At 42.2% G+C, this 144,179-nt stretch overlaps 1 protein-coding gene across 1 annotated transcript; it reads right to left on the reverse strand.

The window, feature by feature from the left end:
• Positions 1-60,764: 60,764 nt before the first annotated feature.
• On the reverse strand, positions 60,765-105,248 carry LOC124552264 (probable cytochrome P450 304a1). Its single transcript, XM_047126544.1, has 10 exons — positions 105,149-105,248; positions 88,821-89,069; positions 84,634-84,797; positions 79,294-79,587; positions 77,006-77,123; positions 76,933-76,940; positions 74,118-74,242; positions 72,301-72,418; positions 66,718-66,859; positions 60,765-61,008 (listed from the first exon to the last, which is right to left on the reverse strand). The coding sequence occupies exons 1-10, from the start codon at positions 105,246-105,248 to the stop codon at positions 60,833-60,835; spliced, it is 1,494 nt and encodes a 497-aa protein (XP_046982500.1). The 3' UTR covers positions 60,765-60,832.
• Between the last annotated feature and the right edge of the window lie 38,931 nt (positions 105,249-144,179).

Below are 144,179 nucleotides of genomic sequence, written 5' to 3' on the forward strand. Positions count from 1 at the left end.
AAAAGAAAATCCCGTCGGTGCCATAGAAACTTTCCTAGATTGGGATAGAGAAGGCATGGAATCCAGAGTATTTCATTTCGACGCAATTTCTGTGTTAATTCGCAATGTGCGGGTGCAAGGGACTCAGTAAAGATGAAATAGTGCATCGGAAGGGAGATACTCGACCCCAAAAGGAAATCCTGTCGGTGCCATAGAAACTTTCCTAGATTGGGAAAGAGAAGGCATGGAATCCAGAGTATTTCATTTCGACGCAATTTCTGTGTTAATTCGCAATTTGCGGGTGCATGGGATTCAGTAAAGATGAAATAGTGCATCGGAAAGAAGATACTCGACACCAAAAGAAAATCCCGTCGGTGCCATAGAAACTTTCTTAGATTGGGAAAGAGAAATCATTGAACACAGAGTATTTCATTTCGACGCAATTTCTGCGTTAATTCGCAATGTGCAGGTGCAAGGGTTTCACATAAAGATGAAATAGTGCATCGGAAAGGAGATACTCGACCCCAAAAGGAAATCCTGTCGGTGCCATAGAAACTTTCCTAGATTGGGATAGAGAAGGCATGGAATCCAGAGTATTTCATTTCGACGCAATTTCTGTGTTAATTCGCAATGTGCGGGTGCAAGGGACTCAGTAAAGATGAAATAGTGCATCGGAAGGGAGATACTCGACCCCAAAAGGAAATCCTGTCGGTGCCATAGAAACTTTCCTAGATTGGGAAAGAGAAGGCATGGAATCCAGAGTATTTCATTTCGACGCAATTTCTGTGTTAATTCGCAATTTGCGGGTGCATGGGATTCAGTAAAGATGAAATAGTGCATCGGAAAGAAGATACTCGACACCAAAAGAAAATCCCGTCGGTGCCATAGAAACTTTCTTAGATTGGGAAAGAGAAGGCATTGAACACAGAGTATTTCATTTCGACGCAATTTCTGCGTTAATTCGCAATGTGCAGGTGCAAGGGTTTCACATAAAGATGAAATAGTGCATCGGAAGGGAGATACTCGACCCCAAAAGAAAATCCTGTCGGTGCCATATAAACTTTCCTAGATTGGGAAAGAGAATGCATGGAACACAGAGTTTTTCATTTCGACGCAATTTCTGTGTTAATTCTCAATTTGCGGGTGCATGGGATTCAGTAAAGATGAAATAGTGCATCGGAAAGGAGATACTCGACCCCAAAAGAAAATCCTGTCGGTGCCATAGAAACTTTCCTAGATTGGGAAAGACAAGGCATGGAACACAGAGTTTTTCATTTCGACGCAATTTCTGTGTTAATTCGCAATGTGCGGGTGCAAGGGACTCAGTAAAGATGAAATAGTGCATCGGAAGGGAGATACTCGACCCCAAAAGAAAATCCTGTCGGTGCCATAGACACTTTCCTAGATTGGGAAAGAGAAAGCATGGAAGACAGAGTTTTTCATTTCGACGCAATATCTGTGTTAATTCGCAATTTGCGGGTGCATGGGATTCAGTAAAAATGAAATAGTGCATCGGAAAGGAGATACTCGACACCAAAAGAAATTCCTGTCAGTGCCATAGAAACTTTCCTAGATTGGGAAAGAGAAGGCATGGAACACAGAGTATTTCATTTCGACGCAATTTCTGTGTTAATTCGCAATGTGCGGGTGCAAGGGATTCAGTAAAGATGAAATAGTGCATCGGAAGGGAGATACTCGACCCCAAAAGAAAATCCTGTCGGTGCCATAGAAACATTCCTAGATTGGGAAAGAGAAGGCATGGAACACAGAGTTTTTCATTTCGACGCAATTTCTGTGTTAATTCTCAATTTGCGGGTGCATGGGATTCAATAAAGATGAAATAGTGCATCGGAAAGGAGATACTCGACCCCAAAAGAAAATCCTTTCGGTGCCATAGAAACTTTCCTAGATTGGGAAAGAGAAGGCATAGAACACAGAGATTTTCATTTCGACGCAATTTCTGTGTTAATTCGCAATGTGCGGGTGCAAGGGATTCAGTAAAGATGAAATAGTGCATCGGAAGGGAGATACTCGACCCCAAAAGAAAATCCTGTCGGTGCCATAGAAACTTTCCTAGTTTGGGAAAGAGAAGGCATGGAATCCAGAGTATTTCATTTCGACGCAATTTCTGTGTTAATTCGTCAATGTGAGGGTGCAAGGGATACAGTAAAGATGAAATATGGCATCGGAATGGAGATACTCGACCGCAAAAGGAAAACTTGTCGGTGCCATAGAAACATTTCTAGATTGGGAAAGAGAAGGCATGGATTACAGAGTTTTTCATTTCGACGCAATTTCTGTGATAATTCTCAATTTGCGGGTGCATGGGATTCAGTAAAGATGAAATAGTGCATCGGAAAGGAGATACTCGACCCCAAAAGAAAATCCTGTCGTTGCCATAGAAAGTTTCCTAGATTAGGAAAGAGAAGGCATGGAACACAGAGTTTTTCATTTCGACGCAATTTCTGTGTTAATTCGCAATTTGCGGGTGCATGGGATTCAGTAAAAATGAAATAGTGCATCGGCAAGGAGATACTCGACACCAAAAGAAAATCCTGTCGGTGCCATAGAAACTTTCCTAGATTGGGAAAGAGAAGGCATGGAACACAGAGTTTTTCATTTCGACGCAATTTCTGTGTTAATTCGTCAATGTGAGGGTGCAAGGGATACAGTAAAGATGAGATACGGCATCGGAAAGGAGATTGTCGACCCCAAAAGGAAATCCTGTCGGTGCCATTAAAACATTCCTAGATTGGGAAATAGAAGGCATGGAACATAGAGTATTTCATTTCGACGCAATTTCTCTGTGCTAATTCGTCAATGTGAGGGTGCAAGGGATACAGTAAAGATGAAATATGGCATCGGAAAGGAGATGGTCGACCCCAAAAGGAAATCCTGTCGGTGTCATAGAATCTTTCCTAGATTGGGAGAAAAAAAGGCATGGAATCCAGAGTATTTCATTTCGACCCAATTTCTGTGTTAATTCGCAATGTGCGGGTGCAAGTGATTCAGTAAAGATGAAATAGTGCATCGGAAAGGAGATACTCGACCCCAAAAGAAAATCCTGTCAGTGAGATAGAAACTATCCTAGATTGGTAAAGAGAAGGCATGGAATCCAGAGTATTTCATTTCGACGCAATTTCTGTGTTAATTCGTCAATGCGAGGGTGCAAGGGATACAGTAAAGATGAAATATGGCATCGGAAAGGAGATAGTTGACCCCAAAAAGAAATCCTGTCGGTGCCATAGAGACTTTCCTAGATAGGGAAAGAGAAGGCATGGAACACAGAGTATTTCACTTCGACGCAATTTCTGTGTTAATTCGCAATGTGCGGGTGCAAGGGATTCAGTAAATATGAAATAGTGCATCGGAAAGGAGATACTCGGCCCCAAAGGAAAATCCTGTCGGTGAGATAGAAACTATCCTAGATTGGGAAAGTGAAGGCATGGAACACAGAGTATTTCATTTCGACGCAATTTCTGTGTTAATTCGCAATGTGCGGGTGCAAGGGATTCAGTAAAAATGAAATAGTGCATCGGAAAGGAGATACTCGACCCCAAAAGAAAATCCTGTCGGTGAGATAGAAACTATCCTAGATTGGGACAGAGAAGGCATGGAACACAGAGTATCTCATTTCGACGCAATTTCTGTGTTAATTCGCAATGTGCGGGTGCAAGGGATTCAGTAAAGATGAAATATGGCATCGGAAAGGAGATACTGGACCCCAAAAGAAAATCCTGTCGGTGAGATAGAAACTATCCCAGATTGGGAAAGAGAAGGCATGGTGCACAGAGTATTTCATTTCGACGCAATTTCTGTGTTAATTAGCAATGTGCGGGTGCAAGGGATTCAGTAAAGATGAAACAGTGCATCGGAAGGGAGATACTCGACCCCAAATGAAAATCCTGTCGGTGGGATAGAAACTATCCTAGATTGGGAAAGAGAAGGCATGGAATTCAGAGTATTTCATTTCGACGCAATTTCTGTGTTAATTCGTCAATTTGAGGGTGCAAGGGTTACAGTAAAGATGAAACATGGCATCGGAAAGGAGATACTCGACCCCAAAAGAAAATCCTGTCGGTGAGATAGAAACTATCCTAGATTGGGAAAGAGAAGGCATGGAACACAAAGTATTTCATTTCGACGCAATTTCTGTGTTAATTCGCAATGTGTGGGTGCAAGGGATACAGTAAAGAAGAAATAGTGCATCGGAAAGGAGATACTCGACCCCAAATGAAAATCCTGTCGGTGAGATCGAAACTATCTTAGATTGGGAAAGAGAAGGCATGGAATCCAGAGTATTTCATTTCGACACAATTTCTGTGTTTATTCGTCAATGTGAGGGTGCAAGGGATACAGTTAAGATGAAATATGGCATCGGAAAGGAGATAGTCGACCCCAAAGGGAAATCCAGTCGGTGCCATAGAAACTTTCCTTGATTGGGAAAGAGAAGGCATGGAACACAGAGTTTTTCATTTCGACGCAATTTCTGTGTTAATTCACAATGTACGGATGCAAGAGATTCAGTAAAGATGAAATAGTGCATCGGAAAGGAGATACTCGACCCCAAAAGAAATTCCTGTCAGTGAGATAGAAACTATCCTGGATTAGGAAAGAGAAGGCATGGAATCCGGAGTATTTCATTTAGACGCAATTTCTGTGTTAATTCGTCAATGTGAGGGTGCAAGGGGTACAGTAAAGAAGAAATAGTGCATCGGAAAGGAGTTACTCGACCCCAAAAGAAAATCCTGTCGGTGCCATAGAAACTTTCCCAGATTGGGAAAGAGAAGGCATGAATCACAGAGTGTTTCATTTCGACGCTAGTTCTGTGTTAATTCGTCAATGTGAGGGTGCAAGGGATACAGTAAAGATGAAATAGTGCATCGGAAAGGAGAAACTCGACCCCAAAAGAAAATCCTGTCGGTGCCATAGAAACATTCCTAGATTGGGAAAGAGAAGGAATGGAACACAGAGAATTTCATTTCGACGCTACTTCTGTGTTAATTCGTCAATGTGAGGGTGCAAGGGATTCAGTAAAGATGAAATAGTGTATCGGAAAGGAGTTACTCGACCCCAAGAGAAAATCCTGTCGGTGAGATACAAACTATCCTAGATTGGGAAAGAGAAGGCATGGAATCCAGAGTATTTCATTTCGACGCTATTTCTGTGTTAATTCGTCAATGTGAGGGTGCAAGGGATACAGTAAAGATGAAATAGTGCATCGGAAAGGAGAAACTCTACCCCAAAAGAAAATCCTGTCGGTGCCGTAGAAACTTTCCTAGATTGGAAAAGAGAAGGAATGGAACACAGAGTATTTCATTTCGACGCTATTTCTGTGTTAATTCGTCAATGTGAGGGTGCAAGGGATACAGTAAAGATGAAATAGTGCATCAGAAAGAAGAAACTCGACCCCAAAAGAAAATCCTGTCGGTGCCATAGAAACTTTCCTAGATTGGGAAAGAGAAGGAATGGAACACAGAGTATTTCATTTCGACGCAATTTCTGTGTTAATTCGCAATTTGCGGGTGCATGGGATTCAGTAAAAATGAAATAGTGCATCGGAAAGGAGATACTCGACACCAAAAGAAATTCCTGTCAGTGCCATAGAAACTTTCCTAGATTGGGAAAGAGAAGGCATGGAACACAGAGTATTTCATTTCGACGCAATTTCTGTGTTAATTCGCAATGTGCGGGTGCAAGGGATTCAGTAAAGATGAAATAGTGCATCGGAAGGGAGATACTCGACCCCAAAAGAAAATCCTGTCGGTGCCATAGAAACATTCCTAGATTGGGAAAGAGAAGGCATGGAACACAGAGTTTTTCATTTCGACGCAATTTCTGTGTTAATTCTCAATTTGCGGGTGCATGGGATTCAATAAAGATGAAATAGTGCATCGGAAAGGAGATACTCGACCCCAAAAGAAAATCCTTTCGGTGCCATAGAAACTTTCCTAGATTGGGAAAGAGAAGGCATAGAACACAGAGATTTTCATTTCGACGCAATTTCTGTGTTAATTCGCAATGTGCGGGTGCAAGGGATTCAGTAAAGATGAAATAGTGCATCGGAAGGGAGATACTCGACCCCAAAAGAAAATCCTGTCGGTGCCATAGAAACTTTCCTAGTTTGGGAAAGAGAAGGCATGGAATCCAGAGTATTTCATTTCGACGCAATTTCTGTGTTAATTCGTCAATGTGAGGGTGCAAGGGATACAGTAAAGATGAAATATGGCATCGGAATGGAGATACTCGACCGCAAAAGGAAAACTTGTCGGTGCCATAGAAACATTTCTAGATTGGGAAAGAGAAGGCATGGATTACAGAGTTTTTCATTTCGACGCAATTTCTGTGATAATTCTCAATTTGCGGGTGCATGGGATTCAGTAAAGATGAAATAGTGCATCGGAAAGGAGATACTCGACCCCAAAAGAAAATCCTGTCGTTGCCATAGAAAGTTTCCTAGATTAGGAAAGAGAAGGCATGGAACACAGAGTTTTTCATTTCGACGCAATTTCTGTGTTAATTCGCAATTTGCGGGTGCATGGGATTCAGTAAAAATGAAATAGTGCATCGGCAAGGAGATACTCGACACCAAAAGAAAATCCTGTCGGTGCCATAGAAACTTTCCTAGATTGGGAAAGAGAAGGCATGGAACACAGAGTTTTTCATTTCGACGCAATTTCTGTGTTAATTCGTCAATGTGAGGGTGCAAGGGATACAGTAAAGATGAGATACGGCATCGGAAAGGAGATTGTCGACCCCAAAAGGAAATCCTGTCGGTGCCATTAAAACATTCCTAGATTGGGAAATAGAAGGCATGGAACATAGAGTATTTCATTTCGACGCAATTTCTCTGTGCTAATTCGTCAATGTGAGGGTGCAAGGGATACAGTAAAGATGAAATATGGCATCGGAAAGGAGATGGTCGACCCCAAAAGGAAATCCTGTCGGTGTCATAGAATCTTTCCTAGATTGGGAGAAAAAAAGGCATGGAATCCAGAGTATTTCATTTCGACCCAATTTCTGTGTTAATTCGCAATGTGCGGGTGCAAGTGATTCAGTAAAGATGAAATAGTGCATCGGAAAGGAGATACTCGACCCCAAAAGAAAATCCTGTCAGTGAGATAGAAACTATCCTAGATTGGTAAAGAGAAGGCATGGAATCCAGAGTATTTCATTTCGACGCAATTTCTGTGTTAATTCGTCAATGCGAGGGTGCAAGGGATACAGTAAAGATGAAATATGGCATCGGAAAGGAGATAGTTGACCCCAAAAAGAAATCCTGTCGGTGCCATAGAGACTTTCCTAGATAGGGAAAGAGAAGGCATGGAACACAGAGTATTTCACTTCGACGCAATTTCTGTGTTAATTCGCAATGTGCGGGTGCAAGGGATTCAGTAAATATGAAATAGTGCATCGGAAAGGAGATACTCGGCCCCAAAGGAAAATCCTGTCGGTGAGATAGAAACTATCCTAGATTGGGAAAGTGAAGGCATGGAACACAGAGTATTTCATTTCGACGCAATTTCTGTGTTAATTCGCAATGTGCGGGTGCAAGGGATTCAGTAAAAATGAAATAGTGCATCGGAAAGGAGATACTCGACCCCAAAAGAAAATCCTGTCGGTGAGATAGAAACTATCCTAGATTGGGACAGAGAAGGCATGGAACACAGAGTATCTCATTTCGACGCAATTTCTGTGTTAATTCGCAATGTGCGGGTGCAAGGGATTCAGTAAAGATGAAATATGGCATCGGAAAGGAGATACTGGACCCCAAAAGAAAATCCTGTCGGTGAGATAGAAACTATCCCAGATTGGGAAAGAGAAGGCATGGTGCACAGAGTATTTCATTTCGACGCAATTTCTGTGTTAATTAGCAATGTGCGGGTGCAAGGGATTCAGTAAAGATGAAACAGTGCATCGGAAGGGAGATACTCGACCCCAAATGAAAATCCTGTCGGTGGGATAGAAACTATCCTAGATTGGGAAAGAGAAGGCATGGAATTCAGAGTATTTCATTTCGACGCAATTTCTGTGTTAATTCGTCAATTTGAGGGTGCAAGGGTTACAGTAAAGATGAAACATGGCATCGGAAAGGAGATACTCGACCCCAAAAGAAAATCCTGTCGGTGAGATAGAAACTATCCTAGATTGGGAAAGAGAAGGCATGGAACACAAAGTATTTCATTTCGACGCAATTTCTGTGTTAATTCGCAATGTGTGGGTGCAAGGGATACAGTAAAGAAGAAATAGTGCATCGGAAAGGAGATACTCGACCCCAAATGAAAATCCTGTCGGTGAGATCGAAACTATCTTAGATTGGGAAAGAGAAGGCATGGAATCCAGAGTATTTCATTTCGACACAATTTCTGTGTTTATTCGTCAATGTGAGGGTGCAAGGGATACAGTTAAGATGAAATATGGCATCGGAAAGGAGATAGTCGACCCCAAAGGGAAATCCAGTCGGTGCCATAGAAACTTTCCTTGATTGGGAAAGAGAAGGCATGGAACACAGAGTTTTTCATTTCGACGCAATTTCTGTGTTAATTCACAATGTACGGATGCAAGAGATTCAGTAAAGATGAAATAGTGCATCGGAAAGGAGATACTCGACCCCAAAAGAAATTCCTGTCAGTGAGATAGAAACTATCCTGGATTAGGAAAGAGAAGGCATGGAATCCGGAGTATTTCATTTAGACGCAATTTCTGTGTTAATTCGTCAATGTGAGGGTGCAAGGGGTACAGTAAAGAAGAAATAGTGCATCGGAAAGGAGTTACTCGACCCCAAAAGAAAATCCTGTCGGTGCCATAGAAACTTTCCCAGATTGGGAAAGAGAAGGCATGAATCACAGAGTGTTTCATTTCGACGCTAGTTCTGTGTTAATTCGTCAATGTGAGGGTGCAAGGGATACAGTAAAGATGAAATAGTGCATCGGAAAGGAGAAACTCGACCCCAAAAGAAAATCCTGTCGGTGCCATAGAAACATTCCTAGATTGGGAAAGAGAAGGAATGGAACACAGAGAATTTCATTTCGACGCTACTTCTGTGTTAATTCGTCAATGTGAGGGTGCAAGGGATTCAGTAAAGATGAAATAGTGTATCGGAAAGGAGTTACTCGACCCCAAGAGAAAATCCTGTCGGTGAGATACAAACTATCCTAGATTGGGAAAGAGAAGGCATGGAATCCAGAGTATTTCATTTCGACGCTATTTCTGTGTTAATTCGTCAATGTGAGGGTGCAAGGGATACAGTAAAGATGAAATAGTGCATCGGAAAGGAGAAACTCTACCCCAAAAGAAAATCCTGTCGGTGCCGTAGAAACTTTCCTAGATTGGAAAAGAGAAGGAATGGAACACAGAGTATTTCATTTCGACGCTATTTCTGTGTTAATTCGTCAATGTGAGGGTGCAAGGGATACAGTAAAGATGAAATAGTGCATCAGAAAGAAGAAACTCGACCCCAAAAGAAAATCCTGTCGGTGCCATAGAAACTTTCCTAGATTGGGAAAGAGAAGGAATGGAACACAGAGTATTTCATTTCGACGCTATTTCTGTGTTAATTCGTCAATGTGAGGGTGCAAGGGATACAGTAAAGATGAAATAGTGCATCGGAAAGGAGATACTCGACCCCAAAAGAAAATCCTGTCGGTGCCATAGAAACTTTCCTAGATTGGGAAAGAGAAGGCATGGAACACAGAGTTTTTCATTTCGACGCAATTTCTTTGTTAATTCGCAATGTGCGGGTGCAAGGGATTCAGTAAAGATGAAATAGTGCATCGGAAAGGAGATACTCGACAACAAAAGAAAATCCTGTCGGTGCCATTGAAACTTTCCTAGATTGGGAAGGAGGTGGCATGGATCACAGAGTATTTCATTTCGACGCTCTCTCTGTGTTAATTCGTCAATGTGAGGGTGCAAGGGATACAGTAAAGATAAAATATGGCATCGGAAAGGAAATAGTCGACCCCAAAAGGAAATCCTGTCGGTGCCATACAAACTTTCCTAGATTGGGAAAGAGAAGGCATGGAACACAGAGTATTTCATTGCGACACAACTTATGTATTAATTCGTCAAAGTGAGGGTGGGAGAGATACAGTAAAGAAGAAATAGTGCATCGGAAATGAGATACTCGACCCCAAAACAAATTCTCATCATTGCTGTACAAACTTGCTTACATTGGGAAAGAGAATGGATGGAACGCAGAGTATTTCATTGCGACGCGATTTTTTTGTTAATTCGTCAACGTGAGGGTGCAAGGGATACAGTAAAGATGAACTATGGCATCGGAAAGGAGATACTCGACCCCAAAAGGAAATCCTGTCGGTGCCATAGAAACTTTCCTAGATTGGGAAAGAGAAGGCATGGAACACAGAGTTTTTCATTTCGACGCAATTTTTGTGTTAATTCGCAATTTGCGGGTGCATGGGATTCAGAAAAAATGAAATAGTGCATCGGAAATGAGATACTCGACACCAAAAGAAAATCCTGTCGGTGCCATAGAAACTTTCCTAGATTGGGAAAGAGAAGGAATGGAACACAGAGTATTTCATTTCGACGCAATTTCTGTGTTAATTCGTCAATTTGAAGGTGCAACGGATACAGTAAAGATGAAATAGTGCATCGGAAAGGAGATACTCGACCCTAATTGAAAATCCTGTCGGTGCCGTACAAACGTTCTTACATTGGAAAAGAGAATGGATGGAATGCAGAGTATTTCATTGCGACGCGATTTTTGTGTTAATTCGTCAATTTGACGGTGCACGGGATACAGTAAAGATGAATTTGTGCATCTGAAGGGAGATACTCGACCCCAAACGAAAATCCTGTCGGTGCCATAGAAACTATCAAGGATTGGGAAAGAGAAGGCATGGAACCCAGAGTATTTCATTTCGACGCAATTTCTGTATTAATTCGTCAATGTGAGGGTGCAAATAATACAATAAAGAGTAGATAGTGCATCGGAAAGGAGACACTCGACCCCAAAAGAAAATCCTGTAGGTGATATAGAAACTTTCCTAGATTGGGAAAGAGAAGGCATAGAACCCAGAGTATTTCATTATGACGCAATTTCTGTGTTAATTCGTTAATGTGATGGTGCAAGGGATACAGTAAACATGAAATAGTGCATCGGAAAAGTAATACTCGACCCCAAAAGAAAATCCTGTCGGTGCCATAGAAACTTTCCTAGATTGGGAAAGAGAAGGCATGGAACCCAGAGTATTTCATTTCGACCCAATTTCTGTGTTAATTCGTCAATGTGATAGTGCGAGGGATTCGGTAAAGAAGAATTAGTGCATCGGAAAGGAGATACTCGACCCCAAAAGAAAATCCTGTCGGTGCCATAGAAACTATCAAGGATTGGGAAAGAGAAGGCATGGAACACAGAGTATTTCATTTCGACGCAATTTCTGTATTAATTCGTCAATGTGAGGGTGCAAATAATACAATAAAGAGTAGATAGTGCATCGGAAAGGAGACACTCGACCCCAAAAGAAAATCCTGTAGGTTGTATAGAAACTTTCCTAGATTGGGAAAGAGAAGGCATAGAACCCAGAGTATTTCATTATGACGCAATTTCTGTGTTAATTCGTTAATGTGATGGTGCAAGGGATACAGTAAACATGAAATAGTGCATCGGAAAGGTGATACTCGACCCCAAAAGAAAATCCTGTCGGTGCCATAGAAACTTTCCTAGATTGGGAAAGAGAAGGCATGGAACCCAGAGTATTTCATTTCGACCCAATTTCTGTGTTAATTCGTCAATGTGATAGTGCGAGGGATTCGGTAAAGAAGAATTAGTGCATCGGAAAGGAGATACTCGACCCCAAAAGAAAATCCTGTCGATGCCGTACAAACATTCTTACATTGGGAAAGTGAATGTATGGAATGCAGAGTATTTCATTGCGACGCGATTTTTGTGTTAATTCGTCAATTTCAGGGTGCAAGGGATTCAGTAAAGATGAAATTGTGCATCGGAAAGGAGATACTCGACCCCAAAAGAAAATCCTGTCGGTGCCATAGAAACTATCAAGGATTGGGAAAGAGAAGGCATGGAACCCAGAGTATTTCATTTCGACGCAATTTCTGTACTAATTCGTCAATGTAAGGGTGCAAGAAATACAGTAGAGATTAAATAGTGCATCGGAAAGGAGATACTCGACCCCAAAAGAGAATCCTGTAGTTGCCATAGAAACTTTCCTAGATTGGGAAAGAGAAGGCATGGAACCCAGAGTATTTCATTATGACGCAATTTCTGCGTTAATTCGTTAATGTGATGGTGCGAGGGATACAGTAAAGATGAAATAGTGCATCGGAAAGGAGATACTCGACCCCAAAAGAAAATCCTGTCGGTGCCGTACAAACATTCTTACATTGGGAAAGTGAATGTATGGAATGCAGAGTATTTCATTGCGACTCGATTTTTGTATTAATTCGTCAATTTGAGGGTGCAAGGGATACAGTAAAGATGAAGTTGTGCATCGGAAAGGAGATACTCGACCCCAAAAGAAAATCATGTCGGTGCCATATAAACTTTCCTAAATTGGGAAAGAGAAAGCATAGAACCCACAGTATTTCATTTCGACGCAATTTCTGTGTTAATTCGTCAATGTGATAGTGCGAGGGATTCGGTAAAGAAGAATTTGTGCATCGGAAAGAAGATACTCGACCCCAAAAGAAAATCCTGTACGTGCCATAGAAACTTTCCTAGATTGGGAAAGAGAAGGCATGGAACTCAGAGTATTTCATTTCGACGCAATTTCTGTGTTAATTCGTCAATGTGATAGTGCGAGGGATTCGGTAAAGAAGAATTAGTGCATCGGAAAAGAGATACTCGACCCCAAAAGAAAATCCTGTAGGTGCCATAGAAACTTTTCTAGATTGGGAAAGAGAAGGCATGGAACACATAGTATTCCATTTCGACGCAGTTTTTGTGTTAATTAGCAATGTGCGGGTGCAAGGGATTCAGTAAAGATGAAATAGTGCATCGGAAAGGAGATACTCGACCCCAAACGAAAATTCTGTAGGTGCCATAGAACCTTTCCTAGATTGGGAAAGAGAAGGCATGGAACCCCGAGTATTTCATTTAGACGCAATTTCTGCGTTAATTTGTCAATGTGAGGGTGCAAAGGATACAGTAAAGATGAAATAGTGCATTGGAAAGAAGATAGTCGACCCCAAAAGAAAATCCAGTCGGTGCCATAGAAACTTTCCTAGATTGGAAAGAGAAGGCATGGAACCCAGAGTATTTCATTTCGACGCAATTTCTGTGTTAATTCGTCAATGTGAGAGTGCTAGGGAAACTGTAAAGATGAAATAGTGCATCGGAAAGGAGATACTCGACCCCAAAAGAAAATCCTGTCGGTGCCATAGAAACTTTCTAGATTTGGACAGAGAAGGTGTGGAACCCAGAGTATTTCATTTCCACGCAATTTCTGTGTTAATTCGACAATGTGAGGGTGCAAGAGATACAGTAAAGATGAAATAGTGCATCAGAAAGGAGATACTGGACCCCAAAAGAAAATCCTGTAGGTGCCAAGGAAACATTCCTAAATTGGGAACGAGAAGGCATGGAACCCTGAGTATTTCATTTCGACGCAATTTCTGTATTAATTCGTCAATGTGAGGGTGCTAGGGATACAGTAAAGATGAAATTGTGCATCGGAATGGAGATACTCGACCCTAAAAGAAAACCTTGTCATTGCCGTACAAACGTTCTTACATTGAAATAAAGAATGGATGGAATGCAGAGTATTTCATTGCGACTCGATTTTTGTGTTAATTCGTCAATTTGATGGTGCAAGGGATACAGTAAAGATGAAATTGTGCATCGGAAAGGAAATACTCGACCCCAAAAGAAAATCCTGTCGGTGCCATAGAAACTTTCCTAGATTGGGAAAGAGAAGGCATGGAACCCAGAGTATTTCATTTCGACGCAATTTCTGTGTTAATTCGTCAGTGTGATAGTGCGAGGGATTCGGTAAAGAAGAATTAGTGCATCGGAAAGGAGATACTCGACCCCAAAAGAAAATCCTGTAGGTGCCATAGAAACTTTCCTAGATTGGGAAAGAGAAGGCATGGAACCCAGAGTATTTCATTATGACGCATTTTCTGTGTTAATTCGTTAATGTGATGGTGCAAGAGATACAGTAAAGACGAAATAGTGCATCGGGAAGGAGATACTCGACCCCAAAAGAAAATCCTGTCGGTGCCATAGAAACTTTCCTAGATTGGGAAAGAGAAGGCATGGAACCCAGAGTATTTCATTTCGACGCAATTTCTGTGTTAATTCGTTAATGTGATGGTGCAAGGGATACAGTGAAGATGAAATAGTGCATCGGAAAGGAGATACTCGACCCCAAAAGAAAATCCTGTCGGTGCTGTACAAACATTCTTACATTCGGAAAGTGAATGTATGGAATGCAGAGTATTTCATTGCGACTCGATTTTTGTATTAATTCGTCAATTTGAGGGTGCAAGGGATACAGTAAAGATGAAATTGTGCTTCGGAAAGGAGTTACTCGACCCCAAAAGAAAATCCTGTCGGTGCAATAGAAACTATCAAGGATTGGGAAAGAGAAGGCACGGAACACAGAGTATTTCATTTCGACGCAATTTCTGTATTAATTCGTCAATGTGAGGCTGCAAGAAATACAGTAAAGATTAAATAGTGCATCGGAAAGGAGATACTCGACCCCAAAAGAAAATCCTGTCGGTGCCATAGAAACTTTCCTAGATTGGAAAAGAGAAGGCATGCGACCCAGAGTATTTCATTTCGACGCAATTTCTGTGTTAATTCGTCAACGTGATAGTGCCAAGGATTCGGTAAAAAAGAATTAGTGCATCGGAAAGGAGATACTTGACCCTAAAAGAAAATCCTGTAGGTGCCATACAAACTTTCCTAGATTGGGAAAGAGATGGCATGGAACCCAGAGTATTTCATTATGACGCAATTTCTGTGTTAATTCGTTAATGTGATGGTGCAAGGGATACAGTAAAGATGAAATAGTGCATCGGAAAGGAGATACTCGACCCCAAAAGAAAATCCTGTCGGTGCCATAGAAACTTTCCTAGATTGGGAAAGAGAAGGCATGGAACCCAGAGTATTTCATTTCGACGCAATTTCTGTGTTAATTCGTCAATGTGATAGTGCGAGGGATTCGGTAAAGAAGAAATAGTGCATCGGAAAGGAGATACTCGACCCCAAAAGAAAATCCTGTAGGTGCCATAGAAACTTTCCTAGATTGGGAAAGAAAAGGCGTTTAACACATAGTATTTCATTTCGTCGCAGTTTTTGTGTTAATTCGCAATGTGCGGGTGCACGGGATTCAGTAAAGATGCAATAGTGCATCGGAAAGGAGATACTCGACCCCAAAAGAAAATTCTGTAGGTGCCATAGAAACTTTCCTGGATTGGGAAACAGATGGCATGGAACCCAGAGTATTTCATTTAGACGCAATTTCTGGGTTAATTCGTCAATGTGAGGGTGCTAGGGAAACTGTAAAGATGAAATAGTGCATCGGAAAGGAGATACTCGACCCCAAAAGAAAATCCTGTCGGTGCCATAGAAACTTTCTAGATTTGGACAGAGACGGTGTGGAACCCAGAGTATTTCATTTCCACGCAATTTCTGTGTTAATTCGAAAATGTGAGGGTGCAAGAGATACAGTAAAGATGAAATAGTGCATCGGAAAGGAGATACTCGATCCCAAAAGAAAATCCTGTCGGTGCCGTACAAACGTTCTTACTTTGGAAAAGAGAATGGATGGAATGCAGAGTATTTCATTGCGACGCGATTTTTGTGTTAATTCGTCAATTTGAGGGTGCAATCGATACAGTGAAGATGAAATTGTGCATCGGAAAGGAGATACTCGACCCCAAATGAGAATCCGGTCGGTGCCATAGAAACCTTCCTAGATTGGGAAAGAGAAGGCATGGAAACCAGAGTATTTCATTTAGACGCAATTTCTGGGTTAATTCGTCAATGTGAGGGTGCTAGGGAAACTGTAAAGATGAAATAGTGCATCGGAAAGGAGATACTCGACCCCAAAAGAAAATCCTGTCGGTGCCATAGAAACTTTCTAGATTTGGACAGAGACGGTGTGGAACCCAGAGTATTTCATTTCCACGCAATTTCTGTGTTAATTCGAAAATGTGAGGGTGCAAGAGATACAGTAAAGATGAAATAGTGCATCAGAAAGGAGATACTCGATCCCAAAAGAAAATCCTGTAGGTGCCAAGGAAACATTCCTAAATCGGGAACGAGAAGGCATGGAACCCAGGGTATTTCATTTCGACGCAATTTCTGTGTTAATTCGTCAATGTGATAGTGCGAGGGATTCGGTAAAGAAGAATTAGAGCATCGGAAAGGAGATACTCGACCCCAAAAGAAAATCCTGTAGGTGCCATAGAAACTTTCCTAGATTGGGGAAGAGAAGGCATGGAACCCAGAGTATTTCATTATGACGCAATTTCTGTGTTAATTCGTTAATGTGATGGTGCAAGGGATACAGTAAAGAAGAATTAGTGCATCAGAATTGAGATACTCGACCCCAAAAGATAATCCTGTAGTTGCCATAGAAACTTTCCTAGATTGGGAAAGAGAAGGCATGGAACCCAGAGTATTTCATTATGACGCAATTTCTGTGTTAATTCGTTAATGTGATGGTGCAACGGATACAGTAAAGATGAAATAGTGCATCGGAAAGGAGATACTCGACCCCAAAAGAAAATCCTGTAGATGCCATAGAAACATTCCTAGACTGGGAAAGAGAAGGAAAAGAACCCCAAGTATTTCAATTCGACGCAATTTCTGTATTAATTCGTCAATTTGAGGGTGCAAGGGATACAGTAAAGATGAAATAGTGCATCAGAAAGGAGATACTCGACCCCAAAGGAAAATCCTGTCGGTGCCGTACAAACGTTCTTACATTGGAAAAGAGAATGGGTGGAATGCAAAGTATTTCATTGCGACGCGATTTTTGTGTTAATTCGTCAATTTGAGGGTGCAAGGGATACAGTAAAGATGAAATTGTGCATCGGAATGGAGATACTCGACCCCAAAACAAAATCCTGTAGGTGCCTTAGAAACTATCAAGGATTTGGAAAGAGAAGGCATGGAACCCAGAGTATTTCATTTCGACGCAATTTCTGTATTAATTCGTCAATGTGAGGGTGCAAGAAATACAGTAAATATTAAATAGTGCATCAGAAAGGAGATACTCGACCCCAAAAGATGATCCTGTAGGTGCCATAGACACTTTCCTAGATTCGGGAAGAGATGGCATGGAACCCAGAGTATTTCATTATGACGCAATTTCTGTGTTAATTCGTTAATGTGATGGTGCAAGGGATACAGTAAAGATGAAATAGTGCATAGGAAAGGAGATACTCGACCCGAAGAGAAAATCCTGTCGGTGCCATATAAACTTTCCTAGATTGGGAAAAAGAAAGCATGGAACCCAGAGTATTTCATTTCGACGCAATATCTGTGTTAATTCGTCAATGTGATAGTGCGAGGGATTCGGTAAAGAAGAATCAGTGCATCGGAAAGGAGATACTCGACCCCAAAAGAAAATCCTGTAGGTGCCATTGAAACTTTCCTAGATTGGGAAAGAGGAGGCATGAAACCCAGAGTATATCATTATGACGCAACTTCTGTGTTAATTCGTTAATGTGATGGTGCAAGGGATACAGTAAAGATGAAATAGTCTATCGGAAAGGAGATACTCGACCCCAAAAGAGAATCCTTTCGGTGCCATGGAAACTTCCCTAGATTGGGAAAGAGAAGGCATGGAACCCAGAGTTTTTCATTTCGACGCAATTTCTGTGTTAATTCGTCAATGAGACAGTTCGAGGGATTCGGTAAAACAGAATTAGTGCATCGGAAAGGAGATACTCGACCCCAAATGAGAATCCTGTAGGTGCCATAGAAACTTTCCTAGATTGGGAAAGAGAAGGCATGGAACCCCGAGTATTTCATTTCGACGCAATTTCTGTATTAATTCGTCAATGTGAGGGTGCTAGGGATACAGTAAAGATGAAATTGTGCATCGGAATGGAGATACTCGACCCTTAAAGAAAACCTTGTCATTGCCGTACAAACGTTCTAACATTGAAGTAGAGAATGGATGGAGTGCAGAGTATTTCATTGCGACTCGATTTTTGTGTTAATTCGTCAATTTGAGGGTGCAAGGGATACAGTAAAGATGAAATTGTGCATCGGAAAGGAGATACTCGACCCCAAAAGAAAATCCTGTCGGTGCCATAGAAACTATCAAGGATTGGGAAAGAGAAGGCATGGAACCCAGAGTATTTCATTTCGACGCAATTTCTGTGTTAATTCGCCAATGTGATAGGGCGAGGGATTCGGTAAAGAAGAATTAGTGCATCGGAAAGGTTATATTCGACCCCAAAAGAAAATCCTGTAGGTGCCATAGAAACTTTCCTAGATTGGGAAAGAGAAGGCATGGAAACCAGAGTATTTCATTATGACGCAATTTCTGTGTTAATTCGTTAATGTGATGGTGCAAGGGATACAGTAAGGATGAAATAGTGCATCGGAAAGGAGTTACTCGACCCCAAAAGAAAATCCTGTAGGTGCCACAGAAACTTTCCTAGATTGGGAAAGAGAAGGCATGGAAACCAGAGTATTTCATTATGACGCAATTTCTGTGTTAATTCGTTAATGTGATGGTGCAAGGGATACAGTAAAGATGAAATAGTGCGTCGGAAAGGAGATACTCGACCCCAAAAGAAAATCCTGTCGGTGCCATAGAAACTTACCTAGATTGGGAAAGAGAAGGCATGGAACCCAGAGTATTTCATTTCGACGCAATTTCTGTGTTAATTTGTCAATGTGATAGTGCGAGGGATTCGGTAAAGAAGAATTAGTGCATCGGAAATGAGATACTCGACCCCAAAAGAAAATCCTGTAGGTGCCATAGAAACTTTCCAAGATTGGGAAAGAGAAGGCATGGAACCCCGAGTATTTCATTTCGACGCAATTTCTGTATTAATTCGTCAATTTGAGGGTGCAAGGGATACAGTAAAGATGAAATAGTGCATCGGAAAGGAGATACTCGACCGCAAAGGAAAATCCTGTAGTGCCATTGAAACTTTCCTAGATTGGGAAAGAGAAGGCATGGAACACCGAGTATTTCATTTCGACGCAATTTCTGTATTAATTCGTCAATTTGAGGGTGCAATAGATACAGTAAAGATGAAATAGTGCATCGGAAAGGAGATACTCGACCATAAAGGAAAATCCTGTAGGTGCCGTAGAAACTTTCCTGGATTGGGAAAGAGAAGGCGTGGAACCCCGAGTATTTCATTTCGACGCAATTTCTGTATTAATTCGTCAATTTGAGGGTGCAATAGATACAGTAAAGATGAAATAGTGCATCGGAAAGGAGATACTCGACCCCAAAGGAAAATCCTGTCGGTGCCGTACAAACGTTCTTACATTGGAAAAGAGAATGGATGGAATGCAGAGTATTTCATTGCGACGCGATTTTTGTGTTAATTCGTCAATTTGAGGGTGCAAGGGATACAGTAAAGATGAAATTGTGCATCGGAAAGGAGATACTCGACACCAAAAGAAAATCCTGTAGGTGCCTTAGAAACTATCAAGGATTTGGAAAGAGAAGCCATGGAACCCAGAGTATTTCATTTCGACGCAATTTCTGTATTAATTCGTCAATGTGAGGGTGCAAGAAATACAGTAAATATTAAACAGTGCATCAGAAAGGAGATACTCGACCCCAAAAGATAATCCTGTAGGTGCCATAGAAACTTTCCTAGATTGGGGAAGAGATGGCATGGAACCCAGAGTATTTCATTATGACGCAATTTCTGTGTTAATTCGTTAATGTGATGGTGCAAGCGATACAGTAAAGATGAAATAGTGCATCAGAAAGGAGATACCCGACCCCAAAACATATTCCTGTAGGTGACACAGAAAGTTTCCTAGATTGGGAAAGAGGAGGCATGAAACCCAGAGTATTTCATTAAGACGCAACTTCTGTGTTAATTCGTTAATGTGATGGTGCAAGGGATACAGTAAAGATGAAATAGTGCATCGGAAAGGAGATACTCGACCCCAAAAGAAAATCCTGTAGGTGCCATAGAAACTTTCCTAGATTGGGAAAGAGAAGGCATGGAACACCGAGTATTTCATTTCGACGCAATTTCTGTATTAATTCGTCAATTTGAGGGTGCAAGGGATACAGTAAAGATGAAATAGTGCATCGGAAAGGAGATATTCGACCCCAAAGGAAAATCCTGTAGGTGCCATAGAAACTTTCCTAGATTGGGAAAGACAAGGCATGGAACACCGAGTATTTCATTTCGACGTAATTTCTGTATTAATTCGTCAATTTGAGGGTGCAATAGATACAGTAAAGATGAAATAGTGCATCGGAAAGGAGATACTCGACCCCAAAAGAAAATCCTGTAGGTGCCATAGAAACTTTCCTAGATTGGGAAAGAGAAGGCATGGAACCCCGAGTATTTCATTTCGACGCAATTTCTGTATTAATTCGTCAATTTGAGGGTGCAAGGGATACAGTAAAGATGAAATAGTGCATCGGAAAGGAGATACTCGACCCCAAAGGAAAATCCTGTAGGTGCCATAGAAACTTTCCTAGATTGGGAAAGAGAAGGCATGGAACCCCAAATATTTCATTTCGACGCAATTTCTGTATTAATTCGTCAATTTGAGGGTGCAATAGATACAGTAAAGATGAAATAGTGCATCGGAAAGGAGATACTCGACCCCAAAGGAAAATCCTGTCGGTGCCGTACAAACGTTCTTACATTGGAAAAGAGAATGGATGGAATGCAGAGTATTTCATTGCGACGCGATTTTTGTGTTAATTCGTCAATTTGAGGGTGCAAGGGATACAGTAAAGATGAAATTGTGCATCGGAAAGGAGATACGCGACACCAAAGGAAAATCCTGTAGGTGCCTTAGAAACTATCAAGGATTTGGAAAGAGAAGGCATGGAACCCAGAGTATTTCATTTCGACGCAATTTCTGTATTAATTCGTCAATGTGAGGGTGCAAGAAATACAGTAAATATTAAACAGTGCATCAGAAAGGAGATACTCGACCCCAAAAGATAATCCTGTAGGTGCCATAGAAACTTTCCTAGATTGGGGAAGAGATGGCATGGAACCCAGAGTATTTCATTATGACGCAATTTCTGTGTTAATTCGTTAATGTGATGGTGCAAGGGATACAGTAAAGATGAAATAGTGCATCGGAAAGGAGATACTCGACCCCAAAAGAAAATCCTCTCGGTGCCATAGAAACTTTCCTAGATTGGGAAAAAGAAGGCATGGAACCCAGAGTATTTCATTTCGACGCAATATCTGTATTAATTTGTCAATGTGATAGTGCGAGGGATTCGGTGAAGAAGAATCAGTGCATCGGAAAGGAGATACTCGACCCCAAAAGAAAATCCCGTAGGTGCCATAGAAAGTTTCCTAGATTGGGAAAGAGGAGGCATGGAACCAAGAGTATTTCATTTCGACGCAATTTCTGAGTTAATTCGTCAATGTGATAGTGCGAGGGATTCGGTAAAGAAGAATTAGTGCATCGGAAAGGGGATACTCGACCCCAAAAGAAAATCCTGTAGGTGCCATAGAAACTTTCCTAGATTGGGAAAGAGAAGGCATGGAACCCCGAGTATTTCATTTCGACGCAATTTCTGTATTAATTCGTCAATTTGAGGGTGCAAGGGATAGAGTAAAGATGAAATAGTGCATCGGAAAGGAGATACTCGACCCCAAAAGAAAATCCTGTCGGTGCCATAGAAACTTTCCTAGATTGGGAAAAAGAAGGCATGGAACACAGAGTATTTCATTTCGACGCAATATCTGTATTAATTCGTCAATGTGATAGTGCGAGGGATTCGGTAAAGAAGAATCAGTGCATCGGAAAGGAGATACTCGACCCCAAAAGAAAATCCTGTAGGTGCCATAGAAAGTTTCCTAGTTTGGGAAAGAGGAGGCATAAAACGATGAGTATTTCATTATGACGCAACTTCTGTGTTAATTCGTTAATGTGATGGTGCAAGGGATACAGTAAAGATGAAATAGTGCATCGGAAAGGAGATACTCGACCCCAAAAGAAAATCCTGTCGGTGCCATAGAAACTTTCCTAGATTGGGAAAGACAAGGCATGGAACCCAGAGTATTTCATTTCGACGCAATTTCTGTGTTAATTCGTCAATGTGATAGTGCGAGGGATTCGGTAAAGAAGAATTAGTGCATCGGAAATGAGATACTCGACCCCAAAAGAAAATCCTGTAGGTGCCATAGAAACTTTCCTAGATTGGGAAAGAGAAGGCATGGAACCCCGAGTATTTCATTTCGACGCAATTTCTGTATTAATTCGTCAATTTGAGGGTGCAAGGGATAGAGTAAAGATGAAATAGTGCATCGGAAAGGAGATACTCGACCCCAAAAGAAAATCCTGTAGGTGCCATAGAAACTTTCCTAGATTGGGAAAGAGAAGGCATGGAACCCCGAGTATTTCATTTCGACGCAATTTCTGTATTAATTCGTCAATTTGAGGGTGCAAGGGATACAGTAAAGATGAAATAGTGCATCGGAAAGGAGATACTCGACCCCAAAGGAAAATCCTGTCGGTGCCGTACAAACGTTCTTACATTGGAAAAGAGAATAGATGGAATGCAGAGTATTTCATTGCGACGCGATTTTTGTGTTAATTCGTCAATTTGAGGGTGCAAGGGATACAGTAAAGATGCAATTGTGCATCGGAAAGGAGATACTCGACCCCAAAAGAAAATCCTGTAATTGCCTTAGAAACTATCAAGGATTTGGAAAGAGAAGGCATGGAACCCAGAGTATTTCATTTCGAAGCAATTTCTGTATTAATTCGTCAATGTGAGGGTGCAAGAAATACAGTAAATATTAAATAGTGCATCAGAAAGGAGATACTCGACCCCAAAAGAAAATCCTGTAGGTGCCATAGAAACTTTCCTAGATTGGGAAAGAGAAGGCATGGAACCCCGAGTATTTCATTTCGACGCAATTTCTGTATTAATTCGTCAATTTGAGGGTGCAAGGGATACAGTAAAGATGAAATAGTGCACCGGAAAGGAGATACTCGACCCCAAAGGAAAATCCTGTAGGTGAAATAGAAACTTTCCTAGATTGGGAAAGAGAAGGCATGGAACCCCGAGTATTTCATTTCGACGCAATTTCTGTATTAATTCGTCAATTTGAGGGTGCAAGGGATACAGTAAAGATGAAATAGTGCATCGGAAAGGAGATACTCGACCCCAAAGGAAAATCCTGTCGGTGCCGTACAAACGTTCTTACATTGGAAAAGAGAATGGATGGAATGCAGAGTATTTCATTGCGACGCGACTTTTGTGTTAATTCGTCAATTTGAGGGTGCAAGGGATACAGTAAAGATGAAATTGTGCATCGGAAAGGAGATACTCGACCCCAAAAGAAAATCCTGTAGGTGCCTTAGAAACTATCAAGGATTTGGAAAGAGAAGGCATGGAACCCAGAGTATTTCATTTCGACGCAATTTCTGTATTAATTGGTCAATGTGAGGGTGCAAGAAATACAGTAAATATTAAATAGTGCATCAGAAAGGAGATACTCGACCCCAAAAGATAATCCTGTAGGTGCCATAGAAACTTTCCTAGATTGGGGAAGAGATGGCATGGAACCCAGAGTATTTCATTATGACGCAATTTCTGTGTTAATTCGTTAATATGATGGTGCAAGGGATACAGTATAGATGAAATAGTGCATCGGAAAGAAGATACTCGACCCCAAAAGAAAATCCTGTCGGTGCCATAGAAACTTTCCTAGATTGGGAAAAAAAAAGGCATGGAACCCAGAGTATTTCATTTCGACGCAATATCTGTGTTAATTCGTCAATGTGATAGTGCGAGGGATTCGGTAAAGAAGAATCAGTGCATCGGAAAGGAGATACTCGACCCCAAAAGAAAATCCTGTAGGTGCCATAGAAAGTTTCCTAGATTGGGAAAGAGGAGGCATGAAACCCAGAGTATTTCTTTATGACGCAACTTCTGTGTTAATTCGTTAATGTGATGGTGCAAGGGATACAGTAAAGATGAAATAGTGCATCGGAAAGGAGATACTCGACCCCAAAAGAAAATCCTGTAGGTGCCATAGAAACTTTCCTAGATTGGGAAAGAGAAGGCATGGAACCCCGAGTATTTCATTTCGACGCAATTTCTGATTTAATTCGTCAATTTGAGGGTGCAATAGATACAGTAAAGATGAAATAGTGCATCGGAAAGGAGATACTCGACCCCAAAAGAAAATCCTGTCGGTGCCATAGAAACTTTCCTAGATTGGGAAAAAGAAGGCATGGAACCCAGAGTATTTCATTTCGACGCAATATCTGTATTAATTCGTCAATGTGATAGTGCGAGGGATTCGGTAAAGAAGAATTAGTGCATCGGAAAGGAGATACTCGACCCCAAAAGAAAATCCTGTCGGTGCCATAGAAACTTTCCTAGATTGGGAAAGAGAAGGCATGGAACCCAGAGTATTTCATTTCGACGCAATTTCTGTGTTAATTCGTCAATGTGATAGTGCGAGGGATTCGGTAAAGAAGAATTAGTGCACCGGAAAGGGGATACTCGACCCCAAAAGAAAACCCTGTAGGTGCTATAGAAACTTTCCTAGATTGGGAAAGAGGAGGCATGAAACCCAGAGTATTTCATTATGACGCAACTTCTGTGTTAATTCGTTAATGTGATGGTGCAAGGGATACAGTAAAGATGAAATAGTGCATCGGAAAGAAGATACTCGACCCCAAAAGAGAATCCTGTCGGTGACATGGAAACATTCCTAGATTGGGAAAGAGAAGGCATGGAACCCAGAGTTTTTCATTTCGACGCAATTTCTGTGTTAATTCGTCAATGAGACAGTTCGAGGGATTCGGTAAAAAAGAATTAGTGCATCGGAAAGGAGATTCTCGACCCCAAATGAAAATGCTGTAGGTGCCATAGAAACTTTCCTAGATTGGGAAAGAGAAGGCATGGAACCCCGAGTATTTCATTTCGACGCAATTTCTGCTTTAATTCGTCAATGTGAGGGTGCTAGGGATACAGTAAAGATGAAATTGTGCATCGGAATGGAGATACTCGACCATTAAAGAAAACCCTGTCATTGCCGTACAATCGTTCTTACATTGAAGTAGAGAATGGATGGAATGCAGAGTATTTCATTGCGACTCGATTTTTGTGTTAATTCGTCAATTTGAGGGTGCAAGAGATACAGTAAAGATGAAATTGTGCATCGGAAAGGAGATACTCGAACCCAAAAGAAAATCCTGTCGGTGCCATAGAAACTATCAAGGATTGGGAAATAGAAGGCATGGAACCCAGAGTATTTCATTTCGACGCAATTTCTGTGTTAATTCGTCAATGTGATAGTGCGAGGGATTCGGTAAAGAAAAATTAGTGCATCGGAAAGGGGATACTCGACCCCAAAAGAAAATCCTGTAGGTGCCATAGAGACTTTCCTAGATTGGGAAAGAGAAGGCATGGAAACCAGAGTATTTCATTATGACGCAATTTCTGTGTTAATTCGTTAATGTGATGGTGCAAGGGATACAGTAAGGATGAAATAGTGCATCGGAAAGGAGATACTCGACCCCAAAAGAAAATCCTGTAGGTGCCATAGACACTTTCCTAGATTGGGAAAGAGAAGGCATGGAACACAGAGTATTTCATTTCGACGCAATTTCTGTATTAATTCATCAATGTGATAGTGCGAGGGATTCGGTAAAGAAGAATTAGTGCATCGGAAAGGAGATACTCGACCCCAAAAGAAAATCCTGTCGGTGCCATAGAAACTTTAGTAGATTGGGAAAGAAAAGGCATGGAACCCAGAGTATTTCATTTCGACGCAATTTCTGTGTTAATTCGTCAATGTGATAGTGCGTGGGATTATGTAAAGAAGAATTAGTGCATCGGAAAGGGGATACTCGACCCCAAAAGAAAATCCTGTAGGTGCCATAGAATCTTTCCTACATTGGGAAAGAGAAGGCATGGAAACCAGAGTATTTCATTATGACGCAATTTCTGTGTTAATTCGTTAATGTGATGGTGCAAGAGATACTGTAAGGATGAAATAGTGCATCGGAAAGGAGATACTCGACCCCAGAAGAAAATCCTGTAGGTGCCATAGAAACTTACCTAGATTGGGAAAGAGAAGGCATGGAACACAGAGTATTTCATTTCGACGCAATTTCTGTGTTAATTCGTCAATGTGATAGTGCAAGGGATTCGGTAAAGAAGAATTAGTGCATCGGAAAGGGGATACTCGACCCCAAAAGAAAATCCTGTAGGTGCCATAGAAACTTTCCTAGATTGGGAAAGAGAAGGCATGGAAACCAGAGTATTTCATTATGACGCAATTTCTGTGTTAATTCGTTAATGTGATGGTGCAAGGGATACAGTAAACATGAAATAGTGCATCGGAAAGGAGATACTCGACCCCGAAAGAAAATCCTGTAGGTGCCATAGAAACTTTCCTAGATTGGGAAAGAGAAGGCATGGAACCCAGAGTATTTCATTTCGACGCAATTTCTGTGTTAATTCGCAATGTGCTGGTGCAAGGGATTCAGAAAAGATGAAATAGTGCATCGGAAAGGAGATACTCGACCCCAAAAGAAAATCCTGTAGGTGCCATAGAAACTTTCCTAGATTGGGGAAGAGAAGGCATGGAACCCAGAGTATTTCATTTCGACGCAATTTCTGTGTTAATTCGTCAATGTGATAGTGCGAGGGATTCGGTAAAGAAGAATTAGTGCATTGGAACGGAGATACTCGACCCCAACGTAAAACCTGTAGGTGCCATAGAAACTTTCCTAGATTGGGAAAGAGAAGGCATGGAACACAGGGTATTTCATTTCGACGCAATTTCTGTGTTAATTCGTCAATGTGATAGTGCCAGGGATTCGGTAAAGAAGAATTAGTGCATCGGAAAGGAGATACACGAATCCAAAAGAAAATCCTGTAGGTGCCATAGAAACTTTCCTAGATTGGGAAAGAGAAGGCATGGAACCCAGAGTATTTCATTTCGACGCAATTTCTTTGTTAATTCGTCAATGTGATAGTGCGAGGGATTCGGTAAAGAAGAATTAGTGCATCGGAAAGGAGATACTCGACCCCAAAAGAAAAATCCTGTAGGTGCCATAGAAACTTTCCTTGATTGGGAAAGAGAAGGCATGGAAACCAGAGTATTTCATTATGACGCAATTTCTGTGTTAATTCGTTAATGTGATGGTGCAAGGGATACAGTAAGAATGAAATAGTGCATCGGAAGGGAGATACTCGATCCCAAAAGAAAATCCTGTCGGTGCCATAGTAACTTTCCTAGATTGGGAAAGAGAAGGCATGGAACCCAGAGTATTTCATTTCGACGCAATTTCTGTGTTAATTCGTCAATGTGATAGTGCGAGGGATTCGGTAAAGAAGAATTAGTGCATCGGAAAGGGGATACTCGACCCCAAAAGAAAATCCTGTAGGTGCCATAGAAACTTTCCTAGATTGGGAAAGAGAAGGCATGGAACCCAGAGTATTTCATTTCGACCCAATTTCTTTGTTAATTCGTCAATGTGATAGTGCGAGGGATTCGGTAAAGAAGAATTAGTGCATCGGAAAGGGGATACTCGACCCCAAAAGAAAAATCCTGTAGGTGCCATAGAAACTTTCCTAGATTGGGAAAGAGAAGGCATGGAAACCAGAGTATTTCATTATGACGCAATTTCTGTGTTAATTCGTTAATGTGATGGTGCAAGGGATACAGTAAGGATGAAATAGTGCATCGGAAGGGAGATACTCGATCCCAAAAGAAAATCCTGTCGGTGCCATAGTAACTTTCCTAGATTGAGAAAGAGAAGGCATGGAACCCAGGGTATTTCATTTCGACGCAATTTCTGTGTTAATTCGTCAATGTGATAGTGCGAGGGATTCGGTAAAGAAGAATTAGTGCATCGGAAAGGGGACACTCCACCCCAAAAGAAAAATCCTGTAGCTGCCATAGAAACTTTCCTAGATTGGGAAAGAGAAGGCATGGAACCCAGAGTATTTCATTTCGACGCATTTTCTGTGTTAATTCGTCAATGTGATAGTGCGAGGGATTCGGTAAAGAAAAATTAGTGCATCGGAATGGAGATACTCGACCCCAAAAGAAAATCCTGTAGGTGCCATAGAAACTTTCCTAGATTGGGGAAGAGAAGGCATGGAACCCAGAGTATTTCATTATGACACAAATTCTGTGTTAATTCGTTAATGTGATGGTGCAAGGGATACAGTAAAGATGAAATAGTGCATCGGAAAGGAGATACTCGACCCCAAAAGAAAATCCTGTAGGTGCCATAGAAACTTTCCTAGATTGGGAAAGAGAAGGCATGGAAACCAGAGTATTTCATTATGATACAATTTCTGTGTTAATTCGTTAATGTGATGGTGCAAGGGATACAGTAAGGATGAAATAGTTCATCGGAAAGGAGATACTCGACCCCAAAAGAAAATCCTGTCGGTGCCATAGAGACTTTCCTAGATTGGGAAAGAGAAGGCATGGAACCCAGAGTATTTCATTTCGACGCAATTTCTGTGTTAATTCGTCAATGTGATAGTGCGAGGGATTCGGTAAAGAAGATTTAGTGCATCGGAAAGGGGATACTCGTCCCCAAAAGAAAATCCTGTGGGTGCCATAGAAACTTTCCTAGATTGGGAAAGAGAAGGCATGGAACCCCGAGTATTTCATTATGACGCAATTTCTGTGTTAATTCGTTAATGTGATGGTGCAAGGGATACAGTAAGGATGAAATAGTGCATCAGAAAGGAGATACTCGACCCCAGAAGAAAATCCTGTAGGTGCCATAGAAACTTTCCTAGATTGGGAAAGAGAAGGCATGGAACAGAGTATTTCATTTCGACGCAATTTCTGAGTTAATCCGTCAATGTGATAGTGCAAGGGATTCGGTAAAGAAGAATTAGTGCATCGGAAAGGAGATACTCGACCCCAAAAGAAAATCCTGTCGGTGCCATAGAAACTTTCCTAGATTGGGAAAGAGAAGGCATGGAACCCGGAGTATTTCTTTTCGACGCAATTTCTGTGTTAATTCGTCAATTTGATAGTGCAAGGGATTCGGTAAAGAAGAATTAGTGCATCGGAAAGGGGATACTCGACCCCAAAAGAAAAATCCTGTAGGTGCCATAGAAAGTTTCCTAGATTGGGAAAGAGAAGGCATGGAAACCAGAGTATTTCATTATGACGCAATTTCTGTGTTAATTCGTTAATGTGATGGTGCAAGGGATACAGTAAGGATGAAATAGTGCATCGGAAGGGAGATACTCGACCCCAAAAGAAAATCCTGTCGGTGCCATAGTAACTTTCCTAGATTGGGAGAGAGAAGGCATGGAACCCGGAGTATTTCATTTCGACGCAATTTCTGTGTTAATTCGTCAATGTGATAGTGCGAGGGATTCGGTAAAGAAGAATTAGTGCATCAGAAAGGAAAAACTCGACCCCAAAAGAAAAATCCTGTAGGTGCCATAGAACCTTTCCTAGATTGGGAAAGAGAAGGCATGGAACCCAGAGTATTTCATTATGACGCAATTTCTGTGTTAATTCGTCAATGTGATAGTGCGAGGGATTCGGTAAAGAAGAATTAGTGCATCGGAAAGGAGATACTCGACCCCAAAAGAAAATCCTGTAGGTGCCATAGAAACTTTCCTAGATTGGGAAAGAGAAGGCATGGAACCCAGAGTATTTCATTTCGACGCAATTTCTGTGTTAATTCGTCAATGTGATAGTGCGAGGGATTCGGTAAAGAAGAATTAGTGCATCGGAAAGGGGATACTCGACCCCAAAAGAAAATCCTGTAGGTGCCATAGATACATTCCTAGATTGGGAAAGAGAAGGCATGGAACACAGAGTATTTCATTTCGACGCAATTTCTGTGTTAATTCGTCAATGTGATAGTGCGAGGGATTCGGTAAAGAAGAATTAGTGCATCGGAAAGGGGATACTCGACCCCAAAAGAAAATCCTGTAGGTTCCATAGAAACTTTCCTAGATTGGGAAAGAGAAGGCATGGAACCCAGAAGATTTCATTTCGACGCAATTTCTGTGTTAATTCGTCAATGTGATAGTGGGAGGGATTCGGTAAAGAAGAATTAGTGCATCGGAAAGGGGATACTCGACCCCAAAAGAAAATCCTGTAGGTGCCATAGAAACTTTCCTAGATTGGGAAAGAGAAGGCATGGAAACCAGAGTATTTCATTATGACGCAATTTCTGTGTTAATTTGTTAATGTGATGGTGCAAGGGATACAGTAAGGATGAAATAGTGCATCGGAAGGGAGATACTCGACCCCAAAGGAAAATCCTGTCGGTGCCATAGAATCTTTCCTAGATTGGGAAAGAGAAGGCATGGAACACAGAGTATTTCATTTCGACGCAATTTCTGTGTTAATTCGTCAATGTGATAGTGTGAGGGATTCGGTAAAGAAGAATTAGTGCATCGGAAAGGGGATACTCGACCCCAAAAGAAAAATCCTGTAGCTGCCATAGAAACTTTCCTATATTGGGAAAGAGAAGGCATAGAACCCAGAGTATTTCATTTCGACGCAATTTCTGTGTTAAATCGTCAATGTGATAGTGCGAGGGATTCGGTAAAGAAGAATTAGTGCATCGGAACGGAGATACTCGACCCCAAAAGAAAATCCTGTAGGTGCCATAGAAACTTTCCTAGATTGGGGAAGAGAAGGCATGGAACCCAGAGTATTTCATTATGACGCAATTTCTGTGTTAATTCGTTAATGTGATGGTTCAAGGGATACAGTAAAGATGAAATAGTGCATCGGGAAGGAGATACTCGACCCCAAAAGAAAATCCTGTCGGTGCCATAGAAACTTTCCTAGATTGGGAAAGAGAAGGCATGGAAACCAGAGTATTTCATTATGACACAATTTCTGTGTTAATTCGTTAATGTGATGGTGCAAGGGATACATTAAGTATGAAATAGTGCATCGGAAAGGAGATACTCGACCCCAAAAGAAAATCCTGTAGGTGCCATCGAAACTTTCCTAGATTGGGAAAGAGAAGGCATGGAACCCAGAGTATTTCATTTCGACGCAATTTCTGTGTTAATTCGCAATGTGCGGGTGCAAGGGTATCAGTAAAGATGAAATAGTGCATCGGAAAGGAGATACTCCACCCCAAAAGAAAATCCTGTAGGTGCCATTGAAACTTTCCTAGATTGGGAAAGAGAAGGCATGGAACACAGAGTACTTCATTTCGACGCAATTTCTGTAGTATTCCTTAATGTGAGGGTGCTAGGGATACAGCAAAGATGAAATTGTGCATCGGAAAGGAGATACTCGACCCCAAAAGAAAATCCTGTCGGTGCCATTGAAACTATCAAGGATTGGGAAAGAGAAGGCATGGAACCCAGAGTATTTCAATCCGACGCAATTTCTGTGTTAATTCGTTAATGTGATGGTGCAAGGCATACAGTAAAGATGAAATAGTGCATCGGAATGGAGATACTCGACCCCAAAAGGAAATCCTGTAGGTGCCATAGAAACTTTCCTAGATTGGGAAAGAGAAGGCATGGAACTCCGAGTATTTCATTTCGACGCAATTTCTGTGTTAATTCGCAATGTCCGGGTGCAAGGGTTCAGTAAATAAGAAATAGTGCATTGGAAAGGAGATACTCGACCCCAAAAGAAAATCCTGTAGGTGCCATAGAATTTTCCTAGTTTGGGAAAGGTAAGGCATGGAACCCAGAGTATTTCATTATGACGCAATTTCTGTGTTAATTCGTTAATGTGATGGTGCAAGGGATACAGTAAAGATGAAATAGTGCATCGGACAGGAGATACTCGACCCCAAAAGAAAATCCTGTAGGTGCCATAGAAACTTTCCTAGGTTCCGAAAGAGAAGGCATGGAAACCCGAGTATTTCATTTCGACGCAATTTCTGTATTAATTCGTCAATTTGAGGGTGCAAGGGATACAGTAAAGATGAAATAGTGCATCGGAATGGAGATACTCGACCCCAAAAGAATATCCTGTCGGTGCCGTACAAACGTTCTTACATTGGAAAAGAGAATGGATGGAATGCAGAGTATTTCATTGCGACGCGATTTGTGTGTTAATTCGTCAATTTGACGGTGCAAGGGATACAGTAAAGATAAAATTGTGCATCGGAAAGGAGATACTCAACCCCAAAAGAAAATCCTGCCGGTGCCATAGAAACTTTCCTAGATTGGGAAAAAGAAGGCATGGAACCCAGAGTATTTCATTTCGACGCAATATCTGTGTTAATTCGTCAATGTGATAGTGCGAGGGATTCGGTAAAGAAGAATCAGTGCATCGGAAAGGAGATACTCGACCCCAAAAGAAAATCCTGTAGGTGCCATAGAAACTTTCCTAGATTAGGGAAGAGATGGCATGGAACCCAGAGTATTTCATTATGACGCAATTTCTGTGTTAATTCGTTAATGTGATGGTTCAAGGGATACAGTAAAGATGAAATAGTGCATCGGAAAGGAGATACTCAACCCCAAAAGAAAATCCTGTCGGTGCCATAGAAACTTTCCTAGATTGGGAAAGAGAAGGCATGGAACCCAGAGTATTTCATCTCGACGCAATTCCTGTGTTAATTCGTCAATGTGATACTTCGAGGGATTCGGTAAAGAAGAATTAGTGCATCGGAAAGGAGATACTCGACACCAAAAGAAAATCCTGTAGGTGCCATAGAAACTTTCCTAGATTAGGGAAGAGATGGCATGGAATCCAGAGTATTTCATTATGACGCAATTTCTGTGTTAATTCGTTAATGTGATGGTGCAAGGGATACAGTAAAGATGAAATAGTGCATCGGACAGGAGATACTCGACCCCAAAAGAAAATCCTGTAGGTGCCATAGAAACTTTCCTAGGTTCCGAAAGAGAAGGCATGGAACCCCTAGTATTTCATTTCGACGCAATTTCTGTATTAATTCGTCAATGTGAGGGTGCTAGGGATACAGTAAAGATGAAATTGTGCATCGGAATGGAGATACTCAACCCTAAAAGAAAACCTTGTCATTGCCGTACAAACGTTCTTACATTGAAATAGAGAATGGATAGAATGCAGAGTATTTCATTGCGACTCGATTTTTGTGTTAATTCGTCAATTTGAGGGTGCAAGGGATACAGTAAAGATGAAATTGTGCATCGGAAAGGAGGTACTCGACCCCAAAAGAAAATCCTGTCGGTGCAATAGATACTATCAAGGATTGGGAAAGAGAAGGCATGGAACCCAGAGTATTTCGTTTCGACGCAATTTCTGTGTTAATTCGTCAATGTGATAGTGCGAGGGATTCGGTAAAGAAGAATTAGTGCATCGGAAAGGAGATACTCGACCCCAAAAGAAAATCCTGTCGGTGCCATAGAAACTTTCCTAGATTGGGAAAGAGTAGGCATGGAACCCAACGTACCTCATTTTGACGCAATTTCTGTGTTAATTCGTCAATGTTATAGTGCGAGGGATTCGGTAAAGAAGAATTAGTGCATCGTAAAGGAGATACTCGACCCCAAAAGAAAATCCTGTCGGTGCCATAGAACTTTCCTAGATTGGGAAAGAGAAGGCATGGAACCCAGAGTATTTCATTATGTCGCAATATCTGTATTAATTTGTTAATGTGATGGTGCAAGGGATACAGTAAAGATGAAATAGTGCATCGGAAAGGAGATACTCGACCCCAAAAGAAAATCCTGTCGGTGCCATAGAAACTTTCCTAGATTGGGAAAGAGTAGGCATGGAACCCAACGTATTTCATTTCGACGCAATTTCTGTGTTAATTCGTCAATGTGATAGTGCGAGGGATTCGGTAAAGAAGAATTAGTGCATCGGAAAGGAGATACTCCACCCCAAAAGAAAATCCTGTCGGTGCCATAGAACTTTCCTAGATTGGGAAAGAGAAGGCATGGAACCCAGAGTATTTCATTATGACGCAATATCTGTATTAATTTGTTAATGTGATGGTGCAAGGGATACAGTAAAGATGAAATAGTGCATCGGAAAGGAGATACTCGACCGAAAAGAAAATCCTGTCGGTGCCATAGAAACTTTCCTAGATTGGGAGAGAGTAGGCATGCAACCCAGAGTATTTCATTTCGACGCAATTTCTGTGTTAATTCGTCGATGTGATAGTGCGAGGGTTTCGGTAAAGAAAAATTAGTGCATCGGAAAGGAGGTACTCGAGCCCCAAAATAAAATCCTGTAGGTGCCATAGAAACTTTCCTAGATTGGGAAAGAGAAGGCACGGAACCCAGAGTATTTCATTATGACGCAATTTCTGCGTTATTTCGTTAATGTGATGGTGCAAGGGATACAGTAAGGATGAAATAGTGCATCGGAAAGGAGATACTCGACCCCAAAAGGAAATCCTGTCGGTGCCATAGAAACTTTCCTAGATTGGGAAATAGAAGGCATGGAACTCCGAGTATTTCATTTCGACGCAATTTCTGTGTTAATTCGTCAATGTGAGGGTGCTAGGGATACGGTAAAGATGAAATAGTGCATCGGAAAGGGGATACTCGACCCCAAAGGAAAATCCTGTCGGTGCCGTACAAACGTTATTTAATTGGAATAGAGAATGGATGGAATGCAGAGTATTTCATTGCGACTCGATTTTTGCGTTAATTCGTCAGTTTGAGGGTGCAAGGGATACAGCAAAGATGAAATTGTGCATCGGAAAGGAGATACTCGACCCCAAAAGAAAATCCTGTCGGTGCCATAGAAACTATCAAGGATTGGGAAAGAGAAGGCATGGAACCCAGAGTATTTCATTTCGACGCAATTTCTGTATTAATTCGTCAATGTGAGAATGCAAGAAATACAGTAAAGATTAAATAGTGCATCGGAAAGGAGATACTCGACCCCAAAAAAAAATCCTGTAGGTGCCATAGAAACTTTCATGGATTGGGAAAGAGAAGGCATGGAACCCAGAGTATTTCATTTCGACGCAATTTCTGTATTAATTCGTTAATGTGAGGGTGCAAGAAATACAGTAAAGATTAAATAGTGCATCGGAAAGGAGATACTCGACCCCAAAAGAAAATCCTGTAGGTGCCATGGACTTTCCTAGATTGGGAAAGAGAAGGCATGGAACCCCGAGTATTTCATTTCGACGCAATTTCTGTATTAATTCGTCAATGTGAGAATGCAAGAAATACAGTAAAGATTAAATAGTGCATCGGAAAGGAGATACTCGACCCAAAAAAAAATCCTGTAGGTGCCGTAGAAACTATCATGGATTGGGAAAGAGAAGGCATGGAATCCCAGAGTATTTCATTTCGACGCAATTTCTGTATTAATTCGTTAATATGAGGGTGCAAGAAATACAGTAAAGATTAAATAGTGCATCGGAAAGCAGATACTCGACCCCAAAAGAAAATCCTGTAGGTGCCATAGAAACTTTCCTAGATTGGGATAGAGAAGGCATGGAACCCAGAGTATTTCATATCGACGCAATTTCTGTGTTAATTCGTCAATGTGATAGTGCGAGGGATTCGGTGAAGAAGAAATAGTGCATCGGAAAGGAGATACTCGACCCTAAAAGAAAATCCTGTCGGTGCCATAGAAACTTTCCTAGATTGGGAAGGAGAAGGCATGGAACACAATGTATTTCATTTCGACGCTATTTCTGTGTTAATTCGTCAATGTGAGGGTGGGAGGGATACGGTAAAGAAGAAATAGTGCATCGGAAAAGAGATACTCGACCCTAAAAGAAAATCCGGTCATTGCCATACAAACATTCTTACATTGGCAAGGAGAATTGATGGAATGCAGAGTACTTCATTGCGACTCGATTTTTGCGTTAATTCGTCAATTTGAGGGTGCAAGGGATACAGTAAAGATGAAATTGTGCATTGGAAAGGAGATACTCGACCCCAAAAGAAAATCCTGTAGGTGCCATAGAAACTATCAAAGATTGGGAAAGAGAAGGCATGGAACCCAGAGTATTTCATTATGACGCAATTTCTGTATTAATTCGTCAATGTGAGGGTGCAAGAAATACAGTAAAGATTAAATAGTGCATCGGAAAGGAGATACACGACCCCAAAAGAAAATCCTGTAGGTGCCATAGAAACTATCATGGATTGGGAAAGAGAAGGCATGGAACCCAGACTATTTCATTATGACGCAATTTCTGTACTAATTCGTCAAAGTGAGGGTGCAAGACATACAGTAAAGATTAAATAGTGCATCGGAAAGGAGATACTCGACCCCAAAAGAAAATCCTGTAGGTGCCATAGAAACTATCATGGATTGGGAAAGAGAAGGCAAGGAACACAGAGTATTTCATTTCGACGCAATTTCTGTGTTAATTCGTCAATGTGAGGATGCAAGGAATACAGTAAAGATGAAATAGTGCATCGGAAAGGAGATACTCGACCCCAAAAGAAAATCCTGTCATTGCCATACAAACCTTCTTACATTGGGAAAGAGAATGGATGGAATGCAGAGTATTTTATTGCGACTCGATTTTTGTGTTACTTCGTTAATGTGAGGGTGCTAGGGATACAGTAAAGATGAAATAGTGCATCGGAAAGTAGATACTCAACCCCAAATGAAAATCCCGTTGGTGCCATAGAAACTTTCCTGAATTGGGAAAGAGAAGGCATGGAACCAAGAGTATTTCATTTCGACGCAACTTCTGTGTTAATTCGTCTATGTGAGGGTGCTAGGGATACAGTAAAGTTCAAATAGTGCATCGGAAAGGATATACTCGACCCCCAAAAAAATCCTGTCGGTGCCATTGAAACTTTCCTAGATTGGGAAGTTGAAGGTATGGAACCAAGAGTATTTCATTTCTACTGAATTTCTGTGTTAATTCGTCAATGTGAGGGAGTGAGGGATACTTCAAAGACGAAATAGTGCATCGGAAAGGAGATACTCGACCCCAATAGAAAATCCTGTCGGTGCCGTAGAAACTTTCCTAGATTGGGAAAGGGAAGGCATGGAACCCAGAGTATTTCATTTCGACGCATTTTCTGTGTCAATTCTTCAATGTGAGGGTGCAAGGGATACAGAAAAGATGAAATAGTGCATCGGAAAGGAGATACTCGACCCCAAAAAAAATCCTGTCGGTGCCATAGGAACTTTCCTAGATTGGGAAATAGAAGGTATCGAACACAGAGCATTTTATTTCGACGCAATTTCTGTGTTAAATCATCAATGTGAAGGTGCGAGGGATATGGTAAAGAAGAAATAGTGCATCGGAAAGAAGATACTCGACCCCAAAAGACAATCCTGTTGGTGCCATAGAAACTTTCCTAGATTGGGAAAGAGTAATGCATGGAACCCAGAGTCTTTCACTTCAACGCAATTTCTGTGTTAATTCGTCAATGAGAGCGTGCAAGGGATACAGTAAACATGAAATATTGCATCAGAGAGCAGATACTTGACCCCAAAAGAAAATCCTGTAAGTTCCATAGAAACTTCGCTACATTGGGAAAGAGAAGGTATGGAACCCAGAGTATTTCATTTCAACGCAATTTCTGTGTTAATTCGTCAATGTGAGGGTGCTTGGGATACGGTAAAGAGGAAATAAAGCATCGGACAAGAGTTACTCGACCCCAAAAGAAAATTCGGGCATTGCCATACAAACATTCTTACATTGGGAAAGAGAATGGATGGAGTGCAGAGTATTTCATTGCGACGCGATTTTTCTGTTAATTCGTCAATTTGAGGGTGCAAGGGATGCAGTAAAGATGAAATAGTGCAACGGAAAGGAGATACTCGACCCCAAAAGAAAATGCTGTCGGTGGCATTGAAACTATCATAGATTGGGAAAGAGAAGGTATGGAACACAGAGTATTTCATTTCGACGCAATTTCTGTGTTAATTCGTCAATGTGAGGGTGCAAGAGATACAGTAAAGATGAAATTGTGTATCGGAAAGGAGATACTCGACCCCTATAAGAAAATTCTGTCGGTGCCATACAAACTTTCCTAGATTGGGAAAGAGAAGGCATGGAACCCCGAGTATTTCATTTCGACGCAGTTTCTGTGTTAATTCGTCAATGTGATAGTGCGAGTAATTCGGTAAAGAAGAATTAGTGCATTGGAAAGGAGATACTCGACCCCAAAAGAAAATCCTGTCTATGCCGTACAAACATTCTTACATTGGAAAAGAGAATGGATGGAAAGCAGAGTATTTCATTGCGACCCGATTTTTGTTTCAATTCTGCAATTTGAGGGTGCAAAGGATACAGTAAGGACGAAATAGTGCATCGGAAAGGAGATACTCGACCCCAAAGGAAAATCCTGTCGGTGCCATAGAAACTTTCCTAGATTGGGAAAAAGAAGGCATGGAACCCAGAGTATTTCATTTCGTCGCAATTTCTGTGTCAATTCGTCAATTTGAGGTTGCGAGGGATACAGTAAGCACGAAATAGTGCATCGGAAAGGAGATACTCGACCTCAAAGGAAAATCCTGTCGGTGCCATAGAAACTTTCCTAGATTGGGAAAGAGAAGGCATTGAACCCAGAGTATTTCATTTCGACGCAATTTTTGTGTTAATTCGTTAATGTGATAGTGCAAGGGATACAGTAGAGATGAAACAGTGCATCGGAAAGGAGATACTCGACCCCAAAAGAAAATCCTGTCGCTGCCATAGAAACTTTCCTAGATTGGGAAAGAGAAGGCATGGAATCCAGAGTATTTCATTATGACGCAATTTCTGTGTTAATTCGTCAATGTGAGGGTGCAAGGGATACATTAAAGAAGAATTAGTGCATTGGAAAGGAGATACTCGATCCCACAGGAAAATCCTTTCTATGCCGTACAAACATTCTTACATTGGAAAAGAGAATGGATGGAAAGCAGAGTATTTCATTGCGACCCGATTTTTGTTTCAATTCGGCAATTTGAGGGTGCAAAGGATACAGTAAGGACGAAATAGTGCATCGGAAAGGAGATACTCGACCCCAAAGGAAAATCCTGTCGGTGCCATAGAAACTTTCCTAGATTGGGAAAGAGAAGGCATGGAACCCAGAGTATTTCATTTCGACGCAATTTCTGTGTTAATTCGTTAATGTGATGGTGCAAGGGATACAGTAAAGATGAAACAGTGCATCGGAAAGGAGATACTCGACCCCAAAAGAAAATCCTGTCGCTGCCATAGAAACTTTCCTAGATTGGGAAAGAGAAGGCATGGAATCCAGAGTATTTCATTATGACGCAATTTCTGTGTTAATTCGTCAATGTGAGGGTGCAAGGGATACAGTAAAGATGAAATAGTGCATCGGAAAGGAGTTACTCGAGCCCAAAAGAAAATCCTGTCGGTGCCATAGAAACTTTCCTAGATTGGGAAAGAGAATGCATGGAACCCAGAGTATTTCATTTCGACGCAATTTCTGTGTTAATTCGTCAATGTGAGGATGCAAGGGATACAGTAAAGATGAAATAGTGCATCGGAAAGGAGATACTCGACCCCAAAAGAAAATCCTGTCGGTGCCATAGAAATTTTCTTAGATTGGGAAAGAGAAGGCATGGAACCCAGTGTATTTCATTACGATGCAATTTCTGTGTTAATTCCTCAATGTGAGGGTGCAAGGGATACAGTAAATATAAAATAGTGCATCGCAAAGGAGATACTCGACCTCAAAAGAAAATCCTGTCGGTGCCTTACAAACTCTGCTAGATTGGGAAAGAGAAGGCATGGAACACAGAGTATTTCATTACGACGCAATTTCTGTGTTAATTCGTCAATGTGAGGGTGCCAGGGATACAGGAAAGGAGAAATAGTGCATCGGAAAGGAGATACTCGACACCAAAAGCAAATCCTGTCGCTGCCATAGAAACTTTCCTAGATTGGGAAAGAGAAGGCATGGAACCCAGAGTATTTCATTACGGCGCAATTTCTGTGTCAATTCGTCAATAAGAGTGTGCGAGGGATACATTAAAGATGAAATTGTGCAACGGAATGGAGATACTCGACCACAAAACAAAATCCTGTCAGTGCCTTGCAATCTTTCATCGATTGGGAAAGAGAATGCATGGAACCCAGAGGAATTTATTTCGACGCAATTTCTGTGTTAATTCGTCAATGTGAGGGTTGCATGGGATACAGTAAAGATGAAATAGTGCATCGGAAAGGAGATACTCGACCCCAAAAGAAAATCCTGTCGGTGCCATTGAAACTTTCCTAGATTGGGAAAGAGAAGGCATGGAACCCAGAGTATTTCATTACGACGCAATTTCTGTGTTAATTCCTCAATGTGAGGGTGCAAGGGATACAGTAAAGATGTAATAGTGCATCGGAATGGAGATACTCGACCACAAAAGAAAATCCTGTCGGTGCCTTACAAACTTTCATTGATTGGGAAAGAGAAGGCATGGAACACAGAGTATTTCATTACGACGCAATTTCTGTGTTAATTCCTCAATGTGAGAGTGTAAGGGATACAGTAAAGATGAAATAGTGCATCGGAAAGGAGATACCCGACCCCAAAAGAAAATCCTGTAGGCGCCATAGAAACTTTCTTTAATTGGGAAAGAGAAGGCATGGAACCCAGAGTATTTCATTACGACGCAATTTCTGTGTTAATTCCTCAATGTGAGAGTGTAAGGGATACAGTAAAGATGAAATAGTGCATCGGAATGGAGATACTCGACCACAAAAGAAAATCCTGTCGGTGCCTTACAAACTTTCATAAATTTTGAAAGAGAAAGCATGGAACACAGAGTATTTCATTTCGACGCAATTTCTGTGATAATTCGTCAATGTGAGGTTTGCAAGGGATACAGTGAAGATGAAATAGTGCATCGGAAAGGAGATACCCGACCCCAAAAGAAAATCCTGTAGGCGCCATAGAAACTTTCTTTGATTGGGAAAGAGAAGGCATGGAACCCAGAGTATTTCATTACGACGCAATTTCTGTGTTAATTCCTCAATGTGAGAGTGTAAGGGATACAGTAAAGATGAAATAGTGCATCGGAATCGAGATACTCGAACACAAAAGAAAATCCTGTCGGTGCCTTACAAACTTTCATAAATTTTGAAAGAGAATGCATGGAACCCAGAGTAATTCATTTCGACGCAATTTCTGTGTTAATTCGTCAATGTTAGGATGCAAGGGATACAGTAAAGATGAAATAGTGCATCGGAATGGAGATACTCGACCACAAAAGAAAATCCTGTCGGTGCCTTACAAACTTTCCTAGATTGGGAAAGAGAAGGCATGGAACACAGAGTATTTCATTTCGACGCAATTTCTGTGATAATTCGTCAATGTGAGGGTTGTAAGGGATACAGTAAAGATGAAATAGTGCATCGGAAAGGAGATACTCGACCCCAAAAGAAAATCCTGTAGGCGCCATAGAAACTTTCGTAGATTGGGAAAGAGAAGGCATCTAACACAGAGTATTGCATTTCGACGCAATTTCTGTGTTAATTCGTCAATGTGAGGGTGCAAGGGATACAGTAGAGATGAATTAGTGCATCGGAAAGGAGATACACGACCCCAAAAGAATATCCTGTCGGTGCCATAGAAACTTTCCTAGATTGGGAAAGAGAAGGCATGGAACCAAGAGTATTTCACTTCGACGCAATTTCTGTGTTAATTCGTCAATGTGAGGGTGCAAGGGATACAGTAAAGATGAAATAGGGCATCGGAACCGAGCTACTCGACCCCAAAAGAAAATCCTATCGGTGCCATTGAAACGTTCCTAGATTGGGAATGAGGAGGCATGGAACCCAGAATACTTCATTTCAACGCAATTTTTGTGTTAATTCGACAAATGTTAAGATGCAAGGGATACAGTATAGAAGTAATAGTGAACCGGAAAGGAGTTACTCGACCCCTAAAGAAAACTCTGTCGTTGCCGTAGAAACGTTCCTGTAATGGGAAAGATAAGGCATGGAACCCAGAGTATTTCATAGCGACGAAATCTCCGTGTTAATTCGTCAATGTGAGGGTGCGAGGGATACAGTAAAGAAGAAATAGTGCATGGGAAAGGAGATACTCAACCCCAAAACGAAATCTTGTCGGTGCTATAGAAACGTTCCTTAATTGCGAAATAGAAGGCATGGAACCCAGCGTATTTCATTGCGACGCAATATTGTGTTAAATCGTCAATGTGCGGTTGCGAGGGATACAGTAAAGAAGAAATAGTGCATCGGAAAGGAGATACTTGTCCCCAAAAGAAAGTCCTGTTGTTCCCATTATTATTATCCGGGCTGTTATGCCGTGGTCGGTTGACGAATTCTGGGTCGATTCCCAACGTTTCGTCTGCGACTGCGGAGGACAACTTCAAGGGGGTCCGTAGCTCATTGGAAGGTCCAACACACCCACTGGCTCGCTACTGACTGCCGCTAAATTCCGTGTTCGCGCGCTCCCACGCCGCGTCTTGACGTCACGTGATTTGAAAACGTCAGTGCAATTGGCCGCTGCCCGTCGCCGTCGATCGCCGTTGCCATCACCCAGTAGTGGGCGGGTGGTACACATCTTCTCTAACACTGGCATCCATATACCGTTTAATTTCAATCCCTCCTCCTTACAGTTGATATTATTAGGGTGTTTAGCGATTTCGATTGCCTCCCTGTAGAGCCTTTCGTAATATCCGCTTGTGGCCGCTAGTACTTGCGTCTCCTCGAAACGAATATTGTGGTTCCCTGGCTGGAAAGCATGCTCCGCAACAGCTGATCGTTCCGTTTCTCCTCTTCTGCAATTGCCCTTGTGCTCTTCCAAACGTTTAGAAACAGTTCTTTTGGTGGTACCCACATAAACACTACCACAGCTGCATGGGATCCTATACACTCCAGCTTTTTCCAGTGGTTTGCGAGCGTCCTTGGCAGGCTTAAGGTATTCCTGTATCTTCCTGGTGAGCTTGTAAATTACGGTAATATTTCGCTTCGTCAAGATCCTCCGTATTCTTTCCGTTACATTTTTAACAAACGGCAGGAAAACCTTAGATCTTGCAGTAGCGTGTACGTCAGTATGATTTCTGCGTGGGTGCCTCAACACACGTTTTATTTCCGTGGACGAATATCCGTTCTTCGTTAGTGCATTGTGGAGATGTTCCATCTCAGCGTCGAGCAACACAGGTTCACAAATATTTCTAGCGCTGTCCGCTAACGTCTTGATAACACCCCGCTTCTGTTGTGGGTGGTGGTTCGCATTCCGGTGCAAATAACGGTCCGTGTGCGTGGGTTTGAGGTATACTGAGTGGCCCAAACTACCATTTTCGTTTCTAAAAACAATCACATCGAGGAAATGTAACTTGCCGTCTACCTCCTCCTCCATTGTAAACTGAATTCTCGAGTTTATACTGTTCAGATGGTCGTGGAACCGGCTTAATTCCTCCCTACCATGTCTCCACAGCGCAAACGTGTCATCCACGTATCGGAACCATACATTTGGTTTTTTGCTGGCAGTACCTAAGGCCTGTTCTTCGAATTTCTCCATAAAGAAGTTTGCAATTACGAGACTTAGGGGGCTTCCCATAGCCACACCATCCGTTTGCTCATAAAACTGTTCATTCCACTTGAAGTATGTGGTCGTCAAACAACACTTAAACAGTTCTGAAATATCGGCAGGAAAAATTCGATCCAGCTGTTCCAATACATCATTAAGTGTAACCATGGTAAACAGCGATACCACATCGCTGACCAATATGTCCTCCGGCTGGACCACTATGCCATTCAATCTGCTGATGAAATGTGTCGAATTCTTTATATAAGAGTCCGAACGGCCCACATGTGGATTTAGCAGCGTAGTCAAAAACTTGGCTAACGAGCAGGTGGGCGAACCAATGGCACTTAGTATCGGTCTTAACGGCACATTATCTTTATGAATTTTGGGCAATCCATAAAGTCTCGGTGGTAGCGCAACCGAATTGCAGAGACATTTCTGTACACTCTCTTCAATGGAGGACTTTTTTATTAACCGCGACACAGTTCTAAAAACGCTGTTAGTGGCGTCCTTATTCAGCTTCCTATATGCATGCTGATCCAGCAGATCTGTAATTTTACTCCGATAGTCGACCACATCCATAACCACCGTTGCGCTTCCTTTGTCAGCTGGGAGAACCAAAATACTATCGTGATTATTCAGGAGTTTTAAAGCTCTTCTCTCGCCCACAGTTATATTACTTTCGGCGGTTTTGCATTGGCTAATATTCTCACTGTTTCTATACGGATTACTTGCGATGCAATTTCTGTGTTAATTCGTCAATGTGAGGGTGAGAGGGATACAGTAAAGAAGAAATAGTGCATCGGAAACGAGATCCTCGACCACAAAAGAAAATCCTGTCGCTGATGTAGAAACGTTCCTAAATTGGGAAAGAGAAGCCATGAAACCCATAGCACTTTATTGCGACCCAATATCTGTGTTAAATCGTCAATGTGAGGGTGCAAGATTTACAGTAAAGAAGGAATAGTGCATCGGAAACGAGATACTCGACCCCAACGGAAAATCCTGTCGTACCCGTAGAAACGTTCGTAGATTTGGAGAGAGAAGGCGTGGATCCCAGAGTATTTCATTGCGACGCAATTTCTGTGTTAATTCGTCAATGTTAGGGTGCGAGGGATACAGTAAAGAAGAAATAGTGCATCGGAAAGGAGATACTCGACCCCAAAAGAAAATCATGTTGCCGTAGAAACGTTCTAGATTGAGTAACAGAAGGCATGGAACCCAGAGTATTTCATTGCGACGCAATGTCTGTGTTAATTCATCAATTTGACGGTGTGAAGGATACAGTAAAATAGAAATAGTGCATCGTAAAGGAGATTCCCGATCCCAAAACAAAATCCTGTCATTGCCATAGAAACGTTCCTAGATAGGGAAAGACAAGGCATGGAACCCATAGAATTTCATTGCGACGCAATTCCTGTGATAATTCCTCAATGTGATGGTGCGATGGATACAGTAAAAAAGAAATAGTGCATCGGAAAGCAGATACTCGACCCCAACAGGAAATCTTGTTGTTGCCGTAGAAACGATCTTAGATTGAGAAAGAGAAGGCATGGAACCCAGAGTATTTCATTGTGGCGCGATGTCTGTGTTAATCCGACAATGTGAGAGTGTGAAAGATACAGTAAAAGAAATAATGGATCAGAAAGGAGATAACAACCTCAAAATAAAATCCTGTCATTGGCCTGGAAACGCTACTAGATTGGGAAAGAAAAGGCATGGAACCTAGAGTTTTTAATTGCGACGCAATTTCTGTGTTACTTCATCAATGTGATGGTGCGAGGGATACAGTAAAAAAGAAATAGTGCATCGGAAAGGAGATACTCGACCCCAATAGAAAATCATGTCGTTGCCGTAGAAACGTTCCGAGGTAGGGAAAGAGAAGGCACGTAACCAAGAGTGTTTCATTGCGACGCAATTGTTGTGTTAATTCGTCAGTGTGAGGGTGCGAGGGGTACAGTAATGAAGAAATAGTGCAACGGAATGGAGATACTCGACACCAAAAGATAATCCTGTCATTGCCGTAGAAACGTTCCGTAATTTAGGAAAGAGAAGGCATGGAACCCAGACTATTTCATTGCGACGCAATTTCTGTGTTAATTCGTCAATGTGAGGGTGCGAGGGATACAGTAAAGAGGAAATTGTAGTGACGTAACAAGACTGTTACGCCACTTGAGGTAGCCGAAAGAAATGCACGCGTACACACACGCCGACGGGCGTGAATTCTGGAACAGGATAACTATTGAATGGTAGCAAGAAAAGTACGTAGCTGCTTTATACTTAACTTTAATGTTTCCATGTGATACATCTCTCTTGACTATACAAATGCGACTCGTAAGATACATGCACTGTTACAATTGGCGCCTTGCTAGGTCGTAGCCATGGACTTAGCAGAAGGCTATTCTAACTGTCTCTCGGCAAATGAGAGGAAGGCTTCGTCCGTATTGTCGCTAGCAATGTCGTCGTACAAGTGGGCGAGTGCTCTATCGTATATCGAGACCTGCCTTGTGGTGGCGCTAGGTCTGCGATCACACAGTGGCGACACGTGGGTCCGACATGTACTAATTGGACCGAGGCCGATTTAAGCTACCACCTAGCAAGTGTGGTGTCTGGCGGTGACACCACAGAAATAGTGCATTGGAATGAAGCCAAGAAACCCCAAAAGAAAATCCTGTCATTACCGTAGAAACGTTCCTGGATTGAGAAAGAGGAGGAATGAACCCCAGAGTATTTCATTGCGACGAGATGTCTGTGTTAATTCGTCAATGTGAGGGCGCGATGGATACAGTAAAAAAGAAATAGTGCATCGGAAGGGAGATACTCGACCTAAATGAAAATCCTGTCGTTGGCGTAGAAACGTTCCGAGATTGGAAAACAGAAGGCATATAACCCATAGTAAATAATTGCGGCGCAATTTCTGTGTTAATTCCTCAATGTGAGGGTGTGAAGGATACAGTAAAAAAGAAATAGTGCATTGGAAAGGAGATACTTCACCCCAAAAGAAAATCCTGTCGTTGCCGTAGAAACGTTCCACAATTTAGGAAAGAGAAGGCATGGAACCCAGACTATTTCATTGCGACGCAATTTCTGTGTTAATTCGTCAATGTGAGGATGTGAGGGATACAGTAAAAATGAAATAGTGCATCGGAAAGAAGATAAGCAAACCCAATAGAAAATCCTGTCGTTACAGTAGAAACGTACCTAGATTGGGAAAGAGAAGGCATGGCACCCAGGGTATATCATTGCGACGATATTTCTGTGTTAATTCGTCAGTGAGACGGTGCGACGGATACAGTAATGAATAACTAGCGCATCGAAAATCAGATATTACACCCCAAAACAAAATCCTGTCGTTGCCGCAGAAATGTTCCTAGATTGGGAAAGAGAAGCCATGGAACCCAGGGTATTTCATTGCGACGCAATTTCAGTGTTAATTCGTCAATGTGAGGGTGCGAGGGATACAGTAAAGAGGAAATATTGCTACAAAAATTAGATACTCGCCCCCAAAAAAAAATCCTGTTGTTGCCCTGGAGATATTCCTAGATTGGGAAAGAGGAGGCATGGAACCCTTAGTATCTCATTGCGACGCAATTTCTGTGTTAATTCGTGAATGTGAGGGTGCAAGGGATACAGTAAAGAAGAAATAAGCCATCGGAAAGGAGATACTCGACCCCAAAAGAATATCCTGTCATAGGTGTTGAAACGATCCAACCTTGGGAATGAGAAGGGATGAAACCGAGACTATTTCGTTGCGACGTCACTTCTGTGTTAATTCGTCAATGTGAGGGTGCGAGGGAAACACTAAAGAAGAAATAGTGCATCGGAAAGGAGATACTCGACCCCAAATGGATATCCTGTCGTAGCTGTAGAAACATTCCTAGATTTAGGAAAGAGAAGGCATGGAACCCCGAGTATATCACTGCGACGTAATTTCTGTGTTAATTTGCCAATATGAGGGTGCGAGGGATACACTAAAGAAGAAATAGTACATCGGAAAAAAGATATTCGCCCCCAAATGGAAATCCTGTCGTTGCCGTAGAAAGGTTCCTAGATTGGGAAAGAGAAGGCATGATGCCCAAGGTATTTCATTGCGTCGCAATTGTTGTGATAATTCGTCAATGTGAGGGCGCGATTGGTACAGTAATGAAGAAATAGTGCATCGAAAAGGAGATACTCGACCCCATTAAAAAATCCTGCTGTTGCCGTTGAAACGTTCCAAGATTGAGAAAGAGAAGGCATGGAACCCAGAGTATTTCATTGCGACGCAATGTCTGTGTTAATTCGTCAATGTTAAGGTGTGACGGATAAAGTAAAAAAGACGTAGTGCATCGGAAAGGATATACCCGATCCCAAAAGGAAATCCTGTCATTGCCGTAAAAACGTTCCTAGATTGGAAAAGAAAAGACATGGAAGCGATAGTATTTCATTGCGACGCAATTTCCGTGGTAATTCGACAATGTGTGGGTGCGAGGGATACAGCAAAAAAGAAATAGTGCATCGGAAAGGAAATACTTGACCCCAAAAGAAAATCCTGTCGTTGCCGCAAAACGTTGATAGATTGGGAATGAGATGGCATGGGATCCATAGTATTTCATTGCGACGCAATTTCTGTGTTAATTCGTCAGTGTGAGGCTGCGAGGAATACAGTAATGAAGAAATAGTGCATCGAAAATGAGATACTCGTCCCCCAAAGGAAATCCTGTCGTTGCTGTAGAAACGTCCCTAGATTGGGGAAGAGAAGGCATGGAACACAGAGTATATCATTGCGAAGTAATTTTTGTGTTCTTTCGCCACTGTGAGGGTGCGAGGGATACAGTAAAAAAGAAATAGTGCATCGGAAAGGATATAAGCAAACCCAATAGAAAATCCTGTCGTTGCCGTAGAAACGTTCCTAGATTGGGATAGAGGAGGCATGGAACCCAGGGTATTTCATTGCGACACGATTTCTGTGTTAATTCGTGAATGTGAGGGTGCGAGGGATACAGTAAAGAAGAAATAGTACATCGGAAAGGAGCTTTCGGCCCCAAAAAAAAAATCCTGTTTTTGCCGAAGAAACGTTCCTAGATTGGGAAAGACAAATCATGGAAACCAGAGTTTTTCATTGCGCCGCAATGTCTGTGTTAATTGGTCAATGTAAGGTTGTGAGGGATATTGTATAGAAGAAATAGTTCATCAAAAAGGAGATACTCGACCCCAAAAGGAAATCCTTTCGTTGCCATAGAAACGTTCCTAGATTGGGAAAGAGAAGGAATGACACCCAAAGTATTTCATTGCGACGCAATTTCTGTGTTAATTCATCAATGTGATTGTGCGAGGGATACAGTAAAGAAGAAATAATGCATCGGAAAGATAATTCTCTACCCCAAAAGAAAATCCTGTCGTTGCCGTTGAAACGTTCCTGGATTGGGAAAGAGAATGCATGGAAACCAGAGTATTTCATTGCGACGTCATTTCTGTGTTAATTCGTCAATGTGAGGGTGCGAGGGAAACAGTAAAGAAGAAATAGTGCATTGGAAAGGAGATACTCGACCCCAAAAGAAAATCCTGTCGATGCCGTAGAAACGTTCCACAATTTAGGAGAGATAAGGCATGGAACCCAGACTATTTCATTGCGACGCAATGTCTGTGTTAGTTGATCAATGTGAAGGTGCCAGGGATACAGCAAGAAAGAAATAGTGCACCGGAAAGGAGATACTCGACCCCAAACGGAAATTCTGTCGTTGCCGTAGAAACGTTCCTAGATTGGGACAGAGAAAGCATGGAACCTAGAGTATTTCATTGCGACGCAATGTCTGTGTTAATTCGTCAATGTGAGGGTGCGAGGGATACAGTAAAAAAGAAATAGTGCTGCGGAAAGGATATACTCGACCCCAAAAGCAAATCCTGTCGTTACCGTACAAACGGTCCGAGATTGGAAAGGAGAAGGCATATGACCCATAGTATTTAATTGCGATGAAATTTCTGTGTTAATTCGTCAATGTGGGGGTGTGAGGGATACAGTAGAAAAGAAATAGTGCATCAGAGAGGAGATACTCGATGCCAAAACAAAATCCTGTTGCTGCCGTAGATTGCGAAAGGGAAGGCTTGGAACACAGAGTATTTCATTGCTATGCAATTTCTGTGTTAATTCGTCAATGTGAGGGTGCGAAGGACACAGTAAAGGTGAAATAGTGCATCGGAAATCAGATATTCGCCCCCAAAAGAAAATCCTGTGGTTGCCGCAGAAATGTTCCAAGATTGGGAATGAGAAGCTATAGAACACAGGGTATTTCAATGCGACGCAATTTCAGTGTTATTTCGTCAATTTGAGGGTGCGAGCAATACAGTAAAGAAGATATAGTGCATCGGGAAGGAGATACTCGACCCCAAAAGAATATGTTGTGGTTGCCATAAAAACGTTCCTAGATTGGGAAAGAGAAGGAATGGCACCCCAAGTATTTTATTGCGACGCAATTTCTGTGTTAATTCGTGAATGTGAGGGTGCGAGGGATACAGTAAAGAAGAAATAGTGCATCGGAAAGCAGATACTTGACCCCAAAAGAAAATCCTGTCATAGGTGTTGAAACGTTCCCAGATTGGGAGAGAGAAGGCATGGAACCGTGACTATTTCATTGCGACGTCATTTCTGTGTTAATTCGTCAATGAGAGGGTGCGAGGGATACTGTAAAAAAGAAATAGTACATCGGAAAGGAAATATTCGACCCCAAAGAATATCCTGTCCTTGCCGTAGAAACATTCCTAGATTGGGAAAGAGAAGGCATGGAACACATACTATTTCATTGCGACACTATATCGGATTTAATTCGTCAATGTGGGTGTGCAAGGGATACAGTGAAGAAGGAATAGTGCATCGGAAAGGAGATACTCGACCCCAAAAGAAAATCCTGTAGTTGCCATAGAAAGGTTCCTAGATTGGGAAAGAGAAGGCATGGATCACATAGTATTTCATTGCGACGCAATTTCTGTGTTAATTCGTGAATGTGAGGGTGCGAGGGATACAGTAAAAAAGAAATAGTGCATCGGAAAGGAGACAAGCAAGCCCAAAAGAAAATCCTGTCGTTGCCGTACAAACGATCCTAGATTGGGAAAGAGAAGGCATGGAGCCCATAGTATTTCATTGCGACGCAATTGTTGTGTTAATTCGTCAGTGTAAGGGTGCGAGGGATACAGTAATGAAGAAATAGTGCATCGAAAATGAGATAGTCGACCCCAAAAGGAAATCCTGTCGTTGCCATAGAAACGTTCCTAGATTGGGAGAGACAAGACATGGAGTCCAGAGTATTTCATTGCGACGAAATTTCTGTGTTAATTCGTCGTTGTGAGGGTGCCAGGGATACAGTAAAGTAGAAATAGTACATCGGAAAGGAGATATTCGACCCCAAAAGAAAATCCTGTCGTTGCCATAGAAACTTTCATAGATTGGGAAAGAGAAGGCATGGAACCGCGAGTATTTCATTGCGACGCAATTTCTGTGATAACTCGTCAATGTGAGTGTGCGAGGGATACAGTGAAGAAGAAATGATGCATCGGAAAGGAGATACTCGACCCCAAAAGAAAATCCTGTCGTTGCCGTAGAATCGTTCCTAAATTTAGGAAAGAGAGAGCATGGAACCCAGACCACCCCATTGCGACGCGATTTCTGTGTTAATTCATGAATGTGAGGGTGCGAGATATACAGTAAAAAAGAAATAGTGCATCGGAAAGGAGACAAGCAAATCCAATAGAAAATCCTGTCATTGCCGTAGAAACGTTCCTAGATTGGGAAAGAGAAGGCGTGGAACCCAAAGTATTTCATTGCGACGCAATTTTTGTGTTAATTCGTGAATGTGATGGTGCGAGGGATGCAGTAAAGAAGAAATAGGGCATTGGAAAGGAGATACTCGACCCCAAAAGGATTTCCTATCGTTGCTGTAGAAACATTCCTAGATTTAGGAAAGAGAAGGCATGGAACCCAGAGTATATCACTGCGACGTAATTTCTGTGTTAGTTCGCCAATGTGAGGGTGCGAGGGATACAGTAAAGAAGAAATAGTACATCGGAAGGGAGATATTCGACCCCAAAGAATATCCTGTCCTTGCCGTAGAAGCATTCCTAGATTGGGAAGAGAAGGCATGGAGCCCAGAGTATTTCATTGCGACGCAATTGTTGTGTTAATTCGTCAGTGTGAGGTTGCGAGGGATACAGTAATGAAGAAATAGTGCATCAAAAATGAGATACTCGACCCCAAAAGGAAATCCTGTCGTTGGCGTAGAAACGTTCCTAGATTGCGAAAGAGAAGCCATGGAACACAGAGTATATCATTGCGAAGTAATTTTTGTGTTCATTCGTCAATGTGAGGGTGCGATTGATACAGCATAGAAGAAATAGTACATCGGAAAGGAGATATTTGACCGCAAAAGGAAATCGTGTCGTTGCCGTAGAAACGTTCCGAGTTTGGAAAAGGGAAGGTATGGAACCGAGAGTATTTCATTGCGACGCAATTGTTGTGTTAATTCGTCAGTGTGAGATTGCGAGGGATACAGTAATGAAGGAATAGTGCAACGGAAAGGAGATACTCGACACCAAAAGAAAATCCTGTCATTGCCATAGAAACGTTCCTAGATTGGGAAAGAGAAGGCATGGAACCCAGAGTACCTCATTGCGACGCAATTTCTGTGTTAATTCGTCAATGTGAGGGTGCGAGGGATACACTAAAGAAGAAATAAATCATCAGAATGGAGATACTCGACCCCAAAAATAATCATGACGTTGCCGTAGAAAGGTTCCTAGATTGGGAAAGACAAGGCATGGGAAGCAGAGTATTTCATTGCGGCGCAATTTCTGTATTTATTCGTCAAGGTGAGGGTGAGAGGGATACAGTGAAGAAGAAATAGTGCATCGGAAAGAAGATACTCGACCCCAAAAGAAAATTGTGTCGTTGGCATAGAAACTTTCCTAGATTGGGAAAGAGAAGTCATGGAACCTAAAGTATTTCATTGCGACGCAATTTCTGTGTTAGTTCGTCAAAGTGAGGCTGCGAGGGATGCAGTAAAGAAGAAATAGTGCACCTGAAAGGAGATACTCGACTCCAAAAGGAAAATCCTGTCGTCGCCTAGAAACGTTCCGAGATTGGAAAAGAGAAGGCACATAACCCATAGTATTTCACTGCGACGCAATTTCTGTGTTAATTCGTCAATGTGAGGGTGCGAGGCATACAGTAAAAAAGAAATAGTGCATCGGAAAGGAGATACTGGACCTCAAAAGAAAATCCTCTTGTTGCCGTAGAAACGTTCCATGATTGAGAAAGAGAAGGCATGGAACCCAGACTATTTCATTGCGACGCAATGTCTGTGTTAATTCGTCAATCTGAGTGTGTGAAGGATACAGTAAAAAAGAAATGTGCACTGGAAAGGAGATACCCGACCCCAATAGAAAATCCTGTCATTGCCATAGAAACGTTCCTAGATTGGGAAAGAAAATGCATGGGACCCATAGTATTTCATCGTGACGTAATTTCTGTTTAATTCGTCAATGTGAGGATGCGAGGGATGCAGTAAATGTGGTGTCACCGCCAGACACCACACTTGCTAGGTGGTAGCCGTTAAATCGGCCGCGGTCCTTTAGTATACGTCGGACACGCGAGTCGCCACTATCAGTGGTGGTGGTGGTTGGTGTTTAACGTCCCATCGACAACTAGGTCATTAGAGACGCAGCTGATGCTCGGGTTAGGGAAGGATTGGGAAAGAAATCGGCCGTGTCCTTTCAAAGGAACCATCCCGGCATTTGCCTGAAACGATTTAGGGAAATCACGGAAAACCTACAGCAGGATGGCTGGAGACGGGATTGATCCGTCGTCCTCCCGAATGCGAGTCGCCACTATCAGTGATTGCAGACCGAGCGCCGCCACACGGCAGGTCTAGAGAGACTTCCTAGCACTCGCCTCAGATGTACAGCCGACTTTGCTAGCGATGGTTCACTGACAAATTTCGCTCTCATTTGCCGAGACGATAGTTGGCATAGCCTTCAGCTACGTCATTTGCTACGACCTAGCAAGGCGCCATTACCAGTTACTATTGATGCCGTAAAACATGTACCGTCAAGAGCTATGTTCACCAATTATGGATTAAAGTTGAGTATTCCAGCAGCTACGTACTTTATTTGCTAGTCTCAATTACTTTACCTGTTCCAGACCTCACGCCAGCCTGCGTGAGCTTAAACGCGTGCCTTTCGGCCTCCTCATAGTGGCTTGGCTGTCTTGCTAAGCCACAACAGTTTGGTGACGAGGATAGGATCGCGTTCGTAAGTATACTGCCCTTATTTACTTGTGTAATTGCTTCGCCAGAATCTCCAGATGTACTGTCCGAATTTATTCGCTTACAGAACCAGCAGACGCAGGCCTTACTTGATGCCCTTGGACAGCTCGTCCAGGGTCAACGTGCAATGCAAAGCGATGCGTCGGTCGCCGCTCCACCGCTCACGCAGCCCCAACACGCAGTTGCATCACCTTTTCGTCCTTTTGATGCGGCACTGGAAAGCTGGACGGAGTGGTCACGCCAATTTGGATTCCATCTCGCCGCCTACAGAATTCAACACAACGAGCGGCAGCCTTTCTTATTATCGTGTGTCGGAGTGTCCACGTACCGTGTGATAGTGAAATTATTTCCTCGACGCGACGTAGCAACTCTGTCCTACGACGAAATTTTGTCTGCATTAGATGCATATTTCAAAGCATCAGTCAATGTAGTTGCGAAAAGGTATACCTTCTATCGTACAAAACGTATGGCAGGTCAGACTAATAGGGAGTGGGTTGCAGCTTTGCAAGGCCTTACTAGGGATTGTGCTTTTGAGTGTCAATGTGGACTCCCTTATTCAAATACTATGGTACGTGATGCTATTGCACAGAACGTTTCTGATGTTCGTATACGGGAACAGATTTTGAAACTAGTCAATCCCTCCCTTCAACAAGTGAGGGACATATTGGATCAGCAGGACACACTTGACTTTGCTCAGGAATCATTTGAAACTTTGCCACCCATGTGTCAGGTTAACCGGCCCGCCGGGCGAGCTGCACGGAACAGTAAACAGCCCTCGCGCCCGGCCGCGCCAAAGCTGCCTGGCTCTCAGCCACGTGTACCGCGCCAGCAAGCAAATGCAGTGAAATCATGCCCGTGGTGTGCTACTAGACACTCGCGTGAGAATTGCCCGTCACGCCAGGCTATTTGCTTTTTCTGTAATAAAAAAGGACATGTTCTAAGTGTTTGCCAGAAAAAGCTCCGATCGGAAGCTCAAAACCATTCCAGGCCCTTTGCTTCACGCCAGAATCGGAATCGAACCAAGGATACTCCGGCTCGTGAAACTTCGCCCATGGAAATTCATGTAGTTCATTCCACTCCGCCCAGTGCCACTCTCTCTAACAGTGACTGTGTTCGTCCCACCAAGAGTGTGCGTCGACGTCGCCGGAAATCACGTCAAGTCGCAAGTGCTTCTGTACCAGTGTCAGTTCACGTTGCATGAGACAGTCGCTCTTGTTGTCAGCAGGACAATAAACTTTTTGTAGACTTGGACATTAACGGCAATGTGATAACATTCCAGCTCGATACCGGAGCTGCAGTTTCACTGATCAATCAAGACATGTACAAACGGCTGGGCACACCTCCGTTGCATGCCGCAAATGTTAAGCTAACTACATATTCAGGTCATGGGCTCCCTGTGTTAGGACAGTGCAGCCTTCTTGCAACATACAAGGGACAAACAAAACTTGTGTCATTGTACGTCCTTCGTTCTTCTTCTGCAGTGAACTTGTTTGGTTTCGATTTGTTTCAGTTGTTTAACTTGTCTATAGTCAGTCAGGTCCTATCAGTGAACCAGACTGTGCCTTCAGACAGTGTTTCTCGTCTATGTGAAGAGTTTGCAGACATTTTTGCACCGAGCCTTGGTTGCGCTAAGAACTATAAAGCACATTTGGAACTGAAAGTAAACGCGCAGCCAAAATTTTTCAGAGCGTGCAATGTTCCTCACGCATTGCATGATGAGGTAGCAAGAACATTACACGATTTGGAATCACAAGGTGTGATTGAACGTGTGCAGGCTTCTCTCTGGGCATCACCCTTAGTAATTTTGTCAAAACCTTCCGGAAAATTGAGACTTTGTGTGGACTTCAAGGCAACAGTGAATCCCCAACTAGTGACTGCAACTTTTCCTTTACCCCGCCCGGAGAGATCTTTTTGACAAACTGTGACCGGGTAAATATTTTTCGATGTTGGACCTAGCAGATGCGTACTTGCAAATACCAGTGGACGAAGAATCCCAGCGCGTTTTGGTGATTAACACGCATCTTGGTTTGTATCGCTTCAAACGACTGCCATTCGGGTGTGCATCCGCCCCTGCATCGTTTCAGCAATATCGACAAACTGTTTGTGCGTCGGTCCCTACTGCAGCAAACGATCTGGACGATATTGTGATCTCCGGAAAGACGGAAGAAGAACATTTAGCCAATCTCAGAACATTATTTCAGGTCTTGCGCCAAAATGGTCTTCACTTGTGGAAGGACAAATGTGTGTTTTTTGCTTGTGACTTACCATATTTGGGACATGTAATCAATGCCCAAGGCATACATCCCAGTCCTGAGCACCTCCGTGCCATACAAGACTTGCCTTCGCCGCAGGATTTGAAGCAGCTACAGAGTGTGCTGGGTAAAATTAATTATTGCAACCGATATATGCGCCACGCCTCTTCCATCTCAGCTCCGCTTCATCGCTTACGCCGTAAGGGTGTTCCGTTCGTCTGGACGACGGAATGCGAACGCGCCTTTCGCCAGTTGAAATCGGCGTTGCTTTCCAATACTTGCCTTACGCCATTCGATGCCCAGAAACCCCTTTTGTTGATGGTGGATGCATCGGATTTCGGGATCGGTGCTGTGCTTGCGCACAAAGATGGTTCGCACAATCGCCCTATTGCCTTTGCGTCCAAATTGCTCTCGTCTGCGCAAAGAAATTATTCACAGGTCGAGAAAGAAGCATTGGCTCTCGTATTTGGTGTTACAAAGTTTCATGATTTCTTGTATGGTCGTCACTTTACCATCATCACAGACCACAAACCTTTGACATCGCTTTTTCATCTGAACAAGCCTGTACCTCCACGTACAGCACAGAAATTCATTCGCTGGTCTATTTTCCTCTCGCAGTACCGCTACGATATCTCGTATCGGTCCACTGCTAAGCACGGAAACGCCGATGCGTTGCCCTGTTTGCCTGTTGCTGAGGATAGAGCATTCGATTCCTCCGAACTTGCTTGCATGTTCATTGATTCGGAAACCGATGACGTGGTCGAATCGTTTCCGATTGATTTTCGTCGTGTAGCTACAGCCACAGCTGCAGACCCTGTCCTTGCTCCCGTTCTGCGTTTTGTTGCTACTCAATGGCCCTTGTCAAAGTCACGGATCGCGGATCCGTTGGTTCGCCGATTTTTTGCTCACAAGGAGAGACTTTTTGTACGCCGTGGTGTTTTGCTGTTGCGTTGAGATAATTATCAGTCCAGGGCCGTGGTCCCACGTTCGTTACAGTCCTCTGTCTTACAGCTTCTCCACCAAGGACACTGGGGTATAGTGAGAACGGAACAACTTGCTCGTCAGCACTGTACTTGGTTCGGAATCGATGCCGCGATTACGAATATGTGCTCTTCTTGCATGACGTGTGCCGGACAACAATCCGCACCACCGCGGACGTTCTTTGCATGGCCAAAAGCCACTTCCCCTTGGCAACGCTTACACATCGATTTTGCTGGTCCATTCTGGAATGCTCTATGGTTTGTTGTGGTAGATTCATTCAGTAATTTTCCTTTTGTTCTCCGGATGTCTTCCACGACGTCATCTGCCACCATCCAAGCGTTATCCGCTATCTTTTGCATTGAAGGTCTTCCACAGACTATTGTTTCCGACAATGGCCCACAATTCATGTCCACAGAATTTCAGTCATTCTGCAAGGCCAATGGTATTCAACATCTGACATCCGCGCGGTTTTCGCCACAGTCAAACGGTGCCGCTGAACGTTTGGTCAGGACTTTCAAGTCACAGATGTTGAAGTTGAAAGAGTCTAATTCTCGGGAGGACGCGTTATTGCTCTTATTGTCCTCGTATCGCTCTCAGCCCCGAGATGGTCGCTCGCTGGCTGAGTTGCTTCACGGTCGCCCTCATCGAACCTTGATGTCTTTGCTACATCCGCCGCATCAGGTTCCTGTGCAGCGGCAGACACCTGCTTTTGCCCCAGGCGACGTTGTCTACTACCGCAACTATCGAGGTTCACGGCGTTGGCACGAAGGGCGCATTCTTCGCTGCCTCGGCCGCGCTATGTATTTGGTTTTGGGGGCCTCTGGTGAGGTGCGTCGGCATCTCAATCAGCTGCGCCTCTGTCGTCGCACGGAATCTGCCGCTCCCCGTCTGCTTTCAGCGACGTTGCCGTCCGGTCAGCGCCCTGGGGATCCATCTACTGGCTCGCCTCAGCCCCAGGTGTTACCGACGCTGCCTTCCATTTTGCCCCATGGCGGCGCGCCGCCGTCGCCGCCGCCGCCTGTTCTCCCGCCGGCGACGCCCGCAGTGGACGCGTCGCTGCAACCGCCGGGCGCCTCTCTGGGTCACGCGCCGCCAATCGCTTCCAGTGACCAGTTGTCTTCCGCCTACGGGCGCATACACCGCATGTTGGCGTGCACCCTGGACTAGGTTTTCAGGCGTTTCCTAGCTCCCCTCGGACCGAATGGCAGGGTGCGGGTGGCACAGCCTCGCCTGTTGTTAGGCTCCCCACCTCGTCGCATACGCCAACATGGGGTCCTCTCCACGGCGGGCGGAAGCCTTATGCCACAACCGTCCGCCGATTTGCGGGGGAGGAATGTGGTGCCACCGCCAGACACCACACTTGCTAGGTGGTAGCCTTTAAATCGGCCGCGGTCCATTAGTATACGTCGGACCCGCGTGTCGCCACTATCAGTGATTACAGACCGAGCGCCGCCACACGGCAGGTCTAGAGACACTTCCTAGCACTCGCCCCAGTTGTACAGCCGACTTTGCTAGCTATGGTTCACTGACAAATTACGCTCTCATTTGCCGAGACGATAGTTAGCATAGCCTTCAGCTACGTCATTTGCTACGACCTGGCAAGGCGCCATTACCAGTTACTATTGATGCTGTAAAACATGTACCGTCAAGAGCGATGTTCACCAGTTATGGATTAAAGTTAAGTATTCTAGAAGATACGTACGTTTTTTGCTAGTCTCAATTCCTTGTCCTGTTCCAGACCTCACGCCAGCCTGCATGAGTTTAAACGCGTGCCTTTCGGCTTCCTTATAGTGGATTGGCTGTCTTGCCAATCCACAACATGGTGCTACAGAAGAATGCTGAAGATTTGATGGGCAGGTCACTTAACTAATTAGGAGGTACTGAACAGAATTGGGGAGAAGGGGAATTTGTGGCACAATTTAACTAGAAGAAGGGATCGGTTGGTAGGATATGTACTGAGGCTTCAAGGGATCACCAATTTAGTACTGGAGGGCTGTGTGGAGGGTAAAAATCGTAGCAGGTTCAGAAGGATGTAGGTTGCAGCAGTTACTTGGAGATGAAGAATCTTGTACAGGATACAGTAGCATGCAGAGCTGCACCAAACCAGGCTCTGGACTGAAGACAACAACAATTGAAAACCGTCCTGAGTACGAAATTCGTACAGTGATTCGTCTTCTCTCTGCGAAAGACGTTACAGTGCAGATTATCACCGGCAGACAAATGAAGTTTATGGGGAAAACTGCGTGACCTGTGCATTGGTAAGAAGGGCGTTTAGAGACGGCAATGCTGATGTTTGACGTATTCTGAAGTGGGCAACCATCTGTTCAAATCTTCGTGTATCCGTAATTGAAACGGGTGACTTGGGACGTCAGCTAGTATAACATACCGGGTGATCAAAAAGTCAGTATAAATTTGAAAACTGAATAAATCACGGAATAATGTAGATAGAGAGGTAAAAATTGACACACATGCTTGGAATGAGATGGGGTTTTATTACAACCAAAAAAAGTATTGCTAGACGCGTGAAAGATCTCTTGCGCGCGTCGTTTGGTGATGATCGTGTGCTCAGCCGCCACTTTCGTCATGCTTGGCCTCCCAGGTCCCCAGACCTCAGTCTGTGCGATATCTGGGGTTACCTGAAGTCGCAATTGTATCGTGATCGACTGACATCTCTAGGGATGCTCAAAGACAACATCCGACGCCAATGCCTCACCATAACTCCGGACACGCTTTACAGTGCTGTTCACAACATTATTCCTCGACTACAGCTATTGTTGAGGAATGATGGTGGGCATATTGAGCATTTCCTGTAAAGAACATCATCTTTGCTTTGTCTTACTTTGTTATGCTAATTATTGCTATTCTGATCGGATGAAGCGTCATCTGTCGGAAATTTTTTTGAACTTTTGTATTTTTTTTTTTTGTTCTAATAAAACCCCATGTCATTCCAAGCATGTGTGTCACTTTGTACCTCTCTATCTACATTATTTATTCAGTTTTCAAATTTATACTGACTTTTTGATCACCCGGTATGTTAAAAAATGACGAAATTCCTCCAGCTGTATTAAGGTGTTGCTTTTATTGGCAACTAGTTTCGGTGTTGTTACAACATCATCTTCAGGTGCATACTTGTTGACAGCAACCGTATGTGTCTACACTAGTAGTCACTGGTGACATAGGTATGTTGCATGCGGAAGCCAGGTAGTAACCGTAGCGGTCGCGCGGTTCCAGACTGAAGCGCCTAGAAGCGGTCGGCCACACCGGCCGGGGAAAACATATGTCATTACCAATATTTTGTGCAGGAAGTCGACGGCGAAGCACAACGGTGCATTTCGTCCACGTCTAGTGAGTTTTCTGCAGCTTCAAGGTGTGTTCGTTTTATCTCAAGAAAATGACGATAACCTCACAACGGTCATTCAGTGCTGCTCGAGAAGTACGGTCGCAGATTTCTATAAGGAAGAATTTCGGGTGCCTTTGTTTGTAGTCATAAGTGCCTTCATACAAGTGAAAAATTTTATTGAAATTTAAATTACAGTACAAGCTTTGGTGCAAGTATAAAATGCTTTAAAATACACGTGTTTTTTTGTAAACAAAGGACACATACTTGAAAAAGTCATGCCTCCTATATATAGGAAAGCAATAAAGAAACAGAATCTGTTTGCTAGCAATAAGGCTAATATTTCCATATTTGATGTCATGGAAAAATGTTTTTTTTTCACTGTAAAGTGACACTATGTTTAACACGTATGCGCCTTCTGCCTGTGTTGTGAGACAGGCGGTGTTGTTTGTTAGTCTGGAGCCTGGTGCAGGGTGCAGGGTGCACCTATCGGGCCTGGAACTCGACCCACAGGGCGGGCGGCGTCTCGACCACCCCCGGGATGTTGCTGATGCACGGGGGCGGCACCCCGTCCGACCGGATGAAGAAGTTCTGCAGGATCGTCGCCAGCATCAGGAACATGTTCTGCCGCGCGAACGTCTCCCCGGGGCACACGCGCTTGCCTGCCAACACCAAGACCCGTCAGTGCAGTGACTTTCCTTAGACGTCCCAAAACAGTAGCCAACAGATGTAATCACACATGTGTGACAAAAAGAGACGATAACAACATGGTTCAAATGGCTCTGAGCACTATTGGACTTAACTGCTGTGGTCATATGTCCCCTAGAACTACTTGAACCTAAATAACCTAAGGACATCACACACATCAATTCCCGAGGCTGGATTCGAACCTGCGACCGTAGCGGTCACGCGGTTCCAGACTGCAGCGGCTAGAACCTCTCGGCCGCTCCGGCCGGCAGACGATAACACATTAATATGGAAAAGTGTGGCATAAATGTTTCATTCCTAGCAGGTGTTTGCTTGCTGAACTTCATGCAAAGACATGTCACTCTAAAGTTACTGCTCAGTGCAAGCCACTATGGAAAACACCCAATGTCGATGTTATGAAGTGCTGTGACTACAAAAAAATGGAGGAAGACGGGGAGATTCATTATCCTATCATTTGTTTAATATACAGGGTGAGTCACCTAACGTAATCACTGGATATATTTCGTAAGCCACGTCAAATACTGACGAAACGATTCCACAGACCGAACGTGAGGAGAGGGGCTAGTGTAATTGATTAATACAAACCATACAAAAATGCACGGAAGTATGTTTTTTAACACAAACCTACGTTTTTTAAAATGTAACCACGTTAGTTTTGTTAGCACATCTGAACATATAAACAAATACGTAATCAGTGCCGTTTCTTGCATTGTAAAATGTTAATTACATCCGGAGATATTGTAACCTAAAGTTGACGCTTGAAACCTCTGACGTTCAGTTGCGTGTTGTAACAAACACGGGCCACGGTCGGGGAGCAGCATCTGCAGGGACATGTTTACGATGACGACCGAGTTTACGAGTGTGGCTGTAGTGCACTGTTGTGGTTTGGTCTAGCTGTCGCAGTGTCCGCATGTAGCGCTTGCTGCTATTGTTATTCTGCATTCGTCTCCGCACGCAGACTAACTGTAGTACACCGTGTTACCAGACGTCTGTGATAGTGTAGTGTTGTAGGAACTGTGACCATGGTGTAAGGCGGAGAAGATACTCATCTATGGCGAGTGTCGACGAAATGCAGCTGAAGCCTGCAGGGTGTATGCAGAACGGTACCCGTACAAAGAGCCGCCCTTTGCAAAACATCTACCGCCAACTGTATGCAACAGGTATGGTCGTAGCACGCAAACGGGTCCGTAACAGGCCCGTCACAGGAGAAGCGGGTGCAGTTGGTGTGTTAGCTGCTGTTGCCATGAACCCACACATGAGTACACGGGACATTGCGAGAGCCGGTGGACTGAGTCAAAGTAGTGTCATGCGCATACTGCATCGTCACCGCTTTCACCCCTTTCATGTGTCGCTACATCAGCAATTACATGGTGATGACTTTAATCATCGAGTGCAATTCTGTCAATGGGCATTAACGGAGAATGCGTTGCAGTTCTACCTGTTTACCGATGCAGTGGGTTTCACAAACCACGGGGCAGTGAATCTACGGAACATGCGTTACTGGCCCGTGGACAATCCTCTCTGGGTCAGACAGGTAGAGCGACAGCGACCGTGGACTGTAAATGTATGGTGCGGAATCATTGGCGACCACCTCATTGGTCCTCACTTCATTGCAGGGGTCCAAACAGCTGCAACATACATCGCGTTTCTACAGAATGATCTGCCAACGTTGCTCGAAAATGTCCCACTGGAAACGCGTCGACGTATGTGGTATCAGCATGATGGTGCACCTGCACATTCCGCAATTAACACTAGGCTGACCCTTGACAGGATGTTCGACGGGCGTTTCATAGGACGTGGAGAACGCATAAATTGGCCAGCCCGTTCTCCTGATCTTAGACCTCTCGGCGTCTTTCTGTGGGGTACGTTAAAGGAGAATGTGTACCGTGATGTGCCTACAACCCCAGAGGATATGAAACAACGTATTGTGGCAGCCTGCGGCGACATTACACCAGATGTACTGTGGCGTGTACGACATTCATTACGCCAGAGATTGCAGTTGTGTGCAGCATATAAGGGCCACCACATTGAACATCTATTGGCCTGACATGTCGGGGCACACTCTATTCCACTCCGTAATTGAAAACGGAAACCACGTGTGTACGTGTACCTCACCCCTCATGGTAATGTTCATGTGCGTCAGTGAAAAAGATCAATAAAAAGGTGTTAGGATGTGGACGTAATGTGCTGTTCCAGTCTCTTCTGTACCTAAGGTCCATCACCGTTCCCTTTGGATCCGTACGTAATTCGGTGCTCTCCGATACACACGATCGAACAGCGGAGGAGTGGTACTCAAGATTCAACTTTAGATTACAATATCTCCGGATGTAATTAACATTTTACAATGCAACAAACGGCGCTGATTACGTATTTGTTTATATGTTCAGATGTGCTAACAAAACTAACGGGGTTCCATTTAAAAAAACGTAGGTTTGTGTTAAAAAACATATTTCCGTGCATTTGTTTATGGTTTGTATTAGCCAATTACACTAACCCCTCTCCTCACGTTCGGTCTGTGGAATCGTTTCGTCAGTATTTGATGTGGTTTACGAAATATATCCAGCGGTAATGTTAGGTGACTCACCCTGTATACACAAAGCCATGTCAGTGCAGTGACTTTCTCTCGACGTCCCAAAACAGTGGCTGAGAGATGTAATCGCACGTGTGACAAAAAGCGACGATAACAAATTAATATGGACAACCGTGGCATAAGTGTCTCGTCCCTAGCAGGTGTTTGTTTGCTGAGTTTCATGTAAAGAGATGTCGCTTTAAAGTTATGATTATTCCACTGCTACCGTTACTGAGGACTGCTGAGTGCAAACCACTATGGAAAATACCCAGTGTCGATGATACAGAATATGTTGTGATGTGCTGTGACTACAAAAAATGGAGGAAGGTGGGGAGATTCATTATCCTGCCTTGTGTTTAATATTAACGTTGGGAAACGTCATAAGAGGTACAGACATCAACAGGAGGGAAACTGCCCTGGGCACATCAGTTCAGGGGTTGCTATAGCAGTTGCAATTGATATAATTACAACAAAAAAAAGTACACTCTAGAAGTCTCGAAAGAACTGCTAGAAAGATAAGCCTACATATAAAGCAAAGGAAAACTTTGTACGAGGGACATTCAATAACTAGGGGTCAATTGATGTAGAAAAAAACAGTGTTTTTGTACGAAACATGATCCCCACCCATATTAATACGTTTCTCCCAACGATGAACTATTTTTTTCGTACTACCTGACGCAAAGAAGTCCCTGTCTTGTTGTTTGAACAACTTCCCCACAGATTCTTTTACCTTCTCGTCGTTGCCGAACTTTTCCTCAACGTGGACCAAACAAATGAAAATTATGTTTACAGAAAAACCCTCTTCGTTTTCATAGCGTTTTTCCAAGTCTGTGCACGCTCTGAATCTTGTTTCCTTGTGTCGTTGCGTTAACTCTTTCGGCACCCACTTTGCACTTGTTCTGTTGTACTTGAGCTTGTTACAGATTGCGTTATGAACTGTGCCAACACTTCCTGCAACTGTCTTTGCTATACGTTAAACTGTAATACATCGGTCCTTAGCAATAATGTCGTCATTGAAGCTTTCTGGCGAGGCAATTGACATTACAACTGGCTGTCAGTCACTGAGGATCGACCGTTTTTGAACTGTTCCACTTGCTTAGAAAAGTTTCCGTTGCTCATATAGCTTTCACCATACTGTAAAATCATTCGAGAAAAGACTTTAGGCGGTTTTTCGTCTTCAGTAAGCAAAGTACGGATCACTGAACACTGTTCGACTAATGCGGAGACTTCAAGGATGAGTGGGTTTACCTCAGAATCTTATTTTCTATGTTTCACAGTACCTGCAACTTAGTATAATTCAGCAGGTGACATATTTACAAATACTGTCGAGAATCGCTGCTGTGTGACATTTATTTTTGTCTATCTTTAACTATAGGTTTGTTTCAGATGAACTGCCATTATCGAATGAACTGCAGTACAGTGTGGGTGACGTTATTTTCATTATACATACTCATTATACATATTTATGTTATGGTACGACATTGAGCATGGATTACTACTTACATATATATTGTCTAGATAGGTTGACATGTATATATAACATCGTTCTTAGCTGTATTTTTACTGTCGTTCTATATTTGTTGAAGTAACGCAGTAAATACTTTTATTATGAGAGTAATTTGACAGTTTTGGAGCTATGATGTCATATGTTTACAAAGTACAAGCACTTTTATACAGGTGATTATGGTTCTAGATGTAGGATGTGCATTCAAGTTCTAAGGCCTCCGATTTTTTTTTCTCCGGACTGGAAAGAGATAGAAACATGCGCATTGTTTTAAAATGAGGCCGCGTTCATTGTCAATACGTCCCAGAGATGGCAGCACCGTACGGCAGATGGAATTTTACCGCCAGCGGCGAGAATGAGAACTGTTTTAGCTTAAAATGGCGACGTTTTCCTTACTTGAACAACGTGCAATCATTCGTTTTCTGAATTTGCGTGGTGTGAAACCAATTGAAATTCATCGACATTTGAAGGAGACATCTGGTGACGGAGTTATGGATGTGTCGAAAGTGCGTTCGTGGGTGCGACAGTTTAATGAAGGCAGAACATCGTGTGACAACAAACCGAAACAACCTCGGGCTCGCACAAGCCGGTCTGACGACACGATCGAGAAAGTGGAGAGAATTGTTTTGGGGGATCGCCGAATGACTGTTGAACAGATCGCCTCCAGAGTTGGCATTTCTGTGCACACAATCCTGCATGACGACCTGAAAATGCGAAAAATGTCATCCAGGTGGGTGCCACGAATGCTGACGGACGACCACACGGCTGCCCGTGTGGCACGTTGCCGAGCAATGTTGACGCACAACGACAGCACGAATGGGACTTTCTTTTCGTCGGTTGTGACAATGGATGAGACGTGGATGCCATTTTTCAATCCAGAAACAAAGCGCCAGTCAGCTCAATGGAAGCACACAGATTCACCGCCACCAAAATAATTTCGGGTAACTGCCAGTGCTCAAAAAATGATGGTGTCCATGTTCTGGGACAACGAGGGCGTAATCCTTACCCATTGCGTTCCAAAGGGCAGTACGGTAACAGGTGCATCCTACGAAAATGTTTTGAAGAACAAAGTCCTTCCTGCACTCCAACAAAAACGTCCAGGAAGGGCTGCGCATGTGCTGTTTCACCAAGACAACGCAGCTGCACATGGAGCTAACGTTACGCAACAGTTTCTTCGTGATAACAGCTTTGAAGTGATTCCTCATGCTCCCTACTCACCTGACCTGGCTCCTAGTGACTTTTGGCTTTTTCCAACAATGAAAGACACTCTCTGTGGCCGCACATTCACCAGCCGTGCTGCTATTGCCTCGGCGATTTTCGAGTGGTCAAAACAGACTCCTAAAGAAGCCTTCCCCGCTGCCATGGAATCATGGCGTCAGCGTTGTGAAAAATGTGTACGTCTGCAGGGCGATTACGTCGAGAAGTAACGCCAGTTTCATCGATTTCGGGTGAGTAGTTAATTAGAAAAAAAAATCAGAGGCCTTAGAACTTTAATGCACCTCGTATCTATGGTTGCCGCATTGACGAAGTAGTCTGTTTATATGATATCGTAGCTCCAAAATTGGAAATACTGGAAGAAGGAGTACGTACCAGTGCTAAATGGCAGAGTGTAGTCCTTGTTGGTGATCTTCCCATCTGGGCCAAGGAACCTGTCTGGCCTGAACCTATCTGGGTCTCCCCACACGTCCTTGTCCATGTGCATGCTCCACAGGTTGGTCACCACTACAGTTCCCTGTAACACAGAACTACTCTGTCATTTATTGCATTACCCAGGGTTACCACTTAAAAATACCAACATTGAGAGACTTGGCAATTTGAAGAAAACATGTTTTGTTATGAAATAAAAGTTCTTACCATCGTCTTGCCATCCTTTTAGTGACACCATTTCTTTGTTAAGCTAGTAATATCTGACGATTACATGACGCAGTTAGTTTCCTCGGAATTGACGTTTATGTTCCGGTTTCCGTCCTAAGACTGGTTTAATGCTGTAATGCATGCTAATCAATCCTGTGCAAGCCTCTTCATCTCTGCATACCTATTGCGACCTACATTCGTTTGAGTCTCCATACAGTCTTCACGCCTCCCCCTTCAAACGTAAGTCCTCCCTCCCACTCCCCCCACTTCAACACACACACACACACACACACACACACACACACACAATTCACTGCATTATCAGACTAATCTCCGAAGCCTGACGATGTGTTCTGACAATCGATTCCGTCTTTTAGTCAAAATGCCCATAAATTTCTTTTTTCCCCAATTTTGTCCTGTAACTCCCTATTATTTACTCGATCTACCCATCTAATCTTCAGCATTCTTCTGTGGCACCACACTACAAAAGCTTCTGTTCTCGTCTTGTCTGAACTGCTTATTTACCGCAGTTCACTTCTGTGCATGGCTACCCTGCAGCAAATACTATCAGAAAAGACTTCTTAACATTTAAACTGATATCAGATGTTAATAAATTCCCCTTTTGGAGATATGATTTTCTTGGTATTACCAGCCTGCATTTTATATACTCTCTACTTCAGCCCTCATCAGTAATTTTGCTGACTAACTAGCAAAACCCATTAACTACTTTGAAAGTCTCGTTTCCTACTCTAATTCCCTTCACATCGCTTGATTCAATTCGACTACCTTTGCTTCACTTTTAGTTATTCATCTTATAACCTCTCACATCCTTTGCTGTCTTTGACAGAATTACATTGCCATTGGCAAACGTCAAATCTTTTTATTTCTTCTCTTTGAACCATAATTTCTTCTCCAAATTTCTCCACGGTTTCCTTAACTGTTTATTTGAGTGTACAAACTGAATAACATTGGATGTAGCCCACAACCCTATCTCACTTACTTCTGAACTACTGCTTCCTTTCCGTGCCCTTCAACTCTTACATCTACAGTTTGGTCGGTGTACAAGATGCAAATAAATTTTCGGTCCCTATATTTCATCCCACATACCTTCAGAATTTTCGGAATTGAACCGATCGCTAGTAATGTTGTAATTAATGTTTTCACGCAGCAGAGACTTTGAAAAAGTACTGTGAGTTGAAGTTGTTGATGTAAGACATCAGGAATTTGTGTCAATGAAATATTTCAATATTTGGCTCAGATACGCGATTCATCTGCATAATTTTGAAACTAATATGTTTGAGACAGTCAACGTACTGTTACAAGAAATTAATGTATTTTAACCATCTTAATACTTTTCACAGTAAAAACTAACTCGATGGGTATACTTAGTTCAGGAGGTTTTTAAGATGCGCTAATGGTAAGCAACTACACAGTAACTTTGAATTTCTCACATTTACATTTTACTGGCATAGTGGGACAGATTACAGAGCTTTGCATTTTTTTGTTATGTTTTCACATATTTTTGTCTGGGAGGGGGGGGGGGGGCGGAGTGTGTTGCATGTCTCAACACTTTCCGTCTAGCTTTCGGCACACCATCTTGGATTTCTTCAGTGTTTCCCCATATTTCTCACATATCAACTGGATGATCTCGTTCCTTAACAGCGGATTGACCCAGACCGAAAATATGATAATAGAAATAACGTATCTGAACGTAATGAAGGGTGTGCTGTTATGTTGATGTGAGACATAAGGAATTTGTGTCAATGAAATATTTCAATATTCATTTTCGACCGCCAGTCTCTCATCTAAAAGTACTTGGCTCAGATTCGTGATTCATCTGCATAATTTTGAAACTAATATGTTTGGGACAGTCAACGTGCTGTTACAAAAAATTAATGTATATTAACCATCTTACTACGTTTCACAGTAAAAACTAACTCGATGAGTATCCTTAGTTCAGGAGGTTTTTAAGATGCGATAACAGTAAGTAACTTTGGATATCTCACATTTACATGTGACTGGCATACTGGCACAGATTACAGAGCTTTGGATTTTTTTGTTATGAATTCACATTTTTTTGTCAGGGAGCCCCCCCCCCCCCCTCACCCACCCCCCTCCCGCCCCCTGTTGCATATCTCTACACTTTCCGTCTCGCTTTCGGCGGCACACCACCTGGGATTCCTTCGGTGTTTCCCCATCTTTCTCACATATCCACTGGATGATCTAGTTTCTTAGAAGTGGCTTGACCCAGACAGAAAATATGATAATAGATAAACGTTTCTGAACCTAATGAAGGGTGTGCTGATTTGAATCTTCCCAGCAGGCTGTTCTGTGCTGCACACGGACTCCGACTCAAGACCTTCCATTGGCTCTTACCTACTCAGCTATCCGAGCATGACTCACAACCCGCACTGACAGGTACACTTCCGGCATCCCCTTTTCTCCTACTCTGCAAACCTTACAGCAGTTCTCCTGCATATCAAGTGAAAATAACTCTACTGAAAGAAAGAATATTGAGGGGGAAAGGTGTTGCTGCAACCTAGGGGTTGCAAGTTTAATGTGTAAGGGAGTTTAAAAAACACCGAACATTTCACTGTAGTGTGGACGATTCGTCCTGGAAACGTTCCCATGTGCTGTGGATAAGTAATTGTCTCTAGAATGCTAATCCCACAAGGTATTCAGTGTCCGCTCATAGAATAACCGTCTCTGGAGTTCAGAAAGTAGGGGTCAGTTACTGGTGGAAGTGAATATGAGAGTGGGTTGTGAGTCACAGCCTGACTGCTCAGTTGGTAGGTTCATTGTCCATGAAAATCAAGGTCCAGGTTCGAGTCTCGATTTGGCATACAATACTGATTAGATAAATGTAGGCTGCTCTTCTCTCCAAATGTCACTCTGAATTAAATAAACTTCCCTCTCGGGTTGAAATCCATTGTTGTGTAGTAATACAACACTGGGCTTCTCTTGGCCATAACGAAACTGTCAAAACATAAAGTTCCCTTCATACGTTTGGAAGAATGTTGAGAAAATTCTGAAGTTGCGTGTTATGTTTCTCGACGTTTTTAACTTCGTATTCTGTTGATCAGGCAGAGCTGTTCTTGTCGAGCGGTCTGTTGCGAGGCTGCACCACTGAGCACGTGTGCCCGAGCGCCGTGCAGTTCTTCCGCTGACTGTGGTGCGTGGTGTAGGCAACCCGCAAGGCAGCCAGTTTGCATGTGTTGTGAGCATGTGTGACCTGCTTGGTCATCTCTAATCCCCTAAGCTTGGCCAGTGGACTATGCTACGGCCCAGCTGCAGTATCGCCCCATGTGTCATCCTTTTCCCCATTCCTACCTGCCTTCTATCTGTGCCCATTCAGCCATCCTTGTGGATGACATCGCAAGTTCACTGAGGCTTTTTGCGGATGATGCTATGGTATATCGAGAGGTTGTAACAATGGAAAATTGTACTGAAATGCAGGAGGATCTGCAGCGAATTGACGCATGGTGCAGGGAATGGCAATTGAATCTCAATGTAGACAACTGTAATGTGCTGCGAATACACGGAAAGATAGATCCCTTATCATTTAGGTACAATATAGCAGGTCAGCAACTGGAAGCAGTTAATACCATAAATTATCTGGGAGTACGCATTAGGAGTGATGTAAAATGGAATGATCATATAAAGTTGATCGTTGGTAAAGCAGATGCCAGACTGAGATTCATTAGAAGAATCCTAAGGAAAGGCAATACGAAAACAAAGGAAGTAGGTTACAGTACGCTTGTTCGCCCACTATTTGAATACTGCTCACCAGTGTGGGATCCGAACCAGATAGGGTTCATAGAAGAGATAGAGAAGATCCAACGGAGAGCAGCGCGCATCGTTACAGGATCATTTAGTAATCGTGCAAGCGTTACGGAGATGATAGATAAACTCCAGTGGAAGACTCTGCAGGAGAGACGCTCAGTAGCTCGGTACGGGCTTCTGTTTAAGCTTCGAGAACATATCTTCACCGAAAAGTCAAGCAGTATATTGCTCCCTCCTACGTATATCTTGCGAAGAGACCATGAGGATAAAGTCAGAGAGATTAGAGCCCACACAGGCGCATACCGACAATCCTTCTTTCCACGAACAATACGAGACTGGAATAGAAGGGAGAACCGATAGAGGTACGCAAGGTACCCTCCGCCACACACCGTCAGGTAGCTTGCGGATTATGGATGTAGATGTAGATGTAGATACTTGAACAGCCTGGTGTGGAGATTCAAATCCATTCACACATCTTTGATTGCTGTTGTTATATGCTACATTGTCTATCACTTCGAATTTATTCTATGCCCACTTCACATATAGGAAGACAATTATTGAACTATATGAAATGAAATAGTCATAACTCCTGAATGGTTTGCGTTAGGACGTTCAACTGTACGGTTGCCCAAGGGGTATAATGGGAATTGGTATGCACATGCACACACACCTTGCCGTTGTCGTCCATTTGCACATGAAAAGTGACAGTACAGCATGTCTGAGCATATTTGAGGGACTAAGAATCCGCATTTCGCGGTCGAGGAGTCTCTTTACACTCAGTGACTGACTCAGTGATGTACAGTGTCCAGTCATGCAATATTGGTGCGATATTCCTTGATCGCACAGTGGCCACCGAATGGTACGTGAAGGGTTTGGAAGGTGATTTCTTCCCTATTATGCAAAGTGATCCTTATTTCGACCAGATGTGGTTCGTGCAAGATGGAGCTCGACTTCATCTGAAAGAAGAGAGTGTTTGACGTCTTGGAGGAGCACTTTGAGGACCCAGAGGCCACTGGCATGGGCGTCGATTGGCCTCCATATTCTCCAGATCTGAACACATGCTCCTTCTTTTTGTGTGGGCCTATTAAAGACAGGGTGTACAGAACCCCAAAACCATTGCTGAGCTGAAAACAGCCATTCAGGAGGTCATCGACAGCATCGATGTTCCGACATTTCAGCGGGTCATGCAGAATTTCGCTGTTTGTCTGCATCACATCATCGCCTATGATGACAGGCATATCGAACATGTCATAACCTAAATCCAAATATCTGCAGTGACATTTACTTTTTGAATAGTGTGTAAGCACGCTGTAGTCTGTAGCTAGTTTACGTTTTTTTTTTCTTTTCTTTTTGGATAGTTCAATAATTGCCACCCCGTACCTGTTTCACCGCTGCATGTTATCAGCAAGTTTTGTCTCCACCTCGTGGCTGTTCTTGAAGTAATGCATTGATCTCAGTTTGTAAGCTCCCCCCACGTACTTCCTTTCTGCAGTCATACACCCTATCACTGATCCGCGAGTAGTGACTAGGACTGACCTTGGGTATGTTGTAGCCCTTGACTTTGGCGTCGTCCAGCGCCATGTGCGGAATTCCGATCGGCAGCAGCGTCTGGAACCGCATCGTCTCGCGTAACGTCGCCTCCGTGTAGGGCAAGCTGTGGAAGACAGTGGCATATTCAGAGCAAAGCATCGTGGAAGCCCACCTCTCCAATCAATCACCAAAAGCTTTCTCACGTAGCAGAAACGTTTCATTCCTGATCAAAAATGATTCAAATGGCTCTGAGCACTATGGGACTCAACATCTTAGGTCATAAGTCCCCTAGAACTTAGAACTACTTAAACCTAACTAACCTAAGGACATCACACACACCCATGCCCGAGGCAGGATTCGAACCTGCGGCCGTAGAAGTCCCGCGGTTCCGGACTGCAGCATTCCTGATCTTTCCTTGAGTTCTGAGGACAGGAATGAAAGCGTTTTGAACAAATAAGTTCCTTACAAAACAAAGGCGTAGCAAATTAGAAAAACCGGAAATGCGAAGAATATCACAAATCTCTATCTCCAAAAATGAAAATACATGTCTATGTCTTTTCCAACATAGGTGTTGAACACCTTCAGCAACTTCATCTTGGTTTGTTACATGTGTGACTCTGATACATTTGTGATTTACCATCAGATGACACTTACCATGCTGATGAAACACCTCTAGCACCGCAGTTTGTGGGAGAAATGAGGGGTGGGCTGTAAGGGTTGGAAAGTGTAGCCCTGAAAGCTTAACAATGGAATGCCTACAGTGGAGGAGGAGGAGGAGATTAGGGTTTAAAGTCGTGTCGACAACGAGGTCATCAGAGACAGAGCCCAAGCTAGGATTAAGGAAAAACAGAGAAGGAACCATCCCAGCATCTGCCTTAAGCGATTTAGGGAAATCACCAAAAACCTAAACCAGGATGTCCAGACACGGGTTTGAACAGATGGCCTCCCGAATACGAGTCCATTGTACTAACCACTGCTCTAGCCAACTTGGTAATACTTACAGTAAGTTCATATATATATGATACATATGTATGAGTTACAGTTCGGCTTTGAGTGGAGGAGGGGGATAAATGCACCAGAGCCAGAGGGGCAATTCTGACATTGCTCGTATTTATGGGAGCACTCCTAGGATTTGTTGATACAGAGAAAACCATTCCACAATGTAAAATGGTGCAAGAGGTTTGAATTTAGAAAAATGTATGTTAGTTGAAGGAAAAAGCAAGTAATATCCAATATTTACAAGAATTAAGGGAGAACAATAAGAATGCAAGACCGTGAATGAAGTGATTCGGTGAAAAAGGGTGATGTGCAGGGATGCAGGATTTTGCCGCTGCTCTTCAGTCTATACATCGAACAAGGAGAGGTGGAAACTAGAACTTTGGACTACAAGAGGTCAGTCACAAGACTGACTGATGACATTACAGCGCTCATTAAAATGGAACAAGAATGCACAAGACCTGTTGAATAAATGAACAGTTTAATGAACACATAGTACTGAGTGACAGTAAACAGTAAAAGCGAAAGTAATGGTGAACCCCAATCAGATTCACGATAAGCTAGAGAACCACGATGTAGGTAAAGTGAAGGGATTCTGTTTTCTTCCATACAATATTCGTATGATGGAAGAATGATTTAGGAAACAGATCAGCACAGAGAAAAATAAACTGGCAAAATTGATGAAGAGTGCAAAAACAAATGTGTTAAGGCATCATCAGGTGAGTTGGTTACAAGAACACTCCACTAATTTGGACAACAGGATGGTTTGATCCACTTTGAGCTATAGTCAGAGGGTTGTCCGGAGAAGAGTTTAGCGAGGGACTCACTTTGGGCGGTCGTTGAGGTTGGGCAGCCTGGAAGGCCCGATGACGGAGTCGAGCTCCTGCTGCACCCGCTTCTGCACCTCGGGGAAGTAGGCAACGTACATGAGGGCCCAGCTCAGCACTGTGGACTGCACCATCGAACATCACGACGGCCAGCTGGTCGGCTGCAAACACGACACGGGCAGATGGTTAACCACACACCTCCACCAGTACAGCAGTCATAACTACTTGTAGTTTTGTGTCCTCACCAAACAGTGATGTCGATCTGGACTCCGCAAGCTAGCATAGATACTGTAAGTCTTGTAACACAAAGAAAAAAGTAGTCTGTGTGCTGGGCTACTGCGCTGTCTAGTTCTGTTACACACTGAAGAGCCAAAGAAATTGATACAGCTGCCTAAAATCGTCTAGGGTCCCTGCGAGCACGAAGAAGCGACGCAACTCGACGTGGCATGGGCTCGACGAATGCCTGAAGTAGTGCTCGAGGGAACTTGCACCATGAATCCTGCAGGGCTCTCCATGAATCAGTAAGAGTATGAGGGAGAGGAGATCTCTTCTGAACAGCACTTTGCAAGGCATCCCAGGATATGCTCAATAATGTTCGTGACTGGGGAGTCTGGTGGCCAGTGCAAGTGTTTAAACTCAGAAGAGTGTTCCTGGAGCCACTCTCTAGCAATTCTGGATGTGTGGGGTGTCGCGTTGTCCTGCCCGAATTGCCCAAGTCCGTCTCAATGGACAACGTGAATGCATGCAGGTGATCAGACAGGATCCTTACGTACGTGTCACCTGTCAGAGTCGGATCCAGACGTATCAGGGGTCCCATATCACACCAAGTGCACATGCCCCACACTATTACAGAGCCTCCACCAGCTTCAACAGTCCCCTGCGACATGCAGGATCCACGGATTCATGAGGTTGTCTCCGTATCCATACACGTCCATCCGCTCGATACAATTTGAAATGAGACTCGTCCTACCAGGCAACATGCTTGAAGTCATCAACAGTCGGTGTTGACGGACCCAGATGACGTGTAAGTCTTTGTGTCGGGCGGTCATCAGGGATACACGAGCGGACCGTCACCTTCGAAAGCTCATATCGATGATGTTTCTTTGAATGGTTCGTACGTTGACACTTTTTGATGGTCCAGTATAGAAATGTGCCGCAATTTACGGAAGGCTTGCACTTCTGTCACGTTGAACGATTCTCTTCACTCCTCATTGGTTCCATTCTTGTAGCATCTTTTTCCGGCTGCTGCGATGTTGGAGATTTGATGTTTTACCGGATTCCTGATATTCATGGTACACTCGTGAAATGATCGTACGGGAAAATCCCAACTTCATCGCTACCTCGGAGATGTGTGTCCCATCACTCGTGCACCGACTGTAACACCACGTTCAAACTCGCATAACACTTGATAACCTGCCATTGTAGCAGCACTAATCGATCTAACAACTGCGCCAGAGAGTTAGTCTTATTTAGGCGTGGCCAACCACAGTGCCGTATTCTGCCTGTTTACATATCTCTGCATTTGAGTACGCACGCCTATACCAGTTTCTTTGGCGCTTCAGTGTATATGTCTAAAGCTCACACAGGGAATAATGGAGGTGGAGCAGTGCCATTGTAAATAGAGCGTCGCAGATACTGCGACTGCTTTGCAGTTTTTCTCACACGATTTTAAAGTGCAAAAATCTGAAAATTTTAAATGTTGTAGCATCATTCGTCAGCTTCATGGTGAAGTGTATCATTTCGTTAGTGGTCTTAGTGTGTAGTTAGAATTGATTACAATAAAAAATAGGAGTCACCATGAGTTTACAATTGGTGCATGTTAAGTCTTACTTTGCTGCATATGAAATTAAGCTAAAGTGTTGAAGTTTTCTTTAAACTTGTGGGGAGATCTATATGTAAGTCCAGTCTTAAAAAAAGAATTGTATGTAGTGGGTTCACTTCTGCTCTCACGCACGCTAACGATAAGTGAAAATGAAAATATTACTGACATCCATTGTATCTCCTAAATGGTTCAAGAATTTGAAACGAGTTTTTCGCAAAGTGTTGCATGTAAGACGGAGATAATTTTTCCATTAAGTTAACACGTGTAACTTTCTTATCTAATATGGTGCTTTTCAGGTTTCTGTCACAAGTGCAACTGAATTGACATGTTTGTAAGATGACATTGTGCGAACTCCGCTGCGTTCCGGCAAAAGAAGCTAACTTTAAAATGTCTGTAAAATATATTTGTGTAAAATATATTTGCGTGTTACTCAACATTCGTCACAGATCACGCTTCGCTGAAAGAAAAAATTTGTTAACAAGGCAGGCGAAAATAAGTAGCTACTTTTGTAGCAATTTCGGCTGAATTCTGTTGCCCAGTGTGTTTTTAATAATGAACAGCTAGTACTGAAAATTACGTAAGTATTTTCTTTCTGCTCCTCAGTGATGTGAGAAATATGAAAAAATTCGCACTAAATTGGACACCATCTTTCCGATCCTATGACTGAGTGACTCAATTTATTCACCTCAGCCGTCTTACAGTTTCTCAAAGACGCTGCTAACCAGTATCCCTCTTGACGGGTAACTGACAGGATTCTTCTGGCTGTCAGCGTGATGTCAGCTCCAAAGCTAGGAAACGCATTGTCTCAACAAGAACTACAATTTCAGTGTTTTCCTGCCACTAGAATAGTAAATGGACTTATTTTTCGAAAACAACTGCTAAAAATTTACTTGTATACTGTATAACAGAAACTTACCTCCATATTGCATTAATAAAGTATACATATACTTACCATTTGTTCGTGAGGATTTTTGAGGTTGCTGTTCCTCTGACCATAATGGCTACAAATACAATACACTTCTTAGCTGTAGTTTAGTGGTGTATCACTAAGTTTTGGTTTACTTACTGGAGTAAGTGCTGGGTTCGCCTGTCTTCTGTCTCTCCTTTATCTCCTTGAGGTATCTGTCGATGAAGTCCCTCATGTGGTCATCAGAGTATGTCTTCTCGTGTTCTTGGATGACTTTCTGTAAAATGTAGATAAACGATAAGTTGGACTAGCACGAACTGATAAACGGAAGATGAAGGGAAGATATTTCAAGCATAACTTTTAAAATTATCAGACATTGAATATCAATGATACGTTATGACTGTCACAACACAATGACCATCGATGGGGAAGTAAAGACTCATTCAGGAACAAGGCGGTAATTCTCTCAGTGACAGTGAAACAGACCAAGAGAGAAGACAAATTTGTCACACAAACTTTGCGACACCACCACTTTTCTTTTCAATTCATTTGATACCGTTTTAGTTTGAGAACGCTTGATGTATATTTGTAAAGGAATATACGATAGAATTGAGTTCCTGTGACAATATTTTCGTATATGATTATAAATGATGCAAATAAATTTTAGCTGTCACAACACATCATCATAAAAGTTTTAAGAGGTTGTCGTGCTATTAGTTCTATTTCAAAACAAAAAAATATGATTGCGAATATAATTCTGAAGGTAAATGTTTCTTGAGAAACATTGTAACTTTCTATCATTTAATTAGTTCACATCATACAAAATGTCAAGTAAATTATAACATTTTATTTCCGCTGTTCCATTATCTAAATTGCATCACACTATTGCTTCACTACACCGGACATATTAACCAAAGTGTGGGATGAATTGGATTTTAGACTGGATGTGTGCCACCTATAATGGAGTGGGCACATGCTGAACATTCGTAAGAGAAACTAGTTTAGTTCACCTTCAGTTTGATGTATTATTTGTTTTAAACAGTCTAAACTAGTTTGGCACCCATTGTTTCACTTACATAGGCTCTATGGTCTGCAGAGATTTTTTTGTTTTTTGTTTTCCTTTAACGTAATTTTGTGTTAATCACAAATCGCAACAGCTTTTAAACTTTTCATGTTAATTAAGGTCATAGAATCATTATCTTTTCCGAATGTATTTCTGAAAAAAAGGCGATTCCGGTAACTGGAGTCCAAAGTTTTGTTACAGATGATGTTTGCTTTCTTGTGGTGATATTTCTGCAGAAACTTTAACCCCATAACAAATATTTCATTACATATAAGCAAGAAATGAAAAACCAGTTCTTCATAGAATCAGATTCTAAAAAAAATTTAATGTAACGAAACATCTCCTTAAAAATTTTCACCTCCTGTTTTACCCTCTTAGGTGTTGAATTTCCGAAAACAGTGAAACGCCTATTTTTTTTATTTCTGAGAGAGAAGCCAAGGACAAATTTTCTTAGTTTCGAAAATGCTTGTATAATAAAATATTTCCATAAAAATTTTCATTTCCTCTTTCACCCCCAGAAGGTTTGAATTTCCAAAAAACAGTGAAACATGTATTTATATTTCCAACTGAGAAGTCAGATACCAGTTTTCACCTACGGAACTTTAAAAATACTTTAGTAGTTACATATAAGTGTAGGTTTCTGTGGCCATTGTCACAGTCAATAAAATTTTTCTGTGTTTGTAACTGGATTGTCAATACCTAAAACTACTTGTTGCAAGTGAACTTCTTCAGGGTGTTTTTGTTTACTGTTCCAAGTGACCTTCTTCAGGGTGTTTTTGTTAACTGTAAACAAAAAAACACGAAGAAGGTCACTTGCAACAGGACCGAAACGTCAGTAATTTTACATATTGATATGCAGTCACACACGCATAAAAATTGTTTTGACTTTAGTAGGTCTTAAATAATGACTTTCTTTCAAAAAGCCCCATAGGGGCTAAATTTCAAAAATGGTGAAACATGTATTTCTTTATTTCTTACTGAGAAACCAAATACCAATTTTCTTAGGACCAATGTTAACTGCGACAGATTCTCACAAAGACTTTCATCCCCTCTTTCACCTTCTAAGGAGCGGAATTCGGAGCTATCCCTTGTTAAACCATGCCTACAGTTAAAGATCACATCCTCTCCAAATCTGAACTTTCTATCCTTAGTGGTGTGGACTGGGTGACGATAATTAGGTGAGTGAGTAAGTGCGGACATTGCCTTTTTTGAAGAGAGATTAAACTGTTTTAACATACTTAGAAAGTGGGACATTCTTTTTCTTTTATTTCGCCATTGTGGATTGGAGATCTCTCATACATACTCTTGATATCGTTCTGTTACATTCACTTTACAAACATAGGGCTTTGTGAGAGAGCAGAGTAACAGGTACACCGGTACTCACACGGAAGTAACCCAGGATCTTCTCGGCAGACTCGACCGTGTCCCAGTAGCCGGACATCTTGGGGGCGATGCTGCTGAGTGTGGGATGCATCGTGAGGAAACCACCCGTGGCGTCCCCAGCCCTGGCTGCCTGCAGGCCTGCCAGCCCAAGATGGCGGCACGTCCCGTCAGCGGATCGTGGCAGCCGGCTGCCAGCCACCACTGGCATGAAGCCGTTGATGAAGCCGGGGAACAGCGCGTCGGGCAGCAGCACACGCCGGCAGCCTTCTCCGTATGATGACGGTTGCATCACAGCCTGTCGAAACGTCACCAGTTACTTTCTGCCCTTCCGCTGTACAGTGCTACATGCTTAATCCTCCATGTTTCATTGTACACAGCAGTGTTAGGTGAGAGATTGACCCCTCCATGATCTAAATGAAATCTACAAGTGTGAACTGTAAATATATAGCGAATAAATCAACCTGATCTGAATGTTGCTCTAGAAAGGCAAGTGTGTCCAAAAAAATCACTACCTCATAGCTAATGGTCTCCCAGTTTCATTATTCAAGGGTTTCTGGAGGAAAACATATTGAGATGGGCTAGTAACATTCTAACCATCCTCCAGCATACTGCTTCAGCTTGTCACAGCTGCTCACTTGTGTATGTACCTCATTAAGGTATGACAGCAAGTAATCTCAGTAAATTATTATGGTTTCATTCCTTTGAAATTCACCCTTATCAAAGAATAGCTTTAAACTGAACAGCAGTTACTCTGTTTGCAACTTTTAATTACCCTATGCTACGCAATAGCTCTTCACTGCTTGACATATTGCCCTGTCATTAGCTGCCTAACAGTCTCCTCAAGAAATTTGAGTGTCTGGCTGTGGAGGTAACTATTATATTACACTGTAGAACATCTGTAAATGAATCAAGAACAATGTGTTTAATTACTAATCTCTAGTTAACAATTATATTAAGGGCAAATGTAGCTGAATTTAAACGTTTTAGGATATACACTATACAGACTTCCAGTTGCCAGTTTTCATTCACACCCCACTAAAGAGTTCATACCTACTCTCCCTGTCCAAGCTCGGCATTATTTTATTTTCTATGCTTACAGAGTGTTCATTTACGCAAAATAGGTTGGTAGTTTTTGTGAATTTCCGGACAGTTTTTGTTGGATGTATCTTTTTGATAACGCTGATATCAACTATGAAAAGAATTAGTATCACCTCTAGATCTGACATAAAATAGGGTCTCATACCTACAGAGATAAGAAACACTAGCAACAACATTGAACCCTATGGAACAGTCATTGTAGCTTCTCACAGTGTTGATAGTGTGGTGACCCTCTGAAAATTTCCTGAATATTTTTACCTCACTTCTATATAGCAAAATCCTGTATGAAGGTAATGATGGCTTTATTTCCAACTCTGCCTTCACTGGTGTGTAGTCTGTCTGTACTATGACACCACCACCAAGTTCTCTCAACTGACATGGCAGACACAATGAGGAACATTTCCAACCACTGAAGTTTCGAAAAAGACCAGACCATAGCTTTCTCACACCAGCTGACCCAGCTAATGACGGTTCAAAAGAGGTGCTAACCAAAACAAAAAGATTTGTATCTCAACAGGACCGAAAATGTACAATATTAGAGAAACTAAACAATACACAAAACTGAATACTCTTAGAATGGCACATTTTCCACGTATGTGTGTTTCTTCTGCATTGGGAAATGTGATTGTTACACAATAGCAATTAAGGATGCTAACAAATTATTTGAGCGGCAAGAGAGACAATCAGAGCTGGATAGTCAGATATAAGGACAATCTCAGACAAAATTTTGCAGACCTCTGAGAGAGAGAGAGAGCACCTTAGATGCAGATAAATTTGTAAATGTACATGAAGATGTAAATGTACATGTAGCTGTGTGTGACACTTTGGTCCTAAGCCTCGTATGAGACACTTCCAATTCTGCTAGGAGGTTGCTCAAGACTTTGTTCTGTGTACAAGCAGTGACTGCCACCCACAGCTATTGCTAGTTGTTGGCAGAATCTAATGCAGCTACTGAATGCATACTTGGCAAACGTTTCCGGACCCTGCACCCCAGTAAAGATCTGTCTGCCAATAGTCTGCATGCCTTGAAGTAAAGTGACACCTAGGAGGGTGGTCCTGAGATTTCCAGTAATATAATGGTCTTACCGCTCTTTTCATTTTAATTTTAGTTTGTGAAATTGGTGTGTAAATGCTGTGTTTTGTGAAGAGAGGCTGCTGTGATTTTTAACCACAGTCCAAAAGTAGGTAAATTCGATGCTACTAAGATAGTCTTAACATAAAAATTCCTGGCGGATTAAAACTGGGTGCCACACTACGAGTGTAACTCGGGACTTTTGCCTTCTGCAGGCAAGTGCTCTATTAACTGAGCCACCCAATGATGACTCACAGCGAGTCTTGAAGGTACAGACAAGATACAGGCGGAAATAAAGCCCTGAGGGCGACAGGAGGTGTCATGCTTTTGCAACTCAGTTGGTGGAGCACTTCCCACTTGAGGCAAAGGTCCTGAGTTAGAGTCTCGATCTGGCACATAGCTTTAAATTCACAAGAAGTTTCTTATCAGTACACACACCACTGCAGAGTGAAAAATTCATTCTGCAGGTGTAATATATTTTCAGAACATTTATTAGTCGCCCATAGCACTCTTATTTGTTTTTGATTGATAAATGAAAAACTTATATGCTTCAGTAATGGTGTTCTATAATTACTAAAGTTTTTTTCATTTGACATTAATCTTGAATACTCCCATTTTTACTTGATTAGTTATTTAAAAAACGTTATTTCTTTCAAGAAATTGTGATCCTACTACTGAACATTGTGTATCATGACAGCTATAAAATTCAAATGGATCTGTATGGAAAAGTATGTAACCAGCAACCCTGAGACTTATACAGTGGACTGTTCCATCTCACATGCCCACAGGCATGCAGCACATTGGAAAATGGGCACATGGGATCAGCTGACCTGCAGACTGTGGGCTCAGCCAGCTGGGCAGTACTGCACTGACCGAAAGCATGCGGATGGGGATGGCTAGTTGCCTTGCAAGTGCAGAGTGAGTGCAATTTGGGCTGCCTGGAAAGTGGCCTATACTAGCTCCTTCTGTCAGCAAGGAAGATAGGGGGGGAGGGGGAAACGCTCAGGAGTTCCTCTGCACTAAGCGGCAGTGTTGGACCAGCCAGTTATGTGCAATGTACAAGCAATAAGCAGCTCTGTTACGAACATTTTGTACTTGCACGCTAAAGAGCACATGGAATTTTTTGAAACTGATTTTCTTACGACTGTTTCCGAGAAGTGTGACACACTGCACCATAAAACTGATATCTGGGTACTTACTTTCAAACCACCTCAGTATGAACAAAATCGAAGAGGACAGAGCACCCCATGAGGCCTTCTCATAAGGTCTGGACTTTTTGTGAACATTCAAACTAACCATCATCACCAGTTAGCAGCCACAGGCTGGGTCTGTTCAGAACATAAGCCTCACTATGTAGTCCCATTTCTCCACCATCTTAATGTACGCACTCTGTACAGACTTCATTACTTCTTTTCAAAACATTCCTTCACATCTTTCAGCTGTACACTCCTTTGTCATTTCGTGTATGTACTTGGGAATAAAAAAAATGGTTCAAATGGCTCTGGGAGCTATGGGACTCAACATCTGAGGTCATCAGTCCCCTAGAACTTAGAACTACTTAATCCTAACTAACCTAAGGACATCACGCACATCCATGCCCGAGGCAGGATTCGAACCTGCGACCGTAGCAGTTGCGCGGATCCGGACTGAAGCGCCTAGAACCGCCCGGCCACCGTGGCCAGCACTTGGGAATCCATTTTCTTTAAGTATACATACCTCATTACTCTTGATATTTCTATCCTGCTCTGCAAGGGTGCCTCCTTCATTATTTCCCATACCACTTCTTTACTCACCCTGTCTCTCCTTTTCAATGTTACATTACTTCTGAGGAGCTTCATTTCACATGCCTGTTATCTACTTACTTCTCTTTTCTCCATTATCCTTGTTTCAGATGCACAATTCAGTATTGCAATATAGTAACTTCTATACATCGCTTCTTTGCTTTTTTCTAGGACACCTTTCTTCCAAGCCACGCTCCTAAAATTTTGCAGCAGTGCTTCTGCCTGTCTGCCACTTTCACTCATCTGTCTCTCATTTCCTCCATTTTCCTCTGTCACACTTCCCAAGTAACTCACACTTTCCATCTTCATCAATTGTTCAATTGCAAGCGTTTCTACCTTTTTTTCTAGTTGAAATCTCACATTTGGTCGCATTAAATTTTATTCCATACTGTCTCACAGTTTCCTCCCCAGCATGCAGCAGTTCTTGAATGTCTTCCTCCTTGTTTCTGCAGATTATCCAGTCATTTGCAAACACCATTGCTTTCATCTTTTCTTCTCCAGTTTTTTCTGTCACCTTATCATTACCTCATTCAAGGCCACAATGAAGAGGAGAGGTGACAATGCATTGCCCTATTTCGCAAATCGCGTTCCCTGGAACCAATCGATCCTCTCGTTCCTCACTACCACAAAAACTCAGACTTCCACAGTACATCTCCTCCATTATGCTTGTAGTCTCTTGTTCGACTTCTTTTTCCAGTGCTTCTCAGACCTTTCTTCTACAGACAGTATCAAATGCCTTTTCTATACCGAGAAAGGCCATCATGAAGTCTTCCTCAAATTCATAGTGGTGCTCCTGGATCTCCCTCATTGCAAATATGAGGTCAACAGTTGGCCTCACAGATCTGAAACCATGCCTTTCCTCCCTCAATTTGTTCCTGACCCTTGTTTAGATTCTGCTCTCCAGGATCTTTTCATATACCTTGGTATAGTGTGGTATCAATGTGACTCCCCTGTAGTTTCTACAGTCCCTACTGCTTCCTTTCTTCAATAGACAGCCAACTAGTGCCATCTTACAATCATATGAAGTCTTCTTATTTCATCACACCACCCTCATCATACAATAGAGCCACTGTTTCCCAACCTCCCATGCCGCCTTCACCATTTAGACACTTATTTCTTCCATACCCAATGCCTTTCCTCTTTCGTCTTGTACAAAGCCATTTCTATTTCTTTCCACGCCAGCTCCTTCTCTCCTCCTCTACTTCTACCTCCTTTTGTGTTATCCTCATCTCCCAGGCCATTCGAACCAGTAATAAAGATAACTGTTGTACAGTCATTCCTGGGCTATTATGCTATAACAGTTGATGTGCCTTTTCCCTGTACCTCTCCCCTGCTGCCAGATCGTTCTTAACCCTACAGTGCAGTGAGGCAGGACAAGTAGGGTATCCACCTTGTCTCCGGTGCCACAGCGGATGAGCTCCACCAGCTCCCTCATCTCGGACTCTATCTCCGCTTCCAGCCGGTCAGAGCGCCGCCCGAAGCCGAAGTCTCGCAGGTACCTCAGCATGAAGCGGCGCTGCTCCATCGCCTCCTCGCCCTCCAGGAAGTTGATACCTGCACATTGGAGAGGTCATCAGTCATCCAATGAGAAAAATTTAACTATTAATTTAATTCATTTACGATTAAGATTTAATGGAAGAGTTATGAATCAATTAGGACTGTGCTGAAGACTTGCACTGGAATATGGTCTCGCTGATATGCAAGGACAGAATCCCTTTATAGTACTCCTTCACAGCAGCATAAAATATCAGCACTGTGGGTCGCCACATAAATATTATTTTGGCCATTACTCTAAATACTTGAATAATATCCTAAATATCTGATCAGAAAACATGACTTCGCAATTATTAACAACAATTAGTGATCTGTGGTTCACCAAAAGTAACTAAAACAAATTACATTTTACCTTTGATTTTTTCCATATGATGCACAATTGTTTAACATGCCTAAGACTAGCTCCTCAGTCCACTGGAACTGAGCAGTCAGCGCAGCTGACTGGAATGCAGTGTACCAGGATCGATTCTCAGTATTGCCAGGAACTTTTCGTCGTGAAATCGACTGTGGAGGTACTCGACAGATTACCATCGGTTCCAAGGTCAAGAAATCTGACAATCTGCACGAGAGCGATGTGCTGATCACATTCCCCTCCATACCACACTTGATGACGCTTCTACCCACTTTGTGCCACTCCGAGTAGAGCTCTCAAACTTTTCCTTCCTTCAAACTGATTGTTCACTTAATGCCTCTAGTCTCTTCCCACACACTGCGCTCATCATCCACCCCACATGCCTGTGTACGACAGTACACTTCTTGCTTTTTACCCTTTTGGTTTTTTGTGTCAGGATCATCCATAAAACCGAGCTCCTGTTGATCATTTGTTTACCTTCTACTCCTCTGCTGTGCTAGGTCTTCCCAGGTGGATTTCCTGACATAGCTATTTTACAGATGCAATGTCAAGTGAGCAGGATCTCTTAATCTGTAATGACAGCAATCTCTGCTACGGCTGTAATAAGAACCCATATATAATTTCCATGCATGTCTTGAATCTATGTAATCCTTTTCTTTCACTCACGCCATTATGAAAATTATAAAAGGAAAATCCATTTCTAGTCAGATCTCCATTTTGCTGTTCTGTCTGAGAGAGCTAGTAAGAACACATGTACGTATTGGCGCCCACATACGCCATATTGTGATACATAAGCTGCATCATGAACTACTAACAACAAGTAATAATTATTTTTTGATTTATCTTATGTGCGTCAGTTAACTATTACTACATTTCATCTTTTTGACTTGATGGTTAGGAAGTGGAAGTGCTCTTGTAATGTATGGGATTTAAATGTCTATCTAATGCTGCAACAAATCAAGATGTGGAACACTCGTTTCTTTTTAGCATATTTACCCAGCTACAACTTTCTGAATCTTTCCAAGGATTACATTTATTATAACTCACAATGAATTTATTCATACTTCAATTTATAAATCGTCAGGTAGAAGCAGTAAACATTTACCATATACTACAACTGCTGCCCAAGGGCAGGAACTGTTGCGAGTTTTAGAAAATAAGTTGAAATGTAACTCAGTCCTACATTCAAATATAATATGCTATTCTGTGAAATAATTTGTGATTATCACTGCTGTACTTTTGGTTTCATGAAAAATATTTTTCGATGTGCTGAACAAATGATGTCTGCCAAAAAAGTAATCAAACTGTATACAGATCTGCCAAAGTAAAAAACTGTATGCAAGAGAAGAAAACTTCTGGTGATGGAACCTTAATGCAAACTGGAAAAATTTTACTTAGTCCTATGCTATAGTGTTTGCTACAAAGTTACTTTGTAGATTTAGGCAGTTTCATTGTACAATAATTATGATTATGCCCAAGATGACAGTTGTGCAGTGGCACAGGGTCCGTGCAGACCATTTCATTTAAACATTGTAACGATAGGATGGCCATTAGAATAACGAACAACATTATGCTGTATCACAACTGGCAAGTACTGCTTATGTGGGCAATATTCTGGTCATTATAATTTTGTATAATGTCTCTGCTTTTAGCGTGGGCTCCGCTAAACTGTTCAAAAGAGTATGTGAAAACGTAAAATACCAACTTTATCCTTCAGTATCGGCAGGGTTCTGTAAACAGTGCGCGCCACATTTCATAATACAAAATTACATGCCTGAGTGCCTCTTAAATTCGGAAATGCAGCAGCAGACCTTACATTCCCAGCTGATGATTGTTTAGTGGTGGACTGTATATTAGACATGAAATTCATTTGGGAAAGGGATACAAAGATCGACCTCTCTATTGGCAATTACAACTATTTATTCGATGGTGAAGTAACTGTTAACTATCATAAATTTTATTGAAACATGAAAGTAAACTTAATTAGTAGTGAGAGCGACTATATGAATAAACAGGAGACTGACTTGCTTGCCATTTCTTGCATGAAGAAGCACATTAAGGATACAGTAACCAAGTCTACATATCTGAGCATGAGTCAGCAGTCTAATGGAACAAGAATTTTCTTTAGTGATTCAAATGTTTTCAAAGAAAATTACGAATACGACCTTGATATCAACCTACACATGACTTACTGTCACATTTCTTACTCCATTGCCTGGGCAAAGACGCCATGGAAATTCGTAGAAAGCTGGATTGGAATATAATCGAACCATCCAGGAGCCCTTTTTGCAGCCTGATACTTTCGGTGGCGAAACTTGTGGGAAATGTTAGACTTATTTCAGATTCCAGACATAGCACAAAAGTCGTTGTTCCTGTCTGGACTAGACCAGAACTTTTAGAAGAAGAGATTAGAAAATTCCATGGTGTTAAATTTCTAACAAGCATTGATCTCAGTTCCTCCTACTTGCAGATCACTCTAGCTGAGGAATCATGGAAAATACAGCTTTTATTTATGCGGTTAGAGCCTATCAGTTTAAGGTGTTGCCATTCAGCCTGAACATTAGTGTGAATATGCAAGAAAATCGATGTCTAACAAGATCTCCATTTTGCTGTCTTCTGTCTGAGAGAGCTAGCAAGGATTCATGTATGTGCCCATATATGCCATGCTGTAATACATAATGATAAAAACCCTCTGTTTGGGTGATGAGCTAGTAGAAACTAAAAAATATTGTTTCATTTATCTTACCTGATTCAACTAATTATTGTTTTTATCTTTCTGATTTCCTGGTTGGAAGTATATTATAAATGTGTGAGATTTTTGTGTCCATCTGACACCACAACAAATTGAGACTAGAATGCTCATTATTTCTTAGTATATTCTCGATCCTGCAGCCTTGTTGTTATCACAACTTACAATAACTTTATTCATAGTTCTCTATATAAGTCGTCAGTAAGTACACATAAATTTTTTCACACATCACAAGGAAACAATAAAACTTGCTCCTGAAAATGAAAAGTAACACCTTGCACCCAGCAACCCATGTCCGTTTGGCATTAACAAATAGTTCCCAGAGAACCGACAGCTCCATAACTACTCCAGATTTTGGATAGGGATCATAGAAAACATCACTGTGGGTGAGTTTAGTTTGCTGTGTCCAGTGTTTGCTACTGTCTCGTATGTGAGTGCATCAGCAAGCCTACACTCCAGCCCCATCATGCTACTGTACAATACACATCTCTTTAACTGGGGACTATTCCCAATGGAGGTATTTTTCTCCCTGATAGTTGAAAGGGTTCAATTATGTTATTTATCTAAGTCATTTAGATTATATTTCAACTATTTAACAATGTTGCTTGCATCATTTACAAATTGAGGTATTTTAGACCCATCTTAATGTAATGAACAGTTTTTTAGAAGTTTTATCAATAAAATTTGTGGTCTGCAAAAAGAACACTGTGGTAGCCGCACTTCAAAGGGGTCCAACAGATTTATACTTCATAATGCTAAATTTTAGTAGGAAATTCTACATGTTTTTATTGTCTTGTGTGGATAATTCGCGCAATAACTCATCGTAATAGATACTGGCGTGTGAACAGTAGTCTATTAGATGAATTACTTAAGAATACTATTACAGACCAGAGAAGGTACTGTGAGTTAAATCTACACTTACCAAGTTCCTTGTGTGGCATCCTGTGCTTGATGGCGATGTTGGATATCCGGCCCTGCAGAGCGGGGTTGTTCAAGGCCTCCTTGGCGGCCTCGTAGTCGCTGATGACCACCACGGGAAGAGGTCCAAAGTAGAAGCCCACCAGTTTGGACTTGTAGCGGCGCGTGAAGGCGTGCATCACTTTGTATGGGAACTTGTAGTTCTCCAGAAGCAGCTGGATGTAGCTACCCCATATTGGTATTCTAGGTGGACCTGCAAGATTGAATACTATGTATTACATATGTGTAGCAAAATACTGCGACACTCAGATGAACTGCACTACAATAACATTTTTGTCTTCACCACAGTTCTTATAGGTTTCTTTACGGCTTGTGCATTTCGGTATCATGCCATTTTCAAAGGATCAAATATATGACTCATCGTCTTATGGATCAACAAATCGAATTTCTCAATAAAAACTGCAGTCAAGCAAACAGTTATTGCAGCCCATCGTCCTATAAAGCATTTATTCAACGTGTCTCCAAGATGGACTGCCCTGAAGTATTCCTGTCTGACAGATAGGACTTTCATGAGCGATGGATAGATGGATGGATGAATGTATGTGACCAGTGAATGGCCCCTGCAGGAATTCCTGATAATTAGTATATATTGAGACACTTCATTAGTAAAACATCGTTTATTTATTTATTTACCTGATCAATGAGCTTTAGGAGACGTTTTCATGGAGACAGTTATAATGAGCCCACATAACGTTGTGGTATCATTCGAATATTTGAAATGAAAAAAATAAAACATATATTAAGACAAAGTACACATAACAATGGATCCACAGGGCCCGAAATGCATCGTGTAGTTAATAAAACACGAAAAAGTTGTGACTGAAGGCATTGTTAATTCATACCTCCAATATACAACATGGTCAAAACAGCAACATCGTCCAGATATTGTGATAAATTTTAGATGGACTGACTAAGAAAGTTTAGTTTCCTATTTGATATCTACCGATTACCTCTTACAGACTTTCGTATCAGGCATCTTTTTGTAAGGTGTTATTGGCTACTGCATAGCAGCCTCTTATTTATTCATGAATTAATGGCATGTGAAGTTGCAAAATAAAACCATTAAAGAGTGAAGTGAATATGCAGATACAGTGATAGTAATTCATGGTAGTGTATCAATGACTCAGAAAAAGTCACAGATGTAGAACACTTTGGCGAAAATAACCACTGTGGATGCTCCAAATTTAAATCAAACGAAACCGAGTTGACTATTGTTTACATCTTTTAGTTAGTCAAGATTAAGAACATTGGATAAACGAAAATCACAAGTGTTATGCAAATTTTTAAAGAATAATTAGCACACTCATTATGTACAGCAGGAAGTTGTTATTACATTAAAATATCAGCTTTCCCGTTCCATCCCTGGTTGCTGTCTTTGTTAAGAAATGCAGTGGTACAAGAACAGAATTTAAAGGCACACTTATTTTAGACAACATTGCAGTATAGGACTGAGGTGACTTTAAAATATACTCGAACCGCTTACGCTGATTTCCTTACACTTATCAACTAGCGTGGCAGGGACTCATGTTTGTAGATTAACTTCTCCATTCACAAAGACAATCGTGAACGAAATTAAAATTTTGAAGTTCTGAAAACTGCAAAGAAAGACAAACTGGAGACTTCATTTACTATCACTTAACAAATTTACTATAGGTTTGGAAAACAGAGCTATTAATCTAATAGTTTACTTAAAAGGATTATAAATTGGGGAAGTAGTCTGTGTATTAACTATTTCTGAGCACCAGTTAAATGAAGCAATAGCAGTATTAAATGTTGAGGATTGTCAATTAGCAGCTCCCACTGCAGAAGGAATATTATGTAAGAAGGATCTGCCATGTATGTGAGAAACATTCCTAAATTCAAAACAACACGGCTATTTGGAGAATAAAAATACTAAAGGAGAGGCATGTAAAAACATACTGCTGAAAAGCACACTTACAATTACTACACCTGGTGGATCCCCAATATGAAAAATTAGAAGCTTTCTGAGAGATACAAATCCTGTCATAGCATCAGTGAGACAACAAACCAGAAAATTATATTTTGTGGTTATTTCATTAACCGTTTCTCTTGATGACTTCAGATATAAAAAAGCTTAACTGTTACATTATCACTTGTAATATTCTCCACTAGAATTGTGTAGGAGGAGACCGTCATAATTAATATTCTTATAGATGAACTTAGCTGAACTTCTTCCAGTTTTAAGCAGGCACTGCTCATGTACTCAGCCACAAATGTGAAGCATCACTTTCTCAAGGTAATTTCCCTAACAGATTAAAACACGCTCTTTTTCAAGTAAGGATTTATGAAAGATGTTAATTATTAGCGATCTGATTCACTTACTTATTCTCAAAACCTTCCGAAAAAATAATTTTCTTATAAGTGGTAGACCGTAACTCAAAATACAAAAGTCAAAACGAAGGATCTTGTTAGATCTCCCATCGAGATTTTTTGAATTTCTACTGGCGTTGTACGGGGTTCAATGTTCTGTTGTATACACAAGAGACCTTTGACATCACAGCAACAAACGAAAAACAATGCTATTTATTGATGAATCAAGGATCATAACATTGGCAATAAGGGTGTAACAACAGAAGAAAGAATACATGAAGTACGCGTTATGAATAAAGGTCTGTTAGCACACTATATGTTGGTTTCTATTCACCAGTATGTACATCAGAACTGACAGACTTTTATTCATAAAGTAAATATTTTTCACCGGCACTGTGGTATAAGTGAAACCGCTGGAGATTGGTTAAAACGTTAATGACGCACACAGAAAAACACTGCATTATTCTTCACGATTCCTGCAATGAGCAAAACTTGAGTTGAAATCACATATTATTATAACTGTGTAACTGATGATTTTGGCGTTGAAACCAATTTGCGTACTTCCAGTCATTAGCATTACTTTTGATAATTGTATGTAGCATTATGATATTAGCCAGGCAGTATTCATTGTACAAGCATATTCTATAGGGAACCTGTCTGCTGTTGTCCTCAGCCTTCATGTAAGTTACTGTTAAAAAAAATAAGGCAAAAGAACGAAAGCCCACCAGCCATTTACTCTTGTATGATGTCTGTTGTGGGGAATCAGGCATTCTTTGAAAACAAAGGCAGAGTACATAAATGTAAGACTAGACGTATAAGCCGATTTCTCAGTCCACATCTTAATCTTAATCTTTCAAAGAATAGAGCAAATGCATGTAGACATAAAAATTAGTTGACCGATTACCTCGTGAATTTCAGGTGATGACAGACAATGGAAAGAGTTTTAAAAACATATCGAAATCATACTAGTGGATGTATCCTTATACTGTATAGGTGAATTTGTGAATATGTAGTGTTTGTAGGCGATTGGTTTAATTTTAATAAAGTGTTACTATAGATTAAAGTGGAACACACGTAGCCATAATAGCACTGAGAATATGTAAGTTAATTGTTACCTACCAAATAAGAGTTACCGAACTGAATGTTCCCTCATGTGTGAGGTTTGTACGAACCAAAGTAGCTCTTCTTAACGTCAAGTTTCCGTAGCGCCACACTTCAAATGCCGTCTTTTCCACTTTTCCAGTACTGTTAATAGTCCATACTTTATTCCCATACGTGGTTACAATGTACGCGAATACCATCAGAAAATACTTTCTGGCAATTGAATTGTATTTCCGACACTTCTCTTTGTCAGAAGTAAACTTCTTTTGCTACACTCCTGGAAATTGCAATAAGAACACCGTGAATTCATTGTCCCAGGAAGGGGAAACTTTATTGACACATTCCTGGGGTCAGATACATCACATGATCACACTGACAGAACCACAGGCACATAGACACAGGCAACAGAGCATGCACAATGTCGGCACTAGTACAGTGTATATCCACCTTTCGCAGCAATGCAGGCTGCTATTCTCCCATGGAGACGATCGTAGAGATGCTGGATGTAGTCCTGTGGAACGGCTTGCCATGCCATTTCCACCTGGCGCCTCAGTTGGACCAGCGTTCGTGCTGGACGTGCAGACCGCGTGAGACGACGCTTCATCCAGTCCCAAACATGCTCAATGGGGGACAGATCCGGAGATCTTGCTGGCCAGGGTAGTTCACTTACACCTTCTAGAGCACGTTGGGTGGCACGGGATACATGCGGACGTGCATTGTCCTGTTGGAACAGCAAGTTCCCTTGCCGGTCTAGGAATGGTAGAACGATGGGTTCGATGACGGTTTGGATGTACCGTGCACTATTCAGTGTCCCCTCGACGGTCACCAGTGGTGTACGGCCAGTGTAGGAGATCGCTCCCCACACCATGATGCCAGGTGTTGGCCCTGTGTGCCTCGGTCGTATGCAGTCCTGATTGTGGCGCTCACCTGCACGGCGCCAAACACGCATACGACCGTCATTGGCACCAAGGCAGAAGCGACTCTCATCGCTGAAGACGACACGTCTCCATTCGTCCCTCCATTCACGCCTGTCGCGACACCACTGGAGGCGGGCTGCACGATGTTGGGGCGTGAGCGGAAGACGGCCTAACGGTGTGCGGGACCGTAGCCCAGCTTCATGGAGACGGTTGCGAATGGTCCTCGCCGATACCCCAGGAGCAACAGTGTCCCTAATTTGCTGGGAAGTGGCGGTGCGGTCCCCTACGGCACTGCGTAGGATCCTACGGTCTTGGCGTGCATCCGTGCGTCGCTGCGGTCCGGTCCCAGGTCGACGGGCACGTGCACTTTCCGCCGACCACTGGCGACAACATCGATGTACTGTGGAGACCTCACGCCCCACGTGTTGAGCAATTCGGCCTTACGTCCACCCGGCCTCCCGCATGCCCACTATACGCCCTCGCTCAAAGTCGGTCAACTGCACATACGGTTCACGTCCACGCTGTCGCGGCATGCTACCAGTGTTAAAGACTGCGATGGAGCTCCGTATGCCACGGCAAACTGGCTGACACTGACGGCGGCGGTGCACAAATGCTGCGCAGCTAGCGCCATTCGACGGCCAACACCGCGGTTCCTGGTGTGTCCGCTGTGCCGTGCGTGTGATCATTGCTTGTACAGCCCTCTCGCAGTGTCCGGAGCAAGTATGGTGGGTCTGACACACCGGTGTCAATGTGTTCTTTTTTCCATTTCCAGGAGTGTATTTTCTGTGAACATTTTGTATTCTCCTGATTCATGTAGCTGTTGGTTTATTTGCTGGTCAGATATCAAATTTAGTGTACTGCTTTTAGCGTCTCATTTCCTAATCTAAGTTCCCCAACATTATCTGGGCGAATTTGCCTACACTCCATTACCTTTGTTTAACCTATATTGATGTCCATCTTCCAGCCTGTTTCTGAGATACTTCTTCTGGACAAGACATTACAACCGAACACATAAAGGGAGTGTTAGTACCGGTTACTGGCCAGCTATGAATACTAAGTGACGAAAACAGACGTGCCTGGACCATTACCGCTGCTGCATTACTACAGGATATAGCAGAACAGAGAAACATCGAAAATACAACGAAAACTTCATAAGATTTTTTGTACTAAGTATGCCGTTTTATTTTATGAAAATTAAAACAATTGCGGCACAAAAAGGTAGAAAGTACAATCACAGCCAAAAGAGGTCGACATTATCGACTTTCAGATGTCGTACATGAACGGTGGTAACAGACTCCCTTCTCAGAGTTGATAAACAAGTTGTAGCTCGACAATTTAGATATTGAAAACTGAAGTGTCTACATATTAACAAGGTATGAAATCACCATGAAACTGAATTTTTTTCCGTTATTTTTAATCCAATTGTGTGAAATTTTTGTTTTTGCAAAATAAACTTTTGTTCACAAGAGACATGATCTATTCCGCTTAACTAATCTTTCACGTCATTTGCTGTCATTAGGAATTGTGCCTCACATGATTCATGAAACACGCATATGGATACCAAGTCACAATAAACCAGCGTTTTTCCATAATGATAAACAAGATTTTTTTAAATTTTTAAGTACAATATAAATGTCGTGTAACTAGGGCCTCCCGTCGGGTAGACCGTTCGTCGGGTGCAAGTCTTTCGATTTGACGCCACTTCGGCGACTTGCGCGTCGATGGGGCTGAAATGATGATGATGGCAACACAACACCCAGTCCCTGAGCGGAGAAAATCTTCGACCCAGCCGGGAATCGAATTCGGGTCCTTAGGACTGACATTCTGTCTTGCTGACCACTTCCACTTTTTTTAAGGTACCGGGAGCGGACGTTTTTAGTGTTAGAGACTAATCAACGCAGAAGAAATTCCAATTTTTATATTTATTAATTTATTTCGGTTTCCTTAAGGGGTAGCAACACTACAGAATTTTCGAACAAGCAATTTCTTTATTGGCTTAAAATATGCTTTGAACCTTCTAAAATATGTTGCAAAAATTCTAATCCCTGAAAAAAAAGTGTTATATGGAACTCCAAGCCGCTCCTAAAGCGCCTCAGATGACCCAAAACGACCGACCTATGCCAACTCGAGACCCCCTGTAGTGTCTGGGTTTAGTTAGAAGCATTTCAGAACAATAATACGTTAGCTTGGCGTCATCAAGGATCAGTGCGTGTACGAAAAAGACAACTCTTTCGCTTCTAATCCTGATACTTGAGTGCAGTATTTTCTAATGACAGTTTATTTGTGATCTTATAGTACACAGTTTTGTCTTTCAAGTAAGAGCGAGTGGTGAGTAAGTGTACCCGGACAGAAAACGTGCGAACGTATTGTATGCCACGCGGCGTCGAAGAAGTATGTCATCAAAGCGTCCGAAGAGTACATATGAGGTCGAGATAAGTTCAGAATGACTCAGTGCCTCCGCTACGAAATTGAAAGACGGTGACAAGAGTTTTGATGTGCATTACGCATTGAGCTATAGGATTATAAATGTTCTTGCTGTTTTCTCTGTTATTTCTCAACACGTGAACTGCAAAAACTGCAGTGCAGACATCACGTTGCAAGAAGAAGTCTTCGAGACTTGGGCTCCACGATTTTATTTCTTGTCCAAACTGGCCACAAGTTGTACCTAGTAGTAAGTTTATACGGAACGCATATGAAATCAACCGTCGAATCGTCCAAGCAATGCGCCTACCTGGAGTAGGGCTAACGGAATTCTAACGTTTTGTTCACTCATGGAACTGCCTCGACCGGTATTTCAACCGTTCTGTGATAAACTACTGGATATGTTTTCGCTCGGAACGGTAACAGTTCGACAAGCCAGTCCTGGAATAGCGTATTAACACTAAGAGTTTTCTAAAAGTAGAATTTCTTCATCTTTTCATGTCTATAACACATTTCAAAACTTCAAACCCGTTTTTCTCGCAGTACGATTTTTCGAAACGACACATAGTACAGGGTTATTACAAATGATTGAAGCGATTTCACAGCTCTACAATAACTTTATTATTTGAGATATTTTCACAGTGCTTTGTACACACATACAAAAACGGAAAAAAGTTTTTTTAGGCATTCACAAATGTTCGATATGTGCCCCTTTAGTGATTCGGCAGTCATCAAGCCGATAATCAAGTTCCTCCCACACTCGGCGCAGCATGTCCCCATCAATGAGTTCGAAAGCATCGTTGATGCGAGCCCGCAGTTCTGGCATGTTTCTTGGTAGAGGAGGTTTAAACACTGAATCTTTCACATCACTATGCGTGAAACTTGCCCACACACGTTCAACCGTTTCTTCGCTCACTGCAGGCCGACCCGTTGATTTCCCCTTACAGAGGCATCCAGAAGCTTTAAACTGTGCATACCGTCGCCGAATGGAGTTAGCAGTTGGTGTCGTTGCACTGTTATGACTGACTGATGTGAGTGCATTTCAAGCACGACATACGCTTTCTCGGCTCCTGTCGCCATTTTGTCTCACTGCGCTCTCGAGCGCTCTGGCGGCAGAAACCTGAAGTGCGGCTTCAGCCGAACAAAACTTTATGAGTTTTTCTACGTATTTGTAGCGTGTCGTGACCATATGTCAATGAATGGAGCTACAGTGAATTTATGAAGTCGCTTCAATCATTTGTAATAGCCCTGTATAACTCCAACAATGTTTAATCTTTTTAATTGAAAATTTAACCACAGCTTTGAAATAACATAACCACGTAGGGGGTTTCCGATTAGATAAATTTAAACAATATTTTTTACCAAATGACTGTCCGTTTTTTGGTGGAAATAGAATGACTTTATTCAAACACTACACAAAAATAAATATTTCTAAAATCCCCTGTGTGGTTCACTAGCTACACTCATGTAGATTACATAGATATTTTTCTTCCGTTTTCCAGATTCAAAGTGGCACCAGCTACAGTGTGTGGTGCAGATCGCCTCAAACTCAATAAGATAATCTGTAATATTTTCCGACAAACTATTTTGTGATAAAAAAAGAAGTGCTTTTCTTAGGCCGTCACAGTGGTGTTACCCCTTAGGTATATGTTAAATGGGATATACTCTTTGAGCTTCTGTAGGTAGCCGGGATAAAATACAAGGAGCGAATGTATACCTACTACTTGTACGGAACTTGAACTGTAGTTATAACAATGATAGACATGGTAGGAAAGTGGTAGTTGAGAAAAAGTGAGATAGGGTTGTAGCTTAGCCCTGATGTTATTAATACAATGAGGAAGCTGTTAAGGAAACCAACGGTAAGGGTGGAAAGGGGATTAAACGACATGGAGAAGAAATAAAAAAAACTTCAAGTCCTGCCTATGACACTCTAATTGTTTCTGAGACGGCAATAGACTTGGATGAGCAGTAGAAGCGAATAGGCAGTATCTTGTAATGGTGTTACAGGATGAACGTTGCCTGAGGAAGACAATGGTAACGCGATGCAGTGGAATTTAGTCAAGTGGTTCTGTGGAAACGAGATTAGGAAATGAGGCTTCAAAGTTCTGCTATTTGGACAGCAAAATGGCTGCTGGTGTTCAAAGTAGGGACGATGTAAAGTGCAGGCTGCCAGTAGCAAGAAAATGATTTTTGAAAGGGACGAATTTGTTAGCATCGAGTGTCTGCAGTTTAGTTTTGTACGGAACTGAAACGTGAACGATAAACAGGTCAGACAAGAAGGCAGTAGCAGCTTTCGAAATGTTGTGCCACCAAAGAATTATAATGGTTAGACAGGTACTTTCAATAATTAATGAGCGGGTACAGAATTGGATGGGGAAGAAAGAAATTTATGGCGCGGCGTAAGAGAAGGGGTCGATTAATGGTGTAACACATTTTGTGTGCTGTCGATCTTTTCATTTTATAATCAGATCGGCAGCCAACGCCCAAAATTCGACGGGCTAGGATAGAGAAATGCAATTAATATTTTTACACTACGGGTTAGAGATTAAGACTCGTAATTGGAATGATAACCTTCTCTATACTATCCGGCACACTGACACAGAATTAACCTCGTCCAACTGGCAATGTTTGATTACAAGCTAAAATTTTGTAATGTGGTTAAAACTACGTAATAATTCAATACTGATAGACACCGAAGCAATTATGTGCGCAGTGATTCATAATCTAATCTCTTATTGGCCATGCCTCGCAAATAACCTGCACTGATCCACAAACTAATCTCTTATAGAGCGCAGTTCGTAAATATTCTCCAGGGTTACCAGAACACTGAAATTCAAGGAATACATAATTTACGAAAATTCGAATTACAAAAATGATTTATCCTTTATGATATTGGTATGTCACTACAAAGCACAGGTGACAGAGATGCAACAGAACTTCCTTTCCAGCACCCTTGCTGGATTGGGGATTAATTGAAGTAAGTAACAATTACATTGCATCGTAGATAACATTTTCAAAACACAATTGATTCGCCTTGATGTTAATACCAACGTTCCATCTATATTTTTGTACTATTAAAATAACTGAAGAGCTCAAAAGGTCACCACTTTAAGAAAAGTAGCTTAAAATCATAGAGTTGTCGAAATGGTTCAAAATTTTTCTTTCTAGTCAAACAATGTGTACTGTTAACAAAGGAAATCATATAAGGGGCGTCCAAAAAGTTTCCGCTCGAAGGCCGCACACCCCGTAATCGGTACGCCAATGAGGCAAAATCACCGTGAGCATTGAGGCAATAATCCCACAGATGCACCAGATTGAAGATACCCGGTTCGTAAAAACCGTGTCCTGTTGTGTGAAGAATTTCGTAACAGCTTGCTGCACATCCTCGTCGACCCTTCGAGACCTTTTTTAAGGGATCGAAGTCGTGATACTCCCGTGGGGAGAGATCAGGGCTACAGGGCAGGTAATCGAGTGTCTCGCGCTTGAACTGTCGTAACTTCTACGTAACATTTGCGATACTGGGAAGTGTGTTATCACGAGGCAGCAGCAACCCTTGTCGCAAATTTTCCACGGTGATTTTCGACAGACATGCTGCCTCATACATATTCTTCATTCTCCGATGAATATCTGCCGATGTTTGTCGATCGGTAGCAAAGAAATGAATAACAGCGCGTCTATTCCGTGTGGATGCATTTGGCAATAACGTCGCCATAGTAAACGTTTCCTCATTTGCGGCACACGCGTCGTTAAGACACGAATGTTACCTACATGTCGGTGCTTATACAGGGCTATTACAAATGATTGAAGCGATTTCATAAATTCACTGTAGCTCCATTCATTGACATATGGTCACGACACACTACAGATACGTAGAAAAACTCATAAAAGTTTGACTTTTATCCATTGTGGATAACCTTTTCATAAAAGTTTTGTTCGGCTGAAGCCGCACTTCAGGTTTCTGCCGCCAGAGCGCTCGAGAGCGCAGTGAGACAAAATGGCGACAGGAGCCGAGAAAGCGTATGCCGTGCTTGAAATGCACTCACATCAGTCAGTCATAACAGTGCAACGACACTTCAGGACATAGTTCAACAAAGATCCACCAACTGCTAACTCCATTCGGCGATGGTATGCGCAGTTTAAAGCTTCTGGATGCCTCTGTAAGGGGAAATCAACGGGTCGGCCTGCAGTGAGCGAAGAAACGGTTGAACGCGTGCGGGGAAGTTTCACGCGTAGCCCGCGGAAGTCGACGAACAAAGCAAGCAGGGAGCTAAACGTACCACAGCCGACGGTTTGGAAAATCTTACGGAAAAGGCTAAAGCAGAAGCATTTCTTAAACAGGAGATTGGAAAACCGATGGATCGGTCGTGGTGGAGATCATGATCAGCAATTCCTGTCGTAGCCTCCACGCTCTCCCGACTTAACCCCATGCGATTTCTTTCTATGGGGTTATGTGAAAGATTCAGTGTTTAAACCTCCTCTACCAAGAAACGTGCCAGAACTGCGAGCTCACATCAACGATGCTTTCGAACTCATTGATGGGGACATGCTGCGCTGAGTGTGGAAGGAACTTGATTATCGGCTTGATGTCTGCCGAATCACTAAAGGGGCACATATCGAACATTTGTGAATGCCTCAAAAAACTTTTTAAGTTTTTGTATGTGTGTGCAAAGCATTGTGAAAATATCTCAAATAATAAAGTTATTGTAGAGCTGTGAAATCGCTTCAATCATTTGTAATAACCCTGTATATCCGCATCGTAGTTGTACTACTTTGCATATTTGCTGGGGCAACGCCTCCAAACGCAAAGTTTTGGATCGCCCACCCCTTATAAAGACATATTTTCATAACCAAGATTCTACAAGTTGTACAACTTTGCTTCCGCCGTTTGCCGATAGGTGGCGACAACGGTAAGCAGCGGTCGAAAGAAACAGATCACAGACGTCAGGCAGTTAGCTTGGACCTCGGTCAACGTAACCTCATTCAAACATCAGCCTATTTGTGTCTCCATCATAAAGTTTTTCTTGATTGAAAATGTAAGTTTACGAGCCTAATTCTCGTCATTTGCGTGAGGTGTTACTGTTTTGTTTCAATATGAAGAAAACAGCGGCTGAGTCTCATCGAATGCTCTCAGGTACGTATGGTAAGGACACTATGAGTGAAAGAACGTCTCGTGCGTGGTTTCAACGCCTCAAGAACGGTGATTTTAACGTCGTAGACCGGCGTAGTGGTGAAAGAGAGAATGTTTTCGAAGGTGCAGAATTGGAGACATTGCTGACTGAAGACTCGGCTCAAACTCCAGAAGAATAGGCACGATTAGTAGGAGTGACACAGCAAGCCATTTCCAAACGTCTCAAGGCTTTGGGCATGATTAAGAAAAAAGGATCTTGGGTCCCGTGTGAGCTGGAACTAAGAGACGTTGAACGGCGTTTGTGAACAGTTGCTTCAGAGGCATAAACGGAAGGGATTTCTTCAGCGTATTGTGACAGGGGACGAAAAATTGGTTCAGTACGATAACCCTAAACGCTAAGAACCATGGGTATCTCCCGGCTAAGATTCGACGTCGACGGCCATACCGAATATTCACGGCTCCAAGATCATGCTCTGGATTTGGTGGGACCAGCTCGGTGTCCTGTACTATGAGGTGTTAAAGCCAAGTGAAACAATCACAGGTGCTCGTTGTCAAACGCAATTAATGCGTTTGAGGAGAGCATTAAAAGACAAACTGCCGCAATACAGCGAGAGGCGCGATAAACTGATTTTGGAGCACCACAACGATAGACCCCACGTTGCAAAAGAGGTCAAAACGTACTTGGAAACATTAAAATCGTAAGTCCTACCCCACCCGCCGTATTCTCCAGGCATTGCTCCCTCTTACTGTCACCTGTTTAGATCAATCGCACATGGCCTGGCTGACCAACACTTCCGATCTCATGAAGAAGTCACAAATTGGATCGATTCGTGGATCGCTTCAAAAGATGAAGAATTTTTAGGAGGCGGGATTCGTATACTGCCCGAAAGATGGGAGAAAGTAGTGGCCAGCAATGGAAAATACAGGGTGATTCAAAAAGAATACCACAACTTTAGGAATTTAAAACTCTGCAACGACAAAAGGCAGAGCTAAGCACTATCTGTCGGCGAATTAAGTGAGCTATAAAGTTTCATTTAGTTGTACATTTGTTTGTTTGAGGCGCTGTTGACTAGGCGTCAGCGTCAGTTGATGCTAAGATGGCGACCGGTCAACAGAAAGCTTTTTGTGTTATTGAGTACGGCAGAAGTGAATCGACGACAGTTGTTCAGCGTGCATTTCGAACGAAGTATGGTGTTAAACCTACTGATAGGTGGTGTATTAAACGCTGGTATAAACAGTTTACAGAGAACGGGTGTTTGTGCAAAGGGAAAAGTTCTGGACGGCCGAGAACGAGTGATGAAAATGTAGCACGCATCCAGCAAGCATTTGTTCGCAGCCCAGGAAAATCGACTCGCAGAGCTAGCAGAGAGCTGCAAATTCCACAATCAACTGTATGGAGAGTCCTACGAAAAAGGTTAGTTATGAAACCTGAACGTCAGCTACCCGAGGCGATGGATCGGCCGCCAGGCAGCCCGTGACAGAGCACTTCATCACTGGCCTCCAAGAAGCCCTGATCTTACCCCCTGCGATTTTTTCTTAAGGGGGTATGTTAAGGATATGGTGTTTCGGCCACCTCTCCCAGCCACCATTGATGATTTGAAACGAGAAATAACAGCAGCTATCCAAACTGTTACGCCTGGTATGCTACAGAGAGTGTGGAACGAGTTGGAGTATCGGGTTGATATTGCTCGTATGTCTGGAGGGGCCATATTGAACATCTCTGAACTAGTTTTTGAGTGAAAAAAAAACCTTTTTAAATACTCTTTGTAATGATGTATAACAGAAGGTTATATTATGTTTCTTTCATTAAATACACATTTTTAAAGTTGTGGTATTCTTTTTGAATCACCCTGTACTTTGAATGATACATATGCAACTAATTTGTTTCATTAAAGCCTCAAATGTTGGGGAAAAAACGGCGGAAGCAACGTTGTACACCTTGTATATAAAAGTATTTAATTTATTTAAAAGACCCACGAATATCTGTTCTATTTTTATCTCCAATATTGTTCTTTGATAAACACCTGTGTGTAAGAAACTAACTTTTTGAGAGATCATCTGATATCGAAGTTTTGCACGGACATAAACTTTTCTTAGGAATAACTGATTTGCAATGTGTACACTTTTGAGTACAGATGTGTATATATATATATATATATATATATATATATATATATGAGCCGTGTATCGACTCGTGCTACACCTTGTATTTTGATTGCATTGGTTTTCCTTTTCTTCCCCTGACATGTTTGTTTGATATGTTGTCTGTCATTAAGTGGCTGCTTGGTTGTCTTTTACCTCTGCTATCGATATCTGCGTTTGCTTCCGGGAAACTGCTATGGAGGATGTGAGGTCTTTGACTGGTTGTAACCTCGTGTGGTGGAGCGGAAGTAGGGGGTGGCGCGCAGAGAGTGTGGTGGACACGAGAGGGCTGTGTGGCTCTCCAGCGCGAAGCAGGCGTGGTCGGTTGTACCGAGTCGCCACGTGATCTGTGTCGGTTGTGTGTAACAAGCGGGTCGAGTTGACGCAAGAGCTCCCCGAGGGGTGGTTGTATACAGAATCGCCCCACGAGTAGTTGCTGTTCATTTCGCCTCGGTGGGACGTTAACAAGCTTCTTTAAGTCCTTCGTTTCAACACTGGAGTTTAAAAGGAGACACCTAACACGAGGGAGCGGTCACTACCCGTCAACGTTGCAGAGAAGACGTGAACTCCGGTGACAGAGCGTGTTGTCGCGTGACCGTGGCGTGTTGGGTACGCTGGTGACGCGTGCGCGGTCGGATGTGTGGGTCGTTGCCATCGGAGGTCGTGTACTGCCTGTTCGAGCATAATTGCAAGTTAAGTTCGTGGAAGGTTTAATCATTAAGTAATAAGTCTGCGTAACCAGTGTCTCTTCTGCCTTGTGGCCTCCGGCGACCGGGTTTCCTGTCCCCGCCACCGGTGTAATTGAAGACAGTGGTCTTTCCTCCTCCTCTCGTTACTGCCCGATGGGAGGTGTAGTTTTGGCAGTTTAATTGTTTCGCTATTCTGTCGTGTGTTAGGAGTAAATTCATGCTTCTTGTCGGTTGATCAGGTGGTCGCTCATTCAGGACTGAGTAGTGTACTGTTTCCTTGCACGAGATTAGCTCTAATTCTCTCAGCAAGTTAAGCCATCTTATTACAAGTTTTCGCTGGCTAAAAGTCGGTGCAGTGACCAGCCTGAGAGTGGCAATTGTGTTTACGGGCGTATTTAAACTGGTCAGAATTCTGCCTAGCCTGAGCATACCTCAGTGGGTGATTTGTGGCCGCCTTACACGGGTCCGTCATATCTGTGATGTTCTAATGATATTCCAGGACACTTTTGTTGAAAACTTTTTTAAATTGCTCCATTCTTTTATTGCCATTAATCGTGTGTTTGCTGTGACCTTTGATTTTTTTTTTTTTTTTTAATGGCGGTGTTGGTAGCTTTACTACCTCACTGTACTTTATTAACAAAGTTCTGTATTTACTTTAGTAGCCTGTTTACTAATGTTCTTTAAATCTTTTAAACTGTTGTATTGCTATAAATTACTTGATTGCCGTTAGCGGCGCGTTTAAAAGGCTGTTTATTGCCGTACTGCTACTTTCTGTAAGATATGAATAAAACATTTGTGTGTGAAAATCTCACCTCGACAGTAAACTACTAGAAATTTGGCCCCGTTTCCCAAATTGTGGTGTGGCTTGTAGTAACCGTAACCACTGTGTGTGTCAATAGAGTTCATCAATGTAATACTGGAGCGTAAAAATTTCAGAAGGAGAAACAAGGGTCGAATGCAGTGAGCCGCTTCAAATGGATGTAGGCTGGTGTAGCTTTCGGAGGCACATATGCCTGCGCAGTGTAAGGCGGCGGAGAGCTGAATCAAACAAGTGTTTACACTGGAGACCACAACAGCAAAAAACCTCAAAGCTAGCTAGTGGTTCTACATACCGAAGCGAAATAATAATAAGTTGGATGAAATGAAATGTCGTGTGACGAGGGCCTCCCGTCGGGTAGACCGTTCGCCTGGTGCAGGTCTTTCGATTTGACGCCACTTCGGCGACCTGCGCGTCGATGCGGATGAAATGATGATGATTAGGACAACACAACACCCAGTCCCTGAGCGGAGAAAATCTCCGACCCAGGCGGAAATCGAACCTGGGCCCTTTGGATTGACAGTCTGTCGCGCTGACCACTCAGCTACCGGGGGCGGACCATAAGTTGATAAGTTGGATAGGAAGGAGGACTGTCATACTCTGCACTAGCTGTACATTTCCCATCTTATTTCTGTCGCGTTTCGCAACAGATAACCACATTTCCGAATTGTGAAGCTTACGACCACCTAGTCAGAATAATTCACCGCCGTGAGACTGGGTACGTACCTGGCGGGAAGTTGGGAGGCTTGTCGTAGGCCGCCTTGATGACGTAGTAAGCGAGCAGCCCCACAGCTAAGACAGCGAGCAGGATTCCGGCAATCGCCATGGCCGACAAGCACAGTGTCTGCACGGTACGCTCCTGCGAGACACTCCGACGCAACACAACTTAACCCACTAGCAGCTGGGCGGGTGGTTTTAAAGGCAGAGCCGACCGAAATGTTCCTCCATCGCCCTTCCCCCTAACCGTATCGTAGCCCCACCACCACCCACTCCACCTCCTCCCTCCCCCCCCTCCCCCACAAGACCTATCTCGCTACCTATGATGAGTAAACACGCTCCTGTAGTGCCAGCATCTCTAGACGATGCTGACGTCATCACACGCGGCAGTTCGGGAGGAAGCGAGGCTGTCATTCTGCAGAAGCGAAACCAACACACGCCTGCAGTGCGGCAGCAAAAATCGCTCTCCTTTCTCATCCTTGTTTTGCATGGCTCGCGACTTATTTCGCTACCTGCGATGAGTAAGCACCTATCTGGAGCACTAGTCGTTTCCCAGCGACCTTCGAGTCATCGCGCGCGGCCTATTCAGGCACCGCTGGCGTATCGTTCGGAGGAAAGGTAAACACGGGACGCTAGTCACGTGGTATATCAAAATCGGCTCATATCACAAGCGAAAGCTATTTGCGTCGTCAGGAAGTTGAAACAGCTTCGCAAAACCTCTTACACTCGCGTGGTTTTTGAATCTCCCTTCAATGCGGAGTTCTGCATCTAAAATCTTCACTCCTGCACCTACATCTACGGCATCTACAAGCTAGCTTACGGTGTGTGGCGTAGGGTAGTTAAGGTACCACTATAACTCCCGATATTCTGAGTTCCGCTGGTGCCTGGCCAGTTAGTTAGTTACTTACCTAAGTGTTATTCGCCGATTCCGATTGTAATATTAGTGGATTTCAGGTAATTTTCATGTGAGGTATTTGTCATTAAAGAAAAGAACGGCCAACGAGCTGTAGTTCGTAAAGATGCTAAGCATCACAGCGCGAGAGTACAGAGATGAAATTTTATTTTTAATGTGCGCCTATACCAAAACGCGCGTCCAGCGTTTAAATAGTCTAAATAAACACTTTGAGCCGCTCGGCGCAGATATTTAAAATCATTGCAGCAGCGCTTGATAGCAAGAAGCTGCGAAACAGAAGAAAGAACAATCTATCTTTTGTTAAGAAATATTCTAGAGACTTCATTATCCCTTGTACTTTTGGTCGCCGACGTTTTAAAATGGCTCTGAGCACTATGGGACGTAACTTCTAAGGATATCAGTCCCCTAGAACTTAGAACTACTTAAACCTAACTAACCTAAGGACAGCACACACATCCATGCCCGAGGCAGGATTCGAACCTGCGATCGTTGCGGTCGCGCGGTTCCAGACTGCAGCGCCTAGAACCGCTCGCGACATGTTAAGACGTACTACATAGCATTGCTACAAGTTGCATTTTTATTTTGTGTAAAAACTATGTGAAACGACGAACAAACATTTCAGTAACTCGGGTGTGGATACAATGTACTTACGTACGCGCAAGGACATTTAATTTTAAGGAGGAACGGACTGACAAAGCGGCGATTATTGGATTGCGCCATTTACAAAAGAAATATGAGATGTAGCTCATGCATTTATTGTGCATTTGTCAATGTCTAGAAGCTTAAAGCCAATTTGTTCAAAATACATTAATATCTTATGGTGCAGTAATTTTCTTCTTATTCTTTTCTTTCATTACCCAACAATGATGTTCAAATTGTATTTGAGTTTTGATACAGGTTCGCTCTTTATCGCGGTGTCTCGATTGTATTTGGGAGACCACTAATGTGTTCAACTTCCGATCTGTTAATCTTTGTCTTACAAAATTCCACTAATTTGCTTTCATTTCCATTTTTATATTCAAATAGGTTCCTTATGTATTTTCATCAAGGATTCTGATTGCGTGAAGGCAATCCGGGTCAGAAGGTCAATTATTCGCGTAATCAATCCGTACGTCTCCTGAACACAATCGAGAACCGACGCATCGGTGATCAGTTAATAATCTCTCCCTCTTTTCAAGTCGTACTGAAAAACGGCCACACAGGATAGCCGTAAGTACGCAATCTGGTGTTAGGTTGCATTTCCCAGTAAAAATTACCAACCAACAGTTACAGCATCACAATTATTAATAAGCAAGTTCCTAGCGCCAGACAATATACTCCGAATATGTTGTAGTGTAGGTCAAAATGTGAGACACATATCTTTTCATAAGTGCATAGATCCTGAGAAATCAGTACCCAGAACAACCGCCTCTGGCCGTAAGTAGTGACTGGCGTATTCTGACGACCCAGTTGCTCGGCCACCATTGACCAGACGTTTTCAATTGGTGAGAGATCTGGGGAATGTGCTGTATCCAGAAAGGCCCGTACAGGACCTGCAACATGCGGTCGTGCATTATCCTGCTGAAATGTAGGGTTTCTCAGGGAACGAACGAAGGGTAGAGCCACGGGTCGTAACACATCTGTTCAAAGTGCCGTCAATGCGAACAAGAGGTGACCGAGACGTGTAACCAATGGCACCCCATACCATCACGCCGGGTGATACGCCAGTACGGCGATGACGAATACAGGCTTCCAATGTTCGTTCACCGCGATGTCGCCAAACACGGATGCGACCATCGTGATGATGTAAACAGAAGCTGGATTCATCCGAAAAAATGACGGTTTGTCATTCGTGCACCCAGGTTCGTCGTTGAGTAAATCACCGTAGGCGCTCGTGTCTGTGATGCAGCGTCAAGGGTAACCACAGCCATGGTCTCCGAGCTGATAGTCCATGCTGCTGCAAACGTCGTCGAACTGTTCGTGCAGATGGTTGTTGTCTTGCAAACGTCCCCACCTGTTGATTCAGGGATCGAGACGTGGCTGCACGATCCGTTACAGCCATGCGGATAAGATGCCTGTCATCTCGACTGCTAGTGATACGAGGCCGTTGAGAACCAGCACGGCGTTCCGTATTACCCTCCTGAACCCACTGACTCATTTTCTGCTAACAGTCATTGGATGTCGACTAACGCGAGCAGCAATGTCGCGATACGATAAACCGCAATCGCGACAGGCTACAATCCGACCTTTATCAAAGTCGGAAACGTGATGGTACGCATTTCTCCTCCTTGCACGAGGCATCACAACAACGTTTCACCAGGCAACGCCGGTCAACTGCTGTTTGTGTGTGAGAAATCGGTTGGAAACTTTCCTCATGTCAGCACGTTGTAGGTGTCGCCAGCGGTGCCAACCTTGTGTGAATGCTCTGAAAAGCTAATAATTTGCATATCACAGCATCTTCTTCCTGTCAGTTAAATTTCGCGTCTGCAGGACGTCATCTTCGTAGTGTAGCAATTTTAATGGCCAGTAGTGTAGCTATCCTAAGATGAAGAGATTGACGCAGGAGAGGAATTCGTCGTGGCGCACATAAAACCAGTCAGAAGATAGATGATTCAAAAAAACTACAATTTGAACAAATTTTTATCGAAATTATGATGATTATTAACATTAGTGATTACATTTTTTTAGCTGTACGCATTTACATTGAAAACCAAGTTTTTGATATACTATCAGTTTTTCAAAAATGGTTCAAATGTCTCTGAGCACTATGGGACTTAACATCTGTGGTCATTAGTCCCCTAGAACTTAGAACTACTTAAACCTAACTAACCTAAGGACAGTACACACATTCATGCCCGAGGCAGGATTCGAACCTGCGACCGTTGCAGTCGCGCGGTTCCGGACTGAGCGCCTATAACCGCGAGACCACCGCGGCCGGCTATCAGTTTTTAAATAAACGTTCGTCTCTGGAATGGAAAGAGTTGTCCAGAAGAAATGATTTTAGCTTAGATTTAAAATCTGCCTTGCTGCATGTCTGAGGCGTAAGTTATTGATCAAATTTCCAAACATTTTTGTTGCTGCATATTGAACTTCTTTCTGAGCCACTGACAGCTTTAGTACTGGGTAACAAAGGCCATGTTTTCATCTACTGTTGTACTTGTGGCCGTCATTACTGTTCTCAAATTTTGACGGATTATTTATGACTAATTTCATTAGCGAATTGTTACATACTGTGAAGGTGCAGTTAACGTGCACAACTCCTTGAAGATGTAGCGCGCAATGCTGACCCTATGGTTTGGCGATCTCTTGGCTAAGTTGCAATTGATGTAGGAGCGCCAGAATCACAGGGTGTACGGTAACAGTATCCTCCTACGTACCTGGTCTTTTTTTTTTCGTTCTCGTTGGACAAAAGGAAAGCATCTAAACAATCAATAATCTGAATAATCTGTGTATCCGTGTGGACATTGTGTCTGACGGGTAGAGCATAGTGACCAAACAGCTTAAAAGAGTTAAATAAATTCAGTTTTACGAGGGTCGTTCAATAAGTAATGCCCCACATTTTTTTTTAAAAAAAAAAGCAATTTATATACACAGACAAACGTCCTTGCTGGTGCTTCATATGTGATGTTTGTTCTGTGCACTGCGAAGTTTCGAACCGTTCTGCCAAATGGCACAGCCGTAGTACAGCGTCAAAATGGCACATACGACTCACGTTACAAGCAGTGTGCTGTTATTGAATTCTTGTGGTGAACATCCGTAAACGTTTGTGTGCAGTCTATGGCGATGCTGCAGTTGATAGGAGTACAGTTGGGAGATGGGCAAAGAAAGTTACAGCCTCAGGAAGTGCAGAAACAGAGCTCCACGATCAGCCACGCTCGGGACGTCCTGTCACAGCCACTGCTCCAGACAGGCTGAGTCGTGCGGATAGCATTATTCGCTTTGGACCACTTAAAGATTCTCTACGAGGAACACACTTTGAAGATGACGAGAGTGTCAGTTATGCATTGAAACATGGCTACGCCTACAGGACAAGAGCTTTTACCAGCAGGGAATACATGCTCTTCCACAACGTTGGCGTACAATTATAGAAATTACAGAAGACTACGTAGCAAAATAGGACACGGGCAAGACATGTTGATGTATATTGTCACCATATTCTCACTCTTCACAATAAACATGTTCTGAGAAAAAAAATGTGGGGCACTACTTACTGAACGACCCTTGAAATTTTAAAAAAGCGTACAGAGAAAAAAAGCACATACTTGAAATTACATGTCGAGAGTGAGAAATTAATTACATAAGGTGAATTACAATTTCAAAAGAACTTTATTATTACTACAGTAATTGCTATTATTACTAATTATTACTATTATTACTAAAGTAAAGCGACTCAAAAAAATTTAAGCAAAGTTTTTGCACAAATAGTCACATTCATCTTTGTTGGCCGATCATGGACAGCGGACATCGACTGGTAAAGTAGTTGTCAATGTCAATGAAATTCACGAACAGCCGTGTAACTAAAGATGTTGTTTTATTTTATTTTGATGGCTACCAGTTTCAGCATTTCACTATGCCAACTTCAGGTCCCATACACACCTCCCCAAATAAACGAAAACGTCATGTACATCTACATCTACATTTATACTCCGCAAGCCACGGTGTGTGGCGGAGGGCACTTCACGTGCTACTGTCATTACCTCCCTTTCCTGTTCCAGTCGCGTATGGGTCGCGGGAAGAACCACTGCCGGAAAGCCTCCGCGCGCTCTCGAATCTCTCTAATTTTACATTCGTGATCTCCTCCGGAGGTATAAGTAGGGGGAAGCAATATATTCGATACCTCATCCAGAAACACACCCTCTCGAAACCTGGCCAGCAAGCTACACCGCGACGCAGAGCGCCTCTCTTGCAGAGTCTGCCACTTGAGTTTGCTAAACATCTCCGTAACGCTATCACGGTTACCAAATAACCCTGTGACGAAACGCGCCGCACTTCTTTGGATCTTCTCTATCTCCTCTGTCAACCCGACCTGGTACGGATCCCACACTGATGAGCAATACTCAAGTATAGGTCGAACGAGAGTTTTGTAAGGCACCTCCTTTGTTGATGGACTACATTTTCTAAGGACTCTCCCAATGAATCTCGACCTGGCACCTGCCTTACCAACAATTAATTTTATATGATCATTCCACTTCAAATCGTTCCGTACGCATACTCCCAGATATTTTACAGAAGTAACTGCTACCAGTGTTTGTTCCGCTATCATATAGTCATACAATAAACGATCCTTCTTTCTATGTATTCGCAATACATTACATTTATCTATGTTAAGCGTCAGTTGCCACTCCCTGCACCAAGTGCCTATCCGCTGCAGATCTTCCTGCATTTCGCTACAATTTTCTAATGCTGCAACTTCTCTGTATACTACAGCATCATCCGCGAAAAGCCGCATGGAACTTCCGACACTATCTATTAGGTCATACAGTCATACATCTCTGGATGTCGTGAATTCAGTCGTTACACTAATGCTTCGTTCGAACTCTTGAGCCACGCGGGGTAGCCGTGCGATCTACGGCTCACCTCGTCGAGGTTCGAGTCCTCCCTCGGTCATGGGTGTGTGTGTGTGTGTGTGTGTGTGTGTGTGTGTGTGTGTGTGTGTGTGTGTGTGTGTGTGTTGTCCTTAGCGTAAGTTAGTTTAAGTTAGATTAAGTAGTGCGTAAGCTAGGGACCGGTGACCTCAGCAGTTTGATCCCATAGTCATTTCCTCAAATTTCCAATTTCGAAGACTTGATAGCAACCTGTCAGATCGTGAATTCAGTCGTTATTCTAATGCTTTATTCGAAGACTTGATAGCAACCTATCAAATCTTCGAATGAAGCACTAGTGTAACAACTGAATCCACGACATCCAGTGATTTATAACTCTACATGACATTTTAGTTTATTTGGAGAGGTGCGTATGGGCCCTGAAGATGGCACGGTGTAACGCTGAAACTGGTAGCCTTTAAAATAAAATAACGTCTAAGTTACACGGCTGTTGGTGTATTCCATTGACACTGACAATAGCCGCGCGCGTTTTGTGGGCCCCCAATCCATAACCTGGGCACCTGACCATGATCTCTGCCTGGGAAACTTTTCTTGTACACCAACAATCCACCCCTTTCCAGCCATCCTGGTCCTTTTTTTACAATTATGCGCAAAATAAATCCTCTCGGACAGTTCCCCAAATGCTGTGTATTGTACATTCTCAAATGTCGAGCAGAAAACTCTTTTCCTCTTACAACAAATGGTTCAAATGGCTTTGAGCACTATGAGAGCTAACATCAGTCCCCTAGAATTAGAACTACTTAAACCTAACTAACCTAAGGACATCACACACATCCATGCCCCAGGCAGGATTGGAACCGGCGACCGTAGCGGACTGAAGTGCCTAGAAGCGCTCCCTCCTACGACAGGATATGGTCGTAAATGTCCGTAGGCCTATCCTCTGCCATGAACTTCAAAGTGGTTTGCAGATTATAGATACAGATGTAGCTACATCCGTACTCTGTGAGCCACTGTAAGGTGCATGGCACAGGGTACGGCCCACTGTACCACTTACTAGGGTTTCTTCTTGTTCCATTCACGTATGGAGTGCGGGAAGAATGATTGTTTGAATGCCTCTGTGCATGCAGTAATTATTCTAATCATATCTTCACGATCCCAATGTGAGCGATACGTAGGGGGTAGTAGTATATTCCTAGGGTCATCATTTAAAGCCTGTCCTTGAAATTTTGTGAATAGACTTTTTAGGGATAGCTTACGTTTTATTTATTTATTCATTTAGCGTATGGCATCTACAGAGTAAAATTGCACACATACTATTAATTAATATACAGGGTGATTCAAAAAGAATACCACAACTTTAAAAATGTGTATTTAATGAAAGAAACATAATATAACCTTCTGTTATACATCATTACAAAGAGTATTTAAAAAGGTTTTTTTCACTCAAAAACAAGTTCAGAGATGTTCAATATGGCCCCCTCTAGACACACGAGCAGTATCAACCCGATACTCCAACTCGTTCCACACTCTCTGTAGCATATCAGGCGTAACAGTTTGGATAGCTGCTGTTATTTCTCGTTTCAAGTCATCAATGGTGGCTGGGAGAGGTGGCCGAAACACCATATCCTTAAGATACCCCCATAAGAAAAAATCGCAGGGGGTAAGATCAGGGCTTCTTGGAGGCCAGTGATGAAGTGCTCTGTCACGGGCTGCCTGGCGGCCGATCCATCGCCTCGGGTAGTTGACGTTCAGGTAGTTACGGACAGATAAGTGCCAATGTGGTGGCGCTCCATCCTGCTGAAATATGAATTGTTGTGCTTCTTGTTCGAGCTGAGGGAACAGCCAATTCTCTAACATCTCCAGATACTGTAGTCCAGTTACAGCAGCACCTTCGAAGAAAAAGGGACCAAAAACTTTATTGGCTGAAATGGCGAACAAATGTACAACTAAATGAAACGTTATAACTCCCTTAATTCGCCGACAGATAGTGCTTAGCTCTGCCTTTTGTCGTTGCAGAGTTTTAAATTCCTAAAGTTGTGGTATTCTTTTTGAATCACCCTGTAATAAACGAATTACAAATATATTATTAAATGATTGATTGCAAACAACAATATGCGAAAGATTAGGGAGACAGCCACTGCAGCTATTACATCTAAGCAGGTCACCCACTGAACAGCACGTGGAGTAGCGTTCATGATATCCCTCCATTCCCCTTCAAACCTCCTCGCAGGACGTTCCAAGATCAGCTGAGGGATTGTTTGCTCTTCTGCACCACAGTCACATCGCGGGTCATCAGTGAGTTTCCATTTGTGGAGAATGGCCTTACACCTGCCGTGGTTAATCCTCACACGATTAAGTCTGCACCAAGTTCTTCTGGGCATCTGCATTCCTTCCACCGGTATCGAAGGATCAAAATCAGTGATGAGAGGATGGTGAGTATTCAGCGGCCAGTATTGCCTCCATTCCCTTGCTATGTCGTACCTTTCTGGGAATTTGAGGACTTCGTCTTCCCATGGAGGTTTCCTGAAATTTAGGCGGGTAGTTGGCAGATGGTCCAATGTTTTTCGGGTGGGTATATCTTCCGAGACGGAGGGGTCAGGAGTGTAGACGACCTCCAAGACGGGCAACGATCCGTGATGACGGAACGGCAAACGGTCTACACATTAGGCGACCGAACTAGAATGGATAGTTTACGTCTGTCTTCAAGTCTTCCAGTTCAGTTTCTTCAGTATCTCTGCGACACTCTCCCATGTGTTAAACAAACCTTGACTATTCGTGCTGCCCTTCTCTGCATACGTTCAATATCCTCTGTTAGTCCTATATGGTATGGGTCCCACACATTTGAGCAATATTCTAGAACCGGTCGCACGAATAACTCGTAAGCTATCTCCTTTGAAGAGTGATTGCACTTCCCGGCGTTCTTCCAATAACCCGAAGTCTACCTTGTGCGTTACCCACGACTAAACCTATGTGACCATTCCATTTCGGACACCAATAAGTGTTCCACCCAGGTATTTGTTTGCGTTGGCCGATTCCAGTGTTATTCTTCGTTTTGTGAAGAGCAAAATTTATCATTTCTGAATATGTAGAGCAAGTTGCCAATCTGTGCATCGCTCTGAAATACAGGGTGATTCAAAAAGAATACCACAACTTTAGGAATTTAAAACTCTGCAACGACAAAAGGCAGAGCTAAGCACTATCTGTCGGCGAATTAAGGGCGCTATAAAGTTTCATTTAGTTGTACATTTGTTTGTTTGAGGCGCTGTTGACTAGGCGTCAGCGTCAGTTGATGCTAATATGGCGACCGCTCAACAGAAAGCTTTTTGTGTTATTGAGTACGCCAGAAGTGAATCGACGACAGTTGTTCAGCGTGCATTTCGAACGAAGTATGGTGTTAAACCTCCTGATAGGTGGTGTATTAAACGTTGGTATAAACAGTTTACAGAGAATGGGTGTTTGTGCAAAGGGAAAAGTTCTGGACGGCCGAGAACGAGTGATGAAAATGTAGCACGCATCCAGCAAGCATTTGTTCGCAGCCCAGGAAAATCGACTCGCAGAGCTAGCAGAGAGCTGCAAATTCCACAATCAACTGTATGGAGAGTCCTACGAAAAAGGTTAGTTATGAAACCTGAACGTCAACTACCCGAGGCGATGGATCGACCACCAGGCAGCCCGTGACAGAGCACTTCATCACTGGCCTCCAAGAAGCCCTGATCTTACCCCCTGCGATTTTTTCTTATGAAGGTATGATAAGGATATGGTGTTTCGGCCACCTCTCCCAGCCACCATTGATGATTTGAAACGAGAAATAACAGCAGCTATCCAAACTGTTACGCCTGATATGCTACAGAGAGTGTGGAACGAGTTGGAGTATCGGGTTGATATTGCTCGAGTGTCTGGAGGGGACCATATTGAACATCTCTGAACTTGTTTTTGAGTGAAAAAAACCTTTTTAAATACTCTTTGTAATTATGTATAACAGAAGGTTATATTATGTTTCTTTCATTAAATGCACATTTTTAAAGTTGTGGTATTCTTTTTGAATCACCCTGTATTATCAAGATCTGACTGAATATTTATGCAGCTTCTTTCAGATAGTACTTCATTATAGATAGCTACATCACTGGCAAATAGTCTGATTTTACTATTAATATTGTCTGCAATATCATTAATATACAACCTTCCTACGAAGAATCCAGTAACAAATTTCGCTTGATACTCCATACTATCGCACTTTTGACAGCAAACGTAGGTGAGGTATTGAGTCAAGTGCTTTTCGGAAACCAAAAAAGACCTTATTGCCTCGCTCTAAGCTTTCAGTATGTTATGTGAAAGAAATGCGATTTGGGTTTCACGTGATCGATGTTTTCGAGGCCGGCAGTTGTGGCGGAGCGGTTCTAGGCGCTTCAGTCCGGAACCGCGCTGCTGCTGCGGTCGCAGGTTCGAATCTTGCTTCGGGCGTGGATGTGCGTGATGTCCTTAGGTTAGTTAGGTTTAAGTAGTTCTAAGTCTAGGGTACTGATGACCTCAGATGTTAAGTCCCATAGTGCTTAGAGCCATTTGAACCATTTTTGATGTTTTCGAAATGTATGCTGGTTGGCTTTGAGGAGGTCATGCTGTTCAAGATACTTTATGTTCTAAGATGCTGTATTACGTAGATATAAGTCTCGAGCCATAAGAAACGGGACTGTGAGACAACAGGATACCCTGGCTCGTTCAAATGGCTAAGCATAACTGACGGAGTTTTTTCAGGGACACTTTTATGCTGAACCTTCCTGACAGATTAAAACTGTGTGCCGGACCGAGACTCGAACTCGGGACCTTTGCCTTTCGCGGGCAAGTGCTCTACCACTGAGCTACCCAACCACGACTCACGGCCCGCCCACACAGCTTCAGTTCTACCCGTACCTTTTATGCTGTTTCCGCATGGTTGCGGTGCTGTATGGTCTCACAATTCATACAGCCGCTATCAATTCACTGGCCATTATGTCCGTCCTTCAAAGTGACTCCAAGTGAACACCACATACGAAGTATGTTCAAAAAATTCCGCAACGTTCGTGATTTCGCGCCAATGGTATGTTGGAACGAAATGCTGTATTCATCCCTACACACGCCTGTGTTTATTGAGTAACTTCCAGAACTTTCGTTGTCGTACGTCTGTTAGTTATTGTTCAGTGCTGTATTGAGTAGAACGTTTCGTCGCGCAGTTTGCGAAATTAGAGATGGCAGAGTTATAAGAGCAACGCGTCTGCATTAAATTTTTCGTGAAACTCAAGGAAATCTTTACAGAGACACCCCAAATGATGCAGGAAGCCTACAGTGTTGAGTTTTTAAGCCATACTCGGTGTTGGGAATGGTTCACCCAGTTTAAAAATAGCCAGACAGAAGTTAAAAATGACCTTTGTTCAGGACGCCCTTCGACGTCTACCGACGACACTCAAGCCAGGAACGCCCGCCAATCAAAAACTGACTGTCCCAGAAACTGAAGAATGTAACATTTCAGTAGGATCGTCTCAGAAATCCCGTCCCCTGGCTCATAAGTCACCACTAGAAAAATCTTCGCCTCGCAATCTGTCAGGAGTTTTTGGATCGCGCAAATGAGGACGAGATGTTTCTAGAGAATTAAAGAGATCGCTAGGTCAGGTCAAATGTCAAAGCAATGCGGATAGTTTTCTTTGACGTTGAAGGATTAGTTCATCACGAAGTCGTGACAGAGCGACAAACTGTTAAGCGGTGGTACTATCGGGACGTGTTGCGACACCTGCGAGATAATGTGAGAAGGAAACGACCTGTAATGCGGTGAGACAATTCATAGCTCTTGCATAGCGATAACGCACCCGCACATTCATGCCTGTTGGTGTGTGACTGTTACACAGAAAACGAAATCTCTGTGCTGCCTCACCCTACGTACTCTCCACATCTGGCCATTGAGGACTTTTTTTTATTTCCAATGTTGAAAACCCCGTTCAATGGACGAAATTTGCAACGATAGACGAGATTCGCGGGTCTAGCAACAGGCGAACCAAGACTGCTTCCGAATTTGGAAAAGGCGGAGCGGTGTATAAATTGTGGAGGAGAATATTTCGAAAGAGACCATGCACGATAAGCAAAAGATAAGCGTAAAAAAGGTTGTGGACAAAGTACCGAAATTTTTTGAATAGACGTCATATTATTCTCAGTGCTTGGTTTTGTGCAATCAGTAATTTCTTTCTAAGTGATGAGCTACTCCAACAAATTATTCTGTAACATATCACTGAGTGTAAATATGCGAAATACTGTATGTTAGAAGGTCTATTCGTTTCTTTGCAATACTACCAATTACATTCTGCACCTGCACTCCGTCTTCAGGCCACGAGTGGCCTACCGGGACCGTCCGACCGCCGTGTCATCCTCAGTTGAGGATGCGGATAGGAGAGGCGTGGGGTCAGCACACTGCTCTCCCGGTCGTTATGACGGTATTCTTGACTGAAGCCGCTACTATTCGGTCGAGTAGCTCCTCAATTGGCATCACGAGACTGAGTGCACCCCGAAAAATGGCAACAGCGCGTGGCGGCCTGGATGGTCACCCATCCAAGTGCGGACCACGCCCGACAGCGCTCAACTTCGGTGATCTCACGGGAACCGGTGTATACACTGCGGCAAAGCCGGTGCCACTACCAATTACATGCAGAGCAAAACTAACTGGGTAGTGGAAAGAGGAAGTGTCGATACATCTCCATATGAACTTTAATTTTGCGGGTTTTCTCGTCGTTGCCTGAAGCGTGTGTGTGAGGAAACAGCACTTGTCCGACTCCTCGTGAATTTTATTGAAACTTCTTTGTGTTTACTAATTTTATCATTTCAAACACTGACCTACAGAATCTTCCCTGACTTAGACAATTCAAACTTAACCTATTCATATATTACCTGCATTATACAACCCAACGCAACATGACTGCTATACAATGACAACATGGCTTCAAATAATTAATGCAATAGAATGGCCCTGAATTGTAAGAAATCCTAACAATAGCCCATACTTTTCATAAGTCACTTACCTCACAGAAAATGCTCTTAACGCGAACTACAGCAATTATAGCAAGCAGCAACTACAGCCAGCTAAACAAAAGGATTCTAACTCCTATAGGCTCTAACTACTAGGACGCATATGGTTAGTTAATGGAAGAGTGTTTTGAAGAGCAAACAATGTATTCATCAGATTTTACCTTACTCATGTGACATCCAGTTGCAAAAATTACATAGTTGTCAAGAATTCCATTACCCAAACATTACCAACAACTTCAACTTTTGTGGTCCTGTCCTCAGTTGCGCGTAATACTACGGTATATTGATAATTTTCACTTATGGACCGTCTGACAGCAACTGAATAAAACACAATTTTAGTGCCATACGCGTTTCGCCTTTATTTTCTGCAAGGCATCATCAGTGGCCTGGAATATGTACATATGTTAGCTATTTTATTTACATTTTTGTCAATGTGCCTATAGGTTATAAACAGTTCTGGTGGTTGGTATTTCCTATTAAGTAGTAATGTTTTGAACTGTACTTACAGGTTGCGTAGACAGTTTCTTACACATTACGCTCCTGTTGCATTTTTGGTGTTGTTCTTCTTCCTATGAGCGCCAATTTGCTGTTTTTTCCACATTCCACAGCACTATGCACTGAACGCTTGTTTTAATGCAATTTTTTGGTTTCTGTTGCCGACTGTCAAATGTTTTTGCCAAAGATCGAATATTACTGCCAAACTTATGAGTGTAACTAATGAAGTATCTGTGGTCTGTTCGTGTTTGCATTTGTGTGTGCGTTTGTGTATGTGTGTGTGTGTGTGTGTGTGTGTGTGTGTGTGTGTGTGTGTGTGTGTGAGTGTTTTTTGGTGTGGTATTAATTTAATTTAATTTTATTGTGTTTATTTATTTATTTTTGTTTTTGTCCTGTGTGTGTTTTGGTGTGATATGTATTTTTTTGTGCTGTGTGTATGTGTGGGTGTCTGTCTGTATTTTGGTGTTATGTAATTTTTTTTTTTTGGGTGGCTGTGTGTGTGTGTGTGTGTGTGTGTGTGTGTGTGTGTGTGTGTGTGTGTCTGTCTGTCTGTATTTTGGTGATTATATACAGGGTGATTCAAAAAGAATACCACAACTTTAGGAATTTAAAACTCTGCAACGACAAAAGGCAGAGCTAAGCACTATCTGTCGGCGAATTAAGGCAGCTATAAAGTTTCATTTAGTTGTACATTTGTTCGCCATTTCAGCCAATAAAGTTTTTGGTCCCTTTTTCTTCGAAGGTGCTACTGTAACTGGACTACAGTATCTGGAGATGTTAGAGAATTGGCTGTTCCCTCAGCTCGAACAAGAAGCACAACAATTCATATTTCAGCAGGATGGAGCGCCACCACATTGGCACCTATCTGTCCGTAACTACCTGAACGTCAACTACCCGAGGCGATGGATCGGCCGCCAGGCAGCCCGTGACAGAGCACTTCATCACTGGCCTCCAAGAAGCCCTGATCTTAGCCCCTGCGATTTTTTCTTATGGGGGTATGTTAAGGATATGGTGTTTCGTCCACCTCTCCCTGCCACCATTGATGATTTGAAACGAGAAATAACAGCAGCTATCCAAACTGTTACGCCTGATATGCTACAGAGAGTGTGGAACGAGTTGGAGTATCGGGTTGATATTGCTCGTGTGTCTGGAGGGGGCCATATTGAACATCTCTGAACTTGTTTTTGAGTGAAAAAAAACCTTTTTAAATACTCTTTGCAATGATGTATAACAGAAGGTTATATTATGTTTCTTTCATTAAATACACATTTTTAAAGTTGTGGTATTCTTTTTGAATCACCCTGTATATATATTATGTTATCATTTCCTTTATTAAGTGTAGTAGGGAGCCTGTGCTGATGTGTGTTTGTTCATTTATCACATGTTTGTTTTCTGCTATGGCTTTCTGGATGTGGAAGTTTTCTTGCATTTGTATAAGATGTTTGTCATGGTTGCTTATTCTCATTATTTTCATTTCTTGTTCCATGTTTGTAGGATGATGGTTGTAGTGTTTTAAATGCTCTGCAAATGAGGAATGGTTTGTTTCATACTTCCAACATCTGATATGTTCTTTGTATCTTGTTTCTAAATTCCTGCATGTCATGCCTATGTATACTGCATCACAACTTTGACATTCAAGTTTATATATTCCTGATTGTTGGAATTTGTCCCTCTTGGTAGCTGGCTGGCTTAGGTGTGATTGAAGGGTTTGCCCAGGCTTATATGCTATTTTGAAGCCCTGTCTCTTTAGGATGTTTGCAACTCTGTGTGTTAGTTTATGTGTGTAGGTCATGGTGTACCATCTGGTTCTTTTCTGTGTGGTGTTGTCATTGTGTGTGTTTGTTGAGTGTGTTTGTAAGTTTTCAGCTTGTGAGTTCTTTTGTATTGTGGAAATGTTGTGTTTGTTTTTTATTTGTTTTTTTATTTTTTGATTGAGCCTGTGTACCACATGTGTGTCATACCCGTTGTTCCTAGCTATTTGTATGATCGTGTTCATTTCTTGTTCATAGTTTCTCTTGCTGAGTGGGATTCTGTTTAATCTATGTAACATGTGTCTTAGTGCTGCAAGTTTCTGGCTTTGGGGGTGGTTGGATGTGGAATGTATTATTGTGTCCGTGGCTGTTGGTTTTCTAAAGATGATAAATGTATGTTTTCCATTTTCTTTTTTAATTGTAATGTCAAGAAAATTTATTTGATTTTCTTTTTCTTTTTCAAGTGTGAACTTTATGTTCCTATGAGCTTTGTTTATTTCTGAATGGAGTTCATCTATTTTTTCACTTGGCTCGTCTACCAGACAAATAATGTCATCCACGTACCTGTACCAATATATGATTTTGAAACTTTCATTTGTGGTTATCTTATCAAATATCTGATTTTCAAGGTGACTGATGAAAATGTTTGCTAGTGTTCCTGATATTGGGGATCCCATGGGCAGTCCATCAGTTTGTAGATAATATTCTTCCTCAAACTGAAAGTAGTTTTGTTCAGTTGTCAGTTTGAGCATATCTGTTATTTCTTTTATTGCGTCTGTGGTGAGGTTGCTGTGGGATGAGAGATTTTGTTCTATGATTTCTATTGTTTCTGTGATAGGGATGGAGGTATTCATACTTTCTATATCGAATGAAATCAGTGATGCTGTGTGTGGTACCTGTATGTTCTGTATATTTTCTATTAGGTTTCCTGTGTTTATCACTGTTCTGTTGTTTTCTACTTTATAGTGTTTTGTAACTAACTTTTGGAGGTGTTTGGCTATGCGGTATGTTGGGCCTTTCTTGAAGTTGATAACAGGTCTCATTGGCATTCCGTCTTTATGTACTTTCGGTTGGCTGTGGAGTGTTGGTGCTTGTGGGTTTTTCTGTGTTAAGTAGTATTTCTGTTTGTCCGTGAGTGTGTGTTCAATGTTTTTCAGTGTTCGTTTCACATTTGCATGGAATCGTGTAGTTGGATCTGACTTCAGTTTCTGTATTGCGTTGGTGTTTATGTATTCCTTGGTTTTTGTGATGTATTGCTCTTTATCCATGAGTACTGTTACATTTCCCTTGTCTGCTCTTGTTATTAATACGTTGTTGTTTGTTAACTTTTGTTTTAACCTTTTCATAGTAGCTGCTTCTGTTTGGTTGTTCTTATTGTGTGTCTGCTGTGTTTGTTTTATTATGCCTTTTATTTCTTCTTTTACTAGTTCTCTTGTCAGTCCTATGTTTATTTCACAATTATTTTGTTGTTCTTCACGTGTAAGGATGTGTTCGGTTTCTACATTGCAAATGTAGGAAACGCCGCAGTTTTCATGGCACTAGTAGAAAAAACTGAGCACAACACATACATAGCAATGAAACATTTACAAAACAAACATAAACACAAGATAATCAAACTAACAGTAAAAAAGACGCAAAAATACATTTACATTTTAAATGTGAAACCACATGAACACCAACACACATTCCATCCACGCTTAGTTAACCTAACAGAGACAGAACTACACGAAAACGAAAAATTGCTCATGGAAAAAGCTTTGAAACACTGCACCAATAGCAAAGTGAACAATCAATACATAGAAAATCTCATAGTAGAAACCGAACACATCCTTACACGTATATCAAATACATCAGATGCACACAAAGTTTAAGTACTAAGCTGTTGGTCAATAAAGTCCCTAAAGACAGTTCTAATAACACGCGGTTTTCAAAAAGTCTCTCCGCAGTGCCGTATGATTATTAGCCGCACGTGCCGTATGCCGCAGTGAATATACCGAAATGAAACTCAGTGAAATACAAGTTATTAATTCATTGTTACTTACAAATTTTCACATTATATGTTGAAAGTGCCCCCCCCCCTCCCCCCCTCCTCCCCCTCCTGTTGTTGAAGACACAATTCAATTCGTCTAATCACGTTTCCAAACAGAAGCTACGACTTTTCTTCTGTAACAGAAGCAGTGAAAGTCTATATTGCAGTTTTCAATTCGTTGATGGATTTTGGACCGTTTTTATAGACAGTTGCTTTCGCCGCACCCCAGAAGAAAAAGGCAGGTTGATTTAGGTCAGGCGATTGCGGGGGGGGCAAAGTCCCTATGAAGTTATGCGATCACTAAAAACATCAGCAAGCTGTGACATTGAAACGCGAGCTGTATGCGCGGTTGCACCACCTTGTTGAAAATAATCGTTCAGTATTGCACTAACACAAGTTGTCCTACGAATGGGTGCAGAATATCACTGCAGTATCGTTGTGCGTTTATTTTTTCGTTGTAAAATATGGGACCCACAATCCGACGTCTAGAAATTGCAAGCCAAACCTCTATTTTCACAGAATGAAGTGGTTCCTGATGAATACACAATGGATTTGCAATACTCCACATACGAGATTTTTGCGAGTCCATGTACCCGGATAAATGGAACCACGCCTCATCAGTAAAAAACGTTTCATTAAGAATATCCCTTCCATTTTGTTGAACGAAATTTTTGAACCGTTTACAATAATGCAGTCTCTTGCCATGATCAGTTCAGTTCTTACACGACTGTCACTTTGTATGGGTAAAGTTCTAATTTTTTCCTGTGTGGGCCGTTCCGACATTAACATCGATTTCCTGGGCGAGTTTTCTTACTGACTTGTTCGGACTCGTGGACATTTTATCGGAAATATCGACTAGTTTATCCTCAGACAAAATGCTAGGACGACCACTTCTCGGTGCATCTGTCATTGAACCCGTACTTCGAAATTTTGTTAATCAGATCTCGCACAGTATCTCGATGTGGGAGTGTTGTCTCCGGTAAAACCGAATTAAATGTTTGACGAACTGAAACTGTGTATTTACCGCCAGCTTCGAACACTTGTTCGACTAAAAACACTAAAAACACACGTTCTTCATTGGTTAGCATTTTAACACTAACAAAAAACGAAACAAACGAACTATAACGTTCACGTCATCATGTAACGACACACACCAACGATACTACTGAGACGGTCGGGGTGGCCGAGCGGTTCTAGGCGCTAAAGTCTGAAACCGCGCGACCGCTACGGTCGTAGGTTCGAATCCTGCCTCGGGCATGGATGTGTGTGATGTCCTTAGGTTAGTTAGGTTTAAGTAGTTCTAAGTTCTAGCGGACTGATGACCTCAGCAGTTAAGTCCCATAGTGCTCAGAGCCATTTGAAGCATTTGATACTACTGATGCAGGCTGAGATAAACGAAACAGTGGAATGTTGGGGAGAGTCCATTTGAAGGTAAGTAACCCAGGCAGGCGAACAATCATACGGCACGCGCGGTTAACAATCATACGCCACTACAGAGAGACTTTTTTAACACCCCGTAGAATAGAAGTCTACCCCAGTTTTACGCACAAAGGCTGAGCAGCATATGAAAATGCACAAGTAAGTAGTAGACAACCGTGCAGTCTTGATGAAGTAGTGTTGTCCTCCCCACGAGAACACAATGCTGACTCGTGACAAGAAGATTTCAGTTGATATCGTAAGACTGGTAAATGGTCACAACAGGGCAGACCCACAGCGGTATCAGTCGACGTCTTGAAGAATATTTTTGGGATTGGTGGGTTACCACAGAAAAGACTCACGGTAGTCCTTGTAGAGATAGTAGTGTACCACTCAAGGTGCAGTCCCACTGTAGTCCTTGTAGAGATGGCCAGCAGGCATCCGTTGTGACTGTGCGGGTGCACAATTGAAGAGTCCTGAAGATAATATAGCAAGTCCGTGAACCACCATTGTATAGTCAGTACTGATGCATATTACAAGTCCCTAAACCATCATTTGTGCACTCACTAATTTTTTTGCAATATCCTTAGAACCAGCGATGCTGTTAACCAGTCCCCAGTCCCTTGCCGAATTATCAACACACATGCAAGTACTAACAGTCATGTAATCTCTGAGATTTGGTGTACATAGCATGACTATCAGACAAATGTGTGCAGTAAAATGAATCCCTACTGTTTACCTAACTTGAAGAATTGCTGTCTATACGATTTCAATCTTACAGCATACGAATACAATTACAAATTCAAAAGAAAACATAATTATAGTAAAGAACATGATAATACAAATAACATTTCTAGTAATACAGGCTTTCCAAAAGGATAAAAATAAGCATACATACGAGTATTACAGAAATTATGACATAAGTAAATAAATGAATAATGAGAATATTAGTAGAAGCATAACAGAATAAAGAATGTCTAATGATCTTCCGATCATGGTACCAAAAAGTGATTAGATTTGAGAATAGCAGTATTCATCATAGTGAATGCTGCCTAAGAAGGAAAAAATTCTACAAAATTTATCTTATCAGGTAAACACAAAGAGATAGGAAGAACACAGACACACAAGGGTACACGTAAACATAGTAGAATAACACAAAAAGAAAGGACAGGATCAGTTTTCAAGTGTAAATGTGTCAAAGTATAAGTGTAACAACTTCTTACCACCTCATCGTAACTCATTTTCTTATACAGCATACCCCCTCTTAAGCTAACTTTAATCTACTGACCTCAGATACATAAACTAGAGAATGAGGCAATGCAGCAGCACAAAAAATTAACACAAACAACAATGACAAAAATGCAAATTGGCAAAGAGAGCAGCAACATATCTAAATTAGTAAAGCAAATGCAACATTACAACTAATATAAGCCAATATGCATTAAACAAGAAAAATAAATCAGTAGTAAAACTGGCTTATCACACTAATACAAAGTAAAATTCAGTGTTTCATTGCCTGACAAATACCAGCTGCAAATGCAATAACTTATGCCTGAACATGAGAAAGCACGAGCAGAAAAAATATTATGGTAAAGACAGCAATGCAGAGAAGGGAAATATCCATGTAAGCTTACAGTAGCATGTGTGCATCTGTGATCATCAAAACTGTGCAAAACGGCAGCACTAGGAACAAGATCTATCCCCCATTTGAAATGCAATAATTCTATGTCACATCTTAATACTAAAGTGGTGCATCACAACAACTTATTCTACTAAAAAAAATTGCCAAGTCCTTGAAAAGAAAATTATGTATGCAGTTCCTGTTGCTAGTCCCTTCTTCTAATTGTTCTTTCCTTTCCAAGTGCTCTTTTTTTTAAAAAAAAGGTGGATCATAAAATTACTGTTTAATACATGTGTTGACAGAAGGTGTTTACATTAGCATATGTATTGAATTTTATTTTATAAAACCAAAGCTGCAGCGCAGCTAGAAACCAGATATCAAACAAAATAAGCAAATATCTACAAAACAAAACATAAAAACATCATTCAACAGCCACATGGCATTTTATATGTCAGTAGAAATCACCTCAACTCTCTTAGAGAGACACTTGTCATAATCAGATGTGTAAGAGTAAGAATATTTCTCATCAATTCATATGCATTTCAGTAAGTAGCACGAAGTACAAACCCCTATGTGCAATCATATGTTTACAAGTAATATTGTATGTCGTGTTTGTGGTGTGTTCTGCAAATAAATGTTAATAGCGAGGTCAAAGCCATCTCTTTTCTACAGCTATGCGAGCACTTGCTGGAGTACAGTGAGCTTAAAAGCAGCTGAACCGACACCATCAAAGTTGGCGGGCAACACAACAATGGGTGTTTCCCATAGGCAATCACGCAGCCCAGCGCAGCAGAGCATTAGGTCAAGATCACATAGAATATACATCACCCAAAGCTCTCGCAGTATCACAATGGTTCCGAAAATATATGTGAAAAGTTCACAAAATCCAGAAAATGTACGATTCCCTAAATGCGAAGTAATCCAATTGAGCAATTACCAAGACATACGTCTGAGACGTAATAAAATGTTTATTTCTCTCTGTGTAATTCTGTGTTAGAGAAATATAGTACCGATGTATAAAACTGTATAAGCAAATACCATGTTAGCTAGGGCTCCTTGCGCTTGCCACGTGCATGGTACACAAAGTAGGCGTACCTCCTCGAGGGATAATGTAATTATACCTCAGATCTTAAAAATTAAAACTGTGGAATGAAAAGTATCACCTAAAACCTTCTCTGTATCATTGTAGTTCAAAAATATTTCTAATAATGTTTCAGGTACAAAAAGTAATCACTCAAATGTGGCCGGCCGGGTTGGCCTAGCGGTTCTAAGCGCTACAGTCTGGAACCGCGCGACCGCTCCGCTCACAGGTTCGAAACCTACCTCGGGCATGGATGTGTGTGACGTCCTTATGTTAGTTAGGTTTAAGTAGTTCTAAGTTCTAGGGGACTGATGACCTCAGCAGTTAAGTCCCATAGTGCTCAGAGCCATTTGAACCATTTCAACTACACTTCTTGCTGTAAGAAATTTCTGTCATTGCTAAACGGTAAAAATGTGCCAAGTGTCGTAGTTATTGTCCTTCATATGCAAAGTTCTCCAAATATCAATATACTTACCTTGTCATATACAAAAGTAAAGTGCTATGCGTATAAATGTCGTAGTTATTTTCATTGTCGTGACTTTGAAAGTACTGTACTGTATCGTATTGACGTGACACTGTGCAGACATAAAACAGATAGTGTAAAACCAATAATGAAAATTGTGTCCGAAAAAGAAATACAATCGTGTATCTGTCAAACAAACCAAATACTGTGTCATCTACGAGGTCTCAGAAAGTACTATAAATAAAAAATGTTTTTCAAGTAAACCAAAATGTTGCAGAAAAACCTCATTAGCAGTATGTGTTAAAAGATTGTGAGCCTTACAGTCGTGACGTAATCGAGCAACTACCAAGCAAAAATGTACACACAATAAGACTGTGTCGTCTGCTCCCTATAAAAGTGAACTCGTAAAATTACTTTTTTAATATGCTCCATAGGTTCTTGAATAGATAGTTAACTTCAAAATATCGTTGCATGCTAAATGTGCCAAAGTGTAATAGTAACTTGAAGTGAAAAATTTTGTAGCAAAGACTAAGTCAGAAAGCAAATTATTTCTCAATAAAAGTTTAACATGGGAAATCTGGTTTAATCCTTTCCTTTATTAGTACGCAGAGTTTCAGCTTCAACGCAATTATCCTGTAAGGTCCATTGTAACTCAGAAACAAATATTTCTTCTTATGTGGGCTTCTTTCTTCTTGTGTGGGCTTTATTGAGAACATTCTAAGCAATTTGTAGTTTCTTTGCATTTGTCTTACCATGTAGTTTTCTCCTTTAGTCTGCAGCAGAATTTATATTTTGAATAGCCAAATCAATTATGTCTTTGTGTCGAAGTATACGTGTATTCCGAAAAGGTACAAGCTCTCTGATTCTGCTCGGTGGTTCCTCATTCTTCAGTACAAGAGTAGGTCGTAAAGCAGTGGAGTTATGACGCATTCTCATTCAGTACGTTTTGAAATAAGTGTAAGTATCTGTCCCAATGTTGATGCTTCCTGTGACAATAAAATCTGAAAAGCTTATTAATTTCTCTCATAACGCGGTCAGATGGGTTACAATATGGAGAGTACAATGAAATAAAAACAGGTTTGATTTTACGATTCCAAAGCTTGCGTGACCAAACAGCAGATCTGAATTACGAAATGACCTTGGCATCGTGTCCAACTTCACGTAAGAAATTTTTGACAAAGGTGTTGGATACAGAACGTCCAGTGGCTCGCGTAAAGGTGTGAGAGAAACAAATTTTGAAGTAAGTTCAACAGCGAAGAGAATGTACAAAAATCCATTCAATGTTTTAATAAGGGGTCCCAGAAGACCAACAGCTGCTAATTCTTGTAATCTAGTAGGAATAATAGGGAACAATGGAGCACGATGTGAGATGGTAGACGGTTTAGCTTTTTGACAAAGTTTACAAGTAGACAAGACTCTCCTAAGTCTCTTTTTCCATGTTGTTAAAATAAGAAATCGTCCGAAGAACATGATAACATTTTCGTGGACCCAAATGTGCGTAGCTGAAATGAATGTACCAGATGAGCTTATTACCAAATTTTAAGTACCCATAGCTAGAAGTTGTAATGCTCGACGATCACTATAAACTTTTACATGAAAGAAACGACATTTGTCAAATACCCAAACGATAGCTAAGGCTTCCAATTCAGAGACGGAATAATTTTTCTCAGATTTTGTTAGCACGCGATGGTTTTCTGAGCAGTAATGTCATTTTCTATAGCTTCCTAAAATAAAATGGGCACCAAGATCAACTTTAGGAGAATCCTTGCTAAGACAGAAATATTGTGACAGATCTGGGTGAACTAAGATTGACGCGTTAAGTAGCGCTTCTTTCAAAGAATCAAATTCCAACTGTGCCTGTTCCAAATAGTAGAAATTCACGAGGCCTAGAAAACTGCAAACTTGTCTTTTTGTGGATGGAACAGGAATGGCTCTGATTGCTTCCAACTTTTCAGGATCCGGCTGAATGCCCTCAGAAGAAATAATGTGACCCAAACACTTCACCTTTGTCTTTGTCTTACCGAATTCAGATTTTTTCAGGTTAACTGTAATTCTAGATTCAGCAAAAATACGTAACAAACTGTTGAGGATACGATTATGTTGTTCCCAAGAGGCTTCTGCTATTAATAAATCGTTCACGTATGAGGCGATGTGTCGTTTTAAGAACCCAGGTAATATGGAATTTAGCCCACGAACGAATGCTGCCGAAGAAATGTTCAAATCAAAAGGAAGTTTTCGAAATTCAAAAATGCCGGAACATAGAAAAACTGTATATTTTCGACATTCTGGATGAAGTTCAAATTCATAAAAGCTGGATCTGAGATCAACAGAAGACAACACTTTTACGCCATTGAAATTCTGAAGAAGTTCTTCCAGCTTTTGTGGTCTGTATGTTTCAGGAATGATTATGGTATTTATTTGTTTTGAATCTAAGACAAGCCTGATTGATCTGTTTTTCTTCTCAGCATCATGCAATGGATTGTTGCTGTAGCTTACCGCTGGTTCAGTAATGCTCTCGTCAAGCGTAGAATGTATTTCCTTTCTAACATGCTCCCTATAATGTGCCAGGATTACGTATGGTATTGAAATCTTTTAATTGTTCCTGTTTTATGAGTAAAAACTGTGTAATGTGCTTGTAAGAAATCAAAACGGTCCTGCCTATCAGTGCCACTACAGTTCTCAATTGTTTGAATTTTTTCTGAATTAAAACGTTAGTATCTAATACGTCATAAATATCATCCCCGTCAACACTTGCAAAGTGATGATTGGTGTCAAATTCCGTCGAAAGTTCCAAACTGTGATCTGACAAAAGGTAAAGCCGATTGATTTTCTCGTCATGGTCTGAAAGCCAATCTTCAAAATTCGAAGCTATTGACCTATCTTCGTTCTTTAAACTTAATTGTGCGACGTGAAAGTTAAAACTGGTTTATACTCATTCGAAAAGTCTACACCAAATATAATCACCATGAACAATAATCGAACAATAAGAAAATTCATAATATACGTGTGGCTTTGACAGAAGAATTCAAAGAAAATTTGTTGGCGTACATCTACGCTTTTTCCAAAAATTGCATCTTGTAATTTAATTTTACGTAAAGTAAGTGTGGGGCAATCGTTCGATTTGCTGCATTTACTGAATGCTATTTCACTAATTACCAAAATAGGACTGACCAAGTTCTGCCGTAAATGTTGTGTCATTTGTTGTGACGTGAATTACAGGATACGCAGTATTGTTCTGTTTCATGTCACGTTCCTGGAGTAAAATGTCCCTAATGTCTTCCATTTTAACGTAATTGATAGCCACGGCAGCTACGTCGTCAGCTTCATAACAACGTTTTGTGGCTGCCTGCGGTGCAAGACATTGGCTATTTGTCGCGCGTCCTTACTGGGATTTGGAGGTCTAATTTCTACAAATTCAGCTTGTCGAGAGAGCCCTGCACTATTTGAATCACCCCAGTTCTGATTAAATTCAGGTCTTGTCGGTAATTTCTGTAATTTCTGTCTTGTCGATTAAGAGGTGGAGAATTTCTCCCGGAATCGTAATTACGAAGTGGACTGTTGCGTCTGAAGTCATTTTGTCTCCCTTGATAATAATTATTTTGGTTCCCATATTGTCTATTTCTACGGTTGTCTGTGTCATAGTCATTACACGGAAATATGATCTTTCTCTGTAATTATTGTTATTCTGCCAAGGGTTGTCATACGGGTGGCGTCTGTTTTGATCACGATTTGCGTTATAACAGTGTAATGTTGATGCATTAATTTGTTCTGAAAGCGGTGCTGATATTCAAGACAATAAAAGTGGGTTAAAAGCTGTGAGCTATCTGGGGAAGTTAACCTTGCATTACTGAGCAACTGTTTCACCAGGTATCCAGTCTAGCTTACCAAATTCCCAAGCAGGCTAACATTAGTTATAATCTTTTAGTAGTCATCTTACGATAACCGGTGATGTATATATAAAAGGACAATTTAAATAGAAAGAAATAAATCAGTTTACATTTGGAGATTTATTTTAACACTGATCAATGTTCCGTTAAAATTTCAGCATATTAAACTTGATTCATAACTAAACTGGTGCCTTATTTAGGATTGTGAAAATGTGAGTTTGTAATCTTACGGAACACATCAAATATGGAGCCAAGATTGGGAGACTTCATACAACACTGCTTTCATAAAATAACACACGAAGAACGTTGAAACATATGCAAGAGGAAATTAACCACAACCAACCGATTCAATTTTCACCCAAAGAAGTTACGTTCGTAGCGCAATCCTGTCCGTCATGAAATTACCACACACTGGTATATCTAAATTCATACTAACTCTCTGTGAAATCTTCCCGAAAAGAATAGCTGAGGGCTGCTTTGATGATTACACCACATACTACACGTGGTCAACTTGGTTTACATAAAGAGCGTAACTCCACAATAATTTTGATAATTAAAATAAACTACATCGAAACGCAATTTACAAAAGAAAAACCTCGAACTGGTTACTATCGTCTTACTATTAACCTGATGGGTCAAACAATTGTACAAGCACGTGGGACTGGTCTCACAAAGCACACCCCACGTGGGTTGAACATAAAGAAAAGTTTGTATATTGAAAAATATTGTCAAGACGAGACGTTATAATCTCACGCACATTCGCATTTAAGATTAATGGTCTTAGTTAGAGTAACTGATCAACACGTGGTTCCACTTTACTCACAAAGTAGTGACAAAGCAACTACCGGAAGATATTCTGAACTTCACACTCGAATTACACTGCGTTGCAATTTAAGATAACATTAGATATTTTAGATCTAAACATGAAATAAAGGTAATTAAATTTTCGGTTAGGCTGAACTTAAGAAATCCATTGTCCTACGGACTTAACAGAGACGCGCTTAGCCGGAGATCTTACCACTTCAGACGCTCGCCACAGACAGACTGCCCTGGGCCCTACCGAGGGTGTTTAACAGATACCAACCGAAGTGACCAGAGAGGCAGCTTCCTATACCAACATGACAAGGGACGGACAGGACCATACTAAGAATAAAACCTCTCTGCTATTAGAAAGCGTAGCTACCTGTTCCGACGTTGGTCCTACTGTTCTCTAGCAGACAGGCTTGTCTGCTACCATCAAGCATGCAACTAGAAATACATTTGCTCATTCAACCTTTCACACAGAAGGGAAGGGGGATGACAGTATCTTATCATATACAGTATATAAAAGAAAGCGGATGTAGGTTCCGTATGAGACTGTGTGACATTAATTACATATAAACTGTGTTTTAAAGTGTAATAGTGTGACAGATCGTTCTTGATTATGTGTAAAAGTAACACGTTCCACTGCTCAGTCTCCTCCCAGATAGTCAGAAACACCACAGTAAATAGAAGTGGAATGTATGCCGTAAATGACAACAGTTTTAAGAAATTAACATGAAAGGAATCCAACAGAGACCTTTCAACAGTAGCCTTGTCATGTGCGGTTATTATTTCTGTCATCATGAAATTGTGATGGATGTGACCTGTAATTGTTGTTGTTTTCCTGTTTTTGCATCATGCGATTGTCTGTGTCGATTTCCAATTCTAGAAAAGTCCCTGAAAAGCTTCGATATCATTTTTACGATGTTCAGCCAAAATGATATGCCTTAAGTGTTCAGGTGATTTAATTAAGCAAATGCGAATAAGTTCCGAGGGACGAGATGCTCCTTAGAAGAATCATAATTGGTAATGAGACGTGGGTCTACGGTTATAATGTTAACACAAAGATTCGAACTCCACAATGGGCCGGGAGAGGTTCTCCCAAGTCCAAAGAAAGCTCGTCAGGTCAGGTCAAATGACAAAGCGATGCTGATTGTCTTCTTTGATTTTGTAAGATTAGTTCATCATGAATTCGTGCCTCAGGGAGAAACTGTTAATCGATGGTAGTATCGGGACGCGTTGCGACGGCTGCGAGATAATGTGAGACGGAAGTGGCCTGAAATGACACGAGACAATTCGTGACTGTAGCATCACGATAACGCACCAGCACATTCATGCCTGTTGGCGTGTGACTGTCACACAAGAAACGAAATCTCTGTGCTGCCTCGTCCATCGTACTCTCCAGATCTGACCCCTGCTGACTTCTTTTATATCAAAAGTTGAAAACCCCCTTGAATGGACGAAGATTTGCAATGACAGACGAGATAAAAGAAAATTCTCAGACGGTGCTTCGCGTTATCCTGCAAGAGCAGTACCAAAGACTGATTCTACATCTACATCTACATCTACATGGATACTCTGCAAATCACATTTAAGTGCCTGGCAGAGGGTTCATCGAACCACCTTCACAGTTCTCTATTATTCCAGTCTCGTATAGCGCACGGAATGAATGAACACCTATATCTTTCCGTACGAACTCTGATTTCCCTTATTTTATCGCGGTAATCGTTCCTCCCTATGTAGGTCGGTGTCAACAAAATATTTTCGCATTCGGAGGAGAAAGTTGATGATTGGAGTATCGTGAGAAGATTCCGTCGCAACGAAAAACGCCTTTCTTTTAATGATGTCCAGCCCATTTCCGTGACACTCTCTCCCATATTTCGCGATAATACAAAACGTGCTGCCTTTATTTGAACTTTTGCGATATACTCCGTCAGTCCTATGTGGTAAGGATCCCACACCGCGCAGCAGTAGTCTAAAGGAGGACGGACAAGTGTAGTGTAGGCAGTCTCCTTAGTAGGTCTTTTACATTGTCTAAGTGTCCTGCCAATAAAACGCAGTCTTTGGTTAGCCTTCCTCACATCATTTTCTATCTGTTCCTTCCAATTTAAGTTGTTCGTAATTGTATTACCTAGGTATTTAGTTGCATTTACAACTTTTAGATTAGACTGATTTATCGTGTAACCGAAGTTTGAGTTCCTTTTAGCACTCATGTGCTCGTTATTTAGGGTCAACTGCCACTTTTCGCACCGTTCAGATGTCTTTTCTAAATCGTTTTACAATTTGTTTGGATCTTCTGATGACTTTTAGTCGATAAACGACAGCGTCATCTGCAAACAACCGAAGACGGCTGCTCAGATTGTCTTCCAAATCGTTTGTATTGATAAGGAACAGCAAAGGGCCTATAACACTACCTTGCGGAACGCTAGAAATCACTTCTGTTTTACTCGGTGACTTTCCGTCAATTACTACGAACTGTGACCTATCTGACAAGAAATCAAATATGCAGTCACATAACTGAGACGATATTCCATAAGCACGCAATTTTCAACGAGCCGCTTGTGTGGTTCAGTGTCAAAAGCCTTCCGGAAATCCAGAAATACGGAATCGTTCTGAAATCCCTTGTCAATAGCACTCAGCACTTCATGTGAATAAAGAGCTAGTCGTTTTTCACAGGAACGATGTTTTCTAAACCCATGTTGACTGTGTGTCAATAAACCGTTTTCTTCGAACACAATATATGTTCCAAAATCGTGCTGCATATCGACGTTAACGATATGGGTCTGTAATTTTGTGGATTACTCCAACTACCTTTCTTGAATATTGGTGTGACCTGTGCAACTTGCCAGTCTTTGGGTACGGATCTTTCGTCGAGCGAACGGTTGTATATGATTGTTAAGTATGGAGCTAATGGATCAGCATACTCGGAAAGGTACCTAATTGGTGTATAGTCTGGACGAGAAGAGTTGCTTTTATTAAGTGATTTGAGTTGCTTCACTACTCTGAGGATATTTACTTCTACGTTACTCATGCTGGCAGCTGTTCTCGATTCGAATTCTGGAATATTTACTTCGTCTTCTTTTGTGAAGGCATTTCGGAAGGCTGTGTTCAGTAACTCTGCTTTGACAGCACTGTCTTCGATAGTATCTCCATTGCTACCGCGCAGAGAAGGCATTGATTGTTTCTTGCCGCTAACATAATTCACATACGACCAGTATCTCTTTGGGTTCTCTGCCAGGTTGTTGTGGAAACTGTTATAAGCATCTCCCACTGAAGTACGCGCTAAATCTCGAGCTTCTGTAAAAGATCGCCTATCTTGTGGATTTTGCGTCTGTTTAAATTTGGCATGTTTGTTTCCTTGTTTCTGCAACAGTGTTATAACCCGTTTTGTGTACCAAGGAGGATCAGCTCCGTCATTAGTGAATTTATTTGGTATAATCCTCTCAATTGCTGCCGATACTATTTCTTTGAATTTAAGCCACATCTGGTCTACACTTATATTATTAATTTGGAATGAGTGTGCTTCCGGAAGTGGAACCGGCATGGGAGTGATGTATCAATTGTAGAGCAAAGTACTTCAGGGGCTATGCACAATAAGTAAAAGGTAAGCGTAGAAAAAAATTGTGGAGAAATTTCAAAAATTCTTTGAACAGACATCTTACACTGGGAAGGAATAGTCGGAATGCCCAATTCCTTAAATACACTACTGGTCATTAAAATTGCTACACCAAGAAGAAATGCAGATGATAAACGGGTATTCATTGGACAAATATATTAGACTAGAACGGGCATGTGATTACATTTTCACGCAGTTTGGGTGCATAGATCCTGAGAAATCAGTACCCAGAACAACCAACTCTGGCCGTAATAACGGCCTCGATACGCCTGGGTATTGAGTCAAACAGAGCTTGGATGGCGTGTACAGGTACAGCTGCCCATGCAGCTTCAACACGATACCACAGTTCATTAAGAGTAGTGACTGACGTATTGTGAGGAGCCAGTTGCTCGGCCACCATTGACCAGACGTATTCAATTGGTGAGAGATCTGGAGAAAGTGCTGGCCAGGGCAGCAGTCGAACATTTTCTGTATCCAGAAAGGCCCGTACAGGAACTGCAACATGCAGTCGTTCATTATCCTGCTGAAATGTAGGGTTTCGCAGGGATCGAATGAAGGGTAGAGCCACGGATCGTAACACATCTGAAATGTAACGTCCACTGTTCAAAGTGCCGTCAATGCGAGTGCGTTCACCGCGATGTCGCCAAACACGGATGCGACCATCGTGATGCTGTAAACAGAACCTGGATTCATCAGAAAAAATAACCTTTTTCCCATCCGTGGACAGAGGTTCGTCGTTGAATACATCATCGCAGGCACTCCTGTCTGTGATGCAGCGTCAAGGGTAACCGCAGCTGTGGTCTTCGAGCTGATGGTCCGTGCTGCTGCAAACTTCGTCGAACTGTTCGTGCAGATGGCTGTTGTCTTGCAAACGTCCCCATTTGTTGACTCATGGATCGAGACGTGGCTGCACGATCCGTTACAGCCATGTGGATAAGATGCCTGTCATCTCAACTGCTAGTGATACGAAGCCGTTGGGATCCAGCACGGCGTTCCGTATTACCCTCCTGAACCACCGATTCCATATTCTGCTAACAGTCATTGTATCTCAACCAACGCGAGCAGTAATGTCGCGATACGATAAACCGCAATCGCGATAGGCTACAATCTGACCTTTATCAAAGTCGGAAACGTGATGGTACGCATTTCTCCTCCTTACGCGAGGCATCACAACAGCGTTTCACCAGGCAACGCCGGTCAACTGCTGTTTGTGTATGAGAAATCGGGTGGAAACTTACCTCATGTCAGCACTTTGTAGGTGTCGCCACCGGCGCCAACCTTGTGTGAATGCTCTGAAAAGCTAATCATTTGCATATCACAGCATCTTCTTCCTGTTGGTTAAATTTCGCGTCTCTAGCACGTCATCTTCGTGGTGTAGCAATTTTAATGGCCAGTAGTGTAGATGTGTACAAGACGGCAAGTTGAGAAATAAATATGTAGACACGAAGAATGTTAACAAAATTTTTTTATTTAAAAAGAAAGAATTCGAAGGAATTACTTTTCATCACGCCCTCGTCAACAGTGTTTGTATAGCAACAGGGTCTCATCCATCTTAAACTGTTGTGTAAAGTGGATATTTTTCTAGGTCTCGACCTGCTGCTTCTTGATTATTCTAGACTCTCAGTGCAAAACATATCTGCGAGCCTGAGCGAGATGTTCACTAGTATCTACAGACGGAAATTCCTCGCCTTCTTCGCGAATCACTGGCGAGGTTCTTGACCCTGGACGCGCCAGCAGGAACTGCAGAAAATCGCCCAGTCAGCGTACCGGCGAGAAATAACTTGCTGCCTCACACGTATCAGCCGGTTGGCCGTGACTCTGTTTGAGAGAGAGAGAAGGAGAAACCGGCAGTCCGCAGGAACTGCCCAGTCACAGCATCTCCGCGACTCACTACAGGTCTCCGGAACGCGCTCAACCACGTGGCCCTGCATGCACCGTCTGTATTCCAACTAGCACGAAACTCTTATCTGAGATGCAGCAGCAGATATCACTTTACCTTGGAAAGCCGCCAGCGGGCACGCCGAGTGAAATGCATCTCTGTCCTTCGTGGAAGCTGTTTATCTGCCTCGCCAGCGCGAGACTCGAAGATAGCGAGTTCGTACCCCGGTTCTGGAAGAAGCTCTTACCACCACTCAACGGTCCTACTTGTAGCATTTCAAAGTCTCTAGTGGAACAAATAAGCAGATCTTCTTCTTCGTCACGTTGCAAATTTATGTTACTACAATTCTCATGATGCTAAATGTAAATAATGTACTGTCTTACCTATATAGTACTAAAAAAAAGTATCAACTTCATAATTAATAATTACTATTAAAAACAGTCTTGATCATGATTTATTTAACAAGGTGACCGGTTTCGACCACTACTGTGGTCATCTTCAGACCATTGAGTAGGAACCTCTTTCTGTTGGAGAATTCTCCAACAGAAAGAGGTTCCTACTCAATGGTCTGAATTCTCCAACAGAAAGAGGTTCCTACTCAATGGTCTGAAGATGACCACAGTAGTGGTCGAAACCGGTCACCTTGTTAAATAAATCGTGATCAAGACTGTTTTTAATAGTAATTATTTATAAGACATTGATCACTGCTGTTCCCGTAATGCATTCAAAAGTAATTTATAATTAATGTAACGATATTCACTCTAAAGCTCATAAAATGGCTGGTTCAAATGGCTCTGAGCACTATGGGACTTAACATCTGAGGCCATCAGTCCCCTAGAACTTAGAACTACTTAAACCTAACTAACCTAAGGACATCACACACATCCATGCCCGAGGCAGGATTCGAACCTGCGACCGTAGCGGTCGCACGGTTCCGGACTGAGCGCCTTAACCGCGAGACCACCGCGGCCGGCGCTCATAAAATCAATGTCTCTCTGTACTAGTGTAAAAGCCGTTTTAGTTGCATAAGCAGAGTACTGGTAGGGCACCTAGAGGGAAAACGTCCTGTGGGGAGACCGAGGCGTGGATGGGAGGAAAATGTGAAGGCTGATTTGAGGAGCCTAGGTATTGAAGGTGAATGGAAGGAAATAGCCCAAGACAGGGAGAGACGGCGAAAATACGTTGCTGCGGTAATCGACTCTCGAGCCCGGTATGACCAGTGAGTTAAGTAAGTAAGTGAATTTATGATCTTTTTCCAAACATGGGGCATTTTCATGATGTTACGATATATCATAGCATCTTTGTGGCGGCCGGAATGGCCGAGCGGTTCTAGGCGCTACAGTCTGGAACCGCGCGACCGCTACAGTCGTAGGTTCGAATCCTGCCTCGGGCATGGATGTGTGTGGTGTCTTTAGGTTAGTTAGGTTTAAGTAGTTCTAAGTTCTAGGGGACTGATGACCTCAGAAGTTAAGTCCCATAGTGCTTAGAGCCATTTGAACCATTTTGAAGCATCTTTGTCACGCATATGTTTGTAAGCACTATGTATTGTATGAGAACATGTGGTGTGTGCTAGAAATCTTCTCTGTGACAAATCTAAAGTGTTCAGCGAGAAAAATTTATGTGTGCAACGATAAGAATGCAGTGGGAATGTATTCACATCTGTTGGACGAATGTAACGAAAACAAACACTCCAAACCGACATTTCACGTTAAGTCACATCCAACGAAAATCTGTAACGGAACCATCTGTGTGGCGTGCTTATAATTATGTATTATTTATATTTTAGGACAATAAATTTGTAAAAAAACGTTGTAATGAAAGCATGAAAACCGTCTGAAGATGAATCATAACGATTCGAAACCGGTAACGGTACCCTTTGAATAATGAAACTGAAAATAAATTTGTGGCTGGTTGATGTCTCGACACCATCAACATACGTCGATATTGTCTGAAAAATGTGTTGCGAATGGAATCGGTAGTAAAGAAGTAATAAATTAAACCGCCGTATCTGATGCTGAAATTCTACTACATAAACGTCAAACAATCGTTATCGATTACAACCTTTTCGCCGTTCATAGTCCTGTGGGAGTAGTCTGCGTGAAAATGTTTCATAAGAATTTCAAACTATGTGTAAACCTCATTGGAAGTCGCTGAGTGCTGTCATTGTCAAATACCGGATGACCGAAGTCCGGGTATTAACGGGCCTTCAGTTTCGCTGGTTCAAGACAAAACTTAGATTATGAGTGACATTAATTTTTTTATTCTGTCAATGATTAGGCGAAGACCAAAAACTTTAGAAAGTGACATGTTAATAGCGGGAGTGGAAGCAAATCCGTGTCAAATGGCTCTGAGCACTATGGGACTTAACATCTATGGTCAGCAGTCCCCTAGAACTTAGAACTACTTAAACCTAACTAACCTAAGGACACCACACACATCCATGCCCGAGGCAGGATTCGAAACTGCGACCGTAGCAGTCGCGTGATCAAATCCGTGTCAAACAAACGATGTATTCCAGAATGAGATTTTTCACTCTGCAGCGGAATGTGCGCTGATGTGAAACTTCCTGCCATATTAAAACTGTGTGCCGGACCGAGACTCGAACTCTGACCTTTGCCTTTTGCGGGCAAGTGCTCACTACCAACTGAGCTACCCAACCGCGACTCACGAGTGCCCCTCACAGCTTTTGGAAGGTAGGAGACGAGGTACTGGGAGAACTGAAGCTGTGAGGACGCCGTGTGAATCATGCCTGGGTAGCTCAGTTGGTAGATCACTTGCCTGCGAAAGGCGAAGGTTCCGAGTTCGAGTCTCGGTCTGGCACACAGTTTTAATCTGCCAGGAAGTTTCAATCCGTTGTGACTTGGCGTGAGGTCTGGAACATTACAAGGAAATGCGAACTTAGAAAAACGGACGCAGTTGCTGTAATACTTAACTTTAATCCATAATTGTAGAACATCGTTCTTGATTGTACATGCTTCATAAAATAATATCAAATGCTATGGCGCCTTGCTAGGTCGTAGCAATTGACGTAGCTGAAGGCTATGCTAACTATCGTCTAGGCAAATGAGAGCGTATTTGTCAGTGAACCATTGCTATGAACGTCGGCTGTACAACTGGGGCGAGTGCTAGTAAGTCTCTCTAGACCTGCCGTGTGGTGGCGCTCGGTCTGCAATCACTGATAGTGGCGACACGCGGGTCCGACGTATACTAACGGACCGCGGCCGATTTAAAGGCTACCACCTAGCAAGTGTGGTGTCTGGCGGTGACACCACACAATCGACGAATTGTCAGACACTCTTAACCAGCCTCGGGCGACGATCGAAGAACATTTGCAGATTGGTAAAGACCCAAAAGCTAACCCACTCACCGCATGCAACTCATTGCTTCAGCGGCACACTATAGTAGCGTTTTTTGATCGGTTGAACTCTAGAGGTGAAAAATGATTTCTCTACGATAGACAAAAACGCAATAGGCAGTGGCTTTCTCCGAATGAATCGCCACAGAGTGTAGCTAAGCAAGGTTTACACTGCAAAATGACGCTATGGTGTGTTTGGTGGAGTATTCGAGAGTCGTTCATTTCGAAATGCTGAAACCTCGACAAACTTTGAATGCAGACCTAAACTGTGAACAATTTGATCGAGTGAATCAGTATTTAATTAAAAAGTGCCCACCGATTTTCAAGAGAAAAGGCGTTATTATGCAACACGATAACGCAAGACCGTGCTGCAAAAAAATTAATGTATTGGTGTGGGAGGTATCGCCTCACCCACTATGCTTCCCTGATATTGCTATAACATTTGCTAAGTGGCACAAAATTTCAAATATGATGTCCAAAATGCCATTTCCACATATTTTACTAAAGAAAAACAATTGATTTATAGTGACTCAGCATTGAAAATTTGAACGCTAGGCGACAAAATGTTGTTGATAACGAGGATGCTTGTATCATAAATTAAAAATAGAAAATTGTTAATTAATTATCTATGTGAATTTAATGAAAAATTTGGACGTTACTGTCCGATAGCTCTAATAGATGCGCAAACCACTGAAGGCTTTACTTCACCATCTTCTCGTTATGAACTGAGTCACTTCCATACATGGGATGTTTTGATCTAGTCTTCATTATTGATCTACAGGCATCTTGTCATAAAATTTAATTCCACAGTCCTGATCTTGGCCCTTCTGTTACTCCTAAGTGCAATTTGCATGAAAGTCCTGTGAGATTGCGCTCCCATTTGGATGCACTTTTACTAACTTTTCTGATGTTTTGACCACACTTTTATTTCTCCAACAACCTTACGCGTTTCGACTTTCTATAAGATTATTTTGAATGTCGCGCTTTGTTTGCGACACATCTTGCAAAGTTAAGTATTGTAATTTTCTTGTTAATAAAACTCATAAATACGAGGTATTTCATTGTTTGTCTAGCGAACCAAGCTTCCTAGACTGACTACGAGGCTGGTCCGAATGAAAACTCTCAGCAAGAGACACTGGCCTTTCAAAACAAACCACCAGGAAGTGTCCCCAAAACACAATTGTCTCAGAGTTACTCTGGAAACAACAATGCCATCATTCAACACCCATATGAAGGGAAGATTTTATTTATTTATTTGTTACAATTAGCCCACTACCTATGTAACAGTTTGTGGGCAGTATTATTAGTAATGCAATTCTAGTAATACGGGGTGTTCAAAAAGTCTCTCCTCAGTGCCGTATGATTCTTAGCCGCGCGTGGCGTATGCCGCAGTGAATATACCGAAATGAAACTCAGTGAAATACAAGTTATTAATTTGTTGAATATTCATTTTTATTTACAAATTTTCACATTAAGTGTTGAAAGTGTCTCCCCTGTTGTTCAATACGCAATTCAATTCGTGTAATCATGTTTCCAGACACAAGCTATAGCATTTCTTCTGTGACAGACGCAGTGAAAGTGGATAGTGCAGTTTTCGATTCATCGATGGATTTTGGACAGTTTTTATAGACAGTTGCTTTCGCTGCACTCCAGAAGAGAAAAATCAGGTGGTGTTAGGTCAGGCGATCGTGGAGACCAAAGTCCCTGTAAAATGATGCGATCACCAAAAACATCAGCAAGCAGTGGCATTGATACGCGAGCTGTATGCGCGGTTGCACCATCTTGTTGAAAGGAACCGTTCAGTATTTCACTTAACACAATTTCTCCTGTGAATGGGTACAGAATATTACTTCAGTATCGTTGTGCGCTTATTGTTTCGTTGAAAAATATGGGACCCACAATCCGACGCCTAGAAATTGCAATCCAAACTCCTATTTTCACAGAATGAAGTGTTTCCTCATCAATGTGACAATTTTGCGAGTTCATGTACCCTGATAAATGAAACTACACATCAGTGAAAAACGTTTCATTAAGAATATCCCTTCCATTTTGTTGAATGAAATTTTTGAACTATTGACAATAATGCAGTCTTTTGCCATGATCATTATTTTTCAGTTCTTGCACGATTGTCGCTTTGTATGGGAACGGTTCTAATTTTTTCCTTACAGCTGTGTGGGCCGTTCCGACACTAACATCGATTTCCTGGGCGAGTTTTCTTATTAACTTGTTCGGACTCTTGGACATTTTATCGGAAATATCGAGTAGTTTATCCTCAGACAAAACGCTAGGACGACCACTTCGCCGCCCTTTGTGGCCGTGCGGTTCTAGGCGCTTCAGTTGGGAACCGCGTGACCGCCAAGGTCGCAGGTTCGAATCCTGCCTCGGGCATGGATGTGTGTGATGTCCTTAGGTTAGTTAGGTTTAAGTAGTTCGAAGTTCTAGGGGACTGATGACCTCAGGTGTTGAGTCCCATGGTGCTCAGAGCAATTTCAACCAACCACTTCTCGTTGCATGTATCACTGAACCCGTACTTCGAAATTTGTTAATCAAATCTCGCACAGTATCGCGATGTGGGAGTGTTGTCTCCGGGAAAACTGAATTAAATGTTTGACGAACTGAAACTGTGTATTTACCGCCAGCTTCGAACACTTGTTTGACTAAAAACACACGTTCTCAATGGTTAGCATTTTAAAAGTGACAAACACGAAACTAACGAGTAAAGGAACTAAACTTAAACGTTCACGTCAACACGTAACGACACACACCAACGACACTACTGACGCTGGCTGAGATAAACGGAACAGTGGAATGTTGGGAGAGTCCACTTGAAGGAAGTAACCCAGGCAGGCGAACAATCATACGGAACGCGCGGCTAGCAGTCATACGGCACTACGGAGAGACTTTTTCAACACCCCGTACAACTCAGTCTTATGTTTGGAAATTGTGCGCATTTTCATTAACAAAGTATTTAGTTCAGTCCTCGGCTGGACTAGTAGACTGAAATGCATCAAGTAGGCATTTGCACTGATTCACTTCTTCCAGAAGCAGAGTCCGAACCGGCTTCCTGCGAGCCAAATGCCACTGCGCTGTACCGTGCGTTAGCGAGACAGGGAGACAACTTCTGTGAAGGACAGTGACGCGTTTCGCTGCGCATGCTCGCTGGCAAA

This window comes from Schistocerca americana, chromosome 10 (assembly GCF_021461395.2).
Source record: "Schistocerca americana isolate TAMUIC-IGC-003095 chromosome 10, iqSchAmer2.1, whole genome shotgun sequence".
In the NCBI taxonomy this organism is placed as follows: Eukaryota; Metazoa; Arthropoda; class Insecta; order Orthoptera; family Acrididae; genus Schistocerca; species Schistocerca americana.

Bases quoted from the DNA above. Each gene is read 5' to 3' on its own strand.
- LOC124552264 (XM_047126544.1), bottom strand. From the start codon at position 105,248: ATGGCGATTGCCGGAATCCTGCTCGCTGTCTTAGCTGTGGGGCTGCTC. The intron at 84,798-88,820 runs GTAAGTGTAGAT...TCCAATGTGCAG, and splicing joins GATGCCACACAAGGAACTTG to GTATCAACTTCCTGGAGGGC. The intron at 66,860-72,300 runs GTCAGTCCTAGT...TCTGTGTTACAG, and splicing joins AGGGCTACAACATACCCAAG to GGAACTGTAGTGGTGACCAA.